Genomic DNA, 117,561 nt, shown 5'->3' with positions numbered 1-117,561 from the left:
CAAGCAACTAGAAAAGCTCCCAGTGATCACTGCTGAACAACCTGGACAAAGAAATAAGTGAAGTGTTATTAGATTATGATCCAAACTATATATCTATGAGTACATTCTCGTAAAAAAAAGGGGGGGGTTAAAGATCTAAGGGTCCACGGGCCCAATGTTAAAAGATTTCTTCTTTGTGTTTCTAGCACTGAAGAGATTAACAGATACATAACACAGCATATTTTTTGAAATGGAAGTATAGCAGACTATCAAGACTCATCCACACTATGTTGACCGTATGTGAAATGAGGTATGCATACACTGATATAGTCTGCTAAGAACAATGGGAAATTTAGGCTTCTTAATTACTTTCATATATAATCTAAGAACTTTTAGCTAAGTCAGTAAAGAAAAATTGATTGCTCTCAACCATTTCAAATAAGTTATCTCTAACTGCATTAGCATTTATAACATCTTTAAAAGTCCCTTATAAATTTCAAAGTATTTTCCCATCTAGTATTTAACGTAATTGTATTCCCCCCAAGTAGAAACAAACAATGATGTAGTACTGTTCCCTGTAAACACATTTCAAAATGTTTATGATGCTCACGAATCAGAAGACACAAATAAAAATAACCAGAAAAGAATGAGCAAAGTAAGAGATTTGAAATACCCAGGGGGACATATTTTTTATTGTTATTATAAAAGTGATATGTACAGACGGGTTACAGTTTCCTAAGTGAGGTAATGAGCCCACAAGTTTTACAGTTCATTTTCAACATAAGTTCACCTCATGAACTTTGTTCACCTTTGTCCCTCTATTTGTGTCCTCTCTTGCCCTCTCAAAGAGAGATAAAGGAATGAACAAGACAAAAAGAAGACAAAAACAGCAATACCCCCTCATTTCCATTTCCTGGAGTTCATTTTTATAAGTACTATATGATCAGAAGAACCCTGGCATCACACCTTTGTAGGGGAACATACTTTTTGAGGGATGCCAAGAGTAACTACTTTTGTAAACAAAAGCTTAATGAAATAATAGTATCAAGAGCATGAAAACTAAAGAGATTTAAGTTTGAATTCTATCTTTACAGTTCTCTATGGCCCCAATATCTCCCCTAAAAAATAGGAATTACATGACCATAAAGATGAGATCTCTGCAGTCATCCATCCATTCATCATCTATCATCTCTCTTAACAATAGTTGTATAAGAAGGTGGTCCAACATGATGTGTCCATGTATGCATACATGTACCTTCATAAGACTCATCCACCTATCATATCCCTCATCACTTCCCCAAATCAATCACCACAGGCTTCATTTTCCATTTTGGCCATGTACATAATGTATTTACTCTCACCATTCACCATCCTTCTTCCCATTAGTACCCACAACCAAATAAGACATGTTTTATGTTCCTAACCTTCATTTTTTTTAGTGTATGTTGTTGAAATGTTTCACCTTGGTATTTCACACATGCACATATGACATTTTGATCAGATTGGCCCACTTTTACTCTTACTTTCTTCCCCATCCCCATCACCCTCTTACTACAGCATGCTTTTGGTGTCATTTTCACCATCTTTATTCACAGACGCAATGTATTTCTGTATTGTTCACCATCTAACATTTTCTCCTTTTTCAAACAATTGTTACAATTGTTTTACATACACACACACAAATCTTATGTATGGTTATTTTTTGGATCTAGTATCCACATATAAGAAGAAAACATACAGACATATATTTATTTATGCAGGACTAGGGTTTGAACTTAGGGTCTCTACCACATGAGCAATTCCCTCTGACTCATTACTCCTTTCATAATGTGAATGCTTAGTTACATGAATAGACTTCTATGCATTACATTTTTTTTTTAAGTAGAGCCCACTCACTGCTATGGTCTGAATTGTCCTCTCTGAATCCATATGTGGGAACCATAAATCCCAATGAGATTATATTTGGGGAAAAGAGCTTTGCAGAAAGTGATCCAGACGTAATAGCCAAGTGCCAGTGGCTAATGATCATAATCTTTGCAACTTAGGAGGATGAGATTGGGCAGCCTGAGCAAAAAGTGTAAGGCATAGTGGTAGGTGTCTGTTATTCTAACTATGATAAGAAGCCTAAAGTAAGCATATTGCAGTCCATGCAGATGCCTGGGAAGAAGTAAGACGCTACTTCAAAAATAACTAGCACAAAAAAGGACTTCAGGGGTTGGAGGTGTGGCTCAGTTGGTAGAGGACAAGCCAAGAAGCAAAAGCATCAGGTACCCAAGTTTGAGTCCTAGTTTGTACCAAAAAAAAAAGGACTATAGGCATGTCTCGGTGGTAGATGTCTATTTAGCATGTCTAAGGCCCTGAATTCAAACCCCAATACTTCCCCCTTCCAAAAAAAAGAGATCTTAAGGGCTCAACAGAATTAATTACTTTATAAAGAGAAAAGGAATGGGATTTCTCTCCATGTATGCATGAAGAGTTCAGATAAGCACACAAGAAAGTGGCCACCTACAAGCCAAAATAGACCTCATGTGGGCTGCTCATGACTAATGCCTCTATTCCTAGTTACTCAGGAAGCTAAGATATGAGGATCAAAGTTTGGAGCTGACCCTGACAAAAAAAAAAAATCTGAGAGACATTTGTCTTCAATCAACCAGCAAAGAAAGCCAGAAGTAAACACATGGCGCAAGTGGTAGAGTGCCAGCCATGAGCTGAGTGTGAGAGAAATAGGCAGGCCCTAAGTTCAAATGCCAATACTGGTAAAAGGAAGAGAAAAAAGAACAGGTCTCCAAATGGAAGCTTGACTATGAGCCTGTAGAACTATGAATCTGTTATATGAGCTGTATACCTCATAGTATTGTTATGAAACCGACTCATAATAATGTTTTTCTCCTTGGAATAAACACAGTGATCAGGGCACTGAAAAAGCTTGAAAAAAAATCCTAGTTTTCTAGTTACATTTTAAGTGATGTTTAAATGTGGATATTTACCCCAATTAATTTTTCCTATGTCCCTGAGAAATTAAATACTTAAGCTTAGTAGTAAAATCCCACTGATTCAAAGAAATTCCAATATGTTCTAAAACTTATAAATATTAAAAAATATAATGGAAATTAACTCACCCATTTCTGTAACATGGTAAGAAGCATATTTTTAAACTTAAATGAATGGTATCATTAAATGTGTTAGTTTCAACAGCCCCAAGATAATGCCACAACAATAGGAAATCACCCCAGCTCACTCCAACCAAAGTGAGTTGGGAGTCCCAACACCAAGAGATTGACAACAAAGAAAAAAATTTATAAAGCAGAGAATCACAGGAACCAGAAAAGAAAAAGGGAAAACACCCATAAACTATGCACACAAACATGGAAAATCACGAAGACTTCTCCCCCATTCCTCACCAAGCCAAGACTTCAGGACTTCAGGACTCCAGCGCGGCCACACACCTGGGACATCACGACTCCAGTGACTGCAGAACAAAGAGCAGAAAACTCCCACAGAAGGATAGCTGGACGGCCCAGAGACTGAGAGCAGAGGCGAGGCACCACAACACCCAGACCCAGTGAGCTCCCACAGCACAAAACCAGCCTCCAGGACCAGTAAGTAACCTACCAGGGACCCCTCAAGCAGGAGGCCAGCTCTGACAGAGAACTTGAACTGGACTCCTCCCTCCCCTGCCCCAAAAGGAACACCTCATTTTAGGAGGGCAAGGAGGCCAGAGCCCTTCCCCAACCCCCACCCCACTTGCCAGCTTCCAGTGAAAGGTCACAGGAACCCATATATTGTGGGCATTAGGACCCTGTATCTTCTAGAGTACTGGCTATCGAGAGTGCACATGGGCCAGCACCTGGCAGAGGGCACTCCAGCTGGGAAACTCGGGTGCACTCATGCCAGTAGCAGCCAACAGGAGGAGGGTTCCTCACCTGCCAAGTCTTGCCAAACAGGCAGTATGCTTGCTAGCCCGTTGGGAAGCACGAACTGTGGCAACTGGTTTACAATGCATGACACACTACTGTTGTAAGGCACTGAACTCTGGAAGAAGCCACTGAAACCACCTAGATTGTTTGAGTGGCAGCAGTCAGAGCACACTCAGTTGAAACACACACACACACACACACACACACACACACACACACACGCTCGCACATAAGATGAGATGGACCAAGCAACAGATTGCTGGGCACTGGGAGAAGAAACAACCCAGAGTCAAGGCACAACGAACCCAGTGCACTCATTGGAAGCTCAGCACTTCTGAAGCCAATGCCTCACTGGGAAGCTTCCGATTAAATACAATATCCACTCATGTTAAAAGCTCTGAAGAAAATAAGAACAGAAGGAACATTCTTATTTTGCCAGTCCTAGAGCTTGAACTCAGGGCCTGACCATCGTCACTGGCTTTTTTTTTTCTTTTTTGCTCAAGGATAGCACTCTACCACTTGAGCCAAAGTGCCACTTCTGGCATTTTCTGTTTATGTGATGCTGAGGAATCGAACCCAGGGCTTCATGCATGCCAGTCAAGCACTCTACCACTAAGCCACATTCATACCCCAGAAAGAACATTCTTTAAAATAATAAAAAGCCATAAATGACAGACCAACAGCTACTATCATACTAAATGGGGAAAAACCATGCACTAACATCAATGTAAAATGGATTAAAGACCTCAACATCGGACCCAAAACTCTGAAAGTACTACGGGACAGAGTAGGAGAGATACTAGAACAGGCAGAAACTTCCTGAACAAAGTCCCAGGGGCACAACAGCTTGGAGAAGGACTTGACAAATGGGACTACATTAAAATAAAATGGTTTTGCACAACTAAAGACATGGCTACTAAACTAGAAAGCCAACCAATATCAAAAGATATTCTCCAGCAATGCATCAAAGGCCTAATACCAATTATATACAGGGAACTAAAGAAACTAATCCCTCCCAAACCTAATAAACCAATCACTAAGTGGGGAAGGGAGTTCAAAGAAGAAGAAACAAAAATAGCGAAGAAACACAAGATGAAATGTTCAGCATCCCTGGCAGTAAAGGAAATGCAAATAAAAACAACCCTGAGATATCACATTACCCCAATCAGAATGGCATATACACTGAACTCAGGCAACAACAAATGCTGGAGAGGATGCAGAGAAACAGGAGCACTACTATACTGCTAGTGGGAATGTAAACTAGTACACCCACTCTAGAAAGCAGTTGGAAGATTCCTCAAAAAACGAAACATAGGAGACAGAAGATGGCGCTGACACAATAGGGAGGCACCCCAAACTAATAGTGAGCTGGGAACTCCAACAGCCAATGCACCATCATCAAGACACCAGCAAACCCAACAACCAGAACAAGTGGAGAAACACAGGAAGTGAAAAAGAACAAAGAAAGGAAGGCCTATAATCAACACGAAGCCGGAAAATCTCTGGGGTAACCCCCCCAACCTTGGCCTGAACAGGGCCAGGCTGGGAAAGCGGTCCCGGGCCGAGACAGCATATCTTCTGGGAGCACAGAAGCAACAGCAGAAAATTCCTGCCTCAAGTTCAGTGACCAGACAGCAGGAGCTCCATGGGACCCAGATCACGAGCAGACTGGACGGAGCCAGATGGTGGCGTGGGACAGAATGGGTTGGGACCAGACACAGAGAGGTGGTGAGGCCGACGCCACCTCCAAACCACCACCATACGCTGCCCCAGAAAATCCTACAGCATCGTGGGACACACACACATTCCAGGACCAGTAAGTTCCCCATTGCCCCCCAACCCCCAAACGAGAGATCAGCTCTGGCAGAGACCCAAAACCTGACTTAGAGCTCATGACAAAGGGACAAAGAAACTAGAGCTCCCTCCCTCCCCATCCCCGCCCTGAGGGAACAAAAGAGCCCAATATCTGGTGGGCCTAGGACCCCCTACAGCTCCTGGGAGAACACAGGAGCTAGCAGTGGGTGGAGCAACTCCCAACCAAGTGCCCAGGCAGACGCATTAGGCTAGCATCCCCCAAAGCCCCAGCTGGAGAGCCTGAATCTGCACGCACCAGCCCCCCCAGCAGGGACCCAGCGAATGGTGGGCATTTGACCTCCACCTGAGGCAATTGGCTTTGCAGGGACTTTTTGAACAACAGTCACACTCGCGCTCGAGTGCAACCAGCCCAGCAGGGTCAACTGGGCCCTAGCAAATGCCCCCTCACACAGCACAGGCACAGGGAAGCCTGTCACAGAAAGGCACAGACCAATCCACACCCAGACCCTTGAACCTGCTTGGGGCCACGCGCATGGCTCACAGCAGAATCGCGAGAAGGCACAAGCACCCTCCAACAATCCAGGGCAGCGCACCCCCAAAAACAAGCACTAGAGCTCAAACGCATGCGCCCCTCAAAGGGCCCATGTGGGTCAGTTTTCTAGCCCTCCAACAGGAGGGTCCCGCACTCACTCACCTGCAGGAGCGCACAGGTGGGCAAGCTGTCCCTCAAAGGCAACACCTGCTCTGATAGGTGCAGCCGGTACAGGTGGGTGCCCCCCCCCGCGGTAACACCTGATCTGATGCGAGAGCCAATCTGATAGGACCATTCCACACAGGTGGGTAGGCTGTCCCTCAAGAGCAACATCTGCTCTGATAGGCGCACTCCCCAAAGGTGGGCGAGCTGCCCCTCAGCAACAACACTCTGAGAGGCGAGTACTCTTGACCCACAGCAACTAGTGGGGAAAGAATAAAAAAGAGAAAAGTCTACACACCATGCTGAATCAGTGACCCATGAACCCCCAACAGAGGCTCACAAGGGTCAGCACAGCACGGCAGCAGACCACAGACCCGCAGAGAAAGCCATACAACTACCCACCACTAACTGCGGCAAGGGTAACCACGTAGGCAACAACGGTCACACTCAACATAGGGCAGTAAGGTTCAAAAGCAGATCTCAGGATACAAACAAATCCCCGCTGGCAGACCAGCAGGAACCAGCACAAAGCCAAGCCAAAGCCACCATCTACAGGCCCCCAAAAGGAAGTACAGGAGGGAATCAAGAATCCATAATTGCTTCATCCCAGATGCGTAAATCACAAAGAAATATTACAAATTTTATAAAAGGTCAAGCCAACGCGCCAGCTCCTAAAAGCAGTACAACCGAAGAGGAGATGGACAATAAAAAAACACTGGAGGCTAAGATAGCAGAAATGATCAAAAGCCTCAGGAATGAATTCAAACAATTCCAGGAATTTAGAATGGAAGTCTCAAAGGATCTTCAGGAAGTCAAGAAAGAAATGGAAGCAGAAATAGATACAGTCTACTCCTCCCGTACAAAAGACCTTAACATCCTGAGAAACGAAATACATGAAAAAATGGAATCAAAATAAAACTCATTAAAAGAAGAAATTTCCAAAATGAGAGCTGATCTGGAAACTATAAACAGCTCAGTTGCCTCAATACAAACCACACTCTAAGCCACATCACAAAGAATTCATCATCTTGAATCTCGAGTCTCTCTTTTAAATGATGATTCAGCTGATAAGGACCAGAAGTTTATTGCACTCCAAGAAACTGTCAAACTCCAGGGCAGACTAATCCAGGAGATAGTGTAGAGGGAGAAGAGATATAATATGCATATAATCGGAATAGATGAAGGAAAGGAGTATCAGAGCTGAGGTATACAACACATATACAATAGAATTATTACAGAGAATTTCCCCAGTCTCAAAAGGGAACATCTCACCCAAATAACAGAAGCATACAGACCACCTAGCAGACCAGACCCTAGAAGAATCACCCCAGACACATCATAGTCAAAGCCTCAGATTTCAACAAGGAACATATTCTGAATGCAGTCAAAACAAAGAAAGAATTATACTACAACGGGAAAAAGATCCAAATTATGGCAGACCTCTCCACACAAACTTACAATGCATGAAGAGCCTGGAAGAACACCATCCAAGTCCTGCAGGCCAACTGTGAACCCACACTTAGCTACCAAGCAAAATTAGAATTTACTTTCGAGGGAAAAACCAATTCTTTCCTTAGCAAAGAGAAACTAAAGGAATATGTGAACAAAAAACTAGTTTTACAGAGAATCCTAAGAGGAGAAACGCACCCAACAGAAAATGTATCGGACCTCTAAACAGAAACAGAAAGAAAGTACAATAGCAAGAGCCCAATAGGAAGAACAGCTCAAGAAAGATGAGAAAGAAAGGAAAGGAAAGAAGCAAAACATAGCCTGAGGCTCAAGTGGCAGAGTGCTAGCCTTGAGCAAGAAGAAGCCAGGGACAGTGCTCAGGCCCTGAGTCCAAGCCCCAGGACTGGCCAAAAAAAAAAAAAAAAAAGAATGAAAATTTTACACAAATGGATCAATTCTTAGAGAAATACAACTTGCCCAAACTGAATCAAGAAGAAATAAATCAACTAAATAAACCAATAACCTACAGCAAGATACAGGATGTAATCAAGAGCCTTCCAACAAAGAAAAGCCCAGGCCCGGATGGATTTACCAATGAATTCTATAAAACCTTCAGTGAGGAGCTAATACCAATACTCCTCGAACTCATTCGTTAAAACAGAAACAGAGGGAGAAATCCCAAACTCATTCTATGAAGCTAATATCATACTCATCCAAAACCAAGCAAAGACCCAATAAAAGGGAATTACAGACCAATATCACTAATAAACACAGATGCAAACCTCCTCAACAAAATATTAGCTAACAGGATCCAGAAACTGATAAAGAAAATTATACATCACGATCAAGTACGATTCATCCCAAAGATGCAAGGATGGTTTCACATCAGCAAATCAACAAACGTAATTCACCACATCAACAGAGCTAAGACCAAGAACCACATCATCAGCTCAGCCAATGCCTAAAAAGCCTTTGACAAAATGCAACACCCATATATGTTAAAAGCCCTGGTGAGAACAGGAATAGAGAAAACATTCTTTAAAACAATAAAAACCATATACAACAGACCAACTGCTAATATCACATTAAATGGAGAGAAACTAAAACTATTTCCCCTAAACTCAGGAACAAGATAAGGATGCCCACTCTCCATACTTCTATTCAACAGTGCTGGAATCCCTAGCCATAGCAATAAGGCAAGAGGAGGGATCCACATTGGTAAAGAAGAACTCAAACTATCCCTATTCGTAGATGACATGATCTTATATCTGATGGACCAAAAAACTCAGTCCCAAAACTCCTACACATAATAAACCATTTTGGCAAAGTAGCAGGATACAAAATCAACCCACAAAAATCAGCAGCTTTTCTGTACACTAGCAATGTACAAGTAGAAAAGGAAATTATGGAAATATTACCATTTACAATAGCTAAAAAAAAGAATAAATTACCTAGGGATATACCTAACTAAAGACGTGAATGACCTATTTAATGAGAATTATAAAAACCTAAAAAGGGAAATCAAAGAGGACACCAGGAGATGGAAAGACCTCCCATGCTCATGGGTAGGCAGAGTCAATATAATGAAAATGGCCATTTTGCCCAAAATGTTATACAAATTCAATGGAATCCCCATCAAGATCCCAGCTACATTCTTCACTGAAATAGAGAAAACAACCCATAAATTCATATGGAACAGCAAAAGACCTAGAAAGCCAAAGCAATTCTAGGCAAAAGAAGCAGCACAGGAGGAATCACAATACCAGACTTAAAGGTCTAGTATAGAGCCATCATAACAAAAACAGCCTCGTACTGGCATAAAAACAGACCTGAAGACCAATGGAATAGAATAGAAGATCCAGAAATAAAGCCACATTCTTAACAATCAGCTAAAATTCAACAAAGGAGCTAAAGACATACAATGGAAAAAACATAGCCTCTTCAACTACTGTAAGTTCTGGGAAAACTGGGCAGCCACATGTAGAAAACTCAAAGTGGACCCTAGCCTATCACCATGCACGACGATCAACTCAAAATGGATTAAGGACCTCAACATCAGACCAGAAACCTTGAAACTACTGAAGGACAGAGTAAGAGAGACACTAGAACTTATAGGCACAGGTAGGAACTTCCTGAACAGAGTCCCAGGGGCACAACAGATAGAGCAGAGTCTTGACAAGTGGGACTACTACAAAATAAAAAGTTTCTGTATGGCTAAAGACATAGCCTCTAAACTAGATAAACATCCAACCATATGGGAAAGGATCTTCATCAACACAGCAACAGACAAAGGTCTAATATCCGTCATGTACAGGGAACTAAAAAAACTAATCCCCTCCAAACCCAGTAAACCAATTATTAAATGGGCAAAGGAGCTAAAGAGACACTTAAAAGGAGAAGAGTTAAAAATGGCAAAGAAACATATGAGGAAATGTTCAACATCCGTGGTAGTAAAGGAAATGCAAATAAAAACAACCTGAGATACCACCTCACTCCAGTTAGAATGGCCTATCCTCTGAACTCAGGCAACAACAAATGCTGGAGGGGATGCGGAGAAAGAGAAACGCTTCTCCACTGTTGGTGGGAGTGCAAATTAGTACAACCACTTTGGAGAACAGTATGGAGGTTCTTCAAAAAGCTCAGCACAGACCTACCCTATGACCCAGCCATACCACTCCTAGGCATCTCTCCTGAACAATAGGTCTCAGGATATCATAAAGACATCTGCACATCCATGTTGATCACTGCACAATTCACAATAGCCAAAATATGGAAACAACCCACAGATGCTCCACTACAGATGAATGGACTCAAAAATCTGGTACCTATACACAATGGAATATTACATAGTAATTAGAAATTATGAAATATTGGTATTCGCGGGGAAATGGTCAGAACTTGAACAAATAATGTTGAGTGAGACAAGTCTAGAACACAGAGAACAAAAGGGCATGGTCTCCTTGATATATGACTGTTAGGGAGGGGTGGGGGAACAGTAGAGACCAGGTCTGCAAAACAACAAACTTCTTTTCAAATGGTATTTCCACATTTGGGTCAGTGACTTTACATTATGTATCTAAAATCAAACAACTACTAAACATAAAAAGGTCCAGAACAGACCTATCAGTGGATCTCAATAGCTCAACAGCTATGTACACATGATCATATACGACAAGGATAAGCAAAAACAAACAACTCCAAGAGAAGTGTTGACGTTACATTTAAAGTTCTAGGTGAATTTCTTTTGGCGTACCCTACGTGGTTACTGTATATTATTTTGGTACAGTAGAAATTGTACATATGCCTACCTGATCTAGGGAAGGGAAAGAAAATGAGGGTGTAAGATATCACAAGAAATGTACTCATTGCATTATTATGGAACTGTACCCCCTTTGCACATCACCTTGTCAATAAAATTTAAAAAAGAAAAAACTAAACATAGACATACCCTATGACCCAGCCATACTACACCTAGGCATTTATCCTGAGCAACAGGATCCAGGATATGACAAGAACACCTGCAGCTCCATGTTCATTGCAGCACTATTCACAATAGCCAAGATATGGAAACAACCTAGATGCCCCACTACAAATGAATCCAAAAATGTGTTGCCTATATACAATGGAATTTTACACAGAGATTAGAAATGATAAAGTAATGGCATTCATGGGGAAATGGATAGGAATATAACAAGTCATGTTGAGCTAGACAAGCCAAGAACAGACAATCGGCGTATGGTCTTCCTTGATATGAGGGTGTTAGAATTAAAATGCAATGAGATATGACAAAGCAAACAGGACCCACGATACTAATATATAGTGATACCAAAAAAGGACAGTTTGGGGAGAAATGCACCAAAAAGTCTAAGACCCAAGCACTACTTCATATGTATACAAAATAATACACAGACTGAAAAGAACTCCAAAGATAAGGAAATAAAGGACCTCTCTTTAATTTGTCTTATAGTATTTAGAGGTCTCTATATTCTTTACCTCACATATGGTGTATACATGTACACATCTGAGTGAAGCAGGGAGAAAGGCACAGAATGAGTGGAAAGTGAGTGGGGAAAAAATACAGTAGAAGGGTCAATAGCTACAATGAACATTAATGAAAGTGAACTAAACAATTTAAGGGCAGTGGAAGGAGGGAAGAAATGAGAGACAAAGAGGAAGAGATGATACTAAGCAAAAGGAAAGAAATGTACATATCACCTGACCTGGAAGAAATTGTTTTATTGTTAATGTTCATAGAGTTCATAAGCTTTGTAGATTAGAATAACGATGTCCATCACTAGGATGGTAGAACTGTGTACTGTGAATTATGTAGTTAATCTCAATAAAGGAAAAAAATGTATTAGTTTTCCAAATTATATTAAGATTTCCCATATGACACAGTCTAGGGACTAGCACATGACTTACAGCTTGGCAATACATTCTCCACGAACCATTATAACCATTAATCAAGCAAATGTAAGATCTCCAATCTAAGGAATTTCAAGTAAAAAACTTTTTGTTTTCTTGAGACAGTTTTACTAGATAGCCCTGGCTGACTTGGAACTTGCTCTGTAGCTAACAATGGCTTGAACTTACAATCTTCCTCTCAGACTGAATTGTAAATAATGATTTTCTTTTTGTACTAGTCCTGGGACTTGAACTCAGGGACTGGGCGCTGTCCCTGGGCTTTTTTTGCTTAAGGCTAGTGCTCTACCATTAAACCACAGCCCTGCTTCCAGCTATTTGGTAGTTCGTTAGAGATAAAGAATCTATGGACTTTCCTGCCTAGACTGCCTTTGAACCATGATCTCCAGATCTCCTGAACAGCTAGGATTACAGGTATGAACATCCAGTGCCTGACAATAGTAAAACTTTTTAAATAATCTTTTAAATTTTGGGGGCTGGGAATATAGCCTAGTGGTAAAGTGCTCACCTTATATAGATGAAGCCCTGGGTTTGATTCCTCAGCACCACATAAATAGAAAAAGCCGGAAGTGGTGCTGTGGCTCAAGTGGTAGAGTGCTAGCCTTGAGAAAAAGAAGCCAGGGACAGTGCTAAGGCCCTGAGTCCAAGGCCCAGGACAGGCAAAAAAATAAATAAAATTACTCTCCTCAGGAAATAATTTTATATTTTATTTTTAAGAGATAGTTGACAACATATACCCAAAATCTACTTGTGAACTTTTGGAATACAGTAACAAACAACTCAGTGCAAATTAACTGTAATCAGACAATACCTAAGTATTCAGTTTTCTCACACAAGAAACGATCATCTGACAATCACACATCAAGATTAAGGAAAAGTCCTCTGTATTGTAGAAAAAATTGATATAGATGCTTTATTTATAGACACACAGTTCACTATGTAGGAACATGAGGGAAAAAGAATAAATCTTTTGAAAGGTAGTGACACTAAATTAAAAAGCAAGTCTAATGTTACACTTGTTTGTCTACAGTAAAGAAAATCACTTCTTTGATACATTACAAAGATTACTGCCCTCAAGAAACTAGGAATTGTGTATTTCACAAATGGCAATAACTGATATAAGTTCTAGTTAAATTAATAGGTGATGTAAAATAAAAAGCTATAAAACTAAATCACTTTTAATCATTAGAGTTTGATTAAGTCTTTATTAAAACAAAAAACAGTATTTCAGACACTGAAGTACATGATATATACAAGAATATACAAAAGTTAAGAAAAAAGTACAGTTTGATTACACCAGTAAACCAGTAACACCAATTCTACACTAAATCCATAAGTTTACATCCAGGATGTCACAGAGGCAACTTCCTTTTGTACCTAAAATAAAAGTAAATCCATTTAATATAGGACAACTAGATAGGAGTTCATTTGTGAATTACCTAACAGTGCTGGTGTATTAAAATTCTAACCTAAGACATACACACATGTCAGAAGAAATTTGCTGGCATATGCATGTATAATACCTATGCTTTAGAAAGAAAATAGCAATGTACAATGACAGAACTGACAGTCTCAGAGTAGGTAGTTTCTTGGTATTCACTGCAACATAACTGGATATAAAACATCTAAAATGACTTTTTAAAAGATACATTCAGTATTATGAGAATGGGAAAGCTTATAATAGGGAAATAGTCCAAATTTAGTTTCTCCTGCTATACAAAATTGCTCTTTCTATTCTTAAACAAGTCCTTTCATCTAACTAAATAGACTAGTCAAAAAATAAGAGAAAATGACATAAATCTTTGTTCAAAACTCAAAATCCTCAAGATTAATTGTAATATTGCTATGTTTTAACTACAATTCATTTTGTGTTCTTTCAATTACTCAGGTCTCTGACATACAGTATACAATGTTCCCAATAACAATCTAGAAAGCTTGGCTCATATTAATGGTAAGATTTAACACTCTCTGTGAGGCACAATAATAAAAAAAAATTTTAAGAAAAAATATTTAACATTCCTATCTTCCTCTTCAAGGACTGTAAAGGGTCCCTGTCTGTAAAAAGGAAAAGATGAGGTCAAAATAGGCATGTCCCCTTTCCGCACTGCAGGTGATTGAAACCAGGGCCACTACCCATTCTAAGCAAGTACTCAGCACCAAGCTACATCCTCAATCCAGAGTTTGTTACATTGTTAAAGAATCATAATTCTGGGCTGGGAATATGGCCTAGTGGCAAGAGTGCTTGCCTCCTATACAAGAAGCCCTGGGGTCAATTCCCCAGCAACACATATATAGAAAGTGGGCAGAAGTGGCGCTGTGGCTCTGGTGGTAGAGTGCTAGCCTTGAGCAAAAAGAAGCCAGGGACAGTGCTCAGGCACAGAGCCCAAGGCCCAGGACTGGTGCAAAAAGAAAGAAAAAGAAAAAAAATAGAATCATAGCTCTAAGTGTTTCATTAACTATTGTGCCTCCAGAGAATGAAAAACAAACAAAAAAATTACCTCTTTATGGGGCTGGGAATGTAGTTTAGCATTAGAGTGCTGGCCTAGCATGCATGAAGCCCTGGGTTCAATTCCTCATTACCACATAAACAGAAAATGCCATAAGTGGTGCTTTAGCTCAAGTGTTAAAGTGCTAGTCTTGAACATAAGGAGATCAGGAACAGTGCCCAAGCCCTGAGTTCAAGCCTCAGAATCCCCCCCCCCCCCAAAAAAAAGTTACCACTTTTGGTGGGGAGGGTTACAAATAGGGTCCCACCAGGCCCCCTAAGATGGCTTCAAACTCTTGATTCTCCTGCCTCAGATTCAAAACTGTTGCTTTTCACTTACCTTATTGAGCTCTGGAAACAGTTCTTGTATCACAATGTCCAACAAAACATAGGTCAGCTATAAAAATAAATTAATCAATTAAGGGATTAAACAATAAAAATAAATACAAAACTTGGGATGATGGTTATTTCTAAATGGGAAGGCAGGGAATGGGGTTGACAATGTAAAATAATCTCAATGATGTTCACTCTTAAAATCCATGGTAAGTATATGTGTTTAACATGTGGATATTTTATCATTTTTATCATATGCCAAACTCTTGTGTTAAATGTTTTATATGTAACAAAAATCTTAAAGAAACAAAATATAAAACTGAAACAGTACTAAGATCCCAGTAAAGTATACATGAAGTATACATATAAAAATGTTATTCTAGCCAGACACCAATGGCTCATGCCTATAATCCTACCTACACAGGAGACTGAGATCTGAGGATTGCAGTTTGAAGCCAGCCCGGGCAGTAAAGTCCATGAGACTCTTATCTCCAATTAACCACCAGAAAACTGGAAGTGGCACTGTGGCTCAAGTGGTAAGCGCTAGCTTTGAGCTGAGGAGTGACAGCACCCAAGCCCAGAGTTCAAACCTGATTTTTAATTTTGACTTTATTTCATGCATTTCCTACATATCCCAATTTTCTATAATTGAATATGTTAATTTTAAGTAAAAAAAAACTTATGTCACAAAGAAAAAAGGTAGCCTCAAAAACAGAGAAACACAAATAAAAATTTCTCTGAACATTCAAATTACACTTTCTAGAAATTCACGTGCTAATAATATACTGCGCCATCCAGAAAACCTAGGTAGCACTAGTCTATTGACTTTTATAGATTTTACCTGTTTATTGAGTACTGGCTGCTGTAGACCATCAAAGAGAAGTCTGATGCTTTCATATTTGGTTTCTTCACCAATGCACTTGACTATCAGATCTAAACAGGAAAGCCACATATGAAACAATTTGTAAATGATTCATCATTAACTGGATCAAAGAGCAAAACTCTCTCCTCTGTTTCCAGCTATCACATAAACCACTATTTTCCAAATCAGTGCTTCTCTAAGAGGCTCTTGAAAAAAAAATACTGGATTTTGGGGGTTTTGTTGTTATTTTGTGGGTATGCCAGTCCTAAGGCTTGACCTCAATATTTGGACACTATCTCTGAGCTTTTCTGCTCAAGGCTAATGCTCTATCCCTTGAGCTACAGCTCCACTTCAAGCTTTTTGAGGTTTAATTGGAGATAAGAGTCTCATTGACTTTCCTCCCTGGGCTAGCTTCAAACCTCAATCCTCAGATCTCAGCCACCAGAGTATCTAGGATTACAGGCAAGAGCCACTGGTGTCTAGCTGGAAAAAAAGTTCTATAGTCAAGTTGAGAAATGGCAATGTCCTGTATCCACGATGTACAGAAACTACTGCATACTCTGAGGATGCTATAGCACATAAACCAACTACTACAAAGTGATAAAAATCAGTTTAAAATCACACATACTGTATTATACCACTAAGGTAAAACAAACAAAAAAGATGTCTGCACATTTGTTCATACTCATACAGAAATACTAGAAGAAGGTCTGTGAGTATTAAGGCCACACTGGAGCACAAGCCATCTTCCACATACTTCAGAGAACACCTTCCACGTGTGTGTGTGTGTGTGTGTGTGTGTGTGTGTGTGTGTACCAGTCCTGAGGCTTGAACTCAGAGCCTGGGTGCTATCCCTGAGCTTCTTTTGCTTAAGGTTAGCACTCTACTACTTGAGCCATAGCTCCACGTCCAGCTTTTTAAAAATTTTTTTGTAGTTAAGAGTCTCACACATCACAATAGCTCAAAAGCTATGTATGTACGTTCAAATAAGACTATTGTCGACATACTGTCTATTGTACACATTATATTTAAAGACCTAGGTGAATTTTCTTTGGCATAGGCCACGTGGCTACTGTATATGTTCTTGGTACATTGTGTATTGTATATATGTCTACCTGACCTAGGGAAGGGAAAGAAAAACACGGTGTAAGATAGCACAAGAGGAGCTGGGGATATGGCCTAGTGGCAAGAGTGCTTGCCTTGTATACATGAGGCCCTGGGTTTGATCCCCCAGCACCACATATACAGAAAATGGCCAGAAGTAGCGCTGTGGCTCAAGTGGCAGAGTGCTAATCTTGAGCAAAAAGAAGCCAGGGACAGTGCTCAGGCCCTGAGTCCAAGCTCCAGGACTGGCCAAAAAAAAAAAGATAGCACAAGAAATGTACATACTGCCCTACTATGTAACTGTACCCCTTTTGCACAACACCTTGTCAGAAAAATTTTTATTAAATATTTTTTTTTAAAAAGAGTCTCACACAGGGCGGCGCTGTGGCTCAAGTGGCAGAGTGCTAGCCTTGAGCGGGAAGAAGCCAGGGACAGTGCTCAGGCCCTGAGTCCAAGGCCCAGGACTGGCCAAAAAAAAAAAAAAAGAGTCTCACACAGGGCTGAGAATGTAGCTTATTGGTAGAGTGCTTGCCTAGCATGCATGAAGCCCTGGGTTCAATTCCTCAGTACCACATATACTGAAAAGGCTGGAAATGGCACTGTGGCTCAAGTAGTAGAGCACTAGCCTTGAGCAGAGACTCAGGAATAGAGCTCAGGAACTGAGTTCAAGCCCTAGGACCAGCAAAAGAGTCTCATGCATCTAGAACATGAAAGGCACTCCATAACATTGGAAGGATGAATGAGCTTTGATTTCTTTTCTTTTTTTTTGGCGGGTCGTGCACTTGAACTCAGATTCTGGGCACTGTCCCTTAGCTCTTTTGCTAAGGCTAGCACTCTACCACCCTGAGCCACAAAAGTACTTCCAGTTTTCTAGTGGTTTATTGAAGATATGAGTCTTACAGACTTTCATGCCAGGGCTGGCTTTGAACAGTGATTTTCAAATCTCAGCTAGGATTACAAGCATGAGCCACCAGCTCCTGGGCCTGGTTTTAGAATATACACTTGTGTACCTATTCTCATGTTGTAGGGAGCAGCAGGCATTAACTGTCCCACAGTGCATCACTTTGATCAGCTCAACTGTAAGTTAAGTTTGAGAGGATCTGGCTGGAAATGTAGCCCAGTGGTAGTGATTCGGTAGCACACACAAGTCCCTGGGGATAAATCCTAATACCAATAAAAAGAAAAAAGTCCAAGCATTGGTCACACCTATAATTCTAGCTACTCAGAAGAGATTGAGATGTAAGAATCATAGTTCAAAGCCATCCTGGGCAGTAAAGTCCATGAAACTCTTTACTCCAATCAAGCACCAAGAAAGCCAAAAGTGAAGCTATGACTCAAGTGGTAGAGTGCCAGCCTTGAGCAAATAAGCTCAAGTTCAAGTCCCCAGACTGACACACTGTCAAATGTATGCATGTGTGCATGTACTAAGGCACATGCACGCAAGTGCGCACACACAGAAGAGAAAAAGGGAAAGAGAAAGATAGAATATGGCTTGCTAATATTTGAGAACCGGCTTAGTCTTAAATTTTAGTAATGACACTAGAAAAACAAACTAATTTGTGAGTTAACTTTAATTTGTCTTTATAATTATTTCTAAATAGTTGTCTTTATAAATATTTCTAAAATGAGAGCCCACAGTAAACATTAGCTTTAATAATTACTGTATATTGAAACTCCAAATGAGTGCTTATCTATACAAAATTACTACAATACCTGGAATGTAATTCATCATTTCTTCAAAAGTGTGTTTTGCTTCTTTTTGCTTATCTTGGGGAGAACGAGGTTCAGTGTTTTCACAGAATATAGCATCTAGAATAAGAGTAGAAAAACATTTCCAAGGGACTGGGGATATGGCCTAGTGGCAAGAGTGCTTGCCTTGTATACATGAGGCCCTGGGTTCAATTCCCCAGCACCACATACATAGAAAATGGCCAGAAATGGCACTGTGGCTCAAATGGCAGAGTGCTAGCCTTGAACAAAAAGAAGCCAGGGACAGTGCTCAGGCCCTGAGTCCCCCAGGACTGCAAAAAAAAAAAAAAAAGTGTTATTATCATCAGCACAAAAAGGCATTTTGTAGTTGTTGACTATAAAGAATAAAATTGACTTTTATTTAAAAAAAAAAGGAAAACATTTCCAAAATATTCATCTTTTCATACAAAGTATTTTCTCAGCAGTAGAAATGCTAACAAACTATAAGCAAGCAAGATTCCTTGTTCTTTTAGATTCAACTAAAATCACTGAGTATATAAACCATGAAACAAAGACATGGTAAAATACGAACCTCTGAGAAGTGTTATGAGTGAAACCAAACGGTGCTCCTGAAATAGCTGTTCTAGTTTACACTGAAGATAGTAGTCAGTGTACATTTCCAGGGTGTTTTTAAAGAGGATTCGAGTTCCCATTAGAAAATGATGAAGCCAGTCAGGAACTTGGAAAACCACTCGTCCTGAGAAGAATCAATTAGAATACCTTCTGTTTATGATAAAGAGATATTCTGAACATCTCTCTCTCTCTTTCATTCTCTCCCTCCCCCTCCCCCCCTCCTCCCTCTCCCTCTCCTTCTCTCTCTGACCTGAGGCTTGAATTCTGGGTGCTGTCCCTGAGCTCCTTTTGCTCAAGGTTAGCACTCTACCACTTGAGCCTCAGTGCCACTTGCAGCTTTTTCTGTGATTTAATTAGAGATAAGAGTCTCACAGACTTTCCTGTTCAGGCTGGCTTTGAACTGTGATCCTCAGATTTAAGCCTCCACAATAACTAGGATTACATGCACATTACAGCCACCAGTGCCAAGGCTTGATTACATTTTATTTTTTGGTTGGTCATAGGGCTTGAACTCAGGGCCTGGGCACTATCCCTGAGCTTTCATGTTCACATCCAGTACTCTATGACTTAAGCCATAGCTCCACTTCCAGCTTTTTGTCAGTTATTGTAGATAAAGAGTTTCAAGGACTTCCCTGTCCAGGTTTGACTTTGAACTGTGATCCTAAGGATCTCAACCTCCTGAGTAGCTAGGATAGGCATGAACCACTGTCACCTACCTGAACATTTTTCAATATAGAAAACACAAGTAACAATGCCAAACTTTCATTTTTAAACATTAGCAAGCTCAAAATCAATTATATTACATTTTTATTGAAGAAATATCTTCAGTATAAGTTCAACTAAGGAAACATTCAAAAGCATTAATTTACATCATGTAAGAAATTAGGTGAGTGAAAAAAATCTTAAGATAAACTACTTATACCTTACCTACATACATCAGATAATCATAGACTCCTTCTACAGTCATCACCTCCATAAAATAGTTCTGATTTTGCTTCCTCTCTGTGTTCTCAGCACGGTTTGCATTATTCTTAAACAGGTCATTGAAAAGCTGAAGTAAAGTTGAAATAGTAAGAGACATATTGTTTAACACACTTAATGATGATCATTACTAAGGCTACAGTAATATAGAACAAAAAAATGTAAACACTTTCCAATCAAGAGTATTAAACAGAACATGGTAAGATCTTCTCTGAAGATCCATTTACGTCTAAAGATACATAATAAATGTATATTCATCTCAAATAATCACATAAAAGTTTTCATTTAACTTTAGATACAACAGCTAATGCATTAGCCATGAAGAATTCCTCTCTTTTTTTTTTTTTTTTGTGGTGCTAGGGACTGAGCCCAGGGCTTCATACATGCTAGGCAAGTATTCTACAACTGAGCTATAACCCCAATCTTCTTTTTTGTTGATTTTTCAAAGAAGTTGAGATAGGTTTCATTATGTGGTCTAAGATGGCCTCAAACTCTTGATCCCTCTGCCTCAGTATCCTGATTACTGGAGTTATAGTACATGCCCAGCTTCCTTCCTTTGTTTTTATTAACCCAAAGAAGCAAATTACCTTGTAACAGCACATATCTGTAATACTGATAAAATATTGTAGTAGTAATAATAGATTACAAATCATTACTTTTTAAGGGATAGGATGAAAATTCAGCTTTATGCCAAGTTTACTTGGACAATAACATTCAAAGCCCAGAAAGGGTTAGTCAATATGTATATGTTTGTTTTTGTGTATCTATACAGATATATACAGATGTTTATATGTAATCTAGTGTATATATATATATTTCATATACAGAGATATATGTGAAAAATTATGCATAGCATAAATGATAGACAAAAATATGAAAGAGTGAATTAAATCATTTATTAAATACTTTCCATGGGCCAGACAGCACATACATTAGATCTCTAACATTTCATCACTCACAAAAGTATGTGTATATACTAAAGACTACCCAATAATAACTAAGGTTCTCATATCTTTTCAAGTAGGTTTTTTTTTCCCCCAGTGCTGAAGTCAAACCCAGGCTCTCAAACATCCTAGGCAAACACTCTACCACTGAGCTATATCAACAGCTCTTCAAGAAGTTTTGAGTGCAAACATCTAGGTATATTCATAGCCATCATAAGAGAAATGACAAGTATAACTACGGCATGTGAATGCACTTGAATCTATTTGTCATCAGATAGAGATAATAATGAGGAGATCTGAAGACTTACTCTAAGAATTACTTAGGATGATGCTTGAGCAGAGAGGAATAAAAAACTATGCCCATTTCTCAGTTTCTTCTCTTGATCATTTTTTACTCATGAGATTTAATGATGAAATATTTGTGTTAAATGAAAAATGTAAAAGAATTACTAAAGAAAACAAAATGGCATATTAATACAAAGAACAATCCACAAACTTGACCTTGTCCAAAAACCTGTTATTTGTATTCTCCAGTGTATTCACTGTGTTCATTTCGTACCTATTAAAGATGAACTTTTGGAGAGAGATGGTGCCGAACAATAGGGAGGCACCCCAACTTGCTCCAACCAAATAGTGCTCCAACACCCAAAGCCACATCAAGAGACCGGCAAACCCAACAACCAGAACAAACAGAGAAACACAGGAAACAAAAAAGAACAAAGAAAGAAAAGCCTGTAATATACTCAAAGCTGGAAAATCTCTGGGGTATACCCCCACCCCGGACCAAACAAGACCAGGCTGGAAAAGCGGGCCCGGAGCCAGTGACCAGGACAGCAGATCTACAGAGAGCACAGAAGCAACAGCAGAAAAGTCCCTCCATGAGTGCAGAGACCAGACAGCAGGAGCTCCATGGGACCCAGAACATGTGCAGACCGGACCCAGACAACAGCAAGGGAGCAGGGCACCGCAGATGCAGAGAGCTGGGGCTGCCGCCACCTCCAAACCACCACCACACCCCACCCTGGTAAATCCCACAGCATCACGGGACACACACACATTCCAGGACCAGTAAGTTCCCCATTACCCCCCAACTCCCAAATGGGAAGATCAGCTCTGGCAGAGACCCAAAACCTGATGTAGAGCTCATCACAAGGGGACAAAGAAACTAGAGCTCACTCCTTCCACATCCCCACCCTGAGGGAACAAAAGAGCCCCATATATAGCGGGTCTAGGACCCTACAACTCCTGGGAGAACACAGGAGCTAGCAGCAGGTGGAGCAACTCTCAACAAAGTGGCCAGGGAGGCACATTAGGCCAGCGCTGCCCAAAGCTGGGGAGACTGAATCTGCGTGCACCAGCTATCCCAGCAGGGACCTGGGGACTGGTGACCATTTGATGTCCATTTGAGGTGCTCGAGTTTGCGCAGACTTTTTGAACAACAGTTCAACGCTTGCTGGTATGTAATACCAGAACAGCAGGGACACCTGGGCCCAAGGACACGCCCCCTGCACAGTGGAGGTGCAGAGAGGCCTGGGCACCAACCCATGCCCAGTCACTTGAACCTACTGGGGGGCATACATACTACCCCACAGCAGAATTGCGAGAAGGCACAAGCACCCTCCAACAATCCTGGATAGTGTGCTCCCCAAAAGAAGCATGACAGCTCACACACATGTGCTCCTCAGAGGACCACGTGAGTCAGTGTTCTAGCCCTCAAGCAGGAGGGTCACGCACCCACTCCCCTGTAGGACCACATAGGTGGGCAAGCTGCTGCTCAAATACAACACTCACTCTGACAGGCACAGATAAGCGAGCCACCCATCAGCAGCAACCCCCATTCGGATAGGCTCACTCTACACAGGTGGGCAGGCCACACCTCAACAGCAACACCTGATCTGACAGGAGCACTCTGTACAGGTGGGTGAGCCGCTCCTCAGCGACAACACTCACTCTAAGAGGCGAGCTCTCTTGATTCACAGCAACTTGCAGGGAAAGAATCAAAAAAGACAAAAGTCTACACATCATGCTGAATCAGTGACCCATGAACTCCCAACAGAGGCTCACAACCGTCAGCACAGTACGGCAGCAGACCACAGACCCGCAGAGAAAGCCATACAACTACCCACCACTAACTGCAGCAAGGGTAACCATGTAGGCAACAACGGTCACACTCAACATAGGGCAGTAAGGTTCAAAAGCAGATCTCAGGATACAAACAAATCCTCGCTGGCAGACCAGCAGGAACCAGCACAAAGCCAAGCCAAAGCCACCATCTACAGGCCCCCAAAAGGAAGTACAGGAGGGAATCAAGAATCCATAATTGCTTCATCCCAGATGCGTAAATCACAAAGAAATATTACAAATTTTATAAAAGGTCAAGCCAACGCGCCAGCTCCTAAAAGCAGTACAACCGAAGAGGAGATGGACAATAAAAAAACACTGGAGGCTAAGATAGCAGAAATGATCAAAAGCCTCAGGAATGAATTCAAACAATTCCAGGAATTTAGAATGGAAGTCTCAAAGGATCTTCAGGAAGTCAAGAAAGAAATGGAAGCAGAAATAGATACAGTCTACTCCTCCCGTACAAAAGACCTTAACATCCTGAGAAACGAAATACATGAAAAAATGGAATCAAAATAAAACTCATTAAAAGAAGAAATTTCCAAAATGAGAGCTGATCTGGAAACTATAAACAGCTCAGTTGCCTCAATACAAACCACACTCTAAGCCACATCACAAAGAATTCATCATCTTGAATCTCGAGTCTCTCTTTTAAATGATGATTCAGCTGATAAGGACCAGAAGTTTATTGCACTCCAAGAAACTGTCAAACTCCAGGGCAGACTAATCCAGGAGATAGTGTAGAGGGAGAAGAGATATAATATGCATATAATCGGAATAGATGAAGGAAAGGAGTATCAGAGCTGAGGTATACAACACATATACAATAGAATTATTACAGAGAATTTCCCCAGTCTCAAAAGGGAACATCTCACCCAAATAACAGAAGCATACAGACCACCTAGCAGACCAGACCCTAGAAGAATCACCCCAGACACATCATAGTCAAAGCCTCAGATTTCAACAAGGAACATATTCTGAATGCAGTCAAAACAAAGAAAGAATTATACTACAACGGGAAAAAGATCCAAATTATGGCAGACCTCTCCACACAAACTTACAATGCATGAAGAGCCTGGAAGAACACCATCCAAGTCCTGCAGGCCAACTGTGAACCCACACTTAGCTACCAAGCAAAATTAGAATTTACTTTCGAGGGAAAAACCAATTCTTTCCTTAGCAAAGAGAAACTAAAGGAATATGTGAACAAAAAACTAGTTTTACAGAGAATCCTAAGAGGAGAAACGCACCCAACAGAAAATGTACCGGACCTCTAAACAGAAACAGAAAGAAAGTACAATAGCAAGAGCCCAATAGGAAGAACAGCTCAAGAAAGATGAGAAAGAAAGGAAAGGAAAGAAGCAAAACATAGCCTAACAGGAAAATGGAAAGGAAAAAAACCTATCCATGATCTCCTTAAATATAAAAGGTTTAAACTATCCAATAAAAAGGAACGGCTTGGCAGAGTGGATTCACAGACAAAAAATAGCTACCTGTTGTCTTCAAGAGACCCAACTTACAGCAAAGGACAAAAACAGGCTCCGAATGAAAGGATGGAGCAAGATCTTCCAAGCATATGCACCTACCAAAACGGCAGGGGTAACTATTCTGATTTCAGACAAGCTAGATTTCTCATTAAAATCAGTTCAAAAAGATAAAGAAGGACACTACATATTAATACAAGGAAAAATACAGAAAGAAGACATCACCATGATAAATTTATACTCACCAAACAAAAGAGGCCCTAAATATGCCAAACAAATTCTTTCAGAACTACATAACAACATAGAACCAAAATACAATCATAGAGGGAGATTTTAATACTCCACCCTCTCCAAGAGACAGATCCAACACACAGAGGATTAGCAAGGGAGCTGAAGACCTAAGTAACACTATATCCCACATGGATCTGACAGATCTGTACAGAGTTTTTCACCTTACAGAGACTCCACACACATTCTTCTCAGCAGACCATGGAACATACTCCAAACAGATCATATCATAGTCCTCACAAAGAACCTCAGCAAATACAGAAGTATTGACATTATCCCATGTATTCTATCTGATCACAGTGGAATCGAGGTAGCCCTCAATACCAAAGGATACCACAGAAACTACACAAATACTTGGAGGCTAAATTCCTCACTGTTATCTAACATTTGGGTCACAGAGCAAATTAATGACGAAATTAATGAGTTCATAAGATACAATGACAATGAAAAGACATCACAAAGAAACCTATGGGGGCTGAGAATATGGCCTAGTGGCAAGAGTGTTTACCTCGTGTACATGAAGCCCTGGGTTCGATTCCTTAGCATCACATATACAGAAAACGGCCAGAAGTGGCGCTGTAGCTCAAGTGGCAGAGGGCTAGCCTTCAGCAAAAAGAAGCCAGGGACAGTGCTCAGCCCCTGAATTCAAGGCCCAGGACTGGCCAAAACAAACAACAAACAAACAAAGAAACCTACGGGATACAGCAAAGGCAGTGCTGAGGGACAAGATCATTGCCCTCAGCGCACACATTAAAAAAATGGAATCATGGGGCTGGGGATATAGCCTAGTGGCAAGAGTGCCTGCCTCGGATACACGAGGCCCTAGGTTCGATTCCCCAGCACCACATATACAGAAAACGGCCAGAAGCGGCGCTGTGGCTCAAGTGGCAGAGTGCTAGCCTTGAGCGGGAAGAAGCCAGGGACAGTGCTCAGGCCCTGAGTCCAAGGCCCAGGACTGGCCAAAAAAAAAAAAAAATGGAATCAGAACAGGTAAATAACCTCATGAAGCAGTTCAAACGACTGAAGAAACAAGAAAAAATTGAATCTAAAACAACAAGGAGAGAGATCACAAAGATTAAAGGAGGTATAAACCTGATTGAGAATAGAAAGACCATTCAACAAATAAATAAAACTAAAAGCTGGTTCTTGGAGAAAATAAATAAAATTGACAGGCCCCTTGCAAGACTTATGAAAAAAAGAAGAGAAGAGACTCATATCCGTAAGATCAGAGACTCCACTGGAAAAATTACAACAAAAACACAGGATATTCAAACAATTATAAGGCACTATTTCCAGAACTTTTACTCACTAAAGAACAAAAATTTTACACAAATGGATCAACTCTTAGAGAAATACAAACTGCCCAAACTGAATCAAGAAGAAATAAATTGACTAAATAAACCAATAACCTACAGCGAGATACAGGATGTAACCAAGAGCCTTCCAACAAAGAAAAGCCCAGGCCCGGATGGATTCACCAATGAATTCTATAAAACCTTCAGTGAGGAGCTAATACCAATACTCCTCAAACTCTTTGGTGAAACAGAAACAAAGGGAGAAACAGAGAACAAAAGGGCATGGTCTTCTTGATATATGACTGTTAGGGAGGGGCGGGTGGACAGTAGAGACCAGGTCTGCAAAACAACAAACTTATTTTCAAATGATATTTCCACATGTTTGGGTCAGCTACTTTACATTATGTATCTAAAACCAAACAACTACTAAACATAAAAATGTCCAGAATAGACCTATCAGTGGATCTCAATAGCTCAACAGCTATGTACACATGATCATATACGACGAGGATAAGCAAAAACAGCTCCAAGAGAACAGGACACAGGAGGATTCTATTGTTGACGTTACATTTAAAGTTCTAGGTGAATTTCCTTTGGCGTACCCTACATGGTTACTGTATGATTTTGGTACACTGGAAATTGTATATATGCCTACCTGATCTAGGGAAGGGATAGAAACAGGGTGTAAGATATCACAACAAATGTACTCACTGCCTTTTTATGTAACTGTACCTTCTTTGCACAACACCTTGTGAATAACATTTAATTAATAAAAAATAAATTTAAAAAAGATGACCCTTTTTTCCCAAGCAGGGTTTCATAATACAATAGATCAAATCTAATTTCTGCTTTGCCTGAAAGTGTCTTCAGACAGTAGTAAACCACTATTTAAAAAAAAAATAGAAAAAAATAATTCTAAAAATAAGCACAGCAACAAAATTCCTGCACAAGTCTCAATAGGGTTAAACAGCTAGTCAGTTACCACTAAAGAGATATCAGAAAACATAATGATATACCAGAGAGTAATGAGAACAAAAGAGAAAGGAAAAGCCAGCGCAGTAGCTCATGCCTGTGATGCTGTTACTCAGGAGGCTGAGATCTGAGGATTGTGTTTCATAGCCATCCCTGGCAGGAAAGTCCCCATGAGACTCTTATCTCCAATTAACCACTAGGAAAGTAGAAGTGGCACTGTGGCTCCACATGGTAGAGCACTAGCCTTGAGTCGAAGAGCTCAGGGACAGTGCCCAGGTCCAGAGTTCAAGCTCCATGACTGAACAAAAATAAGAGAGAGACAGGAAATATTAGGGGTGGGGGGAGGTCGAAAGATATGGGAGACAGGGGAAACAGTGTGAATTAGTGTTCTAGAAGGACATGGCAGATGACAGATATACGAAGATTAAAGGAAAAATCTACACAAAATCGATAAGAGAACTTAGAAGGAAGACTGGTAAAGAGATAGCCCAATGTCTGTCCTTCTTGCTTATTCATGCTCTCATAAAACTTCTACCCACATCAGTTCTGGAGGGGCAACATGATTTAATAACTCTTTAGCACTGCATGCAGTACCTTCTTGTTGTTTTCTGAAGTAGGGCTGAGAATGGTCAGTTCTGGTCTACTTGGTTTAGGCTTTGGAGATTCACAAGAATTAATGAAATTCATGATGAAAGGTTCCAAATGTTGACCTTTCTGTAGTGACAGATGATTGCAAAAAAGAAAAAATAAATATTATGACTCCCAGTATTATATAAATTTATCATTTATATTTATCAATATTTATATATGCTACTACTATCATGCTATAAATACACACAAATTAGTTATTCACCTCTTTCATTAGTTTTCCAGGAACAGACTTGATAATTTTCCCTGCAATTGAAAGTAAAGTATTAATTTTAAGAAGGTATAAGTTATTTCATTATTTCATGCTTATATAAGTTATTTTATTAGGTATTTCCAAACAATAAACAGCCAAGTAAAAAGTAAAATCATCTAAAAGTTTTTGTAAGTGACCATTTCATGCTCAATAGAAATTACTATCAATGTGGTACTATTCTGAACTATTTATAGGGACATTCGGCATTTACTTAATCTAGTGAGGTTACAGGTGATAGGAAGGAGGTAACAAAAACCAGTGTTACAACTGTGGAAGAGTTCACTGTACAATTCCTCTATTTTTGTGTATGCGTCAAAATTTCCATAAAAATGTTTAAAAATATTTTAATTTATGAATATATGATGATCAAAAACATTAAGGTCTTTTTATTACTAAAATGTTAAGGCAAAAAATTCTTAAATCCTAAGAAACATTTACACTATGTGAATGATTTATATTCATGAATTTCAGATTAAGATTCCTATTTTAGCCATGCAGGATGGCACTTCTGTAACCTCAGCACTTGGGAGGCAGAAGCAGAAAGATGGACAGCTCAACCTGGACTATAACATGAAACCCTGTTTTTAAAACATCAATATTTTAGTCTCATCCTGTTTGCCCAAATTACTTCTTGATCTTGGGTTCCTATATCATAAAGCCTTAAGCATTTTAAGATTTTCTGAAGCACTTAGAAATGATACAACAATAAATCAAAATTGACAAATCTAACTTAAGTTTCTTTCAGCTTAATTTATAAGAGTAGATGTGACAACAATAGGCTATATTAATAATAATAATAGGATTGATTTAGACATATAAACTACCTAGTCCTCTCATCTGACAATTTCTGGTTCTCGTTCCTAATAATATATCCATCTCCTCAAAATGTTTACAACTTTCTTAAGTTATAGATTCTATCCTATGTTTCTCTCTTTTGCATGTTATTACTAAGCTGAATTATTTGCTTAATATGATATCAAATAAAATTAAAATCTCAAGAAAGCTCATGTCCTGGCTTCTCTTGCCCTATAAAACTTATTTAACTGTATAACAGAAGCTTAGTTCAAATTTTCTCTATCCCACCAAGTAGAAGCAATCATTACTGTGCTTAGATTATCTTTGATCTTTTTTTTTTTCCACTTTCAGTTAAACCTAATCAGTAACCAGATCTACACAATTCCATTTCCTAAATGCTATATATAACCAAGCATAAAATGCTATCACAAGTTTCCCTAATAAGCCTATAGATAGCAAATGCTTGGATCACTAAATGTTGATCCAGTGTTGGGGGATTAAATGAAAAGAAAACACCCACTTAAATTATTTAATTTATTGATTTAGTTCCACATAAACACTCAAGAGTATATTATCGAAACACATTGAGAAATACTACTTTTATATAAATTTTAACACTTTTATTCCAACTTCTCCAGTTTGTATTAGTAGTTTGGTTCACTATTAAATTTATATTTAAAAATCACACTATATTTTGTTTGATACCTCAATTCTATCATTCATTTTATGTTTTCTTTTGTATGTGTGCGCACACACACACGCATGTCTGTCCTATGGCTTGAATTCGGGGTCTGGGCACTGTCCCTGAGCTCACATGTAGAGCTTTATCACTTGAGCCACAGCTCCACTTCTGGCTTTTTGGAGGTTGTTGGCGATATGACTCTTATGGACTATCATACACAGGTTGGTTTTGAATTGTGATCTTCAGATCTCAGCCTGCAGAGTAGCTAGGATTACAGGTGTGAAGCACTGGTGCTGCTTTGTTTTCTTTCACATGTACCTTTGTTTGAATGACTTATTTTCTGCAGTAGAATATTTTGTTAGAAGTGACTCAGTTATTAGAAGCACAAAATAAGATAGCTTAAAGTAAAAATAAAGCACTTGCAATCATCAAATAGCCATAAATAAATTACTTTTGTAAATTAATCTGAATATGATGACTACTTTCAGATTATTCTATATGTTTTTTCACTTTACTTACCAAGATTTACATCTGGTAGTATCTTATCAAGAAACTGTGTTTCCCCACCATTAGGAGAGAGAAAGTCTGCTAGAAGCTGACTATTACTCAGTTCTGGATGCTGTAGAAGTTTCTTTAAAAAAAAAAATGCAAATTTAGAAGGGTAATCAAAACTGTGGTGGGCAGGCAGGCAGGCAGGCAAACAAATAAAATGGAAAGGGAGAGTCCAAAGTTCAGAAAGTGCTAAACATAAAAATGAACAGGAAACAGAACAAAACTAACAAAAATTCCTAGTGTTACTAAAATATATTTAATCTTTACACAAGAAGTTCCCTTGTTCCCTCCCACACTAAATTTTGGTTAGACCAAAACCAATAGAAGACATCTCAAGGAAAGTATCTTGTATTGCATTGGTAACCAATTTCAAAAACAAACAGTATTCTCCTGAAAAAAATGCATTTTAACCATGCATCAGTGGCTCATACTGTAATTCTAGCTACTCAGGAGGCTGAGATCTGATTGTCATGGTTCAAAGCCAGCCATGGAGGAAAGTCTGTGAAACTCTTATCTCCAACTAACCACCAAAAAGCCTGAAGTGGAGCTATGGTGCAAGTGGCAGACAGCACCCACCCCGAGTTCAAGCCTCAGAACCAGCAAACAAAGAAAGCATTCTAAAATCTATGTGTAAAAAACAAAATTGGAAATAAAACAAGAATTAAACTTTACAAGAACAGGTACTTATAGAGCAAAGCATATATGTACAAAATGACAAATCATAGAATACAGTTAGTGATGTTTTAAATTAAATAACATATCAGCAGGAGAGAGCTGGACTAAAAAGGAGGATGAAAGGGGAAGGGAAAATGATTAGAGGGAATGATATTGAATGGAATACATTGCACACATATATGGAAATGTCCCCCATATAATTTGTATGCTAATAAAAAGGAAACTAATTAATTAATATACTTGGTGCCATACCTGTAGATATTCCTGGAACTCTTCTCTCTTTGACTTTAAGAATTCATAATTTTTAGGTCCAATGATCCTCTTGGAAGGAAGCTGAGCATCAGGAAATGTGCCTATAATTTATACATATTGAAGTTCTTACTATACTCTGAAACTATTTTTAAAACATAATTTAGACTTTGATAGAGCAAATTCAGATTCATACTATTGCATTGTAGAGGCATGATATTTTCTTTGAAATAAAAATCCAGAACAAAAATTTTAGGAAATAAGTGAGATTCTATTAAACAAAGCCTTATAAAGAAATACTTATTCTTTCATGGGGAAAACTGTATTTTGTCAATGCTATATAAGCTTAAAAACAAAAATTTAAATCCATGAGAGTACTTTCTCTAAGGGGGCTGACTGGAAATATTAGTAACAAAAAGAGACAATAATGTTGGAAACACAATTGGCCTTTGTTGATCTACAAGTTAAAAAAATTTGGAAATAACTTATCGTTCTCAACTATAAAAAAGAAAAGTCCTGGACTGGGAATATAGCTAAGTGGTAGAGTGCTTTCCTAGAATGTACAAAGCACTTGGTTCAATTCCTCAGTACCACATAAAACAGAAAAGGCTGGAAGTGGCGCTGTGATTCAAGTGGTAGATTGCTAGCCTTGAGCAAAAATAAGCTCAGGAACAGTGACCAGCCCTGAGTTCAAGCCCCAGGACTGGCAAAAAGAAAAGAAAAAAAAAGGAAAGGAAAGTCCTCAAAAAGGGGGAAAGGGAGAGACAAGAATGGTATTGCTCCACCCATGAAGACAGAAAACGAAAACTATCTGGAGACATGTGCAAACACAAACTCCAGACCAAAATCTACAGAGTGGGACTAGGTAGTCTTTATCTTCCTGTAGTAATCATCTAACCATGTACTGTGCTCATACAGTAGGTACAGAAGGTTCCTAGCACTTTGCTAAGAATCAACTTGAATTTGGATCAAGAGACACTCTACAGGGCTTTTCTAAAACAAAAGGTTCAGAAAACAACACAACAATTCATGCAGAAAAAGTCTAGAAATACTCATAATTATTCCTCTAATATTAAAATAAATACTAAGGTAGGAAAAACTAAAAAGAAAAAAATCTTTTTCCAAAGAAAATGTACCACAAAAGAAACACTGAACTACAAGCTTTGTTTCCTCATCATAAGAGATAAGTCGGAACATGTGCCATAATATGTAGTAAACATGTTTACCAAGGAAGATGGGGGCAGAACAAAATAACTCTGAAATGCCTGGTTTAAATTCTCTGCCATGTCAAGATAAACAAGAAATAAAATTGAAAGGGAAGATGGCACTGTCACGATAGGGAGGCACCCCAACTCACTCCAACTGAATAGTGAGCTGGGAACTCCAGCACCCAACACCCCATCAAGAACCCAGCAAACCCAACAACCAGAAGCAACAGAGAAACACAGGAAACGAAAAAGAACAAAAAAAGAAGAGCCTATAACCTGCATGGAGCCAGAAAATCTCTGGGGCACACCGCCCCCCACCCCCAACAACCCTGGCCCTAACAGGGCCAGGCTGGGAAAGGGGACCCGGCACCGGCAAACCAATAGCTGAAGAGTCACACCAGGAGTGCAGAGTTCAGACAGCAGGAGCTCCACAGACCCCAGACGGACTGAGACAGCCGGCGGCGGCGAGGGACCAGAGGTGCGGGACCAAACAGCCGGGATCAGACCTAAGCAGCAAGGGAGCCGGGCGGTGCAGAAGGGGAGAGCTGGGACCACCACCACCAAATGACCCATCACCACACCGCAGCACCACAGCCCCGAAAAGCCCACAGCAGCGTGGGACACACACACAATCCAGGACCAGTAAGTTCCCCATTACCCCCCCCCCAAATGGGAAACCAGCTCTAGCAGAGACCCAAAACCTACAAAGAAGCTAGAGCTCCCTCCCTCCCCCTCCCTACCCCAAGGGAATAAAGCAACCCCATAGCTGGCGGCGCTAGGACCCTACAGCTTCTGGGAGGACATGGGAACTAACAGAGGCGGAACAGCACCAAGGCATCCCCCCCAAAGTCCCAGCAGAGGAGCCTGAACCTGGCCTCACTGGCCGGCGCCCCCTCCCCAGCAGGGGCCCGGGGACTGGTAGGCATTGGAAGCCCCGCCTGAGGCGCCTGGTTCTTGCGAACTTTTTGTTTTTTTGTTTTTTTGGGTTTTTTTGGCCAGTCCTGGGGCTTGGACTCAGGGCCTGAGCACTGTCCCTGGCTTCTTTTTGCTCAAGGCTAGCACTCTGCCACTTGAGCCACAGCGCCACTTCTGGCTGTTTTCTGTATATGTGGTGCTGGGGAATTGAACCCAGGGCCTCTTGTATATGAGGCAAGCACTATTGCCACTAGGCCATATCCCCACCCCCCCTTGCGAACTTTTTGAACAACAGTCACAGGCTCGCTGGTGAGCAACACCAGCACAGCAGGGTGACCTGGGCCTGAACACACGCCCCCCTCACAGAGGAGGCACAGAGAGTCTGTGGGCACCAACCCCCTTCCAGACACTTGATCCTGCTGGGGCCAACGCATACCGCCCCCCACAGCAAATTCGTGAGAGGGTACAAGCTCCCTCCAACAATTTGGGAAGCACATCCCCAAAGGAAGCACTAGAGTGCACAACACCCGCTCTGATAGATGCACTCCGCACAGGTGGGCAGGACCCCCAGCAGCAGCACCCGCTCTGATAGGTGCACTCCGCGCGAGTGGGCAGTGCCCCCCAGCGACAGCATCCGCTCTGATAGGCGCATTCCACATAGGTGGACGGGCTGCCCCTCAACAGCAACACCTGCTCCAACAGGAGCAATCCACACAGGGAGGGCGAGCCACCTTTCAGCAGCATATCTCAATCTGAGAGGTGAGCTCCTCTGACCAAGGTACCAAGTGGAAAAAAGAACCAAAGAAGAGAAAAGCCTCCATGCCACGCTGAATCAGCGACCCGCAAACCCCAACCAGAGGCACGCTAGGGTCAGCACAACACAGCGGCAGGACACTATCCCCCAGAGAAAGACACAGAACTTACCCATCCCCAAGTGCAGGGAGGGTGACCACCCCGGCAACAACCAAGATGGTCACGCTCACCCATTGGGGAGTAAGGTTCAACGGCCAAACTCAAACCCAGAGCCAGGACACAAACAACTCTCCTACTGATGGACCAGCGGGAACCACCACAAACCCAACCCAAGGAAGCCACTTACAGATCTCCTGATGCACAAATCACAAAGAAATATTACAAATTCCATCAAAGGGCAAGCCAACTCGCCAGCTCCAAAAAGCAGTACGACCAAAGAGGAGATGGAGAATAAAAAAACAACTGAGGTTTATGATAGCAGAAATGATGGAAAGCCTCAGGAACAAAATCAGAAAACAATTCCAGGAGTTTAGAATGGAAGTCTCAAAGGACCTTCAGGAAGCCAAGAAAGAAATGGAAGCAAAAATGGATATAGTGCAAACATCCGTTAAAGAAGACCTTAACATCCTGAGAAGCGAAATGCATGAAAAAATAGATTTAAAATACAAATCTTTAAAGGAAGAAATTTTCACAATCAGAGCTGATCTGGCAACCATAAATAGCTCCCTGACATCCATAAACTCCACACTTGAAAACACAGCACAAAGAATTAATCATATTGAATCCAGAATCTCTCTCTTGGATGATGATGGAGCCGATAAGGACCAGAAAATTACCACACTCCAAGAAACGGTAAAGCTACAGTGCAGACTAATCCAGGAGCTAGTGGACAAAGACAAGAGATATAATCTGCACATAATTGGAATAGAAGAAGGAGCTGCATACCAGAGCAGAGGACTTCAAAATATTCGCAATAAAGTGATCGCAGAAAACGTCCCCAATCTCACTAGGGACCCCATCCAGGTAACCGAAGCCTATAGGACACCTGGCAGACAAGATCCTAGAAAAGCCATGCCAAGGCACATAATATTCAAGACTTCAGGTCTCAAGAATAAAGAGCAAATTTTGAATGCAGCCAAAGCGAAGAAAGAAATTTATTACAATGGGAAAAGGATCCAAATAACAGCAGACCTCTCCACACAAACCTACCACACACGAAGAGAGTGGAACAACACCATCCAAGTCCTATAGGCCAACAATTGCCAACCCAGAATCAGATATACAGTGAAACTAGAATTCATATTTGAGGGGAAAAAAAAAAAAAAAAAACAGATCTTTCCATAGCAAAGAGGACCTAAAGGAATAAAAAACCAGTCCTACAGCGAATTCTAAGAGTGGAACCCCGCCCAACAGAAACTGTACAGGACACACAGACAGACAGAAAGAAACTACAATAGCCAGAGCCCAACAGAAAGAGCAGCTCCCAAAAGACAAGAAAAAAAAAGAGAGGAAAAACAGCCTAACAGGAAAATGGAAGGGGAAAAAACACTCCTATCCTTGATCTCTTTGAATATAAATGGTATAAACTCTCCGATAAAGAGGAGCAGACTGGCAGAGTGGATCCGCAAACAAAAAGTTGTCATCTGTTGTCTACAAGAGACCCATCTTACAGCAAGGGATAAAAAACAGGCTACGAATGAAAGGATGAAGCAAGATCTTCCAAGCAAACGCACCTACCAAAATGGCATGAATAGCCATCCTGATCACAGACAAGATGGAATTCTCATTAAAATCAACTCAAAAACACAAAGAAGGTCACTACATTTTAACACAAGGAAAAATCCAGAATCAAGACATCACATTGATAAATGTATACTCACCAAACAAAAGAGGCCCTACATATGTCAAGCAAATGCTCACAAAACTACAGAACAAGATAGACCCAAACACAATAACAGTAGGTGACTTTAATACCCCACTCTCTCCAAGAGACAGATCCAACACCCAGAGGATTAGCAAGGAAGTTGAGGACCTAAGTAACACCATATCCCAAATGGATCTGACAGATCTATACAGAATCTTCCACCCTACAGAGACCCAATACACCTTCTTCTCAGAAGCCCATGGATCATACTCCAAAATAGACCATGTCATAGCCCACACAAAGAACTTCAGCTAATACAAAAGTATTGACGTCATCCCATGCATTATATCTGACCACAGTGGAATAAAGGTAACCCTCAATAACAACGGTTACCACAGATGCTATACACATTCTTGGAGGCTAAACCCCTCACTGTTATCTAATACTTGGGCCACAGACCAAAGTAAGGATGAAATTAACGAATTCATAAGCCACAATGACAATGAAAATACATCACAAAGAAACCTATGTGATACAGCAAAGGCAGTACTGAGGGGCAAGATAATCGCCCTCAGCACTCACATTAAAAAAATGAAACAGAGCAGGTGAATAACCTCACAATGAAACTAAAAAACCTGGAGAAACAAGAAATGATCAAATTTAAAATGACTAGGAGGAGAGAGAGATCACAAACATTAAAGATGAGATAAATCTGATTAAAAAAATAGAAAGACCATTCAACAAATAAATAAGACTAAAAGCTGGTTCTTTGAGAAAATAAATAAAATTGACAGACCCCTCGCAAGACTTACAAAAAAAAAAAAAAAAAAGAAGAGAAGAGACTTATATACGTAAAATCAAGGACTCCACCGGAAAAATTACAACACGTACACACGAAATTCAAACAATCATAAGGAACTAGTTCCAAAACATCTACTCACTATAAAACAATAATTTTACAGAAATGGATCAATTCTTAGAGAAGTATAAACTGCCCAAACTGAACCAAGAAGAAATAAATCAACTAAATAAACCAATAACTTACAGTGAGATACAGGGGGTAATCAAGAACCTCCCAACAAAGAAAAGCCCAGGCCCAGATGGATTCACCAACGAATTCTATAAAACCTTTAGTGAGGAGCTAATAACAATACTCCTCAAACTCTTCCGCGAAATAGAAACAGAGAGAGAAATCCCAAACTCATTCTATGAAGCTGATATTATATTATACTCATCCCCAAACCAGGCAAAGACCCAAGAAAAAAAGAGAACTACAGACCAGTATCACTAATGAACACAGACGCAAAGCTCCTCGATAAAATTTTAGCTAACAGGATCCAGAAACTGATCAAGAAAATTATACATCATGACCAAGTAGGCTTCATCCCACAGTCACAAGGATGGTTCAACATCCATAAATCAATCAATGTAATCCACCACATCAACAGAACTAAAATCAAGAATCACATTGTTATCTCAGTCGATGCCCAAAAAGCCTATGACAAAATACAACATCCATACTTATTAAAAGCTCTGGAAAGGACTTCCAGGAAGACGGTGGATGAGCAGCAGAGCCCTAGCTGAGCTCCCTCTGTCATCACAGTTTTCTCACCCCACAGAAACTTTTACTCCTAGAAAGACAGCCAGAGTAAGTTCTAACAGTACAGGGATTCTGGCCAGGAAGGAAAAATCAACTTTGCACGTCTGAATACAGAGATTTGAGCTCCGGGCAGAGGACCACCGCCGCACCAGTGTCAGCGCCTGCACAGCGCCCGGCACAGCGACCCACACTCCGCGCAGCTAAAGCACACAGCGTAGACCAGGGAGAAATCCTCCAGATGGCAGCTGAGCACGGATGGGCTGAAATCGCAGAGAAAGCGTGAGTACCACAGGAAAGATATTCTCACTCGCACTCACAGAGCAGCTTCTGGAAGGTAGCCCTTCCCCCACTGCCAGAGCAAAGTGCCATCTTTGACACTGGCATAGGGTCAGACCAGACTGGAACTAAAGTGGGCCTGGAGAAAGTAAGGACAAAGAAGCCATCTATGAAAAGGGCAAGAGGGACCGACCAGTGAGAGCCATCTCCCCACAGGAGAACGCCCCTTGCACAGGCGGGAGGCTCAGCCAGAGGTGCCCGGCCCTGCCCGCCGGAATTTCTAAATTGAAAGCAAGAGCAGCGAGCAGCTACTGGTGGCATGGAAACACCAGACGGGGGAACAAACAGTTCCTGAGACAGATAAATGGTCCCGTCACAGAAGAAGCCCAATTCCCAGCCCAAAACGGAGCTGAATTCCACAGCCAGCTCCGCCAGGCGACGGCCGCGCCAAAGAGGGAGGAACCTCCCCCAGGCAAGCAACTCTCAGCCCGGTAAACCATGCTAGAGGAGCCCCGCCCTGCTGAGTACACAGCATATTCAAAGCCAGGTGTTAAAGGCTGCGGCCCCACAGCAGAAACAGGAGCCACGGTTCCCGAGACTGTTCACATCCCCATATACAGAGGACACCCAAGGCCTACCTGCAAGCTGTGTGAATCACAGAGACCCAGGATTGCAACAACAGGGGAGAAGGGTTGGAACAGATCCACCCCCTGCAAACTGAAAGCAAGTCAAACCAGCCAATCAGGAAAATAGACTAGAGACAATCGCAAGGAAAACAGAGACTGGGGAAAGACCACCCAAACAAGGAGGACTCCATTTTTTTTTTCTTTTCAAACATTTTTTAAACTTTTTAAAAAAATTTTTTTTAATTTTTTCACTTCTGAAACATCGTTGGTTTTTTTGTTTTCCATTTTTACCTGTTTGTTTTATCAATTTGTTTTTCTTTTTTGGTTGTTCATTTTTCTGTTTTTTTTTCCTTTTATTTTTTATTTTATTTTATTTTTTAATAATTTTTCTCTGTTTTGTGTATCTGTCTTCCAGTATTTTTCCTTTATTTCTCTTTGCGTTCTCTTTCTTTAAAAATTACTTTCCTAAGAATAACACCTTCACTCTTTTCTGCTAACTCTCCACTGTCTATCATTTTAACCTTGTTCTTTCTACTGATTCAACTCTTCTCCACATTTCCATGTCACTGAAACTAAACCAAAATCATCACCTCCCCCCCCCCCCCGCAATACATTTTACTCTATTCTCTTTGCTACCTCTAACATTCCCTCGTGACTTACTGTGAGGACCTTCAGGTTCCATTGACTGCTGGTTATCGGATAGAGGGTATCCCTGCTTAATCCGAGTGAATCAAAGGGGTTCATAGAGAAAGCCAGTCCAAAAAGAACTTAATATAAGAACAAGAATTGCTCATAGGGTTGTAACAGTAAATAAGTAACTACTGAATACAAGGCCCAGGATCAGTTGTTATATTGAAATTGTATTCTTTAGGAACACCAAATCTAATTTTATAAACAGATATATAAGGAATCTGTACACAATTGTGAACTTATAAGATTTACACAACAGTGCTCGGTAAGGGCTGCTTTGGGTCTTAAACAGTGCTCACAGGTGCTTGTAGATTGGCATTCCCAATCCAAATGGGCAGAAGAAACACAAGAAAGATGGCAATCAATGGAGTCTTATCTCCCACTCAAAACAAGCAGGAAGCAGAGCAGTCAATCAAATACATAGAAGAGAAACCTCAAAATGCTGGACAAAGTCTACTGATAAACATAATAAATGAAAAGTTTGAATCAATACAGCAATCCTTCCATAAAGTAATAGATGATTTCATGGGCTTGACAAATAGAAAGATAAATGAAATTCAAGAGTCAAATGAAAAGATAGCTACCCAGGTAAAAGATTTGAGAGACAGCACTCAAAACCAAATTAATGAAGTAAAGAAGTCCATGCAAGACGTAAGAGATGACATGGAAATCATCAGGAAAGACCTCAAAATCCAAACAGAAACCCTGAAAACACTAAAGAGTAGGAGAAACACTTGGGCTCCATGGCGCAGGACGGAACTTCCTTAACAAAGACCCAAAGGCTACAAATCAAAGAAAGGTTGGACAAACGGGAATGCATCAAACTGCAGAGCTTCTGCACGGCAAAGGACATAGCTCACACGATAAACAGAAAGCCCACCGAGTGGGAGAAGATCTTTACTGGCCATTCAATGGACAAAGGCCTCATATCTAAAATATATGCAGAACTAAAAAAATTACCTTCCTCTAAAACAAAACTGCAAAGAACCAATAGCCCCTCATCAAGTGGGCTAAAGACTTACAAAGAGACTTCTCTGATGAGGAAATGAGAATGGCCAAGAGACATATGAAAAAGTGCTCTACATCACTGGCCATAAAAGAAATGCAAATGAAAACAACATTGAGATTCCATCTTACCCCAGTAAGAACGTAATATATCAAGAAAACTAACAAAAACAATTGTTGGAGGGGATGTGGCCAAAAGGGAACCCTACTTCATTGTTGGTGGGAATGTAAACTGGTTCAGCCACTCTGGAAAGCAGTATGGTGATTCCTCAAAAGGCTAAATATAGAACTCCCCTATGATGCAGCAATCCCACTTTTGGGTATCTATCCAAAAAAACACAAACAAAATCACAGTAAAGCCACCAGCACAACAATGTTCACTGCAGCACAATTTGTCATAGCTAGAATCTGGAACCAACCCAGATGCCCCTCAGTAGATGAGTGGATCAGGAAAATGTGGTACATATACACAATGGACTTTTATGCCTCTATCAGAAAGAATGACATTGTCCCATTTGTAAGGAAATGGAAGGACTTGGAAAAAATTATACTAAGTGAAGTGAGCCAGACCCAAAGAAACATGGACTCTATGGTCTCCCTTACTGGGAATAATTAGCACAGGTTTAGGCAAGTCACAGCAGAAGATCACAAGAGCCCAATAGCTATACCCTTATGATGACATAAGATGATGCTAAGTGAAATGAACTCCATGTTATGGAAATGATTGTTATATCACAGTTGTAACCACTTTCAACGTCCCATGTGTATCTGTAGCTTCTACTATTGATGATGTTCTTGTATCACCTTCCTGTGATTGTATCTATACTATCTCTGTAATCTTATCTGAGTATACTGGAAACCGTTTATACTGGTATTAGAACTAGGAAATTGAAATGGAATACCAAAATTGAGAGACACGGGGTAAAAAAAGACAAACAACTACAAAAGCAATACTTGCAAAACTGTTTGGTTTAAGTTAACTGAACACCTCATGGGGGGAAAGGGAAAGGGGGAGGAGGGAGGGGGAATGAGGAACGAGGTAACAAACAGTACGAGAACTCTATCCAATGCCTAACATATGAAACTGTAACCTCTCTGTACATCAGTTTGATAACAAAAATTTTTTTTAAAAAGCTGTGGAGAGAACAGGAATAGATTGAACATTCCTCAAAACAATAAAAGCCATATACAACAGACCAACTGCTAACATCGTATTAAATGGGGAGAAACTAAAATCATTCCCCCTAAACTCATGAACAAGACAAGGATGCCCACTCTCCCCACTTCTTTCAATATAGTGCTGGAATCCCTAGCCATAGCAATAAGACAAGAGGAGGACATCAAAGGGATCCACATCGGCAAGGAAGAAATCAAGCTATCCCTATTTGCAGATGACATGTTCTTATATCTGAAGGACCCAAAAAACTCATTCCCCAAACTCCTACACATAATAAGCCATTTTGGCAAAGTAGCTGGATACAAAATCAACCCACAAAAATCAGCAGCTTTTCTGTACAACAGCAATATACAAGCAGGAAAAGAAATTATGGAAACAATTCCTTTTACAGTAGCCAAAAAAAGAATAAAGTACCTAGGGATCAACCTAACCAAAGACGTGACGAACCTATTTAATGAGAACTATAAAAATCTAATAAGGGAAATCAAAGAATATACAAGTAGATGGAAAGACCTCCCATGCTCATGGGTAGGCAGGATCAATATAGTGAAAATGGCCATATTGCCCAAATTGTTATACAAATTCAATGCAATCCCCATCAAAATCCCAGCTACATTCTTCACTGAAATAGAAAAATCAACCCATAAATTCATATGGAACAGCAAAAGACCTAGAATAGCCAAAGCAATTCTAGGCAAAAAAAAAAGCAGCAGGAGGTATCACAATACCAGACTTCAAGCTCTACTACAGAGCCATCATAACAAAAACAGCCTGGTATTGGTATAAAAACAGACCTGAAGACCAATGGATTCGAATTGAAGATCCAGAAATAAAACCACACTCTTACAGTCAGCTGATATTCGACAAAGGAGGTAAAGACATACAATGGAAAAAACAGAGCCTCTTCAACTACTGGTGCTGGGAAAACTGGGCAGCCATATGCAGAAAACTCAAGGTGGACCCTAGCCTATCACCATGCACCAAGATCAACTCAAAATGGATCAAGGACCTCAACATCACACCTGAATCTTTGAAACTACTGAAGGACAGAGTAGAAAAGACGTTAGAACTTATAGGCACAGGAAGGAACTTCCTGAATAGAGTCCCAGTAGCACAACAGTTAGGGGAGAGGCTCAACAAATGGGACTACTACAAAATAAAAAGTTTCTGCAGAGGGGGAAGACGAAGCTTGAAAGACTTGGTAATGGCGACGGGTTTGTCGGAGCACCATAACATGGTGTGGGAAATGAAGACAAATCAGATGCCTAATGCAGTACAGAAACTCCTGTTGGTAATGGACAAGAGAACTTCAGGAATGAATGACTCACTGGATTTGTTACAGTGTAATGAGAACTTGCCATCCTCGCCTGGCTATAATTCCTGTGATGAGCACATGGAGCTTGATGACCTTACTGAACTTCAGGCTGTTCAAAGTCATCCTGCCCAATCTACCATATACCAGCTAAGTTCAGATGTTTCACATCAAGAATACCCAAGACCATCTTGGAACCAGAATACCTCAGACATATCGGAAAATAATTACCATGAAAGTGAGGTGGACTGGCTCACAGAACTAGCAAATATTGCCATCAGTCCACAAAGCCCCCTTATGCAATGCTCATTTTACAACAGATCATCTCCTGTACACATCATAGCTACTAGCAAAAGTTTACATTCCTATGCATGCCCTCCACCAGTATCCTCCTCTTCAAAGAGTGAGCCAGCCTTCCCTCACCACCACTGGAAGGAGGAAACACCAGGAAGACATGAAAGGGCAAATAGTGAATCAGAATCTGGCATTTTCTGCATGTCCTCCCTGTCAGATGATGATGATTTAGGGTGGTGCAATTCCTGACCTTGAACTATTTGGCACTGTTTTTTTTAAAGGCACACAACTGTGCTTTCGTAAGGGAAACAGTAAGGAATGGCAGGATGTTGAAGATTTTGCTAGAGCTGAAGGCTGTGATAATGAGGAAGATCTCCAAATGGGCACTCACAAGGGCTATGGTTCTGATGGTCTAAAGTTGTTATCACATGAAGAAAGTATATCATTTGGTGAATTTGTACTGAAGTTGACTTTTGACCCTGGTACAGCAGAAGATGGCTTACTTACCGTAGAGTGTAAGCTGGACCACCCTTTCTATGTTAAAAATAAAGGCTGGTCATCATTTTATCCAAGTTTGACTGTGGTACAGCATGGCATTCCATGTTGTGAGATTCATATTGGTGATGTATGTCTACCTCCTGGACACCCCGATGCCATTAACTTTGACGATTCAGGTATATTTGATACATTTAAAAGAGCCATAAGTGTGATCCTTGGTGACAGGTGGAAGAAAATGAAGAATGAAGAGAGAAGGATGTACACATTAGAAGCAAAAGCTTTGGCTGAAGAACAAAAACGTTTAAATCCTGACTGTTGGAAAAGGAAAAGAACCAATTCAGGATCACAGCAACATTAAGCCAGGATACTAATGTTCCTAAGTCTGTATGGATAAACAATTGACTCTTGATGGAAAGACTTAAGAGAAGATCACAGTCTCACCATTTGTCCTGAATTCAAGTTATCATAAGATACTGATAGCATTTGAGTCTTGAAATGATTGAATACTAGGAGTGAGGATTTGCTTTCTCCATTAGAGCATTAAGTAAGCTAAAACTATCAACATTGTAAACCAAATTGCCTTATTTTCCTTCCAAACTTCATATATGTCTTTCAGGAAATATAGGCTTGAAAATTGATATTCTGTGGCGCTAAAGTACAGTAGAAAGAGAGAAGAAGTGTATACGTGTTTTATTTTAAATTGTAAAAAGGGAATTTAAAAGTATATAACTGCTGTTTATACAGCCAACCATATGGGAAAGGATCTTTACCAGCACAGGCACACTGAGTGTACGTGTGCACCAGGTGGCAGCACTCACCCATGAGTTCCAGTGAAGAGCGAGTCAGGTCAAGGCAGAGTTAGTTAATAGCATTGGGATAGTCACTGTAATGGTGCTATTAACAGTCAACACCATTGTATTTTTAAATGTTTTGTTCTGTATCTCCTCAGCCACATATCTTAAGTATATTTCATCATCATATCTTTATGGTGGGGGCAGACTTTGCACTTATTTCAGTTCAACACTTGCACTTTACTTTTCCTCCAACTGTCTAAAATTGGAGCAAATACGTTGGCAATACAGCTGCTTTTGCTCTGAGCTACAATCATGGCTTTTCATGTAATTTACCAAGTGGTGTTTCTGGTTAGAAACCACAGCTGTAAAATTGATTTCAGTTCATTACACTTCATGATGTTGCCCCTCAATTTTGCACATTATATTCTTGTATATTATTTCAAATAAAATGAAAAAAAAAGTTTATCTCTGAAGAAAAAAGTTTCTGCACAGCTAAGGACATAGCCACCAAACTAGAAAGACAGCCAACCATATGGGAAAGGATCTTTACCAGCACAGCAACAGACAAAGGCCTAATATCTGTCATCTACAGAGAACTCAAAAAACTAAGCCCCTCCAAGCCCAGTAAACCAGTTAGGAAATGGGCAAAGGAGCTAAAGAGAGACTTCACAAGAGAAGAGATAAAAATGGCAAAGAAACATATGAGGAAATGTTCAACATCCCTGGCAGTAAAGGAAATGCAAATAAAAACAACCCTGAGATACCACCTCACTCCAGTTAGAATGGCCTATACTCTGAACTCAGGCAACAACAAATGCAGGAGAGGATTCGGGGAAAGAGGAACCCTTCTCCATTGTTGGTGGGAGTGCAAATTAGTACAACCACTTTGGAAAACAGTATGGAGGTTTCTCAAAAAGCTCAACATAGACCTACCCCATGACCCAGCCATACCACTTCTAGGCATCTATCCTGAACAACAGGTCCCAAGATATCAAAAAGACATCTGCACTTCCATGTTTGTCGCTGCACAATTCACAATAGCCAAAATATGGAAACAACCCAGATGCCCCTCCACAGATGAATGGATCCAAAAAATATGGTACCTATATACAATGGAATACTACATAGCAATTAGAAATGGTGAAATATTGGTATTCACAGGGAAATGTTCAGAACTTGAACAAATAATGTTGAGCGAGACAAGCCTAGAACACAGAAAACAAAGGGGCATGATCTCCTTGATATATGACTGTTAAGGAGGGGGGAGGGAGAGACAGTAGAGACCAGGTCTGCGAAACCAAAAACTTCTTGTCAAATGGTATTTCCCACAGGTTTGGGTCAGCGACCCTACATTATGTAACTAAAACCAAACAACTACTCAACATATAAAGTTCAAAAATAGACCTCTCAGTGGATCACAATAGTTCAAAAGCTATGTAGGTATATTCATATAAGACTAGTGTTGACATATTGTCTACTGTCGACATTACATTTAAAGCCCTATGTGAATTTTCTTTGACGTAGGCCACGTAGCTACTTGTATATGTTCTTGGTACACTGTGTATTGTATATATGCCTGCCTGACCTAGGGAAGGGAAAGAAAAACAGGGTGTAAGATATCACAAGAAATGTACACACTGCCCTACTATGTAACTGTACCCCTTGTGCACAACACCTTGTCAAAAACTTTTGTTTAATAAATAAATTATTAAAAAAGAAATAAGGGGCTGGGGATATGGCCTAGTGGCTAGAGTGCTTGCCTCGTATACATGAGGCCCTAGGTTCGATTCCCCAGCACCACATATACAGAAAATGGCCAGAAGTGGCGCTGTGGCTCAAGTGGCAGAGTGCTAGCCTTGAGCAAGAAGAAGCCAGGGACAGTGCTCAGGCCCTGAGTCCAAGCCCCAGGACTGGCCAAAAAAAAAAAAAAAAAAAAAAAAAGAAATAAAATTGAATAGAGAGCCAGCATTGGTGGCTCATGCCTATAATCCTAGCTACTTAGGAGACTGAGGTCTGAGGATCACAGTTAAAGCCAGCCTGGACAGGAAAGTCTGTGACTCATCTCCAATTAACCTTCAGAAAACCACAAGTGCAACTGTGGCCACACTTAAGCAAAAGAGCTCAGGGACAGTGGCCCAACCTTGAGTTCCAGGCCCAAGCAACAACAACGACTGTTGGGCACCGGCTATAGCGTTAAGAGGCAGTCCCGAGAGGCCTGCGTCTTCTCCAGCCCTGGGGCCGCGTGGCTGTTAGCCACTCCTACCCTCTCTGGGTCCAGAACCTGAAAGGGTGGCTCTAACCAGCCCCACCTCTTGCCTCAGACCTCGTGCGCGCCAAGATGGTGGCGGGCAGAATCCAGGGGTCGGTCCTGTGGGACGTGACGATAGCCCATGGGGGGGGAAGTCCTATGATGTCACTCATGGATGGACAGCTCATATCAGCCTATCGCCGTGTCTACCCAGCCACTCCAAGTCCCTTCCTGCCGCCATTACTGCTAGATAAACCCAGCCCTGAAATTAAAGCCTAAGATTTTCCGCGCAACGGATCCCCGAAGCGCCTGGTATCCTAAGTCCTTATTTAAACGTAAGGGGGCTGGGTGGGTGTTATTCGCGACTTACACACGTCCTCAGCTTTTCACACTAGGACACGCTCCAGCCTTTCCCCCGCTGGTGGGGAGAGAGTGCGCGAGGGCGGAGGGCCCTACATTTTGGCGCCATAACGTGCGGCACGAGCGCACGGGAAACGTAGGCTTAGAGCTACCGGTAAGCCAGGGATTCTTATTTTTGGGGTGTGTTTAGTCCCTCCATTGGGGAACAATGGGGCAGAGCCAAAGTAGATGGAGCGACTCGTCTTTTAAGATTCTGAGGGCTGGGGATATAGCCTAGTGGCAAGAGTGCCTGCCTCGGTATACCCAAGGCCCTAGGTTCGATTCCCCAGCACCACATATACAGAAAATGGCCAGAAGCGGCGCTGTGGCTCAAGTGGCAGAGTGCTAGCCTTGAGCGGGAAGAAGCCAGGGACAGTGCTCAGGCCCTGAGTCCAAGGCCCAGGACTGGCCAAAAAAAAAAAAAAAAGATTCTGAGGTTCATGTTCCAAAATACTGGATTGGATATTTCAGATTCTTGTGCCATACAAACTTGGGAGATGCTGACCTGTGAAGTCTCGTGGTTGATAAGAGCTAACCCACTCTCGGAGACATGGGACCGGCTGGGGCAGGAACTGGAAGACAAGAAAGCTGACTTGGGAGAGGAGCTCCCTCTTGTGGTCTTCTCAATCATCAAATCCCTTAAGGTCTGCTTTTCCTCAGACCCATCAGAAGAGAACCCGTGGGCTCGGGAGAGGGAGAGGGCGGCAGTGGAGAGTTCCGAATGGGAGGGAGACAGCCCTCCCGTGGATGGGCAGGAGAGGGGCCCGATGCCCCACTCCAATAGGCCCACAGATGAGCATGAGCCTGATCTCGATTGTCAGCCTGATCCTCGGGGCCCCGAACTAGATTCCGAGGTCCCGAGACACGTGGCAGATGAGCGGGGTGGGCGGCGGCCTCTGCCGTCTCGCCACCCTTCCCCCATCGGATGCTCCATTCCGCCTTGTGTGAACCTGAGAGGGCCTGCTGAGCTGCTGCTCCGCAGCTGCTGTGGCACTCACTCACTGAGCGCGGATGCCCCAACAGAATTTGAACAGGGATGAGTCTCCGCCTTGTGGCTACCCTGGGAGGCCAAGGACTTTCGAGAACTTAGGAAAGTGGTCCTCGAGGGGGAGAGATCGAATACTCCCTGGGCCGAGGCCCTCCTCCGTGGCCTCGATTTTCCACCACCCAGAAGTGGAGGAGCTTAGCCCAGACCCTGCTTACAAGAACACTGTACATAGACTGGTGTTCCTCTTTTAGACATGGGTGCTATGTTCAGGCTGAGGGAAATCAAGCTGCCAACCCCCCAATTCCCGTAACCTTTGACATGTTGTTTGGATCCACTGATCCGCATGCTACAGACCTCCAATAGGCTGCTTTTCCTGCCCCCTACCGGGAGCAGATGTGGGCCCTGGGATTCACGGCATGGAAAAGCTTAGGGAGGGGGCCCTCGAAGACCCCGACAGTAAGAGTTACTCAAAAGGCTACAGAGGGCCTTGCCACCTTTATCTACTGGGTGGAGAGAGGTCTCCTGGAGAAGGCTCCTGGGTCCCAGCTAAACCATCTTGTCAGGGCCCTGGTGTGGGAGGAAATGACCCCAGACTGCAGACTAGCTTGTGCAGGAATAAAGGAGAGATATATGGAAAGCTGGGTATTTGCCTGCCGGGATGTCAGCACTCAGGTCCACCGGACACAGTCATTGACCGCCTCGCTTACTGAGGAGCCGCCCCTGCCCCCACCAACGAGGTAAGCAAGGGGCACTGTTACAGATGTGGCGGCCGGGGCCACTTTAAGAGGGAGTGTCCTTCAGGCCCCGTAAAGTCTGGTGCCTTGCGAAGACAACCCTCAGACCAGGCTAAGGAGCTACCTAAAACACCTTGTCCCCGGTGCAAGAAGGGATTTCATTGGCAAAAGGATTGCAAGTCCAGATTTGATGCTGGGGGAAGCCTTTAAACTAGTAGTGGGGCACCCTCCAGCCCCGTCACCCAAAGGAGGCAACCAGTCTAGCGACCAGCCTAGTGACCAGCCTGGGGCCCTCTGGGCAGTCCCAATAGTCCCAGAAATTAGGCCAAGAACAGAAACTGTTATAGCCGGGAAAAGGTTCAGATGCTTAATTGACACCGGAGCAGACCAGACTATACTAAGAAAAGAGGAGGTTCCCCCGCAGTGGCAGCTGACCCCTGGGCCTCAGTTGTCAGGGGTGGGGGGTAAAGTTGGGTGTGAAATAACCAGGGACTGGCTTGCCTGGAGTGATATGGACAGTAATAAAGGAGAAGTGCGCCCCTGGTAACGACGGGCCTAACAGATAATCTGCTAGGACGGGATATTTTGGGGGAAGCTGAGACCTTGATCACCACAGGCCCTGGCCTGTTGGGTTACCCTAGTGACTATCAGGGAGTGCCTCCTTTCGAGACCTTGGGGCAGGAGGCTCCCATTCCTCCTACAAGGCCTCACCCCCAGTTCTAGGGGCCATTGTTCCTACTGTCCCTACCATTTGATGGCTCCTGGGTCCCCCGGTGTGGGTGGAACAGTGGCCACTCTCCTCAAACAAGCTAGAAAGATTGAAGGTAATAATATCAGAGCAACTATCCCTAGGACATATTAGAACCTCGTTAAGCCCTTGGAACAGCCCTGTATTTGTTATAGAAAAGGCCTCAGGTAAATGGAGGATGTTACAGGACCTAAGAAAAATTAATGAGCGAATAATTCCTGCAGGCACCCCTTTATGGGGGCTGCCATGGATCCCCTCCATCCCTCGGGATCGAATTTTTATTGTAATTGACATCAAGGACTGTTTCTTCTCCATTCCCCTTGACCCACAGGATTGCAAGAAGTTTGCCTTCTCCGTCCCCTCGGTTAACTACCAGGGGCCAGACCAAAGGTATGAGTGGGCAGTTCTACCTCAGGGCATGGCTGTCCAGCCTTCTGTCAACATTATGTGTCACAGGTCCTCCAACCTCTTCAGAGTCAGTCAGATATTATTTTATATGTCTATATGGATGACATCATTATTGGCGTGGCAGACGCCCAAGTGCTGGACACCGCCTATAGGAGGTTACGAACACTCATACAAAGAGGAGGATTGCATATAGCTAGTGACAAGATTCAGAAGGTATATCCCTTGAAGATCTTGGGGGCTGAACTTAGACTAGATTCTGTTTGCCCCCTTAAGCCCCAGTTATCCTTCCAGCCATCTTATACTTTGGTGGGGTTGCAAAGACTGCTAGGTGAGATTAAATGGCTAAGGCCTTGGCGTCACCTGCCTACGGAAGAGCTGCTTCCACTCCATGACTCTCTAAAGGGTAAAGCCCCCACTGATGTTATTACAATAAGTCCATCACTTCAAGCAAAATTTCAAAAACTCCAAATGGCCCTAAATATGGCACAGTTGGCTCGTTATAGGCCTGAGTGCCCCCTTTGCCTTTGGATCCTTCCCGGAGCTTTCCTCAGCCATTATTACCCAGTCAGGTGAGCCTCTCCAATGAGTGTACGCATCAGTAGGAGAAGCTCCCAGGGTTTATTCCCAGCTAGACCAGCTAGCTGACTTGGTAATTAAGGGCAGGAATACCTCTCTGAGACATTATGAGTGAGATCCTGATGTGCTCGTTATTCCCTACCGGCTGTCAGATTTTGAATGGGTTAGAAAAAACAATAACCAGGTGTCCAGAGCCTTGGAGGGTTTCATGGGAAAGTTTGCCATTATGGCACAACGAGGTGGGTGATTTCATTTTCTAGGTTACAGTGGACTCCTCCTGTACTTTTCTCTACCAGACCTCTAATCAAGGCTGTAAATGTTTTTACAGATGGGGGAAGGGCAGGGTCTGCCACAGTGGTATACTCCGCCTCCTCCCCGGCCAATGGGAAAGAAAACACCCACTACTTTGAGGCAGTTACAGGGTTTGCACAGTTTAAGAAGCTGTACGCAGTTGCCCTGGCACTAACCCATGTCAAACAGCCAATGAACCTGTTTTCTGACAGTTTGTATGTAGTTAATTTGTTACCAACCCTGGTGTCCTCATATATTAAATTAGATAAAAATCCAATTATTCCTCTGATGATCCAAGTTAGGTCTCTACTAAAAGAACGGGCTGAGCCTATATTCTTGTAGCACCTTCGCAGACACCAAGGACTACCTGGGAACCTGGCACAAGGTAACCAAACAGCTGATCATCTGGCCATTAATGGGACTATTACAGCTACAGCCATTATACAGACTCAAAACCTTCAAATGGCCCAAGGACTCCATGAGCCTACACATTTAAATTGGAGAGAGCTGCATCAGAGATTCCCTTCAATTCCTGTGAAGGATTTTAAAAAGATCATAAGGACGTGCAGATCATGTATGCCGCCTCTGCAATCTCCTGGGGTTAACCCAAGAGGCCTTAAGCCTAATGTTATCTGGCAAACTGATGTAACTCACTATGCTCCCTTTGGAAGGTTAAAATATATATTTATGTCCATAGACACCCACTCACATGCTTGTTGGGCAACTGCCCATTCAGGTGAAAGGGCCCAGCATGCTGAAAGCCACTTTCTAAAATGTTTTGCTATCCTGGGGCTCCCCCTACAGGTAAAGACAGATAATGGACCTTGCTTCATTAGCAAACCATTGCAGACATTTTTCCAAATATGGAATATTAAACATACCACTGGGATACCATACAACCCGAGGGGTCAGGCCATAATCGAAAGGCATAAGACCCTAAAGGGCCAATTATTAAAACGAAAGGGGGGAGCAGCCCCCATGACCAGTTAAGGACAGCTATGTTTACATTAAATATTTTAAATCTCTCCCAGGACCAACCTCTGTCGGCTTTTCAGAGGCATTGGTCAAACCAGACACCTTATTTAAAGTTGGAAGTCCATTGGAAGGACCCCCTCACAGGAGCATTGCGAGGCCTGGACCCACTTATCAGTGCCGGAAGGGGCTTTACATGTGTTTTCCTGACTGGGGAACCAAGTACAATTTGGATACCAGCTAGAGACTTAAAATATTGTTCATTGGAATGACCGCCCAAGGGCACCCACTCTTGAGGGATGTCTTCTCCTTGTTCTCTCTAGGAAAAAAAACAAAAAACAAACACCGTGGTGGATTTCTCCCTGCTCTTCCATGGAAATAAGGGAAGGAAGCCTGCCTGTGTGCATCAGCGATAGACAGCACTGGAGGCAACCAGCTTCCCTTCCCTGCTTGCTTCCTGGACTGCGCCTTGGCGTCTTCCTGGCGCAATGTTTTGCTGTGGCGATATTGCCAACAGCTTTGCACAAGAACTGGAAAGGAGTGTTGCACTGTTGTTTCGCCCTTTTTGCCCTCCCCCGCTGCTGAGCTCAGGGGTTCCCGCTGGAGGAAAATAGGCATAAGGGTTTAGTACCTTGCCTCAATGTTTATGATGAAATGTTTACAAAATAGGCGTAAGGGTTTAGCACCTTGCTTCAATGTTTATGGTAAAATGTTTACTAACCACATGCGTTAAGTTGCCATCACCTTGGCTGCCATGGACCTCCAAAGCCGCCAGAGCCCGGACCTGCTTCTACCTCACCGCCAGAGAAGGGGAATGCTGCCTGTGTTACCTTGAGTGGCACGGAAACGAACTAAAACTCCTATTTTCTCTGAAATGAGCCAGATGAGAGGCCCTCCATTTGCCTTATGGTTATGTTTACATCTGCCTTATGTTACAATTGCCTTATGTTTACATCTGCCTTATGTTTACAATTGCCTTATGTTACAATTGCCTTATGTCTACATCTACCTTATGTTACAATTGCCTTAAGTCCACATTTGCATCATGTTTACATTGTCTTTTGCTGGACAAATAGGTCTCCTATATTTTAAGCGACAAGCTAGGGCTGTCCAGCCAACAGTGGTCTTTTGCTTTTAGCCATTTGGGAACCCCATGAGGTTGGTCACGACGCCCACCGGGACCTGCTGCTTACCGGGGTTTACAGGCAGAAATAACAGGGCTTTCTCCTGAGTGCCAATCCCACTCTCCCTGAGTTCCTTCACTGGGATGGCAGGCCCTGCAGGTAGGTGTGTCTGATGTTAGCCCATGATGGGTACGACCTCCCATGGGGGAGGGGGGAACCTACGACAGGCGCACTCTCGAGTAGGGCGCCTCCTGCTGTTCAAAAAAACAGAAGGGGGAGATGTTGGGCGCCGGCTATAGCTTTAAGAGGTGGTCCCGAGAGGCCTGCCTCTTCTCCAGCCCTGGGGCTGCGTGGCGGTTAGCCACTCCTACCCTCTCGGGGCCCAGAACCGGAAAGGGTGGCTCTAACCAGCCCCGCCTCCCGCCTCACCCCAGTAAGAATGTCCATTATCATGAAAATAATAACAGATGCCAGAGGAGATGTGGCCAAAAGGGAACTCTATTACACTGTTGGTGGGAGTGTAAACTTGTTCAGCCTCTCTGGAAAGCAGTATGGAAGTTCCTCAGAAGGCAAACATATAACTCCCCTATGACCCAGTAGCCCCAGTTTTGGGCTTCTACCCAAGCAAGACCACACTAAAGCCACCAGCACAACTATGTTCATTGCAGCACAATTTGTCTTTGTTAAAATATGGAACCAACCCAGATGTCCCTCAGTAGATGAGTAGATCAAGAAAATATGGTACATATACACAATGAAATTCTATGCCACTATCAGAAAGAATGACATTGCCCTATTCATAAGGAAATGGAAGAACTTGCAAAAAAAATCATACTAAGTGAAATGAGCCAGACCCAAAGAAACATTGACTCTATGGTTTCCCTCATTGGGAAAAATTAGTACACGTTTAGGATAGTCCTAGCAGAAGAACACAGTAGCTCAATAGCTATGTCCATATGAACACATAAGATGACGCTAAGGGAAATGAACTCCAAGTTATGGAAACAAGTGGTATATCATTTTTGTTGTTATTGTCAATATACCATGTGAAATCAAGCCCTTTTTCTTTTGTCTTTCTATCCCGTGGTTTTACCCGATATTACTATAACTGATTTTAGTATCTCGGATATTGTATATACATGTATTGGAACTAGGGAAGGGAAAGGGAAAATCAAGAGACCAAGGATAAAAAGACAAACCAATGCAACAGCAATACTTACAAAACTATATGGTATAAACCAACTGTACAACTCATGGGAGGAGAGGAAAATGAGGGTGGGGGAGGGAATGAGGGAGGAGGTAACAAGTCAGATAAGAAATATACTAACTGCCATATGTATGAAATTGCACATCACTTTAACAATAAAGAAATGGGGGGAAAAAGCACAACTTACCATGAAATTCTGTTAGCTTTGATTCAAGAACATAAAATTCAAGGTATCTTCTATAGACAGACCAATGTTCAGGCTCATGCCCAACTGTAAATTGAATACACACTGAATTACAAGTAATTTAAAAACCTATTTTTAAATGAATTATAACACATTAATACTATAAAGAAGGATATTATTTATAGCCTTAATAACTTATTATCTGGGATATTATCATATTTTACCAAGAATTTTAATTACCTATAAGAGACTGATAAATTTCAACTCTTTACAAAGTTACCCGAAGCAAATATAGTTTTTCTACAATAGAACCAATTCAAGGGATTTTAGAAAATTTATACAATTATTAAAGTCCTCAAAAAGATGTATTTCATTTTAAAAATATTACTATAACCAGGTGCTGGTAACTCACACTTGTAATTAGGAGGCTGAGATTTAATTGAGGTCTGTAACTAGCTAGGGCAGAAAAGTCTAGAAGACTCTATCTTCAATTAACCAGCACAGAAATTGGGCTACAGGTCTGGCTCAAGTATTAGCATGTCAGATGGCAGTAAAAAAGCTAAAGAAAAGCTTAGGAGACCTTGAGTTCAATCCCCAGTAGCATGCCACCCGCAAAACAAAAATGTAACTAACTGATTCCTTCAAACACTTACTAAATTGTCCTGATAGAACAACATAGGGAACACTCTTCAACACAATAATCTACAAATCTGTAAATATTCTATATACCTAAAAAGAGTTGCTCCTAAATACTAACTGTTGCCACCTGAAATGTGGTTAGTGTAACCAATTAAATTTTAATATAATTAAATTTTAATTACCATATGTGGTTAGTGGCTACCAAACTGTAAAGCACAGTTAATGGATGAAACAATCAGGTCAGGCAGCCTGTTCAAATCCCAGTGCCCTCATTTACTATGTGGCTTTAAACACATAATTTCACTGTACCATACTTGGCTTACAGAATAAAAATAATCATGTCAAATACATTTTAAAAAATCCACCTAAAACACTTCCATTAGTACAGAGCACAGAATCAGCAATGATCTTCAATACCACTTAGTTACAAGTCTCATTTCACTCAGAGACAGTTTTCTCTTTTGAGCTTAACTTTAATTTTTTGTTCATCCTCAAAATATTCAGGACTGCTTTTCCTTATACCAACTACCTCAGAGTTATGACTGTTTATTCTAGTGTATTGTTTACTTCCTATCTCTATTATAATAGAAAAAGCCAGAAAGAGGCAAAAGAAGGAAGTCTACAAAATATGAAGGCAATTTGTAAAACAATGTCTGATTATATTTTATTCAATTCTAATAGCATATAAAAATGGGGCAAGGAGAAACACTGTCTTATTAAAATTCGAAGCTGGGTCCTGAGGCTCACAGCTTTAATCCTAGCTACTCAAAAGGCTGATGTTTGAAGGAATGGCTCAATAGGTAGATCGCCAGTTAATGAGAAAGCTGAGCTAGCAAGAGCCCTTCAAATACCTTTCAAATACCATTCAATACCATTCAAATACCATTCAAATACCATTACTGGCGAAACAAATATAAATTTAAATAAAATAAAAGCTATAACACCTAAAATACAGTGAAGTATAATGGCCAGTGATGACAACAAAACTAATAAAAGAGACAAAATGTGTCACTGGAATGTTAAGTATCTATCACACATCCACTCAATTGTTGACTGAATTAACTTACAACAAACACAATTTGTAAAAACTAAGCTTTCAAGGTGGGAGAAAAATGAAGGAGGTAACAAATTGGATAAGAAATGTACTCACTTCTTACGTATGAAACTGTAAACCCTCTGTATATCAGTTTGAAAATAATCAGTTTTAAAACTAAGCTTTCATCTAACTTTCTGTTGTAGAAACTTTGTTTTTAGCTAGGCAATCATATTTAATAATAATAATAATAATATATGACAACTCAAACATGGTAAAAACAAGCTCATGGGCATTTTTAAAGAAGATATTCATAAATTTTCCTACCTACTCGTCTGTCATTTCTTTCTACATCAATACAAAACACAGGAATTCTCTCTTTCTTCTCCTTCCTTTCAGAGGAGGGATCATCAAAAAAGTCTACATAAGGAATGCTGATCTTCCAGGCAGCAAGGTTTCGGGGTGTATTAGGAGTGCTCACAGCTTCTACTGGAGAATCATCTTCCATTACAACAATACCTTCTTCAATCTGGAACAAAATAATTAGCAGTACCATTAGAACTACAGCCAAATAGATACAATATAAAGTAACATAATCATATAAATTTGGTAATTTTTAAAATTTAGATAGTTAGATGATGATTGCCTCCCAAAAGTACAAAAATAAAAAGTTAAAACACATTACTAGCATTAACTTCAGGTCTGACTATACACATATACATGGAAGTACAATGAAAACTGAACAGACGGTCAAGAGATTATGGAAAAATACTAAAAGTACACAAATATAAAAAGCTTTCAACTTTGGTGGTAAATAAAAATTAATGTACTATCACTTAGGAGTGTGAATTCTAAGAGTAGTCATTGATGGCATTTGTAATACACTATTATGTATGAAGAATACCAGCATAACCTTTCTGAAAGTGTCTGACAATATGTTTATAGAAAGAGACATAAAAGGGTTCTAAACAAGTCATTCGATTTCTGGGAATTTATTCTAACAAAAACACTTCAAATATTTTTTGTGTGTACTGGTACTGGGACTTTAACTAAGAAGGTAAGTTATAAATCGATTTAGGTTTGGATCTGAAGGTATATATCACATGGAGAACTCTATAATTGATTGAACTCAAGTCCAGGGTGCTGTCTCTTAGCTTCTTTGCTGAAGGCTGGTACTCCACAATCTGAACCACACCTCCACTTCCTGCTTTTTTCTGGTTAACAAGAAATAAGAGGGCTGGGAATGTGGCTTAGTGGTAGAGTGCCTGCTTAGCATACATGAAGCCCTGGGATCGATTCCTCAGTACCATATAAACAGAAAAGGACAAAAGTGGCACTATGGCTCAAGTGGTAGAGTGCAAGTTGTGAGAAAAAGAAGCTCAGGGACAGTTGCCTAGGACCTGAGTTCAAGCCCCAGGATTGGAAAAAAAAAAAAAAAAGAAAGAAAGGAAAGAAAGAAAGAAGACTCTCATAGACTTTTCTGCTCTGACTGGCTTTGAACTTTGATCCTCAAATCTTAGCCTCCTTAGTAGCTAGGTTTACAGGTGTGAGTGAGAAGCACCCAGCTCAGATATTCTTTTTAAACTATTAAAGATGCACAAGTACAAATATATATTCATAGCATTTTACATGGATATAAATGCTGGAGAAAATACTGAAAGGGATTAACTTCTACAGAATACATACTGCTTTTTCACATTCCAACTTTTAAATCAAATATCTTAACTATTTTAAATATCTAAAAATAAAATATTTATTTTAAAATAGAAATCCACATCTAGAAATATACACAAAGATGAAGGAAAACAGGGACTGATATTTTCAAGTATCATTGAATCTCCTAAACTCTAAATCTTTGCTCACTTAAGACATCTGGAAGTAAAATACTAAGAATAATCAACACATTCATTTTGTTTGTTTTCTTGAGACAAGATCTTAATATGCAATCGAGAAATACAAATATTCTTTGTAGCCCAGGCTGGTTTCAAATTCATGATTCTCCTGCATTAGCCTTCTGAATACTGGGACAGATTCATCTCAAATACTATACTTCTTTTAAGGTAGCAGTCAAAGCCTATACTTGCACCTGGAGAAGTCAAGACAAGAAGGTATTGACTTTGAGGCCAGCCAGTGCTATACTGTCTCAATATAACAATAAAGTTACAGCACTTAAGAGAATTGGGACTAGTTTAATCAGAGAAAACTAGTGGTGGAAAGAAATTTACTCCCATAATTCTAGCATCTAACCCTCACTATCCAGTCTTGTTCATGGATCTGGCTTCAAAGTAGGGTAAAATAGATCATAAAACAATAAAAGACAATAATTGGACGCTCTTTCTTTCTTTTTTTTTTTTTTTTTTTTTTTTTTTGCCAGTTCTGGGGCTTCAACTCTGGGCCTGGACATTGTCTCTGATTTTCTTTTTTGTTTGTTTGTTTTTGGTTAAGGCTAGCTAGCACTCTTACCACTTGAGCCACAGCACCACTCCTGGCTTTTTCTATAATTAATTGGAGATAATAGTCTCACAGACTTTCCTGCCCAGGCTGGCTTCAAACTGCAATCATCAGGTCTGTCTCCTGAGTAGCTAGGATTATGGGTATAAGCCACCAGTGTGCCTGGTATTTTTAAATGAAAAGGCACCCCTTCAAAAATCAATCTAAAAAAGTGGGAAAGTGGGGCTGGGAATGTGGCTTAGTGGTAGAATACTTGCCTAGCATGCATAAGGCCCTGGGTTCAATTATTTAGTACCACAAAATAAAATAAAAAACGTTTTTTAAAATAGTTTAAAATTTTCTTTAAAAATGTTCAAATCTGGCTGGGGATATAGCCTAGTGGCAAGAGTGCCTGCCTCAGATACACGAGGCCCTAGGTTCGATTCCCCAGCACCACATATACAGAAAACGGCCAGAAGCGGCGCTGTAGCTCAAGTAGCAGAGTGCTAGCCTTGAGCGGGAAGAAGCCAGGGACAGTGCTCAGGCCCTGAGTCCAAGGCCCACGACTGGCCAAAAAAAAAAAAAAAAAAAAAATGTTCAAATCTTTTAAAAAAATTGGAAAGCAAAATTCTTAGCAACATACAAATATCAATGAGTGCTGAGGAACAAAGGTTTTCAAGTTAAATGCTGTGTGTACCAACAAACTTAATGACAAGTCTCTAGGCAACAGTTCTCTGAAATTTTAGTGTTTCCTTTACTGTTACCTAAAAATAAGTAATTATTTGTGAACAAAATGACTGGATTGTTTCACAATATAGCCCAGATTGACCTCTAACTCATTCTTGCCTTAAAAAGTGAGCAATAACTTACTTCTCAGAAATTTAAGTTAGCATATACAATGTTTAACGCTAAGTTTGCAGTTATACAAACATCAAATTAAAGAACTTAAAGTTATAAAGCTTTCTTTACTTAAGGAGTTTTTACTTACGAAGTCATCTTCACCTTCAGCCAAACCATAATTAGGCAACATAGCACCTTCCATTGTGGTACTCTTGAATACTCCTTTAATTTTGCTACCTATTCTGCTAATTCCAAATGATTCTCCTCTCTTCTGTGTGCTTCTAAATATTGAACAAAAACTTATCAGGAACAAGGCAAATTATCACAACAGTCTAGTATACAATAAACAATTCTTAAAAAAAAAAAAAAAAGGAAAGAAACTAGGCATGGTGGCTCATGCCTATAATTTGAGCTACTTCTTGGGAGGCTGGTGTAGAAGAACTGTGGTCTAATAGCCAACACAAAACCTCAAGACCCTACCTGAAAAATAAACAGAAAAGCACAAGAACTAGAACATGGCTCAAGTGGTAGAGTGCTTATGTAGCAAGCATGAGGCCCTAAAATCAACTCCCAGTACCACCAGGAAAAAGGGGAAAGAGAAAAATAATACTTCTGAGGGCTGGGAATATGGCCTAGTGGCAAGAGTGCTTGCCTCAGATATATGAAGCCCTGGGTTTGACTCCTCAGCACCACATATATAGAAAACAGCCAGAAGTTGCGCTGTGGCTCAAGTGGCAGAGTGAAAAGAAGCCAGGGACAGTACTCACACCTGAGTTCAAGGCCCAGGACTGGCAAAAAAAAAAAACTTTTGACACTATTATAAACTAATATAACTTTCAATCACTGATTACGTCTCAACGTTTGAAAAGCTAAAAATAACAGTATTTAAAGGTTAAACTTATAGTATGAATAAAATGAGACAAATTTTACAAGTAGATATTTGAAAGCCAGCTACTGTTAAATTCCAAACATTAACTAAAATTTTTGAAAGATGAGAGCCCCCTGGTGGCATAACATTCTCACTGCCACACACTTTTGAAATAACATAAAAAATGCAAAAGAAAAATATAAACCTATTATAGTCTTCAGTTTCAGATGAAATTCAAATTTTGTCCTCTATGACTGATAAATGTTCAAGGAAAATTCAATTCTATAGTTATATATGCAAAAGAGGAATGAAGTGTAAAACATCTTATTTAACTTCAAAGGAAAGGGCTAACAATGACAATAAAGATAAAAGCAAACGTAGCCTAAGGAAGTAGCCTACTCTGCCATACATATTAAAGACTAGTTTTACAATTTTTTCAAAAGTGAATTTCTAGCTGGTTTCCAATGGCTCATACCTGTAATCCTAGCTACTCAAGAGGCATCCTAGGATCTAAGTATCCCAGTTCAAAGCCAGCTCAGGCAGAAAAGTCTATAAAACTCTTATCTTCAAATAACCAGCTAAAAGTGGAGGTATGGCTCAAAGAATAAGAGTACCAGCCTTGTGAGAGAAGGCTAAGCAAGAGTACAATACACTGAGTTCAAACCCTGGCACTGGCAGAAAAAATAAATTTCTAAAATCAGCAACAGCTTAGAAGAAAAAACAACAACAACAAAAAAAAAAAAAAACTAAGCTAAAAACAACCAATTTTTCCCCACTGCAGCAAAATGCCCAGGTTTCAATAAGATTTTAACTTTTATTCAATATAAAATTCATTATATCATACTACAGACTTTACAATAGATACCCAAGTCAAAATGGCTACTTTTTTTACTTTTAAACTGTTATTGTAAGGTGATATCCAGAGGGGTTCCAGTACATTTCTTTTTGAACAGTGCCACACCTTCCCTGGAAAAATCGCTATTTGAAAATCTGACAAAGGTTTTTTGGAGCACTTAACTTACTGGATACCTATTTTCCTAACAAAGACATTAATTTAGTGAAAATGAAACAGTTATAGAAACTAGAAAAAAAAAGGGGGGGTCAAGTTACAAATACACCCAGTACATGGTAGCTTTTATATTATATACGTGGTGTGAGGAACAAAATTAACTTATTTTAAAGCTAGAAAAATACTAATAAGTAGCAAGTAGTAAAAAGGGTAAGCCACATTATTTTATGTAAATAAGCATTTAATTAGTGTTTTTATAAAACACAGAGTAGGAGGTGTGGCCAAAGTGATAGAGTTCCTTCCTTGCAAACTTGAGCTCCTAGGTTCCAACACTAGTATAACCAAACAAAAAAGGGAAAATAGTTATTTTTGGTAAAATTATTTCCAAAAATAAATAGAAAATGTTGACAAAACGTTGTTAAAATATTTAGAACCTACATTTTCTCACCTCTAGAATCCAGAGGCCATAAAACAAGATCTTGAAGGTTGACATACTTTTAAAATGTCCCCCTTGTCAGTGCACAGGTGGTGTGTGTGCAGGCAGGTCTGGCTTAGCCAGGTGGCATCTCAGAGACCCACCTCCTCCTCCTCTCCTCTTCTCTCCTCCCCCAACCCCACCCCACCCCACCCCACCCCGGTAGCCAGGAGAGATTCCAAGGCAAGATTCCAAGGCAAGAGGCCTCGTGTCCCAGCCCCTGGCCCACCCCAAACTCAGAGCCCTCCCCTCAAAACAAAAGAAAAGAAAATTTTTGCCTGGGAAAAGAAAATATTCCACTTGTAATTATATACCCAGAGTCACAGAAATATTGTTACTTTTTAACGAGCTCTTTAGAAACAAATTATTATGCAAAAGAATTGAGAAAATCCTCTCTAAAAAAAAGCCCTCTATACAAAAAGTCAACAACCTTGAAACATGAAAAGATCTTAGTATCAGAACATTTTTACTTTATTATAACAGATGCTTCAAAAAGGAGGTATCTTCCAGGCAGGCAAAAGTGGCTGAGGCATATTATCTTAGCTAGTTAAGAGGCTGGGATGAGAGAATTAGGGATATAAGCCAGCTCAGACAGGAAAAGTCTATGAGATTTGCATCTCCAAATGACCATAAAATACCCGAAGTAAAACTATGGCTCAAGTGATAGAGCGCTAGCCTTGAGCAAAAGAGCTCAGGGACAGCACCCAAGCCCTGGCAAAACCCAGAACTGGCACTAAAAATTTAAAAAGGAGATATCTAGATGAAAGTAGATATTCATTTAAAAAGTGTCTCATATTGCTTCATTTGTAGATGTATTTAGGTTGTTTGGAATGTACATTATAGACTTAAACAGACAATTTGATACTAAAAAGAATCACATGCTCAAGACTTACCGAAAATCATCCAAACTTAGGCTACCTCTGCAATATCAGATATGTGAAATTATATTAGGAGAAGAGAAAAGCCCAGACATCAAACAAGTTTTACTTTAGAATACCAAACCAAATTTTAAAACTTGAAAGTTAAATAACTGGATAAAACTTATCTTTGTAAAAGGAAGAACTTCATACATTTAAAAAAAAACCATGATAAATGTAAGAGAAAGCCTCCAGTTGTGTATTTGGTATAGGGATAAGAAATCTGTATTACTAAATAATAAAACTTAAAAATTCAGTATGTCATGACATAAGCCTGTATTTCTTTCTATTCCTAGACATACTGTTTGATACAGTGAAAAGTATGTGGAAGTTAAGCTACCAAATACTTGGCATACAAAACAAATGCATATTTTTCAGTATAGAGTTTGTGTCCATGACAGATATAATCATGTATGCTTCTTTATAAATTTTTAGCTTGAGTATTTAAAAGTGAATGTGTTGGGGTTCAGGGTATATAGCTCAGTGACATGAAGTCCCTGGTTTAACCTCAAACATTTATATATATACATATATACACATAAATACATACTTATGTTTTAAAGAATACTAACAAGATTCCTAAATATTTTTTTAAAGTTTTGCCCTAAGTATACAGTGAAATAGTTTAAGAGCCAGATGCCAGTGGCTGAGGCCTATGATCCTAGCTACTCAGAAAGCTAAGATCTGAGGATTGTGGTTCAAAGCCAGCCCAGGCATGAAGTCTGTGAGATTCTTATCTCCAATTAACCACCAAAAAAACAAAAGTGGCATTTTAGCTCAAGCTCAAGTGGTAAAGCGCTAGCCTTGAGCTGAAGATCTAAGGGACAGTGCCCAGGTCCAGAGTTCAAACCACATGACCAACCCCCCAGCCCAAAAAAAAAAAAAAAAAAAAAAAAAAGATTAGCAACTTGTCTTAAAATTTTACTTTTAAAATACAACTAAATAAAATGCAGACATAAAACAAATGAATATTAGCCAGGGACCATTGGTTCTTGCTTGTAACTCTAACTACTCAGGACACTGAGATCTGAGGATTATGGTTCAAAGCCAATCCAGGCAAGAAAGTCCATGATACTCTTATCTCCAATTAACCACCAAAAAGCCAGAGTGGAGCTGTGGCTCAAGTAGTAGAATGTGAGCTTTGAGCACAAAATCTCAAGGACATACCCAGATACTCAGTTCAAACCCCAGGACTGGCATCAAAAGAAAATACAACCACCACACGAATAACTTTAATATTTTATAACATTTAACAAAAAATTAACAAAGCTACTCTAAATTTCCAGTAAAATAATGCCTAAAAACTCTTCAACTTCTCTGTGTAGGTAAGTCAACCATTAATTATCAGAGAGGATAGACAATATTTAAGTCAGGTCAATATAAAGTTTTTAAAATATGTATTTACTTCCTGTCACTTTTCATATAAATATATATATACACATACACATACACACACAATTTTATTTTGCCAGTCCTGGGCTTGAACTCATGGCCTGGGCACTGTCCCTGAGCTGCTTCTGCTCAAGACTAGCACTCTACCACTTGAACCACAGCATGACTTCTGGCTTTTTCTGTTTATGTAGTACTGAGTGCATGCTAGGCAAGCACTCTACCATTAAGCCACATTCTGAGACCTCATTTTTATATTTTAAAGCAAGCAAAAGTACCTAAGTATACTGAAGATAGTGAAATGCTCTCAAAGTGGTAAAAAAAAAAGCTTTCTCTGTCTAAAGAAATTGTCATGTCCTTGATTTAGATTTAACTATTAAGGCTGGACTTACCCTAAGTCTATAAGCAAAAAAAAAAGTCCCACCTGTTTCTCAAGAATAATATGAACTTTGATAGAATGCCTTGAAAATGCATTGACTAAAACAAAAAGTACATGGTCTGGGAAAAAAATATTGTAAGTAGCATGGGTATTATTTTTGTTAAGTAAAATCTAGGTTTCATAGCTATAACATAAAGTATTTTTATTAATTTACTTTATTGTTATTATAAAGGTGATGTACAGAGGGATTACAATTACATGAGTCAGGTAATAAAATAATTTTTTTAAGTAGTTGGGCATCTGTGACTCACACCTGTAATCCTAGCCATTCAGGAGGCTAAGAACTGAAGATTACACCCAGGCAGGAAAAGAAAGTCCATGAGATTCTTATCTCAAGTTAGCCATCAGAAAGCCAGAAGTAGAACTGTGACTCAAGTGATACAGTGCTAGCCTTCAGGAAAAAGGCTCAGATATAGCACCCAGACCCTAAGTTCAAGTCCCAGGACCAGCACCAAAAAAAAGTGATTATCATAAGGATATTTTTCTACCTTTCAAAAAAGTTACTATAGGGGTTGGGAAGGTGGCTTAGTGGTAAGAGTGCTTGCCTGGCGTGCATGAAGTCCTGGGCTCAATTCTTCAGTATCTCATACACAGAAAAATCCTGAAGTGGTACTGTGTGTGGCTCAAGTGGTAGAGAGCTAGCCTTAAGCACAGAGAGGCTCAAGGACAGAACCCAGGCCCTGAGTTCAAGCCCCACAACTGACCCCCCCCCAAAAAAAAAGTGACTATACTACATACATAGTATCTCTACAGAAGCCTTATATAAGACTATTTCGTATATTTGAATCTACTCAAAAATACCTGGTGATGGGGCTGGGGATATAGCCTAGCGGCAAGAGTGCCTGCCTCGGATACACGAGGCCCTAGGTTTGATTCCCCAGCACCACATATACAGAAAACGGCCAGAAGCGGCGCTGTGGCTCAAGTGGCAGAGTGCTAGCCTTGAGCGGGAAGAAGCCAGGGACAGTGCTCAGGCCCTGAGTCCAAGGCCCAGGACTGGCAAAAAAAAAAAAATACCTGGTGATGACAAAAAAAATATACCCTTCTCTATGATTTTCACACCTTTCCATACTAACCATCTATAAAATGCTCCATTTTCCAACTTTCCTACATCTTACTATCCCATCTCTAATTGAATCCAAGAAAGTTCTGAGAATGTAAATGATTATTCTGTATACTTTTTGTTGACTGCATCAATCTTGTAGTCACAGCACTACATTTATAACATTGTAAAGATGAATGAGAACATTAATCAGCTTTACAAAGGGATAAAATTCTTGTTGCTTTTTAAAAATTATTTAAGTACACATTTCAACTTCAAGAGTCAGAAAGGAAAGAGAAATGTTCCTTTCCATTTTTGTCCAGTTAGTATCTAACAAAAACTTTCTATGAAAGTAAAACACTTAAGCTGGTTGCTGGTGGCTCACGCCTGTAATTCTAGCTACTCAGGAGGCTGCCAGCTGGAGCAAGCCCATGGGATTCTTATCTTCAATAAACTACTCAGAAAAAATCGCAGGTGGCACTGTGGTCAAGTGGTAGAACGCTAGCCTTGAGCACAGAGAGGCTTCAGGGACAGCACCCAAGCCCTGAGTTCAAGTTCTAGGACCAGGGAGGGAGGGAGAGAGGAATGAAGGGAGACAGGGAGGGAGGGAGGGAGGGCAGGCAGGCAGGCAGGCAGGCAGGCAGGCAGGCAGGCAAGCAGACAAGGCAAGCTTAAAAAACTCAAAAACTCTGTGGTATCTTTGGGTTTCGTCTTTACATGTCTCTACCCTCAAAGTAGATTATCAAGCACAAATATATTAACTGTGAGATTTACAAGCATATTACTTTTTTAAAAGAATTCAATCATCTGCACTATACATGAAGCAGTTCTACAATTCACTCACAAATATATTATGTATTCATGTAGCAATGGAACCATATATTCATTTGAAAAATCGTTAATAAATATAATGATGCTATATCACAATCAGTATCAGCAAGTTCAACAAGACATAGATAGTTAGATAGATAGACAGTATGAATATGCCTACCTGTTGAATTTTGAATTGCGTGTTGGTGATTCTGCGCCTCTTAAGAGTTGTCTGAAATACTTCAAAAAAAAATCAATGTCACTTACTAAATTAAAATCTGACACTAAAACATGCTTTGTCCTTTTATTCTTCAAGAATAAAAGAAAAGCTATTAAAGAGTTGAAGTATGTATAGCTCAATGATACAGCATTTGCCTATTATCTACAAGGCCCTGGTTTCTATCCCCAATACTACAAAAAAAATAAAAAGAAGTAAAAAGAAAAAGCTAGTGAGATCAAGTGAATATAGCCACAGTCAAACAGGGTAAGGATTAAAATAACTGCAAATGAAGATATTCAGGTCACCTGACTTTCTCACATCTACAAATAACTGCATATAACTGTATATAACTGTATATAAGAATGTGGAGCTGGGCGCCAGTGGCTCACGTCTGTAATCCTAGCTACTCAGGAGGTTGAGGTCTGAGGACTGAGGTTCAAAGCCAGCTGGGGCAGAAAGTCCATGAGACTTTTGCTTTTTTCTTTTTTCTGGACAGTCCTGGACCTTGAACTCAGGGCCTGAGCACTGTCCCTGGCTTCTTAATGCTCAAGGTTAGCACTCTGCCACTTGAGCCACACTGCCACTTCTGACTGTTTTCTATATATGTGGTGCTGAGGAATCATGTATACAAGGCAAGCACTCTTGCCACTAGGCCATATTCCCAGCCCCCGTGAGACTTTTATCTATAATTCACAACCAGAAAACTGGAAGTGGCACTGTGGCTCAAAGTGGTAGAATGCTAGTCTTGAGCAAAAAAGCTCAGGGACAGAGCCCAGGCCCAGAGTTCAAACCCCATGACCAACAAAAAAGATTAAAAAATTTAAAGAATGTGGTTTCTGTATCACCACAGTAATAGAAAGCTATTTAGGCATATGGTAAACCAAGTCAATCTGGACCCAATCAACCTTGTCAGATAAACACAAACATGGCTTTGGAATTGGGAATGTTTTATTTTTTTGTTTTTTATTTGAATCACTTATCTACCAATGTCAAAATTCCTATTCAGTTTTGTATAAAAACTCTCAAACAAGGTTAATAACTTTGACTTACCTCATCACTGTGGCAGAACATAGGAGTAAATACATTCTCCAAGAGGGAAAGAACATGTTCATATGCTTCAAAAAGACATCTCATAGTCTGAAGTTTTACAACATCTATGTATGGGCCTTCAGCAACTATTTTTTAAAAAAAATCTATTGCAGAAATTATTTACAAGCAGCATAAAAACATTATTAGTTTAAATTCATTATACTAAAAAGACAATCTGCTACAACTATATTTTATAAAAACTCCACCTTAAGAAATTATACTAGGATAGGAAATAAGAACAACTAAGATCCATTATATAAATTGTGAATAATAACCCTTTTCCTCAAAGATTCATCTCTTTAGTAAAATGAGTATGTAAAAAAGGTATTTAAAGCAAAAAATAAAGTTGACAAAGATTCCTAAGTATTAAAAATAATAAACTGCTGATGTACCTCACATATCTACTGTAATAATAGAGAATACATGAAAAAACTTGACACTTGTAAAGAAGCTACAGAACTCATCATCTTCATTTTTCACTTACTTCTTTGAATTTCTTCTACGATAAAGGGATCAAATCTAATTTTGTCAATACTTTCATCCAAGCAATATGTTTTATAAATCTTCTGCAACTCTTCATGAAGAGATAGCATTTCATCATTTGATAACTCCGGCCGCAAAATTCTATCATTAAATTCCTCTAGCAAATGTAAAAAAAGAGTACGAAAAATGCATTGCTTTAATCAGAAATATTCATGAAAACTTTCTACTCCTGTTCTAACTGAAGCCAGTATTAAACACAACAAATATAGTCCAATACATCATTTTAAGCATTTAAAATAGACTAGAGAGCAAAATATTCAGATTAAACATTAATGTAAAATACATAGCTTGCTAATTTTCTTGAATTTAGAACAGTAATTAACAAATCTGTAAAATTTACTTTTTTTCCCTCCTTTCCTCTCCTTCTCCATCCCTTCCCCCTTTTCTTGCCAGCACTGAGGCTTAACTCAAGGACTGAGCACTGTACCTCAGATGTCTTACTCAAGGTTGGTGTTCTACCACTGAATCCCAGCTCCATTTCTGCAAAAATTTTCTTTAAGCATGCACATGCAATCTTAGCTACTAAGGAGACTGAGATCGGAGGATCACAGTTCAAAGACTCTTATCTCCAATTAATCACACACACACACACACACACACACACACACACACACACACACACACGGGAAATAACATGGTGGTTCAAGTGGTAAGAGTGCTAACCATTAGCACAAATGCTCAGGGACAGTAAGGATGAGAGTTTGAGCTCCGGGACTGGAAAATTTTTAAAAATTAAAAAGTAAAAAATAAAGAGGCAGTAATAATATGCTCACAGTGTAAATACTTAGCAGTAGAGCCAACTACTCAGCCACATAAGAATGGATCTTAGAGGGCTGGGGATATGGCCAAGTGGCAAGAGCACTTGCCTCGTATACATGAAGCCCTCGGTTCGATTCCCCAGCACCACATATACAGAAAATGGCCAGAAGTGGCACTGTGGCTCAAGTGGCAGAGTGCTAGCCTTGAGCAAAAAGAAGCCAGGGACAGTGCTCAGGCCCTGAGTCCAAGGCCCAGGACTGGCAAAAAAAAAAAAAAAAAGAATGGATCTTAGAAAGCATTATGCTGAATAGATAATGCAAAACCAATCTTTGGTGGAGAATTGAGACCAGTACTTGTTTTAGCAAGAGTGGGGGCAGGGGTAAATCTTTAGGGAAGAATTCTAATGGAATTTTTTTTTCTTTTTTGGCCAGTCCTCGGGATTGGACTCAGGGCCTGAGCACTGCCTCTGGCTTCTTTTTGCTCAAGGCTAGCTAGCACTCTACCACTAAGCCACATTTCCAGCCTCTAACGGACACTTACTGAGATGATGTTCTTTATCTGATAAAGATGCAGGGTTACATGTATAAACAAGCTCAAACTGTACATTTAAATTCTGTGTTTCACTGTTAGACCTCAATTCTGTAAAACTTGTACTTAAAGCCAGGCATGAGTTTGAAGGCAACTGGGGCAGGAAAGTCCACCAGGGCAGGAAAGTCCATGACTCTTACCTCCAATTAACTACTAGAAAACCAGAAGTGGAGCTATGATTCAAGTGGTAGAGCACTAACTAGCTTTGAGTAAAGAAGTTCAGGACTGTGCTGGGAATATGGCCTAGTGGTTAAATGCTTGCTTCATATACATGAAACCCTGGGTTCAATTCCTCAGCACCACATAAACAGAAAAAGCTGGAATTCATGCTGTAGCTCAAGTGGTAGAGTGCTAGTCTTGAGCAAAAGAAGCTCAGAAATTGCTCACACCCTGAGTTCAAGTCCCAGCATTGGCAAAAAAAAAAAAAGAGAGAGAGATAAAGAAATGTACTTATTACCTAACTTATGTAACTGTAACCTCTCATAAAATATATTTTTTAAAATAATAAATAAAAAGTTTATGCTGGGAATGCGACTTAGTAGTAGAGTGCTTGCCTAGTATGCATGAAGCCCTGGGTTTGATTCCTCAGCACCACATAAAATAGAAAAAAGCCAGAAGTGGTGCTGTGGCTCAAGAGGAAGCATGCTAGCCTTGAGAAAAATAAGTCAGGGACAGTGCCCAGGCCCTGATTCCCAAGCCCCAGGCCTGGCAAAAAAAAAAAAAAAAAAAAAAAGTTTATGTAGTCTAAAAAAAATGCTTCCCTAGATAATTAGCCTTTGATTTCCCGATTGCTTCCCTAGATGGTTTGCTTTTCTATTAGATTTAAGCATCCTCATCTGGTTTGCTTTGCTCATGTATAAAACTTTTGTTGGTTTTAATTCCACACACCTTGTATGATTTTGGTCTATATAAGCTTTGTGCTAGCTGCCTTCAGGGCTGCTGGTCTTTGAGACATTAGTCCACCAGCTGTCCAATAAAGTGGTGGCTTCTCTGTTTCTCACAACTGAGTTTCCTTACAACATCTGATTGTAAGGAATAAAGCTGTAATAATTCATGGTGTTACAGTTTGCAACCAAAAGTAAAAGTAAAAATAAAATAAAAATTAAACATTTCTTGCTGGGCATGGTGGTTCATGCCTATAATCACAGCTACAAAGGAATGAAGATCATAATGATCATGATTCAAAAACAATCCAGGCAAAAAGTCAATAAGGCCCCACCCTCAACCAAAATGCTGGTTATAGTTATATGTGCCAGTCATCCTAGCTATATAGCAGGTGTAAACAGGACTACAATCCAAGCTGTCTAGGCAAAAAGTAACTAACAGAAAGAGGTTAGGGAAGTGGCTCAAATAGAAGAGCACTTGCCTAACAAGCCCAAGGCCCTAGATTCAAACTCAAGTATCCAACCCCCCACATACATATATATTTTATTATTAATCAAAAAAATCCCTATCAGAGGGGCTGGGAATGTGGCTTAGCATAGAGTGCTTGCCTAGCATGCATGAAAGCCTGGGTTCGATTCCTCCACCTCAGAAATAGAAAAAGCCGGAAGGGGCACTGTGGCTCAAGTGGTAAGAGTGCTATCCTGGAACAAAAGAAGTTCACAGACAGTGCCTATGCCCTGAACTCAGGCCCCAGGACTGGCAAAAAAAAAAAAAAATGCCTAACAGAAACTATGAAAACATAGTATTGATTTCCACTACTAATGGGATCTTTAATTATATTTTCATCATATTGAATTTTCAATATTATTCTCTACTACTAGCATTTGATTACAATGTGATAGATTATGTCCCAACATGGAAAAAAGCATGGATGCTTGCAATAAATCTATAATTGCTTTTAGAATGTTGAGTATATAAAATATAGTACAATGATAAATAGTTTCTAAAACATAAGATACAATCTAAATATTTACATACATCAAAATTGTGAGAAAAAAAAAAAAAGCTGAGCACTAGTGGTTCACAGGCCTGTAATCCTAGCTACTAATGGTAGGAGGCTGAGATTTGAGGATCGTGGTTCAAAGCCAGCCTGGGCAGGAAAGTCCATAACACTCTCATCACCATAGAAAAAGTCAGAGGTGGCACTGTGGCTCAAGAGGCAGAGTGCTAGCCCTGAGCAAAAGGAGGCTCGGGGACAGTGCCCAGGTGCTGAGAGCAAGACCCAGGATTGGGGGAGGGAGGGTAGAAGAATTGTAAAAAGATTATAGAAGGACTGTGAGTGTGGCCTAGTGGTAGAGTGCATTCCTCAATACCACATAAACAGAAAAAGCCGGAAGTGGCACTGTGGCTCAAGTGATAGAGTGCTAGCCTTGAGCAAAAGAAGCTCAAGGACAGTGCTCAGGCCCTGGGTTCAAACCCCAGGACTGGCAAAAAAAATAGATAGATAGATAGATAGATAGATAGATAGATAGATAGATAGATAGATAGATAGATAGATAGATAGATATAGACATAGATATAGATATGAAAACACAAGTGATCCTTACCAACAGTCAGACAAAACTGCAAGACATGAACTGCTCCTTCTTGCTTCAGGAAGTTCATAAAACGAAATAGCAGATCTTGTTGTTCTCTGATTTGCTTCAATTCTAACTTCAGTACCTTCATACAAAGAAAGGAAAAAGGTAAGGCTACACAAATATATTCTAAAGTTATTTTTTTATCAGAAATAATGTTACTGCTGAAAATACTCACAGATGGTTTTTTATTTCTAGGTTCTGCAAATTTCTGCAAGAATGGAACCAAAGGTGAAGCTGGTTCAGTTGCTTTTTCAGGCTTTAAAAAAACAGAATTATTAGCTCAATAAAGTTATCACAGGACCTAGAATGAACAGAATCAAAATTCAACGCTTTCTGAAGTATTTTTTAACATGTACTCACTGGACTGTCATCTATGAAGATGATAAGCAAATGATTCACAGTATCCTAATGGAAAATAATAAACACAAAGTAATTCTATTACTGTATTTTTGTTCACAATTCTCAGAGCATTCATCAAATTTACTAGACAAGTGGCACTGTGGCTCAAGTGGAAGAGCGCTATCCTTGAGCAAAAAGAAGCCAGGGACAGTGCTTAGGCCCTGAGTTAAAGCTCTGGGACTGGCAAAAAAAAAAAAAAAAAAAAAAGGAACTAAAATAGTCATAAGTTATATGTGATTCTTCAAAATCCAACTAGATCAAAGATGAAACATCCCAAGTGTCTAACAAAGGACAAACAGATAAGCAAAATATAATGTAGTCATACAATGGACTGTTACTCAACTTTAAAAAGAAAGGGGCTGGGCACCTCAAGCCTATAATCCTAGTTACTCAGGAGGCTGAGATCAGAAGAGTGTCGTTCAACGCCAGCCAAGGCAGAAAAGTTCCCATGCGACTCTATCTCCAATTATCCACTCAAAGGCTGGAAGTGGTGCTGTGACTCAAGTGGTAGAGCACTAGCTTTGAGCACAAAGAGGCTCAAGGACAGTACCTAGGCACTGAGTTCAAGCCCCACAACCACCAAAAAAAGGTGGGAGGGGGAATTTTACAGGCACCAGTGGCTCACACCTATAATCCAAAGCTATTCAAGAGGCTGAGATCTGAGAATTGTGGTTCAAATCCAGCTCAGGCAGGAAAGTCTGTCAGACTCGTCTTTCCAATAAATTACCCCCACAAAAAGCTGGACTTAAGAGCTCTGGCTCAAGTGGTAAAGCTCTAGCTTTAAGCAAAAAAGCTCAGGAACAGCACCCAAACCCTTAGTTCAAGCCCCAGGACTAGCACAAAAAGAAGAAAAAATCTGGGCTGGGAACATGGCCTAGTGGCAAGAGTGCTTGCCTCATATACATGAGGCCCTGGGTTCGATTCCCAGCACCACATATATAGAAAACAGCCTAAAGTGGAGCTGTGGCTCAAGTGGTAGAGTGCTAGCCTTGAGCAAAAAGAAGCCAGGGACAGTGCTCAGGCTGTGAGTCCAAAGCCCAGGACTGGCAAAAAAAAAAAAAAAAAGAAGAAAAAATTCTAACATACGTTAAAACATGAAAGAACTTTAATGATATTACACTATGTACAATAAGTTAAACACAGACAAATACTAAATGATTCCTTTACTTATATGAGGTGGCTACAGTAGTTAAATTCAAAGACAGAAAGTAGTATGGCAGGGGCTGAAGGATGTAGTAATCATTGTTTAACCATTGCACTTAGGACCAAACTTATTTGTAGAGCCTATTCATTGTTTTGTAAAATTAAAAAGTTCTGCAGATTTGTGGTACTGTAGTAGATTGTTGGAAAACATCAATATATTTAATAAGACTTCACTGTACATGTAACAGTACACAACATAAAAAGTTTGGGTTTATTTTGTTGTTGTTTTGCCAGTCCTGGAGCTTGAACTCAGGGCCTGAGCACTGTCCCCAGCTTCTTTTTGCTCAAGGCTAGCACTCTACCACTTGAGCCACAGTGCCACTTACAGCTTTCTCCGTTTATGTGGTGCTGAGGAATGAACCCAGGGCTTAATGTTAAGTAGATTTCACAATGAAAACAATGTTTAAAATAAATAAACTTACTGGATCTGCTAAAAAGTCCAAAGATGGAAGAAACACAGAACCAGAGAGAATCTCTCTTATAAGTAAGGTCAGGGACCTGGAAAAATAATTAACAATTACATATTAATGATTTACAATCATTCTTAAGGGTTTTGTTGTTATGTTGGGGTTTTTTTGTGCCAGTCCCTGAGGCTTGAACTTGGGGCCTGAGTGCTGAGCTTTTTTGCTTAAGGTTAGCTCTCTACCATTTGAACCAGTTCCAAAACTGCCTTTTTGGTGGTTAACTGGAGATACAAATCATACTTTCCTACCTAGGACTGTTTTGAATGCCAATCCTTAGATCTCAGTCTAGTGAATAAGTAGGATTACAGATGTGAGCCACCAGCACCCAGCTCAAGGTTTTTTTTGTTAGTTTTGGTGTTTATGTGTATGTCTGTGTGTGCCAGTACTGTGGGCTTGACTCAGGGCCTGGATACTGTCCTTTCACTTTTTCACTCATGACTAGCATTCTACAACTTGAGCCACAGCTCCATTTATAGCTTTTTTAATTGGATGTGAGACTCATGGATGTTCCTACCTGGGCTGGCTTCAAACTATGTATAATCCACAGACCTCAACCCCTGAATACTTAGAATTGTAGGCATGAGCCATAGTTTTAAGTGTATAATGAACTACCTAAAGACCTTGCTAAAGTGTAGATTATAATTCAATAGGTTTGGGATGGACCCTATGGTTCTGCATTTCTGGCAAACTTCCAGGTGATCTTTATGTCACAGGTTCATAGACTTGACTTTGCAATTTTTACTTGGCTAGAGGAGATTATTATTTAAGAAGAAAAAGTATTCCTTTATAGGAGACTTGGAAGACATCAGAAAATAATTCCTGCCTAGAATATTTATGTAGTTAATATATTCCTTTGTTTAGGGTTTGGGGGTTTTACTTTTGGTTGGTGGGTGGGGCTTGAACTCTGGGCCTAGCAGCTATCCCTGAGCTCTTCAGCTCAAGGCTAGCACTCCACTACTTGGGCCACTGAGCCACTTCCTATCTTCTGGTGGTAAATTGGAGATAAGAGTCTCACAGACTTTCCTGCCTGGGCTGGCTCTGAACCATAATCCTCAGATCTCAGCCTCCTGAGTAACTAGGATTAGAGGTAAGAGCCACCAGCGCCCAGCTTAAATTAATGTGTAAAGGATAGGAATGCCTGCCTAGAAAGCACAAGATCTTGGGTCTAGTCCTCAGCAGTAGTGTAAGATTAGTATCTGATATACTGAATAATACAGTGTAACTTTTTTTACTTATAATATCTAAAGTATCATTACAAATTCGTCTTTAAGAGAGTCTATGTTCCCCAAACTGGTCTCAAACTTTCAATCCTAGGGCCTCAGTTTCCCAAGTAACTGGGATTACAAGTGTGTATCACTATTCCCAAACTAAAACATCTTGAGGAAACATTAATGCAAAATACTTTCAAAAAACCAAGTATATCACTGACAGTAAGCCATGATTTCTCCTATAGTGACTACTAAGATTAAGAATAATTAGGGCTGGGGATATAGCCTAGTGGCAAGAGTGCCTGCCTCGGATACACGAGGCCCTAGGTTCGATTCCCCAGCACCACATATACAGAAAACGGCCAGAAGCGGCGCTGTGGCTCAAGTGGCAGAGTGCTAGCCTTGAGCAAAAAAGAAGCCAGGGACAGTGCTCAGGCCCTGAGTCCAAGGCCCAGGACTGGCCAAAAAAAAAAAAAAAGAATAATTAAGTAGGGCTGAGACTATGTCCTAGTGGTAAAGTGCTCGTCTCGTATACGTGAAGCCCTGGGTTCGATTCCTCAGCACCACATATATAGAAAAAAGCCAGAAGTGGCGCTGTGGCTCAAATGGCAGAGTGCTAGCCTTGAGCAAAAGGCAGCCAAGGACAGTGCTCAGGCCCTGAGTTCAAGCCGCAGGACTGGCAATAACAAAAAGAATAAAACAAAAGAATAATTAAGTATGAGAGACAAGGTAACAGTTCAAGAAATGTATTCAGGGGCTGGGGATATGGCCTAGTGGCAAGAGTGCCTGCCTCGTATACATGAGGCCCTGGGTTCGATTCCCCAGCACCACATATACAGAAAACGGCCAGAAGTGGCGCTGTGGCTCAAGTGGCAGAGTGCTAGCCTTGAGCAAAAAGGAAGCCAGGGACAGTGCTCAGGCCCTGAATCCAAGGCCCAGGACGGCAAAAAAAAAAAAAAAAAGAAATGTATTCAATGCCTAACATATGAAACTGTAACCTCTCTGTACATCAGTTTGATAATAAAAATTTGAAAAAAAAGATTTAACTAAACTATAGAAATCTCTAAACAAGATCCTGCCAGAGCAAGGAAGAATGGACTTCATAATCACTAATTATTCTCCCATCTGTAGTGTGTGTTGTGTGTGTGTGTGTGTGTGTGTGTCTCCCAGGGCTTCAACTCAGGGCCTGGGCACTGTCCCTGAGCTTTCTTGCTCAAGGCTAGTGCTATATCACTTGAGCCACATTTAACTTCTGTCTTTTTTGGTTGTTACTGGAGATAAGTCTGCTAGACATTCCTGCTCAGGCTGGCTTCAAACCTCAAGCCTCAGATCTCAGCCTCCTGAGTGGCTAGGATTAGTCATAAGCTACCAGTACCTGGCATATCTGGATATTCTGAAACCCAAACTTAATTGTATAGTTTGTTCACAATATTTCTGTCTGTAAGAGTCTTAATATGATATTTTTTCAAAAGAACATCATGGAGATAAAATCTCAGGTAAGAAAATTAATTTTGTTATATTTATCTTCATCTTTGATTTATCAGTTCTCAAGAAAAAATTTTAAGGAACACAGAACACCAAGAATATTTAGTACCTAAATCATCATTTTACAATGTAATAATTTCTTTAAATAAAAACTTGTTCAACTCGGCTGGGAATATGGCCTAGTGGCAAGAGTGCTTGACTTGTATACATGAAGCCCTGGGTTCAATTCCCCAGCACCACATATATAGAAAATGGCCAGAAGTGGCACTGTGGCTCAAGTGGCAGAGTGCTAGCCTTGAGCAAAAAGAAGCCAGGGACAGTGCTCAGGCCCTGAGTCCAAAGCCCAGGACTGGCAAAAAAAAAATTGTTCAACTCAAGTGATAGAGAACTTGACTGTCATGTATGAGGGCCTGCATTGAAGGCCCAATAACATAATTTTAAAAAACAAAATCTGGGGCTGGGAATATGGCCTAGTTGTAGAGTGCTTGCCTCATATACATGATGCCCTGGGTTCGATTCCTTAGCACCATATATACAGAAAAAGCCGGAAGTGGCTCTGTGGCTCAAGAGATAGAGTGCTAGCCTTGAGCAAAAGAAGCCAGGGACAGTGCTCAGGCCCTGAGTTCCAAGCCCCAGGACTGGCAAAAAAAATTCTTTGGTTAAAGATGTGTGTAGCTTAGTGGTAAAGTGCTTGCCTAACAAGTTCAAACCCCTGGGTTTTACCCTTAGCATCAGAGAAAACAAAAAAAAGTTAAAATTTTTACATTATAGATTTCAAGTTTTAATAAATTTCTATTATAACAAATAGCAATATGTATATAGCATTTGTATGTGGATAGCATATGTATGTTATATACATGCTACATGTACATACACTTCAAACATACAAATGCTACTAAGATATCTTGTTTTCTATACCTGCAGTCTGTTGCTTTAGGAGGCAAGATATAAGGAAAAAGTAACTCAGTAAGCTTCCTTAAATACTGTAGTTCATCTCTTCGACTTCTCAAAGCCACATGAAGCTCTGGACCATATTCTTCTAAAGCTGCTTGCTGTAAAAACTCTGTATTTTTTACTGGAAAGATAAAATTTAAGTATTAATAATAGAAAGGAAAATCTGATAAAAAATTATACCTATATATGGAAATATCACAATCAAACTCTTTTGTACAATTAAAAGATGCTCAATAAAATGATTATTAAAATAAGTAACATTTCAATCCAGTACAACCACAATTTAACACAGTATAACAATAGCAACAAATGAGTTATCATGAGGAGACCTGGAGAACCCTTAACTACCTATTGCTAAAGAAAAGAAATCATCCTGAAGCACACTGTATAACATTATGGAAAAATCAAACACCAGAAACCAACGGCTCACACTTGTAATCCTTGCTCCTCAGGAGGCTGAGATTTGAGGATTGCTGTTCAAAGCCAAGCCAGATCAAGCAGTAATGTCCAGTAGACTCTTCTCCAAATAACTACCAAAAGTCCAGAAATGGAGCTGTGGCTTAAGTGGTAGAGTGTTAGCCTAGGTACTAGGAGGACCAGCAAAAGGCAAACAAAAATGTAACTACAAACATACGTTTCCTTATTTTTCTGCTGGTAAAGTAGTCTTTGCAAGATGGCTACAACAAAGATATTACTTCTCATGTTTTTCTGCCAGTGACAAGACAATGAATTGGTTTTGGGTTTGTTTGGTTTTTTTTTTGGGGGGGTGGTATCAGTTGCAGGACTTGAACTCAGGATCTAGACACTGTCCTTGAGCTCTTTTGCTTAAGGCTAGCACTTTACCACTTTTGAGTCAGCTCCATTTCTGGTTTTTGAGTGGTTAACTGGTGTTAAGAGTCTCACAGAGTTTCCTGCCTGGGCTGGCTTTGAACTGCAACCCACAGATTTCAGCCTCTTGAGTAGTTAGGGTTATAGATGTGAGCCACTGGCACCTGGCTTACATAAAATAATTTTAAGAGTATAACTTGAAATGCTTCTTGTAACTGAGGAATTACTATTACCAAAGGCCAAATAAACCAGGAACTTGATATAATTTAACATAAAGTCTATAGCATAATTCCCAAAATTTGCTCTAACTATATTGAGATTACAAAGCTGAGAAAAATGGTTCCATGGTCAATGAATTTGGGACATGCTAGACTATTTGTGTGCTGCAGAACTATTCACAGATTTTGGAACCTACTGGGAATTTCTAGGAAGGGAAGCCAATAGACTTTAATGATCATCAATGTACAGTAGTATGTATTATACAGAATACATTTCACAAAGCATTACCAAGTGCTGACACAAGGAAAACCTCAATTTACCATAAATATAGAACACAAAGTAATTTCATTAAAAAGGAACATTTTAGTGTGAATTTACTAAAAGAAAAGTCCTCAGTGAAGATTTTATTTAATCAGAAAACTTTCACTGGGGCTGGGAATATGGCCTAGTGGCAAGAGTGCTTGCCTCGTATACATGAGGCCCTGGGTTCGATTCCTCAGCACCACATATTCAGAAAATGGCCAGAAGTGGCGCTGTGGCTCAAGTGGCAGAGTGCTAGCCTTGAGCAAAAAGAAGCCAGGGACAGTGCTCAGGCCCTGCGTTCACCGCCTAGGACTGGCAAAAAAAAAAAAAAAAACAGAGTTCCAGGGTCTGGGCGCGGCGCTGATGCCGGATCCTGGCAGGCACCTGCTGCGTTAGACCTACCCGGGCGGTGCCGGACCGACCGACCGAGGGAGCCTCAACTCCTAGCCAGCCCTGGTGGTCATGGCGGTGTTTCACGGGAGAATGGGGAAGACGTGGCAACGTGTCCTAGCTGTTCCCTTATCAGCTCCTTCAGCTAAATGCTGAAGAAACTTTCAGAATCCAAATCCTGAAGAGTTGGCAATGAGCCAGGATGGAAATACCAAGTGCAAAGTTACTGGCTTCTTCACAGAGACAACTACTTTATGGCTTTCTGTTAACTAGAATGTGGATCTTTTAAACAACTGCCGCGTTCATCTTCAAGTAGAAAAGTGAGCTCATGGCATGTCAGACTTGGATTTCATACTTCCAACTTTGAACTATAAGTTGGACGTATACTTAATGATCCATTTGGATTTAAAGATAATTATAAAACAGTGCTTCCTCTCAGTTTTATCATTTTTGTAGTTTCATCCTAATTCACTAATTATAACAGCATTATCTACCTCAATCATGAGAGCCTCAAAGTTAAAAGGTTATATTTTTTGTTTAGATATTAAGATTATTAAAATTAGCCCTTTCCTTGACATTTGACATCAGCTTTGTCATTCTAACCCTAAGAAAATCCCATGTTTGTTTGTTTTTGTTTTTTTTTGCCAGTCCTGGACCTTGGACTCAGGGCCTGAGCACTGTCCCTGGCTTCTTTTTGCTCAAGGCTAGCCTCTCTGCCACTTGAGCCACTGTGCCACTGTGCCACTTCTGGCCATTTTCTATATATGTGGTGCTGGGGAATTAAACCCAGGGCTTCATGTATACGAGGCAAGCACTCTTGCCACTAGGCCATATTCCCAGCCCAGAAAATCCCATGTTTATCAGGGCTGCTCCATTTCCCTTGCCAAGCCAGTCTCCTTACACTTAATGCATATAGTTCAAGTGTCCTGTTAAAGAGAAAATGTAGGCCCAGTTTCTCCATAGTGACAAGTTTGTGATGAAGGTAGGCAGATCTAAGGTGAAATCAGAGAAATGGAGTCTGTAATACTCTTCGTGTTCCTTGAAAGTCAGGACAAGATAAAAAGGAACAGCTAAAGGAAGAGAAATAGATGAGAGGAGTGAAACATGCCAACTTAGTAAGCAAAATGCTTGAATGATTTTGCTAGATCAGAAGAAATATTTCTGAGTCTGTATTTGTTTGATTTTTCTGAAGCTGGGGTCTCTGTAGCCAAGGCTGGTCTCAAACTTGTCATCCTCCTGCCTTAGCCTGGGATTGCAGACATGCATCACCATGCCTGGCTATTTGTGCTTTGATAAGAATGATGAAATAGGGCTGGGGATATAGCCTAGTGGCAAGAGTGCCTGCCTCGGATACACGAGGCCCTAGGTTCGATTCCCCAGCACCACATATACAGAAAACGGCCAGAAGCGGCGCTGTGGCTCAAGTGGCAGAGTGCTAGCCTTGAGCAGGAAGAAGCCAGGGACAGTGCTCAGGCCCTGAGTCCAAGGCCCAGGACTGGCCAAAAAAAAAAAGAATGATGAAATAGTCTTTCAGGTAGAAGATAATGGCAGGTCTTTGCAGCAGTGCATGCCAAATCTCATGGCCTTAGGTTGTTATCACTAAAAGGCCAACCACCTACAATAGAGAATGACTTTGACAGTGGGAGAGGGATCTGAGTAAATATGCCCATGAGGGCACATCTAATAGGCTCCACAGCATGCAACCAAAGCAGATGTTCATGGCTGCCAAGAAATGTTACCTGCAGAAAGAGAACTATAGGAAGCTAGGCTCTCAAGCTTCCTTGGCTGCAGTGCTGAAATTAGGAAGAAGTCAGAGTCATTTACATGGAAAATTGGAAGCCCCCTTATAAGCCACTTTGCTGTGTGAAAATTCACTAATCTGGCAGGTTGTTTTGGGGTATGGCTCCTACTATTAGAAAATAGTTTGCTATGGGCTGGGGATATGGCCTAGTGGCAAGAGTGCTTGCCTCGTATACATAAAGCCCTGGGTTCAATTCCCCAGCACCACATATATAGAAAACGGCCAGAAGTGGCACTGTGGCTCAAGTGGCACAGTGCTAGCCTTGAGCACAAGGAAGCCAGGGATGGTGTTCAGGCCCTGAGTCCAAGGCCCAGGACTGGCAAAAAAAAAAAGAAAATAGTTTGCTAGAATGTGGGTGTTCATTTTCCTGATTTTGATAAATGTGCTTCACCTAGTTGTTGGAGGTTTAAATTAAAACATATGAGTAAACAAAACAAAACAAAAAAACAGAGGGCTGGGGATATAGCCTAGTGGCAAGAGTGCCTGCCTCGGATACACGAGGCCCTAGGTTCGATTCCCCAGCACCACATATACAGAAAACAGCCAGAAGCGGCGCTGTGGCTCAAGTGGCAGAGTGCTAGCCTTGAGTGGGAAGAAGCCAGGGACAGTGCTCAGGCCCTGAGTCCAAGGCCCAGGACTGGCCAAAAAAAAAAAACAGAAAACTTTCACTAAGCACATGCTTTGTGTAAGTACTATCAGTTCCAAGGCCTACAAATGCAATAATAATTATAATTTTTACTACAGAAGTAACATGAGAATTGTGATATGTAGAAATGAATACAGTAACAGAATAGAGTATGGACTATAATAGGTCAAAAATGTTAAAGTCATCATGGAGAAAGGGGAAAGACATGCAAGAGATTCCTCAAAGGAACAAACTATCATCAAATAAAGACATTCTTCAGTAATATAGCTAAATGTTTAAATAACTGTATTTTAATTTTCAGAAAACCTTGGAGTTTTCATACCTTTATAGTTACAGACAACTGAAAAGAATTTCATTTTAAAGCATATTCTCAGAGCATTTATGCATTTAGCAGTTGATGTGTCCACACTCAGATACTTCAAGTCAAAGCTGACATATAAAAACAAAATTGCTCATACTATGGTGGAAAACTGTATTACCTTTCTGTCTGGCTTTAACTATCACTTCTATATGCTTCATTGCTGCTTTTAATAATTTCTTGGTTATAATAGATGGAATATCCACCTAGAAAAATTCAACATGAAAATAAAATTACAGAAATAATTATCATGAAGTTCCAATGAGAAGAACACTATATTTAAGATACTGGAACAAATCTTAAAAATTAGAGTTATTAAAAATACAGTAGAAGCATTTTTGAGACCATTTCACAGTATGGCAAGTATACTCAATAGTACATATGTTTTTAAATTGCTAAGAGTAAATTTCAAATATTCTCACCATAAAAAATGTTAAGAATAAGAGATAACAGGAATGTTACCTAGTTTCATTTAATTATCTCATTGTATTAATTCATCATAACGTTTTATATTCTTCAAATATACATGATTATAAATTGTCAACTTGCAATAAAACTACAGGCATTCAGAATAGTGCATAAGTGCAATTTAAGTCATACTAACTACAATATTAAGTAGTTTCTTTGCCACACTACAAAAACATGCTAAAAATAAAAATTAGTATGCTCCAAGTGAGTGAATTATATAACATGTAAATTATAACTTGAAAAAAACTGTCATTAAAAAAGACAAGGAGAGCAGGGGCCAGTGGTTCACAACTGTAATGCTAGCTACTCAAGAGACTAAGATTGAGGATCATAGTTCAAATCCAGCCCAGGCAAGAAATTCCATGAGACTCTCATCTCCAATTAAGCACACGTGTGCACACACGTGCGTGCACACACACACACAAATTGGAAGTGCAACTGTGACTCAAGAGTACTAGCCTTGAGAAAAACCACAGGGACAGTGCCCAGGCCCTGAATTCAAGCCCCAGGATCGGCACAAAAGGGAACATATATGTATGGTCATTTACACAGACAGTATAAATAGGTGTCTATGTAAGAGTCACACTCCAAGTAAGGGATGCTATTATTTAGAATCCAGTAGGCTATCTTAAGCCCTAACATGGCAGAATTATTGTATTAATACTCATTGTTAATTCATTGGAAAGAGAATAACTTATTTCAATTTGTAATTGAAATGTCTATCATTAACCATCTGATATTTCTTACACAACTGTTTATTAGACTCAATCTACTATAAAATAATTGTTTCCAGAGGGCTGGGGATATGGCCTAGTGGCAAGAGTGCCTGCCTCATATACATGAGGCCCTGGGTTCGATTCCCCAGCACCACATATACAGAAAATGGCCAGAAGTGGCGCTGTGGCTCAAGTGGCAGAGTGCTAGCCTTGAGCAAAACAGAAGCCGGGGACAGTGCTCAGGCCCTGAGTCCAAGCCCCAGGACTGGCCAAATAAATAAATAAATAAATAAATAAATAAATAAATAAATAATTGTTTCCACAGCCTTTGCTGTTTTGTTTGGGGTGATCCTGGGGCTAGACTTCACAGCAGGCGCACTGTCCCTGAGCTTTTGTGCTCCAGGACAGCACTCTACTACTTAAGCTAGAGCTCCATTTCTGGCTTTTTGGTGCTTAATTGGAGATTAGACTCTCACAGACTATCCTGCCAGTCTGGCTTTGAACTTTCTTTGATCTCAGCCTCCTGAGTACCTAGGATTATAGGCACGAGTCACAGGTGTCCAGTGAGAACCTTTCTGCAAAACATGATTGGTCTCTCTCCCTTTGAGAGCACCCACATTCTGTTATAGAGTATCCCTGCCTTTCTTTCTGGCTTGTGTCTGTTTGTCTACTTGCCTGCTTGCTTTCTTACTCACTCAATAAAGCTCTGCAAAGCTTTCTTACCATTGGGGGGGAAAAAAAGATTAGGGGCTGGGAATGTAGCTTAGAGGTATAGTGCTTGCCTAGCATGCCCTGGGTTCGATTCCTGAGCACCACATAAACACAAAAAGCTGGAAGTGGCACTGTGGTGCAAGAGGTAGAGTGCTAGAAGCCAGGGACAGTGCTTAGGCCCTGATATCAAGCCCCAAGACTGGCCAAAAAATAAAATAAAATAAATATCAAAAATATATACCAGGGCTGGGAATATGGCCTAGTGGCAAGAGTGCTTGCCTCCTATACATGAAGCCCTGGGTTCAATTCACCAGTACCACATATATAGAAAATGGCCAGAAGTGGCGCTATGGCTCAAGTGGCAGAGTGCTAGCCTTGAGCAAAAAGAAGCCAGGGACAGTGCTCAGGCCCTGAGTCCAAGGCCCAGGAAAGAGTGATAAGGAAGCTGCTGAATGGCAGTGGCTCACACCTGTAATCCTCTTTACTCATAAGGCTGAGATCTGAGGATCTCTGTTTCAAGCCATTCCAGGCAGGAAAGCCCAAAACACTCTTAATCTTCAGTTAACTATCAAAAAAAGTGTAGAATGCTGGCTTTGAGCACAAAAGCTCAGGGACAGCTCCTGGGCCTGGACTTCAAGCCCCAGAACTGGCACCAAAAAAAAAAGAAAGAGTGATAAGGTTATATATCATTAAATACACATTAGGAAGTATAAAAGCTGTTCTATTTGCTATTTAAGGTATTTCCCCTTAACCTGAGAGTAGGGATGGGAGGGAGAAAATGGGACACAACAATGGAAGGGATGACACTGATCACAAAGCTTTGTATAAGAATATTTATGGAATTACAACCTCTTCCTACAACTACTTATCGCCAATTAACTAATAGAAAACCAGAAGGGAACTGTTGCTCCAATAAGAAGAGCACTAGCCTTGAGCAAAAAGAGCTCAGGGACAGAACCTAGGCCCTAGTGTTCAAGCTCCAAGACCAAAAAAAAAAAAAAAAAAAAAAAAATCCCCATGCAAATAAACAGTAGTGCACAAAATTATTTTTCCTGGCTGTGTTAACTGGAAATTAAACTGCAACAAATCTTCAAATATACATTTTTATTTTTTTTTGCCAGTCCTGGGCCTTGGACTCAGGGCCTGAGCACTGTCCCTGGCTTCTCTTTGCTCAAGGCTAGCACTCTGCCACTTGAGTCACAGCGCCACTTCTAGCCATTTTCTGTATATGTGGTGCTGGGGAATCGAACCCAGGGCTTCAAGTATACAAGGCAGTCGCTCTTGCCACTAGGCCATATCCCCAGCCCCCAAATATACATTTTTATGTATACCTATTTCCTTAACTTCAAATATACATTTTAGGTACATCTATTTCCGTAAACTGTATTATAAAATGGAGCTAAATTTGGAAGAACAGATGTCTTTAACTCTTAATAAAGATGACGTTTTTAGTTGGCCATGGTGGTGCACATACATAATCCAAATATGAGAGATACAGAAAATCTCAAGTACTAGGGATCTCAAACTCAGGATAGGTTAGACTATATTACAAGTCACAGTTTCAGCACATGCAAGGCCCTGGGTTAAGTTCTCCAGATCTCAAAGGCTGAAAAAGGTAGAAACTACCCTTAGTGTACCAATTTGGATTTGCATTTGTTCTGCAAACTTCCCCACAATCACCATTAGTAGATATTAATGATTTTATCCTTCCCAATTAGATAGCAAAATTTGAAAGATTTTATAGAAACATTTGCCAAAATTAATCTTTATTAATGGCTGATATATTATATACTAATTCATTGTAAAATGCTTAATCCTACTGAGCTGATACGATAAAGCAGTAGACACTGTGTCTATAGCAAACAAAGTACAAATATATATCAGCCAAAACCCAAACACACAAAATATGGACCCCCAAAAATGCTTTAAAAAAGATCATAACCACTGCTTATTTACTCTATAAACTCATCTATTTTAAATAGTATTTTCCTCTATAGTTGTCTTTTCATTTCTAATTTCCTGAAACCAATGTAATCCAGCATTAAAGAAAGCATAACTGATGAATGGATCAGAAATAATTCATTAACTTTTTAGCCTAAAAACAAAGAAAAAAATAAGATTTAGAATACATAATGCCTAAGTCCCAAATGTCTTATTACAAATGTATACCTTGTGAATCCTTCGTATTAAAACAGATGCAAAAAAACGCAATGTTATTCTCAGTTCATCAACAAAGGACTCATCATCTGTCACATCCCTTCAATGGAGAAAAGCAAACATTTCAGAAGTTTGAAGAGATACAGTTTCATCTTCTTGAAACCCAAAGAAAGAATAAAATTTCCTCTTTTGCTTAATTACTTAAATGTTCATTTTATTCACAAATAATACATTTTATTGTAGAATACAAAAATGTATTCAAAAAGAAAACAAGCATGTCTTGTAATTCTAGCAACAAGATGTGATCATCATTAAGTTATAGCACATCTTTCCTTACTGACATACACATGTACTGATTTTTTTTTAAACATCTAAGATCATTTTCTAAGCATCACTGAAGAAAAAACAATGATACTGGAGAAACAATGGGGTATAAAATGTGAAGGTAGTTTTAAACGAAAATTCTAACAAACTTCATCTGCAGAAGTACTTCCCATTTTTCTGTAATTTTTGATGTCTCTAGAGGAACTAGGACATTATCCTAACAAACTCTAGATTTATCTCAAATACTAACATGTTTTTAATTAGAAAATTCATATTATATTGAATTCATATAAAATTGAGGCAGATGTTAGAGATTTACACCTATAACCCATATCAAATATATAACTAAACATATTTCTAAACATATATGTTTGTTTGTTTGTTTGTTTGTTTGTTTATTTATTTATTTATTTTGGCCAGTCCTGGGGCTTGGACTCAGGGCCTGATCACTGTCCCTGGCTTCTTTTTACTCAAGGCTAGCACTCTGCCACTTGAGCCACAGCACCACTTCTGGCCATTTTCTGTATATGTGGTGCTGGGGAATTGAACCCAGGGCCTCATGTATACAAGGCAAGCACTCTTGCCACTAGGCCATATCCCCAGCCCCTAAACATATATGTTTAAAGAAACAGATTTATTAAATGATACGTTAGACCTTCATGAATTTCAAATTAGACATTATTTCTTCAGATGTTAAGCATTTGGTGGGGAGGTATGTAGTAGTGGGGCTTAAACTCAGGGCCTGGGTGCTATCCCTAAACTTTTCCACTCAAAGCTAGCACTCTACCACTTTGAGCCATGGTAGCACGCCCAGTTTGCTAGTGGTTAAGTCACGGACTTTCCTGCTGGGGCTGGCTTTGAACGATAATCTTCAGATCTCAGCCTCCTGAGTAGCTAGGGTTATAGGCACAAGCCACTGGCACCAAGCTTCTTGAGCATTTTTTATGTCCTGAAAGGTACAGGCCTGTTGTGTTCTGTGTACACCAAAACCAAAGTTACGTGGGGGAAAAATATTAAATTTCCACAAAATCTCCTGCAATGATCTATCAATTTAACAAAACACTTGATTATAGATTTCTCCCCCAAAATACAATTCTTTCAAATGTGGAAACTATACCAAAAATAAAACAATTTGTGTGTCTCAAGTTCTCATTATCTAGGTCACACTGCTTTCCAACTCTCAGTATCTTCCTGACTCAGCATTGTAACCACTAGGATTACAGGCATGTGCCACCATGACCAGCTCATCAATACTTTTTTATGAGAGTTCTGGAGCTTAACCTCCAGGTCTTATGCTATCACTAAGCTTTTTCTCTCATGGATGGTTTGCCACTTGATCCCTGCCTCTAATTCCAAATTATTTTTTCCTCCTAAACTTCAAATTCACCAATGACTTTTTTTTTTTTTTTTTGGTAGGCCATGGGGCTTAAACTCAGGTCCTAGGCGCTGACCTTGAGCTCTTTCACTCAAGGCTAGTGCTCTACCACTTTGAGTCACAGTGCCACTTCCAGTTTTCTGGTAGTTAATTGGATAAGAGTCTCACAGACTTTCCTGCTTCAGATCTGAGCTTCCTAAGTACCTAAGATTATAAGAATGAGCCACCAGTGCCCAGCTCATCAATGATTCTTAATTAGGTAATACTTGGTAATCTCTGAAAATATTCTTTGCAAGTTAGAAAAGGAGGAGGGAGTACACTGCTGACATCTAATGGGATAAGGCCAGGACTGTTGCTAAATACCTTATATTATACAATACAAAGATCTGGCCTAAGCTGTCACAAGTTGAGAAATTCTGATTTACACTAGAAACACATCATTAGCATGCTTAGTGTTAATCACTATATTAAAAAAAAAAGACTGGTTTCAAAGAACATACCTGTACCATGGATAAACAAAGTTTTCCAACACTAATTCAAGAACCTGCATAAAAGTAATTTTTAAAGAAAAATAAAATTAGTTCTGGGAAAATAAACTATTACTTAGTAACATATAATAGTGTAATAGTAAAATTGGTCTTTGGTAACACATATATAGTCATGATATATTTTGTTATAATTTCAACTTTATTTCAACTTTACATGGCTAAGAATTAAAGAAAACATTTGAGAAAATACTTGGAAAATCATAAAACTATTCCTATAATTAAACAAAATGTTTACAGTGTTCTTGATACTGAAACTTCCCTGTACCAAAAAGAGTTCTTTGGAAAGGTAAATAACAGGTCAAGTGATTTTTGTTTTGCTTTTTGCATTCCTTTTTCTGTGTCTGTATTCTTAAATAAGATAGAAACTGGCCAGGAGAGGTGGCTCATGCTTGTAATCCAAGCTACTCAGGAGGAGGGCCACTCTGAACAAAAATTTAATGAGAACTCAAGCAATGGGTAAGCATACCTGTACAGCTACATGGAGGCCACAGATAGGAGAACTGACGTCCAAGGTTGGCCTAGGCAAAAAACACAAAATCCTACCCAAAAGCTAAAGCAAAGAAGGTCAAGTGACATAAATCTGCCTAGCAAGCATGAGACCCTAGGTTCAAACCCCAGTACTGCCAGGAGGGGGGAAAAAGGTAGAAACAACTAAGAGTTACATAAATGATCAAAATTAGGGGTCAGAAGCCAGGCTCCAGTGGCTCACACCTGTAATCCTAGCTACTTAGGAAGCTGAGAGCTGAGGATCTTGGTTTGTTGCCAGCCCTGGCAGAAAAGCCCAGGAGACTCTTATCTCCAATTAATCACAGGAAAAGCCAGAAGTGGAGCTGTGGCTCAAGTGGTAGAGTGCTATCCTTGAGCAGAAGGAGCTCAAGGTCAGGGCTCAGGCCCAGAGTTCAAGATCCAGGACCAGCAAAAACAAATTGTCAGTGATTGATGAGTTCTATTGGAAGGACAGTGACTAAAAGGCATTAAAGGGAGTTTACTTGTATATTCTCTCTCTCTCTCTCTCTCTGTCTCTCTCTCTCTCTCACACACACACACACACACACACACACACACACACACACACACACACACAGAGTATTGGTGCTTTAGGGCTTCCTTGTTTGACTGCTCTTTCACACATCTCCAGTCCTGCCTTTTCTGTTATTTTGGAGGTGTATTTTTCTGTTCTAGCTGACTTTGAATCTCCATAATCTGGATGTCAGCCTCCTGAATAGCTAGGATTTTAGACAAGAGCCACTAGTGCCTGATTCTGTAATGTTTACTTCTTGATCTGGATGCTAAATATATGATATGTTTGCTTTGTGAAAATTGTATTTGTACTGTTAAAAGCAGTATATAAGACAAATGTGAAAAAGTAACAAAACAAAAAATCCTAGATTAACCATTCAGCCCTAAACATAAACTATTTCTTATATCTTAATGTAGTAGCATGTTGTTAACATTTTTCTTTGTTGTTGTTGGGGGGGGGGGTTCTGGAGATTGTACTCAGGACCTCTACCACTTGAGCCATGTCCCAGTCTTTTCGTTTTTGTTTTTCTGACAGGGTTTTGTGCTTTTACTTTGGCTGGCCTTGAACTGCAATTCTCCTACTTCTGCTTCCCATGTAGATAGGCTAGATGAGTGAGGGGTCACCACACCCAGCTTATTTTTGCGATCAAATCTCTATCCACTAGCCTATAATCATGATCTTCAGACTTCCACCTCCAGAGCAGCTAAAATTAGACTTGCTCTACCATACAGGACTCACATGGTATAACTTTTATACAAAGAACTATGTAAAAATTGCATGAGAAAAGCAATAGAGACAAACTGTAACCATACATATTACCAGTAAGACGACCAAATTAGACTATGTGCTTTCTTTGGCCAGAGTAACAAAATCTGCAAATTCACTAATTTCAATATAAAAGTCATTTGGATTTTTTAAACTACAAAAATTAATCATTAATTATATTCATTGGGAAAAAGATACTCACAAAGATAATAAAATGTAGGATGGGGACATTAAGATGTTATCTTTAACCATTTGGTCTTCCTTTATTTCCAGCATGCAATCAATCATCAAATTCTACTGAATTTCCTGGGATTTGCTATTGTTCTTTGGTGCCACTCCTGAGGCTAGAACTCAGGGCCTGGGCACTGAGTTTTTTTGTTTGTTTGTTTTTTGTGGGTTTTTTTTTGCGCAAGGCTAGCAATTTAAACTACAGCCACAGCTCAAGATTAATTGAAGTTTAATTGGAGATAAGAGATTCATAGACTTTCCTGCCAGAGCTGGCCTCAAATGGCAATCCTCAGATCTTAGCCTCCTGAGTAGGTAGGATTACAGGCATGAGCCACCAGCACCCAGACTGACTTTACTTCCTGAGCTGCTCTTCTTGTCCTCATCTTGTGTCCCCTTATATTATGATAGCAAAAGCCTCTGAATTAGCACAACTACTTCCAGCTTGCTCTCTTCCAAAAGGTGCCACCAGAGTAATCTAAAATATATACATGATCATATCACTTGCTCTTTATATAAAGCCCTCAATGTATTAAAGCACAACACAGGAAAGAAAAGGAGCTGCACTGATTTTGAAGATGAGCTCTGCAACTGTGACCACTTACTTCCTTCCCGCCTCCCACAGCTTCCTGTGAGCCACATCTGAAGCACTAATTATACCACTTGAAAAGCACTGGCTTCCGATCAATCAATTAAAACCAAACTCTATCAGCATAACTTTCAAAATCTTTTGATTTCTAAAGAGCTACATAAAAACAAAGGGTTGGTAGGGAGTGTTTTGTCTGTCGCAGAACTAGGATTTTAACTCAGGGCCTAGCACTTGCTAGGTAAGTGTTCTACCTCTTAAGTTACAACCTTGACTTTATTTTGCTTTAATTTTCAAAAAAAAGTCTTGAATTTATGCTCTGGCCAGAATACTTCTATTTATACTTCTTGTATACTCAGGATAACAGATACTTCTCATCATGCCCAGCATTTTAATGACTGAGATGGAGGTCTTACAGATTTTTGCACAAGCTGGCCTCAATCTACAATCCTCTCAAATCTCAACCTCAAATATCTAGGAGTACATGTGTGAGACACTACAAGCAGCTACACTCAAGTTTTTGAGAGTTCTACTATTAATCAAATACAAAAAAAAAGATTAAAACACTCCAAATTCCTGCTTATTTCTGATTGGTAGTAGCAATAATAACACCCATTTCATCCACTGGATGTACATTATAATGCATATATGCTCAGCACAGAGCTAAATACACAATAAGGATATCAATAAATAATCACTATAAAATATCCTTTTGGCTGGGAATGTGGCCTAGTGGTAGAGTGCTTGCTTTGTATGCATGAAGCCCTGGGTTCGATTCCTCAGCACCACATACACAGAAAAAGCCAAAGCACAAAGAAGCCAGGTACAGTGCTCAGGCCCTGAGTTCAAACCCCAGGACTAGCAAAAAAAAAAATATATATATATATATATATATATATATATCCTTTCTTGGATTCAAATATGGCTCAAATGAAAGCAGAAGGCTTTCAGGTGCATAATGGTATTCTTGAGCTACTTAATATTCAATTTTTTCAAAATATAATCATCATCTACCAACAATATGTCAACCAACTGTGAACAAATATGTCACCCAAACTGAGAACAAATGAGACCACACACACATTCAGGAACTTGATTGTTTTCTAGATGCCTGGAAAAGACAAGACTATAACAACCAGTTGGACGTGTGGCTCAAGGAGTGGAATACCTGTTCAGCAAGTGTGAGACCCCAAATTCAAACTCAAAAAGCAAAACAAAACAACTAAAATATATATACTAACAAAAGAAGCACATAAAATGTAACTAGAACAAAAATAAGAAACATGCTTTTTATTGAAAATTACCCCTGATCTACCATTATGAAATGGCTATTTCCTATAATAAAAATATCTGTTTTTATGAGGCAAGTAATAACCTGGTAAAGCTATACTTTACTAAAATGTCTGTTTAAACCTGAGATCTAGGGGCTGGGAATATGGCCTAATGGTAGAGTGCTTGCCTAGCATACATGAAGCCCTGGTTTCGATTCCTCAGATATAGATACACACACACACACACACACACACACACACACACACACACACACAGAAGTGGCACTGTGGCTCAAGTGGTAGAGTGCTAGCCTTGAGCAAAAAGAAGTCAGGGACAGTGCTCAGGCCCTAAGTCCAAGCCCCTAGGACTGGCAAAATAACAATAACAAAAAAACAAAACCTGAGATCTGAGTTTAATTAGTAATAGCTTACCATTAAAATTGTTTATTTGTAATAATCAACTGCCCAGCCCAAAATACATTAAATGATACATAATGAGAAGTGTTTTGTTGTTGTTGTTTTGGAGGCAGTCTTACTACCTTGTAGTACATGCTACTCTGGAAGTTAGGATTCTCCTGGCTCAGCTGCTTAAATGTTAGGATTAAAGTTGTGTGCCATCATGAGTAGTCTATAAAGGTGTTTTATAATTTAATGTTTTGTTGTTGTTTTTTTGCCCATCCTGAGGACCTAAGCACTGTCTCTTCCCTTCTTTTGCTCTACCACTTGAGCCACAGAACCACTTCTAGCTTTTTCTGTTTTTATGTGTACTGAGGAATCGAACCTAGGGCTTCATACATGCTAGGCAAGCACTCTACCACTAAGCCACACTCCAAGCACCTACACAGATTTTGTTGTTGTTGCTGTTGTTGTTGTTGTTGTATTCCAGTCTTGGAACTTGAACTTGGGGCCTGGGCCCTGTCTCTGAGCTTTTTCGCTCAAAGCTAGCACTCTACCACTTAAGGCACAGCTCCACTTCTAGGTTTTTTGGTGGTTAATTGGAGATCAGAGTCGCATGGGCTTTCCTGCCTGGTCTGGCTTTGAATGGTGATCTTCAGATATGTCTCCTGAGTAGTTAAGATAATAAGTGTAAGCCACTGGCACCCAGCTTATATCTGAAAAAATTTTCAGATACTAATCATTTTCTATTTCTGTATACAGTTGTGTATACAGTAGTCAACAACAAACCATATATACAACTGGTGGTCCCATAAGACAACAAAGGACATGAAAAATTCCCGTCACCTAGTGAGGTCATAGCTAGTGACACACAATGCACTACCTACATAATATAGTGTAATACTGTTGTTATCAAATCTACAGCCACATGAGTTGTACAAAGTAGGGTACATATACTATAGTTATGCATAGTATATAACACTTGGTGAAGAAACATGTTAGTGGTTTATGTATTTACTATATTTTATCTATACTTTATTTACTTTATATACTTATATTTTCTATTTTAGAGTATACTCCTTCTACTTTCTAAAAAAAAATTGCTATAAAACAATATGGCCTATTACTTCAGAAACAGCCTCCCCCATACAGTTCATGTTAACTGTATCCCTTGATTCCATCAATAGGCTGTGTCCAATTACTAAACTGTGCCATTTAGGTCTAAGCAAGTATATTCTGTAGTGTTATTAAACTGACAAACTAGGGCTGGGAATATGGCCCAGTGGTAAAGTGCTCACCTCATAAAATGACAAACCTGCTTAACAATAAATATCTCCAAATATATACACATCATTAAGCAGTATGTATCTGTACTGCAATGCTAATTAAATCCATTACCTCTGAGAGAGATGCATCAACCTTGGAAGAAATTTTTAGGTCTAACCATGGCTGGTAGTTTTCAAGTAGTAAGGAAGGCCTAAAGAAAATCAAATAATTAAATCACTTATAATCTAAAATGTAAGTAGAAAGCTCAATAAATAAAAAGAATGTATAACTTACCTATGCCGTTTACATTTCACTTTACCACAAACAGCACAGCTATGACCTTGAGGAAATAATTCCTGGAGTCCTAATTGCTAAAAGAGGAAAATTGAAGAGCTGATATACTTTATGTCCTCTATCAAACAGTAAGTGAATTTTTAAAAAGTATTCTTTTAAAATACTTTCAGTAATAAGAAACAGCACAGCATCATATAAACTGACTTTTAAAAACAAAAACACAATTTTACCTTGGGTTTGTATTTTATTGTGAAGAGTATATTTGGTAAGAGAGAATCGGGGCCTAATGAGCAGTAGAATGTGACAACTCCAGCAACAAATGACCACAAGATCATTAAGACATGAAGATACCTTAAAAATCAATTAAAAAAAAAAAAGGTCAGAACCAAGCAAAATGTGTGACTCTTAAGTTATCCTTTCATTGTTTTAACAAATATCTATTAGGTATACCAGTCAGAAGCAATGTTTCCTAATCATGATTACACTTCTGTACTTATTAAATATATGAAACATAAAATAGATGCTATGAAATTATAGTTCATCCAGAGTAAAAGAATTTTCAACATTCCCTAATTTAATTCCTATGTTGTCATGTTTAGGTAGCCCATACTACATTCTTCCCGAATGTCTTTAAACACTATTATGCTCACATTCCCCAAAAAACTTATCATTTTTTGATAAATTAAAAAGAAATTTTACTAAGTACCTAGTTTGTTCTAGTCAGTGTTAGGCTCTCTCTGTAGATATAGTAGGGCACACCACTGTTTTGAGCTCTATTTGAATGGAAAACACTGTGTCATAGCATAAATGAGCACAGTGTAATGTGATCATGTGTTCCATATAAAGTATTTGATATACAGAAACACCACAGACCAACTGCTTAACCCAAAGTTGAAAGGACAGCTAATAAGAAAAGGAAAGCTAATAAGAGCAAACCAACAGAAGAAAGTAGAGAACAGGAACAAGAGACTGAGGAAAGGTAGGAAACTCAAATTTGAGAGAATCATATAGCTAAGGTTTGAGCATATTTCCATAGAATTAATTTTGAGAAGAATCTTTTTAAAAAATAAAAAAAAGATAATAGTGTCATGTTACAACTTTGTTGATATCATATATGTGAATGAATATAACTCAGCAGTCAAGATACCTGTACAGCCATGATCCTACTATTTACCATAAGCACTATTTACCATAGTCAAAATATGGAATAAGGCTAAGTGCCCATGAACCAAGGAATGTGTATATGTATATACATACATATGTATACACATATGTATACACATATGTATATATGTGTGTGTATATGTATGTATATACGTACACACATACACATTATTTAGACAGCAAAAAGTGAAATTATGGTCAGGCACTGGTGGCTCACACCTGTAATCCTAGCCATCAGGAGGCTGAGATCTGAGGATCACAGTTAGAAGCCAGCCAGGGGAGGAAAGTCCCTGAGACTCTTATCTCCACTAAACAACATAAAAAGCTGAAAGTGGCTCAAAGTGGTAGAGTACTAGCCTTCAGGAAAGAAGCTCAGGGACAGCACCCAGACCTTGAGTTCAAGCCCTATGATCAGCAAAAAAAGAAAGAAAGAAGGGCTGGGTGCTAGTGACTCACACAGATAATCCTAGCTACTCAAGAGGCTGGGATCTGAGGATCAAGAGTTGAAACCAGCTCAGGCAGAAAAAAAGTGTGTGAGGCTCTTATCTCCAACTCCACCACCAAAAAGCTGAATGTGGAGCTACAGCTCAAGTGGTAGAGTGCTAGCCTTAAACAAAAAAAGCCCAAGGGGGGCTGGGGATATGGCCTAGTGGCAAGAGTGCCTGCCTCATATACATGAGGCCCTGGGTTCGATTCCCCAGCACCACATATACAGAAAAACGGCCAGAAGTGGCGCTGTGGCTCAAGTGGCAGAGTGCTAGCCTTGAGCAAAAAGAAGCCAGGGACAGTGCTCAGGCCCTGAGTCCAAGCCCCAGGACTGGCCAAAAAAAAAAAAAAAAAAGCCCAAGGACAGCACCCAGGGTACAAGCCTTGAGTCCAAGCCCCGCCAAAATAAACAAAAACTTATACTAGTTAGCATTAAAAAAGCTCAGGGACAGTGCTCAGGCCTTGAATTCAAGCCCCACAACCAAGAAAAAGAAAAAAGAAAAGAAAGAGGAGTGAGGGGAGAAGGGAGGAGCACAAGGTAAGGAGGGATGGAAAGAGACAAATAAGTTTTTTATAGGAAAATGAATAGATGTAGGAATAATCTTAAGTAAGCCAGACTAATAAAGACAATATGACATATTCTCTCAGATGTGGAATCAAGTCCTTAAAAGTGAATGACAAGAATTAAAATGGGCTCTACTTTTTTTCTGAATAATTACTTATTTATTGCCCAAGTGATGTACAGAGGGGTTATAGTTTCATACGTAAGACAGTGGGTACATTTCTTGTACAATTTGTTGCCTCTTCCAAATTGGCTCTATTTGAAGGTACCAATGGTAGGAGAGAGTCAAAGGGGAGCTATGGAGTGTAAGTGCTTTATACATACATCTGAAAAATAGAAAAATAACATCAGCTGAAGGGCTGGGAATATGGCCTAGGGGTAAAGTGGCGCTGTGGCTCAAGTGGTAGAGTGCTAGCCTTGAGCAAAAGACCATAGAGTCAGTGCCCAGGTCCTGAGTTCAAGGCCCATGACCGCAACATTTTAAAAAGAGAGAGAATGAATTACTAATATATGCAACATGGATGAATCTCAAAAACAGAGTTGATAAAAAGAAACTAAATACAAGACCCATATGATACCACTGACAAGAGACCAAAAAATAATCAGCAGTGATACATAGTATTGACAAGAGACCTACTGAAGCACTAGAAATATTTTATACTATGATCTGGATTGTGGTTACAAGGGTAGTCATATTTAAAAATTCACAGAACTATACACTTTATGCATCTTTCTAAAAATTGTGCCTCCAGTTAAGAAAGTAGAGACAATAATTCCTATCTTTAGTGTTATCATGTAAATGAGAACTACTATGTGCTGAGCAGTATCCTAAGCACTTTCCATGAAGTAACCCACTTAATCACCAAAAACAGCAGTATATTGTAGGAACTATTATTAGCTTCATTTTACAGATGAAGGGACTGTGACAGGTAAAAGGTAGATAACTCAGGCTGGAAACATGGCTTAGTGGTTAAGAGTGTTTGCCTAGCATGCACAAAGCCCTGGGTTCAATTCCTCAGCATCACATAAACAGAAAAAAACAGAAGTGGTGCTGTGGCTCAAGCGGTAAAGTATTAGCCTTGAGCAAAAAGAAGCCAGGGACAGGGACAGGCCCCAGGACGGGCAAAAAAAAAAAAAAAAAAAAAAGGTAGAGAACTTACCCAAATTAAACTGGTCAATAGAGAAGCCATACTATACTCTGAACTCAGGCAACAACAAATGCTGGAGGGGATGCGGGAAAAGAGGAACCCTTCTCCACTGTTGGTGGGAGTGCAAATTAGTACAACTACTTTGGAGAACAGTATGGAGGTTCCTCAAAAAGCTCAACATAGACCTACCCTATGACCCAGCCATACCACTCCTAGGCATCTATCCTGAACAACAGGTCTCAGGATATCAAAAAGACATCTGTACATCCATGTTTATCACTACACAATTCACAATAGCCAAAATATGTAAACAACCCATATGTCCCTCTACAGATGAATGGATCCAAAAAATGTGGTACCTATACACAATGGAATACTACACAGCGATTAGAAATGATAAAATATTGGTATTTGCAGGGAAATGGTCAGAACTTGAACAAATAATGTTGAGCGAGACAAGCCTAGAACACCGAAAACAAAGGGGCATGATCTCCTTGATATTGACTGTTAAGGTGTGGGGGGGGGGGGGGGAAACAGTAGAGACCAGGTCTGCAAAACAAAAAACTTCTTGTCAAATGGTATTTCCCCCAGGTTTGAGTCAGCAACCTTACATTATGTAACTAAAACCAAACAACTACTAAACATAGAAAGATCTAAAATAGAACTCTCAGGGATCACAATAGCTCAAAAGCTATGTATGTATGATCATATAAGACAAGGATAAGCAAACTCTATTGTTGACATTATATTTAAAGTTCTAGGTGAATTTCCTTTGGCATATGCCATGTGGCTACTGTATGTGTTTTTGGGAAACTGGGTATTGTATATATGCCTACCTAGATCTAGGGAAGGGAAAGAAAAACGAGGGTGTAAGATATCACAAGAAATGTACTCACTGCCCTATTATGTAACTGTACCCCTTTTGCACAACACCTTGTCAATAAAATTTAATTAATAAATAAAAAAAATAGAGAAGCCATAATCAAATTCTTGCAGTCAGGCTCCAGATTCAAATTTTCAGCTACAACAATAAATTACCTTAGTAATTAATGGAAAAAACTCAACACAGAAACTGGAAGAAATAAAAGTTCATATTGCTGTTTGGTGCAGGTGGCTTATGACTGTAATCCTAGCTACTCAGGAGGCTAGGATCTGAGGCTTGAGGTTTGAAGCCAACCTAGACAGGAAAGTCCAGGAGATTTTATCTCCAATTAGCCAACAAAAAGCCAGAAGTAGGGGCTGGGAATATGGCCTAATGGCAAGAGTGCTTGCCTTGTATACATAAAGCCCTGGGTTCGATTCTCAGCACCACATATATAGAAAACTGCCAGAGGTGGCGCTATGGCTGAAGTGGCAGAGTGCTAACCTTGAACAAAAAGAAGCCAGGGACAGTGCTCAGGCCCTGAGTCAAGGCCCAGGACTGGCCAAAAAAAAAAAAAAAAAAAAGACCTGGCCTCAGACCAAAAGAAAAAAAAAAGGCAGAAGTGGAGCTATGGCTCAAGAGGTAAAGCACCAGTCTTCAGAAAAAAGCCAGAGTTGAAGCCCCAGTAACTGCAACAAAGAAATCATAATTGATCATTACCGTTAAGATTAAATATTCTTGGTCTGGGAACATGGCCTAGTGGCAAGAGTTCTTGCCTCGTATACATGAAGCCCTGGGTTCGATTCCCCAGCACCACATATATAGAAAACAGCCAGAAGTGGTACTGTGGCTCAAGTGGCAGAATGCTAGCCTTGAGCAAAAAAAAAAAAAAAAAGAAAAAGAAGAAGCCAGGGACAGTGCTCAGGCCCTGAGTCCAAGGCCCCAGGTCTGGCCAAAATAAAAAAAAAAATTTAAAGATTAATTGGGGGGGGCGGGTCGTGGGGCTTGAACTCAGGGCCTGGACACTGTCCCTGGGCTTTTTTTTTTTTTTTTTTTAACATTCCTGGGGCCTGAGCACTGTCCCTAGTTTCATTTTGCTCAAGGCTAGCACTATACCACGTGAGCCACAGCACCATTTCTTTCTTTTTTTTTTTTTTTTTGGCCAACCCTGGGCCTTGGACTCAGGGCCTGAGCACTGTCCCTGGCGGCTTTTTGCTCAAGGCTAGCACTCTACCACTTGAGCCACAGCGCCACTTCTGGCCGTTTTCTATATATGTGGTGTTGGGGAATCAAACCCAGGGCTTCATGTGTACGAGGCAAGCACTCTTGCCACTAGGCCATATTCCCAGCCCCCCACAGCACCATTTCTGGCTTTTTCTGTATATGTGGTGCTAAGGAATAGAACACAGGGCTTCATGTATGCGAGGCAAGCACTCTACCACTAGGCCATATTTTCAGCCCCCTGAAAATTTCTTTCAGAGTCAATTCCAAAAATCAATTGGAGAAATGCCTGTGCAGAAATACCTAAATATTTATCAAACATGTTTCTACATGTTTAGCTGAAACTCCTTCGTACAACTAAAAATAATTTAAGAATGAAACAGTAAAAAATAAAACAAATTCATTTCTAACTCCATCCTTATTATCCCAAGGATTGTTCTCTATATTCTATACATAATTTTTTAACTTCAGAATAGATGTAACTTGTACTCCCCATTTCCAAAAGACTAGATTTTTTTGTACACGTGCGCAAGCATATGTTATAAATATGAATATATGAATACATGCATAAATTTTATTTTAATTTCTTTATGTATTGGTGGTACTAGGGTTGAACTCAGGACTTTATGCCGGACACCTAGGCACTTAACACTTAAACTACACCTCCAGTCTATTTTGCTTTAGTTACTTTTGGAATAAATTCTCAAATATACATCCAGGTAGGCGAATCACTATCCTATTTTATGCTTACTGCATAGCCTGGATTACAGGTATATACCACCACACCTAGTTATTGGCTGAGATGCATTTTCCCCTTCCTCACTCCTATATACTCTTCCTGATCGCTGCTTTCCCAGTAGCTAGGATTACAGGGTAGCCTTGCCATGTACACAGAATGTAAGAAAAATATATGTACATATATATACTAAAAAACACATTATGTAAACTGTTTTACCTTCCCACATATTTTTCCTGAAAGGGGGAGGGAGATAACTATTCTTTTATTCTGTTGGGTTTTCTCTTGCTAGTACCAGAGTTTGAATTCAGGACCTTACACTTAGCTGGGTTTGCTGGGCTAGTACTCAACCAGTTGAGACAGGACTTTTCTGGTTATTTTGGAGCTAGTTTTACAAACCACAGTCCTCTGGATCTCAGACTCCTAAGTAGCTAGAATAACAGGAGTGATAAACTGCACACTTAGCCTAACTATTCTTTCATTCAGTTTACAATAATTACAATCTTTTTTTTTTTTGCCTGTCCTGGGGTTTGAACTCAGGGCCTGAGTACTGCCCCTGAGCTTCTTTTGCTCAAGGCTAGCATTCTACCACTTAAGCCACAGGGCAGGCCACTTCTGGCTTTTTCTGTGTATGTAGTACTGACGAATCAAACCCAAGGCTTCATGTATGCTAGGCAAACACTCTATCACTGAGCCACATTTGCAGTCCCAATTAAAATCATTTTTGCTATGGGAAGCCAGTGGCTCACATCTGCAATCCTAGCTACTCAGGAGGCTGGAATCAGAGGATTGCAATTGAAAGCCAGCCCAGGCAGTAAAGTCTGTGAGGTTATCATCTCCAATTAACCATCAAAAAATGCTAGCCTAGACATAAAATTCCATTGTGTATATGTGCCACATTTTCCTAATCCATTGGTCTACTGAGGGGCATCTGGGTTATTTTAGCCATTTTTAATTTTCTCCAAGAGAAAAAAGATTATGTATAATATATAATATATGATATATTACACATATGTATTAATATATAATATGCAATAAATATATTGTATATGTGTTATATATGTTATAATATATACAATAAAAAAATGCTACCCTTGAGTACAAAAACTCAGGGACAGCACTCAGGTCCTGAATTAAAGTCCCAGAACCAATGTCAAAAAATTTAAGTCCCTTTTGCTGATCACAGCTGTAAGTAATGGGATGTCTCAAAAAAGTATGAAAAGCAATTGCAGTCATAAAACCTAACCACTCAAATAAAATGTGTGTATTTCCTCTCTTAAGTGCATAATACAAAGTCATGGTACAGAATACATCATATGCAGATCAGAAGGCGTTCTATGACTTAACAATATGTAACATTCGATGCTATGGCTACATAAGGTGGCAACCTTAGAATTCTAGAAATCTAGAATCTAATTCTACTAGAATGAACTAGAATTACTAGAACTACTAACTACTAGAACTACTAGCTACATGCCTGTCCCAGCCTGGAGACCTAAACAGACCCAGATCCCAAATAAGATAGTTAAGAATGCCTGGAAAAAACTTAAATCACTTGGAGCTTTCATTTTGATTAAGCTAAACCTGTTAGTCTAGGTTGGTGTATTCTATACTTCAGAAGAGTAGTAATTAATCGTTTCTACTTGGCTAAGGATTGTATCCTCCATTACCTCACCATCATCATCAAGGAACACATCTCTGTAAAATACCAATTGTTAATGAAGTGCAATTATTATTTAAACCCAGAACAACAACAAAGTAATCAATAAGGTGGGAAACTAGGTTAAAGTCTGTTATCCTTGGGAATCAATTACTTTGAAATAATTAGTAAGAATGGTTTTTCTGTTCAAATGTTAGACAAAAATGCATGGAGGGGCTAGGAATGTGGCTGAGTGGTAGAGTGCTTGCCTATCATGCATGAAGCCCTCGGTTTGATTCCTCAGCATCAAATAAGCAAAAAAAAGCCAGAAGTAGCGCTGTAGCTCAAGTGATAGAGTACTAGCATTGAGCAAAAGAAGCTCAGGGGCAGTGTGAAGGTCTGGAGTTCAAACCCCAGGATTGACAAAAAACAAACATGGAGATATGTTTAAAGAAAGTTCTCCCCAGATACTGGTGGGTAACACCTGTAACCCTAGCTGCTTAAGATGTTGAAATCTGAGGATTTAGAGAAGTATCAGACAGGAAAAGATCCAAGTTCGAAATCAGCAAGCCCCAGGACTGGCATACTGGCATGCATGTGCACACGCGCGCGCACGCGCACACACACAAACACACACAGAGCACAGTTGTCCTCTACTATGGACTGTATGGACACCATTTATTGAAATGGCAAAAAGAAGGAAATCTATAAGCTTCTGCAGGAAAAAAATTATCTCAAAATGTCCACTGGATGTACCAACTTTTAACTTTATATATTTCAGCTTTAAAAAATCTCTTTAGACTATTTAGGGAAGGCTGTATATGCAACTTTGCTTTCTGACTTTATGTGAACACTATCATCTTCCCTTCTTGGACATTTTAAATAGGTTACATCTCATGACCCGTGGATAATTACCATGCATAAAATGTAGTTTGATCTTATTCACATGTATACCCCACTCGTTACCCTCTGACCTTTGTAAGCAACCTTTTCTAAAGCTTAGGCTGCAAAGGAGAGAGAGAGAGAACGAACGAGCGAACGAGCGAACACGAGAGCACGCACTGTACAGAAGTCCGCCTGATGATGGAACCCCAGACATTGAACTCGCCTTCCTCCCCCTCCTCCCCCAGCCAGCTGACTGGACAGCACCCTGAGAGTGAGTGTGAGGGTGTGTGTGTGGGTGTGGGTGTGAACTCGCCTTCCTCCCCGTCCTCCCCCAGCCAGCTGACTGGACAGCACCCCGAGTGTCAAACTGCGCTAGCAAGACTTCACGGTTAGAGAAACACTGACGATGAAGTCCGAGCGGGGAAATAGCTGGAGAGAAGATGAGCTCGCTTCGGAGAAAAAGCCGCCTGCGAGGAGCCCCAGGAGCCCCGCCACCGCCCGCACTTCCGGGCTGCGCGGCTCCACAGCGGCTCTGCAGGGAGCTGGCGGTCGAGCCGCGGCCAGGCCGCCGGGCGACCGCGCCCTGCGGCGCCCTGCGGCGCCCCGCGGAGCCCTGGCCGCCGCCCGGGCCTCCGTACCTGTGGAAGAGTAGCGACGCGGCGCTGAGGCAGAGCAGCAGGAAGCAGAACAGAGGGTACTGGCGGCAGATCTCGCGCCCCACGTCCAGCCGCAGGCGCTGCTTCAGCTTCTCCGCCGTCGTCCGCAACCAAGGCACCATCTCGGTCCGTGCAGCTGCCGCCGCGCCACCCACGGAGACCTGGGGGGAGGCCACCTCCACCGTCCTGCCGCGCTCTGGCCCCGCCGCTCGGCGGCGGAACCACATAACCGCCCACCCGCAGACCGTCACCACCGGCCGCCGTCGCCCTACGCCCCGCCCCCACGGCCCTCGCTGCGCCTGCGCGCTGCGTGCGCGCCGGCCAGCGGGACTGTCGCACTGCGAGCCTGAGGTCTCTGCTCCGCGCCGCCCCGCCCCGCCCCGCCCCGCCCCGCTCGGCGGACCCCAGCCTCGCTGCAGGGCTCCACCGCCCACCACCTTGGTGGAAATCAAGGGGAGACGGAGACAGCCGTCCGCGAGAGGCCCAGCGCCTTCCTGCGGCCGCGGTGTGCGAGCGCCTGGGCGTGCAGAGACAGCTGGGAACTGTAGGCGCAGCGGCGAGCCCACGGCCACAGCGAGGCCCGCAACCCGGGAGAAACCCAGCCCACCTGAACGCCAGCCCTGGGACAGAGCGTCCTTCACACGCTCCGCAGACCCGGGGTCGGAGGGCGGGAGCGGAAAGCAAGTGGACAGCTAGATTAAGGTTTTAAAGAATCTCACTTACCGTGCCATTTGATTTTAAAGTATGGCCTACGCTACCCTCGAAAGACGTTGTAATAGCAAAAATGTTTTCTTAAGTAGCCCCTTAAAGCACGCAGTCAGCTCACGTTGTAGGTACTCTACTGTAAAACCATTTTAAACTAGGGATTTTACACATCCTACCAGACCTACATTATCAAAGAATGTTACTAGAATGCTATTCTCCAAAGTAGAAAAATGACTGAAAGGTGTTTTTTCTTTGGGGGGGGGGGGGGTTCTGCCAGTCGTGGGGCTTTAACTCGGGACCCGGGCACTATCTCTGAGCCCGTTTACTCATGGCTAGCCCTCTACAAATTTGAGCCACAGCACCACTTCCGGCTTTCTGGTGGCTAATTGGAGCTAAGTGTCTCACACACTTTCCTGCCCAGATCTCAGCCTCCTGAGTGGCTAGGATTACTAAAAACACTGTTGTGTATGTGCAGTTTCACCAGTATTTTCTCAGATTATTCTGAAAACATGGATCATTTCTTTTCCTTTTCAGAATGTACCATATTTTATTCTGTTGCCAATCACACATAACCTGACAGTACAATTTGATAATAAATTGAAACATTTCTAATTTCCTTAGGATCAACTTGAATTTTGGATCAAGGAATAAGAACACTAACGTTCTCCACATACAATGAAAAATTTCTTTGTAGAATAGTGATATCCATTTCCCCATAGTGTATATTAAAGATCTTCACCATTGTTACCTAAAATACCATCAATATATTCATGCTCATAGCTTTTGCAGTTCTAATACTATTGGGATTTACAGGGTGGTACACACCAGTAATCTCAGCAACCTGGAGGCTGAGGCAAGAAGACAGAATCAAAGCCAGCCTGGGCTACATAGCAAGACCCTATCTCAAATAATAATCAGAAGGAAAAAAAGGCTGGGACTATCATTAGTGGTAAAGCACTTGCCTAACCTTGGGTTCCATCACCTGACAGACACATACACCTTAAAATATCTATAATCCCTCTTGTTTACTTGAAAATGCTAGTTCTGACTGGGCATTTGAGGTTTATGCTTGTAATTTTTTAGAAGAAAAGTTCAGAACGGTTTATTGTCCAATGTTCTAGACCTACAGTAGATACTAACCAAATGTGTTTGCTAGAAATTGAAATGATTCACTACAACAAATATGCTGTGCCAAAGAGTTTGAAAATAGGAAGTTATCTCAATTTTTTGAAAGTTGATTATTAAATATTTGGGAAGTTTTAAATTTTACTTTAATGAAAAGTCACATGTGGCTTGCATTATATTTCTATTAGTGCTGCTCTGTACATTTAAATGTACTAAAGTTTTGATTAATGATGGAACTATCAGATTTCCTAGTAGTATATTTACAAAGTAAAAAAATGATAATGATTCATTTGAAGGGCTCATAGACATCAAACTTCAATAATGTCCATCATTTTTATATTTATTGAAAAGCAAGAAAGTGTAAGGCACTGTGCTGGATGTGGTGGAAGATACAATGAGTTTAGATGCACTTTTCTGACCTCCAAAGGCTTACAATCTAAAAAGGAGACAAGTCACACAGAGAAAAAATGTGTAATACAGGGCAAATTTACATATAAGGCTGTAATATTTTTATGACAGATAATGGGGAAATTTTCAACTGATGAAGATTTGGAAAGGCCTGTACGAAGATATTAATTTGAACAAATAGGACTTATCTCTATTTTCACTTAATTTTCAGAACTCATGAAGCACTAGGCAAAGTTCAATCATCAGCAAAAATATTGCCACTTAATTTAACCTGATTTTTCCCACCCTACCAGCCAAATGAAATTGCTTTATATGTCACTATAGGAGTCTGAGAGGTAGTGTTGAGCACTTGAATCCTAGTTATCAGGCCCTAGATCTGAAGGTGCTGAATGTAAATTACATTTTTACCTCTTGCAGTACACTATTGATGTTATGAGTGTATGAGGAAGAGGATAGACGACATACTCCACCCCTAGGAGACATTTAATTTGGACTATGGTATCAAGGAGAGACATTCACAAATCCATGAACTTATTTCTATCGCAAATAATACAGGCTAGTTTTACCTTTTGTGGTATTTCTAGTGTTATTACAGCCTTAATTTTATGCTTAATAATCCCCTCATCTCCTTGCAACCTACTCCTATATACCAAACCTGGATATAAAAATCTTTTTTAAAAAAAGGTCTCAAATTCGAGTCTTTCTTTCTTTCTTTTTTTTTTTTTTTTTGCCAGTCCTGGGGCTCCGCACTATCCCTGAACTTCTTTTGCTCAAGGCTAGCACTCTACCGCTTGAGCCACAGCACCACTTCCAGGCTTTTCTGTGTATGTGGTACTGAGGAATCAAACCCAGGGCTTCATGCATGCTAGACAAGCACTCCACCACTAATCCACATTCCCAACTCACAACTACTGTCTTCAAGAAGTTTCTTTCCTTGATTTTCCTTGATTGTAATGCAATGGAGAAAAATATGGGATCTTTATAATAAAGATCTGATATTGTAAATGTACCCATTTTCATACTTAACCTTCTATACAAAACCTCATTAGAAAGATACGGAGACCTATAATTTTATAATATCATTGGTTCAGGTACTTCCTGGTAAGAGCTGTTAATACCATGGGATTCTGAGTGCTCTCATTATCTTAGCACCAAAAAAGTAGGCATTATATTGTAAGTTATATGATGGACTAGCCAGTCTTTTCTGAAATCTTTAAAGGAAGAATGTAGTATTTCATAAGTTCAGAAAAAAATAAATCACTAACTACATTGCACCTGATAATAAGTTCACTTCTTGATAAATATATTGGAAAGGACATTTATAATCTAACACTACCATTGTTTGGTTCAAGATGAACAATGCTGTCTACTTTTTAGTTGTTCCTTAAAATTACTTCATTTTAGTCTTTATTCCATTTAGTTCTAAGAATGTTCACAGAATAATGGCAATGCTACAGCAACTTGGTGGGGCTTCTGAAGCCTCAGAGTTCAGACATGTAACAAATAGCTCTAACAGTTCCCTCTGAGAGTTCAGAAGTCCCACAAAAAATCAGGTTGTTTATACCTAGAAGCCAAGATTAGAAGTTTTACATTGATGTTCTCCACATGACATATTTCTCTGACCTATGTTTTTGATAGTTTTGATGTTCCTACACTAACATTTTACTTATTGTTGAAGACAATTTTGTCTTGACAGGTTAATCTGGGACATCCAATTCCAAGCCATCAAAAATGTAAGGTGAAGCTGGGTACCAGTGGCTCAGGAGGCTGAGATCTGAGGATTGAAGTTCAAAGCCAGCCTGGGAGTAGAGTCCATGAGATTTTTATCACCAATTAACTACCAAAAAAAGCTGGAAATGAAGATCAAGTGGTAGAGTACTAGCCTTGAGCAAAAATGCTCACAGACAAAGCCCAGGCTGAGTTCAAGCAACAGAACAAGCACACAAAAAATAAAATAAAATAGGAGCTGGGAATGTGGCTTAGCAGTAGAGTGCTTGCCTAGCATACATGAAGCTCTGGATTTGATTCCTCAGAACCACATAAACAGAAAAGGCTAGAAGTGGTCCTGTGGCTCAAGTGGTAGGGTGCTAGCCTTGAGCAAAAAGAAGCCAGGGACAGTGCTCCCTGAGTCCAAGCTTCAGTACTGGCAAAAAATAAAATAAAATAAAATAAAATAAAATAAAATAAAATAAAAAGTGAGTTGCCAGACAGGCAGGCAAATCATTTGTCCAGACAGTATTAGTAGAAGGTAAGGAGGATGAAGTTGGCCAATTTAAAAAACTTTACCTTGTATAACCTGTCTGCATTTTTATTACAGTGATGTTACAGACTATTATAAACCAGTATAATAAAATGTAACTTTTTTTGTGTGTTTGTTGGTACTGGGACTTGAACTCAGGGACTGTCTCTTAGCAGCTCTACCAGTTGAGCCACGCATACCTCCAATTCTGGCTTTTTGGTGACTTGGGGGATAGTATCAACTGACATTCCTGCCCAGACTGGCATCAAATTGTGGTCCTCAGATTCAGACTACTGAGTCAGAATTACAAGCATGAGCCATTGGTGCCCAACTAACACGTACTATTTGAATACTGGGCATCCATGGTAAATGCCTGTAATCCTAGCTACTCAGAGGGCTGATATCTGAGGACTGAGGTTCAAAGTCAGCCTGGGCAGGCAACACTCATCTCCAATGAGCTACCAAAAAGCAGAACCAAAAAGTGAAAGTTGAGCTGTGGCTCCAGTGGTAGAGCACTAGCCTTGAGCCCAAAAAGCTCAGTATAGCACCCAGGCTCTGAGTTCAAGCCCTAGGAACAGCCCAAAACTAAAATAAAAAAATATAAATATTGGGTCTTTAAGCAGTCCTTTTGCTTTCAGTTTATTTCTGGATACAGTGTCAAGCAAATTTTGCACTGCATGTCCTAGAACTGAAATCCTCCTATCTCCACTTTGTTATTAAAGAAAACCAAAATCAGTCATGGGCCTTTAACTCTAGGCCAGTGTGCTGTCCCTGAGCTCTTTTGCTTGAGGCTATCGCTCTATCACTTTGAGCCACAACTCCACTTCCAGAAATTTTCTGGTGGTTAATTAGAGGGAAGAGTTATAGACTTTCCTGCCTGGCTCTTTGGTTTGGCTTCAAACTGTGATCCTCAGATCTCAGCCTGCTGTGTAGCTAGGATTACAGGTGTGAGCCACCAGTGCCTGGCCTATCTCCACTTTCTGAGTAGCTAGAACAGAACCATATGTGTACAATGCTCTAACAGGTTATTCACACTCTTGTCCCTATTTTGGCATCAGATTATTTCTTCATTCTTACTGGTTATTTCTAATACAAATAAAAGCTACTGACCAAGTTTTCATTTATATCATTCCACTTAATAATTTGTTCTGACTTAAAAAGACTAAAAGTTTAGAAACTAATATATTTGTGAATAAGTAGGCCATCTGGATCTATACTTCTAAAGGACAAATAGGCATCAAAGGGAGGATATTTAAGGCTGTGAATGTAATAAATGGTATAGAACCAACAGAAAAGCACTCTAATACGTATGGGAGATAGCTAAAACACAGAACAGCACTAACAAAGACTAAGTAAGCCTTGACATTAGGAAGTGGTAAGAAAATTAACACAGATGGGATCAAGTATAAAGGGAAGGGGGAAAAAGGACAAGAAATGGCATGGTCAGAGATTAGAGATCTAAGTAAAGTGCCAAGACAATGTCCAAAGAAAAGACAATGTAAGAAACACCATATAAAGTTTTCAAAATTAGATAGTTTTATATCAAGATACTGATAATCCTATTGATTGATGTTAAGAGGTAACTAACATTCTAAAGCCTGCAAGGTCACTAGGGAAAAAAAGGCGATGAAATGCCTATTCCCAAGTATGTGGACCTTCAAACTATACTGTTCATTGGGGATTGAGGAGGTAATTACTGGTACTTAAGGAAAAAATCTTCCTTGTATTATATACCTACCAACCTCATAATTATTTTAAAACATTTGAATTATCAATAAAACAATGAAGGCTGGTTTAGTAGTTAAAACAACTTTGTAACCCAACGAGGTCAATATATTAGCATTATATAAGAAACATTTTTGCCTAGTTTCAGGAAGATTGAACACTCGATGAAGATTTTAAAATGAAGTTACATGAAATAAGCTTGCAATGGTGCTTTGTGGAGTATCTCATGAAGGTTTAATTGATTTCTTTATAGGACTCAAATAGCTTCCTTAAATATTTACCCCAATCTTTCCCTCAAAAAATAACTAAAGATTTTGGTTAGTCACACTCAAATAATACAACGACCATGTTCATAAAAGGCTTCCCATGGAGAATAAGCAATCCCTTAATGTATCATATCTTGTGAAAATAAGCCCTGACAACAAAAGCATGAACGAAACAGAAAATTCTGTAGATTTTTTTTTGTCAGTCCTGGGGCTTGAACTCAGGTCCTGAGCACTGTTTCTGAGCTTCTTTTTTTGCTCAAGGCTAGCACTCCATCACTTGAGCCACAGCACCACTTCTGGCCTTTTTTGTGTATAGTCACTAGACACTATGTTGATTTTAAATGCACTATAGAACTTGTGGGTGGGAACAGTATGGAAAAACTGGGAGGGAAGGGGCGACATTGTCCAAAGAGAAATGTACTTTTTACCTGACTGAAAAAATTAGATGAGATTCTGATACTCAAAAACCATTTCAGGACTTGGAATGTGACTTAATGGTAGTGTGCTTGCCTACCATGCATGAAGCCCTGGGTTTGCTTCCTCAGTACCACATACACAGAAAAAGCCAGAAGTGGTGCTGTGGCTCAAGTGGCAGAGTGCTAGCCTTGAGCAAAAGAAGCTCAGGGAAAATGCCCAGGCCCTGAGTTCAAGCCCCTAGACTAGCAAAAAGAAAAAGAAAAAAAAAGCCACTTTCTCTTTGGCAGACAATTCGTATTTAATAATAAATTAAAAAAAAAAAAAACACTCAAGGGGCTGGGAATGTTGCTTAATGGTAGAATGCTTGCCTAGCATGCATGAAGCCCTGGGTTCGATTCCTCAGCACCACATAAACAGAAAAGGCCAGAAGTGGAGCTGTGGTTCAAGAGGTAGAGTGCTAGCCTTGAGCAAAAGGAAGCCAGGGACAGTGCTCTGGCCCTGAGTCCTAAGCCCCAGAACTGGCAAAAAAAAAAAAAAAAAACCCTCAAGAATTAACGTTTCAAGAACCTGAAAGTCCTTGGAATAATCAAAAATGATTTCTGATCTGCCTTAATGTAGAAAAATTTCACAGGATTTAGACTCTAGTCACCAGAGTATATATAAAAATATATAGGAGGGGCTAGGAATATGGCCTAGTGGTAGAGTGCTTGCCTAGTGTACATGAAGCCCTGGGTTCACTTCCTCAGCACCACATATACAGTGGCACTGTGGCTCAGGTGGTAGAGTGCTAGCCTTGAGCTGAAGAGCTCTGGGAAAGCGCCTAGGCCCAGAGTTCAAGACCCACAACCAACACAGGCACAGACACACACACACACACAGTAAATTCTCAAGGTTTTGGGGTGGGGAGGTTGCCAGTCCTGGGGTTTGAACTCAGGGCCTGAGCACTGTCCCTAGCTTCTTTCTGTTCAAGGCTAGCACTCTACCACTTGAGCCACAGCACCACTTCAAGCCTTTTCTGTTTGTGGTGTTGAGGAATTGAACCCAGGGCTTCATGCATGCTAGGCAAGCACTCTACCCCTAAGCCACATTCCCAGCCCTCAAGGGTTCTTTTAAAAAAACATTTCTAAAACTATGTACTAAAGTATCTTCTGAATTTCATCATCCTACCACTAAAGATATCTTAGCTCTATTAAGAATGTCACTTTAGGGCTGGGGATATGGCCTAGTGGTGAGAGAGCTTGCCTCGTATACATGAGGCCCTGGGTTCGATTCCCCAGCACCACATATACAGAAAATGGCCAGAAGTGGTGCTGTGGCTCAAGTGGCAGAGTGCTAGCCTTGAGCAAAAAGAAAGCCAGGGACAGTGCTCAGGCCCTGAGTTCAAGGCCCAGGACTGGCAAAAAAAAAAAAAAAGAATCACTTTAAGCTAGACACTGGTGGCTCAAGTCTATCATCCTCTTCAAGAGGCTGAGATCTGGAGAACAGAAGTTGGAAGCTAGCCCAGGAAGATAGAGTCAAGGGACCATTCTTTAATTAATCAACAAAAAGCCTAAGGGTGGATGTGGCACAAGTGGTAGAATGTAAGCCATGAGCAAAATGTTTGAGCAAGCCCTTCATGAGGCCCCAGTACCATCACTTTGTTTGCAGCCTTTGTCACAAAAATGTCCTTTATGTACTGTTTAGGAATACTATGTTCTGTTTTCAAGTTAAGACTTATTCATTTGGGCATCAGTGACTGGCAACTGTAATTTTACTTGGGAGGCTAAGAACAGCAATTAAAGGTCAGTCTCAGCAGAAACGTTCACAAGATCTCATCCACAGTTCACAGTGGCACACACCTGTTATCCTAAATTAAGTGGGAAACTGAGATTGGAAAGCTTGAGATCTCAGGCAGAAGTATTCACAAAGCTCTCATTTCCCTGAAAAGATGCTAGGCATGGTTTCATATGGTTGTCATGCCAGCTACAATGCAAATCCTAAAATCGGTGGAAGAGTGATCCAATCAAGATGGAGATCCTATCTCAAAAACATGAAGTACAATAAAAGGGGCCGGCAGAATTTCCTACCAGAGTGAACCTAAGTTCAAATGGGCAGTACTACTTAAAAAAAAAAAAAAATCACTTTTAATGGACTAAATAGTGAAAGTGATAACAACAGGTTAAGGTATCTTCTACTAAATCTAGGGTATGTATATCACAGTTATATTTTACTGTCCACTTTCATTTTTAAACTAGTCCTGTTTTATAGTAAATTACATAGTTTACGTACAAAATGTGTTTGTGTTAGGTACATGCAAGTGTTTCTTCATACAAAAGCTGAAATAACGCTCACATCACTTTTGCCCTCACAGGGCTACATACAGAGAACAGGAGCCATGTTCCATGAGGAGACATTAAGCACAAAGAAGCAACAGCTCCTGATTTGCAGAAGAGTTGGCAATCTAGGTGACCACCTGGTTTCAAAACTACTTTTGCATGTAAGTCCTCAAGTGAATAATGTGGGAGTTGGGCCTCCTGCATTACTAGTACTCAGCTTGCCTCTCTGCTTCTAAAAGTTAAGCCTGTTACTCTCCATTTTCTACAAGGGAATAAACCAGTAACATCACACTTTTAATGCTCTTCTCACAAACATGAGTCTAAAGCTACCAAATCACTCAATACCGATGTGAACTATATTATAGCCCACTGCATAAGATACTGCCAGTTTTAAACATTCTAGTACCCAATAATGATCAGTGCTGTACTGTACTGCTGTACTTTTCATATAAAATATGAAAAGCTACAGTAATAGATAATTTAAGCCCTCAGACAATTCTTTCAAAACAAACTTTACTTTTAAGATAAAATTCTTGGGTTGGAAATATGGCCTAATGGTAGTGCTTGCCTCGCATACATGAAGCCCTGGGTTTGATTCCCCAGCACATATATTTAAAAAAAAACAACCAGAAGTAGCGCTATGGCTCAAGTGGTAGAGTACAAGCCTTGAGCAAAAAGAAACCAGAGACAATGCTCAGGCCCTGAGTTCAAGCCGCAGGACTGGCCAAAAAAAAAAAAAAAAAAGATAAAACTCTCACCAACTGCCTGTGATGTCCAATTTAAAAGCAAAATGAATGAATAGCCCATGTAGAGATCTCGTCATGAAAGAAAATTAGAGGGGTGGCTGGGCAGGGGGATAAAACACCCAAAACACCCATGAGTAGATCCAAAAGAAAAGAGGCAAGATTATGTACAAAGAATTGCCCTCAATTCAGACAGAACTACAAAAATACCAGATACTTAGAAACAATAAAGCAATGGCTAAAATTTGAATGGGAAATTGTAACTAGAATCCTGTATCTAAAGGCAAAATCGACATTTTCTACTACATGACTGCTTAGTAATCTTTATACTACTTAAAAACAAATCCAATAACAAGGTATAGATTTAGTGGGACTCAGCAATATGAGGAAAACAGAACTTTCAGAATGGATTCAACAGTTAAAAACCTCAGCTCTTTTCAAAATATTTGTAATTAGAAAGAAAACAAAGCCAAGTACCAATGGCTAAGGCCTGTAATCCTAGCTACTCATGATACTGAGATCTAAGGATCCCAGTTTGAAGAAGCCAGACCAGCAGTAAAGTCCATGAGACTCATGTCCAATTAACACCCCTCATCCCCAACCCCACACAAATACACAAAGCCAGAAGTGGAGCTGTGGCTCAAGTGGTAGAGTGCTATCCCTGAGCATAAAAACTCAAGGATAGAACCCAGGCACTGAATCCAAGCCCCAGGACAGGGACAGTGAGTCAGTGATTGAATGTGTGTGTGTTTGTGTGTGTGTGAAGGCTTCTGTTGCAATGGTAAGAATCCAAACAAATAATATAACTGAGAATTATCTCTAGTATTGTGTCATGCAGGGGACAAGGGAGGGATGTGTATATGTGTGTAGGTTGTGTTAGCAATGGTAAGAATGTAAACAAATGATAAAATACTGAATGTTAATATTCTGTCTTGCAAAGAACCATCTTCAGTCTATAAACAAGGATGAGATAGGACTATAAATTTTAATACCAGGAAAACACAGCCAACAATTGGGAGACAAACAGGACTGTGTGTGCCATTTCCTTAACTATAGTAGCAATGTCAATAATTACTTTTTTAAGATACAGTCATATATTTGAGGCTAGCCTCTGAAGGTCCTCATAAATCAGTCTCACCTGCTCTAGAGTTACAAACATGTACTTCACCACAATTCTTAGGAGACAATCACATAAATTTAGAATATGCAACCAAGATTGGTCTAAGCCAAATTCCCCAAAGCGGCAGAAATACTGTTTAGACTTAGAAATTAAAGAGATGTTAAGATGTAATCACCAGAAATACATGTTTATCTTTGGGAGTTGACTTGTATGTGTGGACTTTCACAGCCTGTACTGTTCACATAATCATACACGGGCTTTATTTTTTAAGTACTACCAATGGGGCTGAGTGCACAGCTCCATAGAAGAGTATGAATTTAGTAATTTGCACAAGGTAGACTGGGTTCATTCTTTCATCCACACTCTATCTACATCAAGGGAAAAAAATCAAGTTAAAACATCAAGTAAACTCATATAAGAAGATTGTCTTTAACCATCACCACTAACCAAATTGGTCTTTTATTAAATGATCTAGCTTGATCAACCTACCGACCGGTAGGTAATATAAAGCTAGTAGAAACTACTTTCCAGATATTAGATTGCTAGAAAATATGCATACATTTCTGACATACTTACCCTCTAAGCAACTGAACCTTATGAAAGCCTCAAGGAGTTAGGCCAATAGCTCAAACTGAATTAAGAATTTAATCTTGAGAGCCAGAGACCAGTGGCTTTTATAATGCTAGCTACTCAGGAGGCTGAAATCTGAGGATTGCAGTTTGAAGTCAGCCAGGACAATAAAGTTTGTTAGATTTTTAGCTGGCTGGGGGGTTTGAATTCAAGGCTGGCCCTGAGCTGTTTTGCTCAAGGCTAGTGTTCTACTGCTTTCAGCCACAGCTCCATTTCCTGTTTCTGACAGGAGACAGAATTCTCGCTCTTTCCTGCCTAGGCTGGCTTTGAACCTCAATCCTCAGATCTCAGACTCCTAAGGAGCTTGGATTACTGGTGTAAACCACCAGCACTCAGCTTGTAAGAATCTTAACTCCAATAAACTACATTAAAAAAAAACAGCAAAAAAAAAAAAAAAACCAACAACCCAGAAATGTAGCTGTGGTTCAAGTGGTAGTGCACTGGCCTGGAAAAAAGCTAGAAACAGCAAGTTCAAGTCCCAGGATCAGCACAAACACAACACAAAGAATTCAATCTTGAGATACCACTAAGATATGGAGGCAAAAGTAATTTATCCTAATGGTTTTGCTCAGCACCATGTAATTAAATAGATAATCAGCAACAAGGAAAACAGATGGGCTCAGATTTCCTCAAGGCCACACTAAGAATTCTTCAATACCCCTTCAACTAATTTCAAAGAAATATATGAACATTCCCACAGATTGACCAATTCTTCCCACAATTCAGGACAATTGTAACGTGGATGTACTGTACACTCATTTACTTTAGTTAGGTTTAATGTTGTAAATTACATGGTTGTATCTTTCAATTTTGTATCTCAATGAGGCCTCAGTCAACCAAATTCCTACCAAACTGGAATGGACTTATTTTTGCCAGTTCGTAATGGGGATTGAACTCAGTACCTGGGCACTTTCCCTGGCCTTTTCTGCTCAAGGATACCACTGTGAGGCACAGCCCCATTTCTGGTCTTCTGGTTGTTAACTGGAGGTTAAGTGTCTCAGGGACTTGTTTATCCCAGATAGCTTTGAATCATAATCCTCAGATCTCAGCCTCCGGAGTACCCAGGATTACAGGTGTGATCCACTAGCACTCAGCAAGATATTTTAACTGTTGTCTGGAACCATTAATATTTCCCTGCTCTCAAGGAGCTTCCATTCTATAAAGGAGGCAAAATATAAACAAACTAATTGAACATCATGATAATATAGACACTGCCACAGAAATTGAGTAACTATATGGCCCTTTTGTTGTGCCCATTTCTTGATGCCCAACTAAATACTAAACAGATGCTTAGAAAACCAGGGTGTTTTAAGATACTTATGTCTCCTAATTCTATGTACAAATGGGCATAAGGTCAAGGCAGGGTGGTCTAAGAGAACTGCACTTATCCCTAATGAAAGATTTCCAAGAATTTAATTTCTGCAAATGTTTGTGAATTTTACCATTTCAAAGGAAAAATGGCCAATGAAGTTTGAATTAAACTTGTACCAATGGTTCACACCTGTAATCCTAGCTACTCAGAAGTCTGAGCTCTGAGGATCACAGTTCAAAGCCAGCCAGTTTGGGAAAATTCATGAGACTTATCTCTAACTACAAAAAGCTGGGAGGGAGGCTATGGCTCAAGCAGTAAAATGCTAGCCTTGAGAATAGACGCATAGGGACATCTACCAGGTCCAGAAAGGTCCCTCATTCAAAAAAGTTTAGCATGTCCATGTGTTTAGCTTTTGTAATTTTGCACTTAAAAGATGTAGAATGTCTATAAAATCCTAAGTGTATTCAAATTTCATGTCATTTGAAGTTAAAACCATTAAATGAACTATGCTACAAGACATGATATATTGGTATGGCTCTGCCCTCTAAGTTTCTGTACGTAAAGACTTGATTTTATCACATCAGTATCATCTAAACTCCTACCAATTTTATATTAAAGCCAACAACTCCAGGTTTATAGAGATGGCTTAACTACATTTTTTGCTTTCTTTTGCCCTGAGGCAAAACGTAGCTGTAAAGATCAGAGATACAAGTTCTCTCAGAAATGATAATTCACGAACATTACAGATAGTCTTTATAATTCTACTCAGATCAAAACTTTCTAAGGAGGAAAATAAGCTGGGCACTGGTGGTTCACCTCACACCTGTAATCCTAGCTACTCAGGAGGCTGAGATATGAGGACCCTTGTTCAAATCCAGCCTGGGAAGGAAAGTCTGTGAGGCCCTCATCTCCAATAAATCACAGAAAAAGCCAGAAGTGACACTGTGGCTCAAGTGGTAGAGCAGTCTTGATCAAAAGTGCTCAGGATC

General features: G+C 40.2%; 1 protein-coding gene, 1 long non-coding RNA gene and 1 pseudogene across 3 annotated transcripts; 2 read left to right on the top strand and 1 right to left on the bottom strand.

Moving 5' to 3' along the window:
* Positions 1 to 13,448: 13,448 nt before the first annotated feature.
* On the bottom strand, positions 13,449 to 103,834 carry Snx14 (sorting nexin 14). Of its 2 annotated transcripts, XM_048353876.1 has the most exons (29): positions 103,550 to 103,834; positions 94,439 to 94,559; positions 94,209 to 94,285; positions 94,047 to 94,125; positions 88,337 to 88,380; positions 86,150 to 86,237; positions 82,207 to 82,291; positions 77,505 to 77,661; positions 73,852 to 73,927; positions 72,188 to 72,232; positions 72,003 to 72,083; positions 71,795 to 71,909; positions 67,897 to 68,052; positions 67,374 to 67,498; positions 66,285 to 66,343; positions 62,400 to 62,426; positions 59,303 to 59,435; positions 56,212 to 56,413; positions 54,216 to 54,299; positions 31,325 to 31,425; positions 30,365 to 30,476; positions 28,321 to 28,361; positions 28,062 to 28,181; positions 20,310 to 20,433; positions 19,342 to 19,506; positions 18,774 to 18,869; positions 15,936 to 16,027; positions 15,102 to 15,158; positions 13,449 to 13,653 (listed from the first exon to the last, which is right to left on the bottom strand). In XM_048353876.1, the coding sequence occupies exons 1-29, from the start codon at positions 103,792 to 103,794 to the stop codon at positions 13,615 to 13,617; spliced, it is 2,946 nt and encodes a 981-aa protein (XP_048209833.1). In that variant the 5' UTR covers positions 103,795 to 103,834; the 3' UTR covers positions 13,449 to 13,614. The 2 variants fall into 2 exon arrangements, with proteins under 2 accessions (XP_048209833.1, XP_048209835.1); XM_048353878.1 differs by lacking the exon at positions 62,400 to 62,426.
* LOC125357159 lies at positions 21,254 to 27,600 on the top strand. Its single transcript, XR_007212073.1, has 3 exons — positions 21,254 to 21,536; positions 23,225 to 23,228; positions 27,558 to 27,600. It is a non-coding gene; the product is annotated as an uncharacterized LOC125357159 (long non-coding RNA).
* LOC125357158 lies at positions 42,640 to 44,144 on the top strand (annotated as a pseudogene).
* Positions 103,835 to 117,561: the final 13,727 nt, after the last annotated feature.

This window comes from Perognathus longimembris, chromosome 9 (assembly GCF_023159225.1).
Source record: "Perognathus longimembris pacificus isolate PPM17 chromosome 9, ASM2315922v1, whole genome shotgun sequence".
Classification (NCBI taxonomy): Eukaryota; Metazoa; Chordata; class Mammalia; order Rodentia; family Heteromyidae; genus Perognathus; species Perognathus longimembris.
The sequence above is the reverse complement of the archived record's forward strand: the minus strand, read 5'-3'. Positions and strand labels throughout refer to the sequence as shown.

Excerpts from the sequence above, each read along its gene's own strand:
- Snx14 (XM_048353876.1), bottom strand. The coding sequence starts at position 103,794 with ATGTGGTTCCGCCGCCGAGCGGCGGGGCCAGAGCGCGGCAGGACGGTG. Across the intron at positions 88,381-94,046 it reads TTGATGCATCTCTCTCAGAG|GTTCTTGAATTAGTGTTGGA; the intron begins GTAATGGATTTA and ends ACTTTTATGCAG. Across the intron at positions 86,238-88,336 it reads TTTGTTTATCCATGGTACAG|GGATGTGACAGATGATGAGT; the intron begins GTATGTTCTTTG and ends TCTCCATTGAAG.